General features: G+C 39.4%; 3 protein-coding genes across 3 annotated transcripts; all 3 read left to right on the top strand.

Moving 5' to 3' along the window:
* Positions 1–1515: 1515 nt before the first annotated feature.
* On the top strand, positions 1516–81259 carry kif6 (kinesin family member 6). The gene is made up of 23 exons (XM_073465752.1): positions 1516–1587; positions 3228–3337; positions 4519–4593; positions 10995–11142; positions 11363–11472; positions 13119–13248; positions 17441–17647; positions 18059–18202; positions 19728–19814; positions 26676–26779; positions 30417–30522; positions 33733–33895; positions 47752–47946; positions 58275–58377; positions 59350–59405; positions 72526–72576; positions 73717–73804; positions 73954–74089; positions 76144–76232; positions 76941–77030; positions 77160–77264; positions 79248–79363; positions 80794–81259. Exons 1-23 carry the CDS (start codon positions 1528–1530, stop codon positions 80814–80816), a joined length of 2496 nt encoding a protein of 831 aa, XP_073321853.1. The 5' UTR covers positions 1516–1527; the 3' UTR covers positions 80817–81259.
* A 4741-nt stretch (positions 81260–86000) lies between these two features.
* Positions 86001–89303, top strand: LOC140996720 (potassium channel subfamily K member 16-like). The gene is made up of 5 exons (XM_073467197.1): positions 86001–86213; positions 86745–86859; positions 88372–88538; positions 88731–88899; positions 89095–89303. Exons 1-5 carry the CDS (start codon positions 86001–86003, stop codon positions 89301–89303), a joined length of 873 nt encoding a protein of 290 aa, XP_073323298.1.
* Positions 89304–93125: 3822 nt separating this feature from the next.
* kcnk17 (potassium channel, subfamily K, member 17) lies at positions 93126–97939 on the top strand. Its single transcript, XM_073467196.1, has 5 exons — positions 93126–93341; positions 94624–94738; positions 96445–96611; positions 96687–96855; positions 97692–97939. Exons 1-5 carry the CDS (start codon positions 93126–93128, stop codon positions 97937–97939), a joined length of 915 nt encoding a protein of 304 aa, XP_073323297.1.
* The last annotated feature ends 10708 nt before the right edge of the window (positions 97940–108647 follow it).

Below are 108647 nucleotides of genomic sequence, written 5' to 3'. Positions count from 1 at the left end.
CCTCTTCGTTTCCATTGCTAAGAAGCGGGGAAATAGTGATTAAGCAAGCAGGATTTCTGCAAACAATTACTGTTTGTCATGTGTCATACTCCATGAAAAATATTTGATAAAGCAAAGGTCACAATCGGTATTCAGGAGCCACGTGAGAAAAAGAACATGTGATATTGTCAGCAGAGGGTTGTCAGTAAAATGTGCATTTTTGATTTGGGCGTGAACTGTCCCTTTATTATTATTACTAATTACTAACTATTAATAATTTATGGAAATGTTTGAGTCTCCTTCCCAACTCATCAAATACTGAGGCTTTGGGATTGTAGGTCTAGTCAGCTGCCATCCCAAAGTGTTAGTATTTCACAAGTTGGGATAAAGACTCAAAAATGTCTTCCTTAGAAAGTGGACCTTTAACACTGTGTTGCTCCTGAGTTGTACACCTCCAACATGGCTGCAAGGATGTGTGTTACACCACCTGAAAGCCCTGTAAAAGAAGTTGCTTCTTTGAAGTGTCCTTACTGCTCAAGGGTTGTTCTAACACAAGGTACGACTAGGAGTACCTGCCTTGACAGCTGCTTGAGCCAAACGATTGGAACCACTCACCTGGTAGGCTGTATTTGGGAGAACATACAGGGTTCAGGTGAAATACCAGAAACAGCATGACGCACATACACTGAAATTAGAGACAGGGTCAAAGTCACCCCCCCGTGTGATTTTTGTGTATGTGTGTGTGTGAGCTTGTGCCTGAATGCAAACTGGCTAGTACCTTAAATGACTGTTGCACTCCACTCTGTACATATTTGCCTCACTCTTAGTCCCACAGCATCCGCAAGCATACACACACACACACACACACACACACACACACACACACACACACACACACACACACACACACACACACACACACACACACAATCAACACAAAATACTGCATTTTGTTGTTTCCCATTTCACATTTAACACACTTTGGCCTCTCTATTCTTTCAGTCCCAAAATGCAGAATTTTGGCTTGTGGTTGAACACAACAAAGTTGGTGAAATGCTATAATGCTTCTACTTTTTATCTAATTTTTGTTAAAGCTTTTTCATCTACAACATCTATAGTAGCATTCCCATAGAGGAAGCAGCATTTTGATTAGCACACACACCAGCTGTCAAATGTAGCAGTTTTTGTTGCAGGACTGCACCATGTGCCATTGGCCTAATGTTTGGGGAGTGCCTATGGTGCTGAATACACTTCTGTCAATATGCCCACTACTTCTGACAACGTATTTAAAATGAGAGAGAGAGAAAGAGAGAGAGAAAGAGAGAGAGAGAGAGAGAGAGAGAGAGCAGGATCGATGGAAAGGTTGCTTTACACTAATGAGTCATCTTGACAAGTATAGACGATCTTTGTCAGTGGAGGCGACCGCCGTCACCTCGCAACCAGCCACAACAAACTTCAAAGGGCACAGTACCGCTCGCAAGCTAACCAGCGAGTCTTACTATATGCAAAAGGAAAACAAGAGGACCGAACAGTTTTGTTTTATAGAAAATGGTGAAGCAGACGATACGGATATTTGGTCGCATTAAACCCACTAAGAAAACTGCGTCGGTAAGTTTACGCCTAAAGCTCAATATTTAACAAAGCACAACTCAGAGTGGATATTGAAATAAATGCTAAGGATGTTTATTGAAGCTAGCATAACATTAGCTGATGTTGGCGTTATATTTACGAGGCCTTTCTATATAAGAAGCATGCTGGTTTATACTGCAATTACGTTATTTCTACCAGTTTGAAACGTTATTTTATCACAAAAACAAACATAAAATGGCTTGAACTGCTACAAATACACATGTCGGCATATAGATGGCATAATACTACTAAAATGGCTCCTTTCCATTAAATGTATCAGTAAATTATTCAAGTAATCAAGAATTCACAGTACAGTGCCAGGGCCTGGAACTGGCACTTCTGAATGGAATGCAATCATTGGTAATTAGTGTTATTACACCTGTGCTTTTCTTGCTAAGACATGTCAAACTATCTACTTTATAGTCTTTGTTATCACTTGCTCTTTACAGCAAGCAACCTAAAAACTTTAGAACACAGTAAAGTGACTATACTTTATTTATTGTCTAATGTGTTTGGCTGATATGAGTTTTGAAAGCTTTGAGTTGAAGATGCTAACAGCTTGCGTTTTGGACTGATGTTCAGTATGTTTACATTTAGTCACTTTCGTGCTTAAAACTTAAACTTCTTTGGATATTAAAGCTGCTGTATTAGAATCAGTTCAAGTACAGGGCATCCCATTGACAACCAATCAAAAGTCACCCATACAATAAATATGGAGCCTATTCTGTAAACATCAACTCAGCCATCAAGTTGAAATACGCCAAATTCAGATTTTTAATTTAGGGCCGATGTCTACAGTTGCAATGATTAATGGACGAGAAAAACAGTAAAAGTCTTTTACTATCAGATATGGACGTCTTTGTACACATGTAAAAGAAACAAAACAAAAGTCCATTTCCATGAGAAACCCCCCTGGCAGCACTTTTTTCTCTCTAAAGCTGAATTTATTGTCTGAGCACAGCAGCTGATGGATGAAATAATCAAATTACGTTGAGGGTTTCCCTGGCACTTTAGCTTGATCTGACAATATCCAACAAAATGAAATAAGCACATGTCCATGTGAAGGCAACAGAACAGAGGTGGTCAGGAGGTGATACTGCAGGCAGGGTGACAGTGAAAAACAGTCCAGTCATTTAGAACTTATCTTTTATTCCTGAAACCCTGGGGACTTATTGCATCAGTGTCCATTGGAAACATATGCCAGAACATATGCTGAAGCTCAGAAACAGGGTATGGGTTGTTCAGATTGACCCAGCCAGCCTCACTCTAAATGTCCTCCACTGCTAGAGCTCAGTCTATATTGGTTTAATGTTCTACAGTTTTTCTTGTTTCCCCTGAGGCTTTGGTGAACGGAGGTGAATTTTAGAGCTTGCCTGTACACTCTACACTGATCAGAGCTATTGCTTTCCACAGGATATACGCGTCATAAACTCCATCTGTTCATTTTGGGGCCAGGAATACTCAAACCACAAGTGGTCAAAGTTATATTTTAAACCTAACATGATGTACTGTCTTTGTGTTTAAGTTGGGTTGCATGTATGGTACCACATACTGTACCATAACAGCATACAAATCATAAACCATATGACTGGCTCTACTGTTGTCTCTGGCTCCCTCAGGTGTACTCTGTGGACAATGAGGAGCAGACAGGTGCTTTTCTGGAGTTTGTGGTGCCCAGGGACCTGGCTGATGGCTTTGTAAACAACAAGAGGGAGTGCTACAAGTTCAGGTAGGATGTCAGATAGCTGTATTTGTAACCTTCCATTGGCTTTCTTTCCTAAGTCAGCCAAATAATTTGGCCTCAAATAATTTTAAATTAAACTGGTATGGTCTTTGAAGTAATAATTTAAATCATTTTTACATCTACATACTCTATCGCTATATGTCTATCTGCTCTGACACTGTAGAGTAGTGATTGGACTTTTTTTGTATTTGCTATATACTTCAGGAAGCATCTCTTTCAACAGACCAGTCCAATCTGTTTTTATCTTCTATATTTGTAAAAGTAACAATTGGTTGTTTATAGAAATAAGATTAATAATAAGTATAACTGCATACAGCCTACATGAAGCGTCTTCATAATATCGGTATAATTAGCTTCAGTCTCACTTGTAGGCTTGTGTAGAACATCAAAACAATGACAACCACCTGAAGTTATTCTAAATTGGAAAAAACAGTCTTGAATTCTTTCAAATGACCACTTCAACTGTTGATTTCAATTATGGTTTAGCTAGAGTCTGCAAGAGAGGTGTAACTGTAGAGTTTTGAATAAATAAAGATAACACAACATAGAGGAAGGCGTGTTGCCCACCATTGCTCTAAATGTTGCATAAGAACTTTTCCCATGAGCATTGCATCCACCAGCTCTGTTAGTACAGAGCCAGAACATCTGTTTAACGCTGGTGGTGAGGGCTGCAGCCTTATATACCCTCTGGGCAGGGCCCATGCCACGCTTCCAAGCCCTAAATTCACAGTTAGAGAGTCAGACAGCAGTGGACACTGGGAGCTTTTGAAAACCACTCAGTCTTAAAATAGCCTGTGGAGGTTCCCTTTTGCCCTTATTGAAATAAAATTTCCACATTTAACAGTTTTCCTGGGCGGATTCCTCTCACATCGCTCTCATCTCTTGTGGGTTAAAACATGATGGGTTGAGACTGTTTTAGAAAACAGAATGACTAAACTCCTCCTTGGCCACTTGGCCAATTAAATGGACTATTGTGCTTATTCAGTACTGCTGTGGGTAACTGTGTTGAGCCTTTGTATTTGAGATAAACCAGCAATGTTAATTTCTAATTTCTTTTAAGTATATTATAGTAGTACATTCTGATTTATTTTGTTATGTTAAATGTGTCATGGCGGTGGTGTCTTTATGCATCTCATCTCCTCTCACTTTGTCTCACCTTTGTCCAGGTTCCAAAAGGTTTTTGATCAAGCAGTCAAACAAGAAGAAATATTTGAAAACATTGCCAAACCAGTTGCAGACAGGTAAAATCTTACTATCACTGTACAGAAACATGTAAAAAAGAAATGTATTATTGTATTATTACCAGGTAATTATGAAAGTTTCTATAATAACTTTAAAACCCTTAAAACATCAAACTTTTTATACCCATTCACAAATCACATAAATCATTAATCACCTCCATGTTGTGGTCAGGCCACACAGGCTTTAGCCAGCCTTGTTGACAGGAAGTCAGTAAGTCTTAGCTTTCTTTAAGATGGAAATGGAGGGTGCCTGTGATTTCTGGCATGCTTTACACACTTAAACTGCTAAGTGGACAGGCGAGATGGCACACTGTGCTATCATGAGTGAGAACATTTTCAAGCCACAACAGACCTATACCATGTATTGTAGCTGCTCACTGAGCTGTTGTTTAATTTGTCATCCACAGTACCACATTCATTAGATTCGCCTGCTGAAAATGTTTAGCCCTCAAGATCAACAATACAAGTAATTTGTCAATACTATTTAATTTAATGGAAATAGGGAATTCACCTGGGCCTGTTGTAAATGTAAAATGTAAAATATTTTAAATATATTTTGTTTGAATACTAATATACCAATATATCAAATTAGTTTTATTGGTTAAAGATATAACATGGAACATTTCTTCATTTAAGTGTCTAAAAACGACTTTTGTTATACAGTATCTTTTGTTGAGTTGTGTACTTACATTATCCTGTAGTTTCATCAAAAGCTAACAGTGCATTTCAATTAGATGCCTACTGCTTTAACTTCAGGGAGAGACCTGAACATGAACATTTCTGCCCGAGTTGCATGGATAGATTTTCATTAGCAATGGTGGTTGTTTAACAAAGATAGCAACTCCTGTGATCCAACACAACTTATGTCTTTTGAATTGATTAAGGCCTAGTCCACATGTACACAGGTATTTTTTGAAACGTTTTTTTTTTTAAATCTCTATCCAGACAAGCATTTTAGCACTATTTCAGAAATAATCTTATCTTTTAATAATCTAATCCAACACACCTGAAAACGCATATCCCATGCCCATTCATTTACACTGGGCATGCACATGCTGTTGTAAACAGGATCCAGATGGTATACCCTGGTTGGTTGCTTATTACAGAAAACAATATGAATGAAGTAGTCTGGGGGATGACCGGGAGGTCAGGGTGCGTAGCAGGAGGCCGGCGGTGAAGTTAGAGGCCCTCTGTGTCTCCCCATACCATGGAGAGGCACTGGAGGACACTGGAAAACACTGGAACTGGCTTGGGTGAAACACAGGGTAATCACAGGAGATGGAAATGCACAGGAGAAGAAACAGGATGAGGGTGACTGTGGCTCAGGGGTAAAGCCAGCGTCTTGTTATCGGAAGGTCGCTGGTTCAAATCCCCTGGTCTGCATGTCAAAGTGTCCTTTGGCAAGATGTGCTGGTCAGCAGCCACCGCCATAAGTGTATGTATGAATTACTGTAAGTTGCTTTGGACATAAGTAAGTAAAGCTTATTTAATATCGCAGTCACAAGGTGCTTACAAGTACGATAACAACCAAAACGTAAAAAAATGGCAAAAGGGAGGAAAAAACAAAAAATTAAAATAAGTAAAAGCATACAGATCACAACGCAAGATAGCAGCAGGTGAGACAAAGGCCAATTTGAATAAATAAGTCTTCAGTTGCCTTTTAAAAGCCTCAACAGAGACTGCATAAGTCTATCGGAAGAGCATTCCACAGAGTTGGGGCCACTTCTTCAAAGGCATGGTCACCTTTAGTTTTTAGACGAGAGTTGGGCACAACCAGTAACCCCTGTTTAGAGGACCTAAGTGACCTATTAGGGAGATTGGGATGGAGCAGATCAGAAAATGAAATTAACAGGAAGCCAATATAAAGAGTGTAAAACTGGCATGATGTGTGTCATCCTGCTGGACCTGGTCAACAGCCTTGCAGCAGCGTTCTGGACTAATTGAAGACGGTCTAGAGATGAGTTGTTGAGGCAGGAAAAAAGAATTACAGTAGTCTAACCGCAATGAAATTAAAGCATGGATTATCATTTCTAACTCATACTGTGATACAATGGATCTGAGTTTAGCAATGTTTCTTAGATGTAAAAAAAAACGTGCAGGTTGATAATTTGGTGTGATTTTCAAAATGCATTGACTGGTCAAATATAACACTGAAGTTTCTAAGACTGGTCTGTACAGTAGAGGACATGGAACCAATACACTGAGCCATCTTAGAAGCTCTGCCATCTGAGGTAATGATGAGGACTTCAGTCTTATCCGAGTTCAGCTGGAGATGGTTGTTTGTCATCCAGTCCTTAATGGCCAAGGAGGCTGATTACCCTCCTGATGTTTTCAACAGTATCTCTATCAGGAGTTTACATTTAAATTTTCAAGGCTCCAACTGCTTTAGAAAAAACTGCAAGAACTAAGATGGTTGCCCAGATGTCTTTGTAATATGCTCAACAAAAATATAAACTCAACACTTCTGCTCCCATATTTCACAAGCTGGAGTAAAAAATGTAAGTCTATGTATGCAGTTTATGAGTAGAGGTACAGATATATATTATTTTGGTGCATCTCCATCTGCATAAAGTTGATCAGGTTGTTGATTGTGGTCTCTGGAGTGTTGATTCACTAATCTTCAGTTGCTCAGTGAAGTTGCTGGATGTTGATAGGAAGTGGAACAGGCAGTCAAACACATTGATCTAGAGCATCCCAGACATACAAAATGTCCACCTGGTGGACATTCCTGCAATCAACATGCCAATTGCATGCTCCCTCAAATCTCACTACATCTGTGGCATTGTGTTGTGTGATAAAACTGCCCATTTGAGAGTGGTCTTTTATTGCAACCAGCCCAGGGCACACCTGTGCACTAATCATGCTGTTTAATTTGCATCTTAATATGCCACAACTGTGAGGTGGATGCCTTGTCTTGTGTTGATGTTTTTGTTGAGGTGGAAAGTAGATAAGTGTAAGCTTTACAATTGGATATCAGCAGAAATTTTAATGTCATGCATCCCTACCAGATGTTTATAAATAAATAAATCTAATTTGGTTTTGATCAAAAATTATTTTGTCATAATGCCAAAATACAGTTTCTTCCTTTAACTTTGAGATACCTCTATACACAATTTCCACTCCATTTCTACAAAGGGAAACAGAGTCTGTCAGAGCTTCACTCCTTGCCCAGACTAAGTCTAAATGAGGTCTGACTTCCAAAAGAAAAACTAGCTAAGAGGAGAGAGAATTTATTTGGAATTTCCTGTGATCAAATGTTGGTTGTGTTGTTGTTATGTGAACACGGTTCTTCCTCTCATCCTTGCCAAACTCTGCCCTCTTGGCTCAATCTAGCCCCACCATCAACTAGACATTCCACCCAGCCTTCTTAGTCACAATAGGAGCTATTTGTGGATCCCCACAACTGCTTTGCATTATCTTTGCTATTTGAAGACTTATGAAAAACATTGTGAGATGTCTGGATTGGCTTGGATGTGTTTGACCTGACTCACTGGTTCACTGACTTGGGTATTAGTTTATCCTCTCAAGCCAAGCATTTATCAGTTCTCCCTTTGTGTGGCAGATGGTAAACATCAGTTTAAAAACATCAGTTTAAAAACATCAGGTAACATCCAGGCTATGTCTTGCCATATCAATTTGAGCTTGGTGTCTTTTGGTCTATGATATAACTATAATGTCTGCAGCCAAGCAGACACTACTCATCCTGTCTACCCATGACCAATCTGTCACCCCAATCAGACAGTTTTTAGTCCACTGTCAGTTATTTGCCTACTCTGCAAGAGGGCTGTTTACACACTAAGTTATAACATTTTAAATCCAGTTCCGCAGTGGCTAAAAGGCTGCCTTGTCAGTCCACATTTCCTATTGAAATATGTTGCCATCGAACACAGTTATAGACCTAGACTACAAAAGGTATTGAAAGAAGATTTGAACAGAACTTTAGTTGGGACTGACATCAACTAAGCTCTGTAAAACCCTCTTGATAACCATGAAGCTTATGTTGATGCTGAGGTGGTACAAGTTACAGAAGCACTTACGTCCACAGAAATCACAAACAGATTTAGACTGACAGAATGTTTTTCATTCAAAACATTCATTCAGGGTTTGTCAGGAGTCACTTTGAATCCCAGCAGTTTTGCTGTCACCACACTTAAACTCAGTTTCATGCATGTAGGCGCCTATCCTCTCAACTAGCAATAACTTTCAGGTTGTTGTTTTGGTTTGCACTCATACTTGGTGCAATTCAAGTTTAACCAAAAGGTCTAACTTGTTTACTTGCACACTAGTCTCTGTCTCTGCTGTGGTGTAATCAAAACCAGTCATTTCAACCCCAATACAGTAGTCTAAAAACAAACTAGTATTAACAGCTCCAGAAGAAGAAGAGCCAATGTAATGAATTTGGGCTGGCAGGGCAAACCCTCTATCTGCAATCGGTAATCCCATTTCAGATGGCTGTGAAAGCTGCAGCCCAAGTTCAAAGAAAAATAGGGGTGTGGTCAGTTTTACCCTTAACCCTATTACATCAAAAGATTGGACATACTGCTTCTCATTAAAACAACAGGAAGAAAAAGGATCTTTTGGACGATGAGTTGCCAGTATCCAGGAAAGCTGAGGTGTAAACAGGAACAAGCATTGGGAAACGCCCAAGCCTCAGTGGCAAGGCCCAGGCCGCATCATTAACATTGACATTAAACTAAACACTGGGCCTGTGTCTTTTCTCCCGGCTGCCAATCACTGCCATGACTCACACTAGATCAAATGGATGCCCAATGGCTGTCCAAGTCTGCCCATCCAACCACCATTCTCATGAGTGAACGTAGTGTTTTATATAAACTGACTGTAGTTTTTTCCCTTACGCTTCTCATGCAGGGTGTGGAATTGTACAGCACACAGGAGGGAAACCCACACATTGCTCAAATACTGGGTTGGCAATTCTATTAGAATAAGAGAGAGGCATACGTTTATTTATAATTCATCTTGAAAAGTATAGTGTCAAGATATCCTTTTCCCTGCAATTGGCAAGTTAAAGAGCAATTTTTTTACCCTCACCTTTGATCCAGGCTTGTGTGTCAGAGGCCCCTCTATCATTTTACTATTTTATCCTGGTTTATTTCCAAGACTACAGTTCTTTATGCCAACTTATCCTACCTCATATGAATGTCATCATATTGGATGTTCATTTAATTCAAACAGAACTACATACCTTTGGTTTCCATGGCCCTGAGCACGTGCATAAGGGCATTTCAGTGCCAAACCCAAATTCACCGGGCTGTGCCTAGTTGAGTGGGTTTGGGCCTTTTCCTTCACTCATACTCTGAGACATTCCTCCCTTACCGGCAGATGTCTGTTGCCATACCTCTTCTCCACTCACTGCCATCTTTTCCTATGGATTTAAAGTGTCACATTCTATTTACTCAGACTTTTGGTGTCTGCTTAGGGATATACTTGACAGCCCATTGCACTCTTGCAAATTAGGGTGGTGATGTCATAGGAGGTACACCATGCAAAACAGCAAGAATAAGGTTACATTTGCAGACAAAGAGAAGCATTCTATGTCACTGAGGATGAATTTTTAAAGGAAAACAATTATCTGTTGGCCCATTGTTTTGTTTGGTTGCATGTATTTCACCGTCTTTAAAAAGAGCACAGCAGTGATCATAAACTGTTTATCATGTTTGTTCTCATCTGTTCTTATGTTCTCATGGACTTGCGTCATCTTCTGTAAACCAATGCTATTCCAAGAATGTCTACTATGTCTACTTGTAAAACACGTCTGTTTTTACAGTTGCAATTTACAATTAATCTTCATCTGTTGTCAACTACTGCAACTATTTTGATAATTGATTTGAGTTGTTTTCTGACGAAAAAAGGTCAGAACTCTGTCATTGCAGCTTCATAAATGTGAATATTTCTGGTTTATTTCCTCCTCTATAACAGTAAACTGAATATCTTTGGGTTGTGGACAAAACAAGACATTTGAAGACATCATCTGTGGCTAAGGAAAACACTGATCAACATTTTTCACAATTTTCTGACATTTTATAGATCAAACAACTAATCGATTAATAATTGACAGATGACAATGAACTGTATGAATGAAAATGAAAATAATTGTTTTTTGCAGCCCTACTTATTTTGCCAATTATAGTCAATTGGCCCGAACAAATTGGAAAACAACAAATTGGATGTGGAAGAATGTCTTTTTCTTAAAATTGTAAGTCTGTATAATATCTAGTTTTCATATTCAATAAGAAGCAGATAAGCAGTGTCTATTATTGGTTTCATTTCCATAAGCTTCATGCTCTTGGTGTTCACGACCTTGACTGGTAGTTATGGTTGTTAATTGTGTGTGTGTGCGTGTGTCTCTGTGGTTGTTTGTCTGTGCTTATTTGTCTGTGCAGTGTATTGGATGGCTATAATGGCACCATATTTGCCTATGGCCAAACGGGCAGTGGGAAGACCTTTACCATCACAGGAGGTGCAGAGCACTACAGTGATCGTGGCATTATTCCCCGCACCCTTTCGTACCTGTATGAACGCATCAGCAAGGTCAGCACAGTTAACTTATTTTTTCGATTAATTTAAAAAGGTGTCAGTTTTACTGGTACATACAGGCCACATACATCGATATATCGAAGAAAACATCACATAATATCCTACTGACTCTCTACCATCATTAATTAATTAGTATCTACAGTAAATTTAAACTTTACTTTTTCCATCTTCATGCACCCAGTCCAATGTTACCTACTATATTTTTGCTCCACAGGACAGCAGTATGGTTTACACCTCACACGTCTCCTACCTGGAGATCTACAACGAGATAGGATATGACCTTCTGGATTCCTGTCATGAAGCATCTCGACTGGAAGACCTACCGTCAGTGTTCTTTTATTGGAAAATTTGCCAAACAGTTGCAACAGACATCCCATTACAAACACAAAACAGAAACAATTAGATTTATATAGTGTATATTTCACCTTGAAAACATGCACTTATAAGTGATAGAAACACTTATTTCAAAGTTGAAAAGACCAATCATCTCTGGCTGATTATACTCCCAGACACTTGTGGGTTTAGCTGAGCCTAATTCCTGAACAGCTATTTGTCGGCCTGGCCCAGAGTCTGCATGTGGTGAAATATGGAGACTCCAGTATTTACCACCTCACTTCAAACTGCCAGCTAACATAATGAGACTGTGGGACAGCAATGGATGTGGTCAACCTGGTGGCAGACTCTGCCACTGGAGTGGTCATGTGGAGAAATAGCTTTTCATAGCTAGTTGCTGCTGCAGCTGGTCTCAGGGGAATTTTTTTTTTGTATCCATCTACTTCATTTTCTCACTCATTCTTTGTTGTCCTCCTCTGCCTCCCTTCCTACCTTGCCCTGTCTTGGAGACTGCCTCTATCTCACTGCTCATCCTGTTTCATCCTGCTATATCCTGTCTTTTTTCTGCTCATCTTTCTTTGTAATTATAAATTCCATCTGTCTGGAGGTTTGTCTGTGGCTAATGTTATTTTCCCCTTTTTTTTGCCTAAATTTGTCATACTCAATACTTTTTCATCTCAAAGCAGACTTTGGACTTCCAAGCGCGACATCGTTTTGGTACATCATTTTGGTGTTTGTCTTGTATTTTCTTGTACTTGTCCCATTTCAGTTTCTTCTCTCCTTTCGCAGAGGATCCAGCTCAAGGTTTTGATACCCACAAATCACAGTCTTCTGGAAATAGACAGTGCCCGTTGTTAACCGTGCTGTGGCCACACTTGCTGATTCAAGGAGAAGCTGTGGCACTGACAAATGTCTCTCTTTAACTGCTGTCTACTTCTGTCTTTCACTACCTAGCCCTCCTTTTTTCTCTGACATTCTTGCCCTCCTTTTTTCTTGTTTTACTTCGTCTTGTCTCCATCTGTGCATTATTTCCATCATGCATCCAGAATTCCATCCTGTAAAGACTCAAAAGTCTATCACTATTCACATCTATCATCTATCTTTGAGTGTAAAAATCCATTAATAAAACCCTGTTTTGGATTGGTGGGGCTGTTTAGGAAAATAATCCTGCCAGGGTACAGACATTTAACCTTTTTTTTTTTTTTTTTTTTTTTAAACCAAACTATCTCAGTTACCCACACATTAACATAATTATCCACTTGTGTTCTTCAGTCATGTTAAACTCTGACATCTCTATCCAGTAGCCATACTGTCACAACCCTGGTGGCGTGATTGAAATTATATGATAGGATCACAGGAGTCATTCATGCTGTGTTTCAGAGTGCTTGGTGTGTGCTAGAACCAATCAACTGTTCCGTCTGCTATCAAGTTATGAACCCCCAGATAGATAAAGCGCATGTGACAAACTGGGTCGCAGCCCACAGTGACTTGCAGATGTGGTTTGTTTGGATTTAAATCTGAGCAAGGCCAAGGCAACATGAGGGAAATGGATGACATAACAGATAATTTGTTTTTCATAATTGCATCAGTGTTGGATTATTTAGATTTTGACCTTTAATCCGTTTTTTCCCCTCCAGAAAAGTAATGATCATGGAGGATCCAGACCAGAACATCCATCTCAAGAACCTGTCACTGCAGCACTCAGCAAATGAGGAGGAGGCTCTGAATCTGCTCTTCCTGGGTGACACTAACCGTATGATTGCAGAAGTAAGAAAGAAGGAAACATGCTTCGATCATCTAGAAATTGGAAGTCTTCCCTATTTTTTTATGTGTGTGATCCTCAGCCAAAATACCTCTGAAAACATCTCAGGATAGTCGTATTGACATCATTCCAGCGTTTCACTACAGTTTCAATGTCTATATCTGTAGAATATGTGTCACAGACATGAAATAAAATATACACAACAGGTGAAGGGCAGTATTTTCCCCTTTCTCTCTGTCTCAATTCAATTGGGCTTTATTTGTTACGGTGAGGTTACTTTTCTAGGACCCAAATGCAGAGCACGGAGACAGGAAGTCAGTGAGTAAATTATTTATTTTTACAAACTGTGATCTCCAGGGGGTAATGTTGAGGAGGAGACTAGACTTACAGGCAGGCAGGCAGGCAGGTAGGCAAGCAGGCAAGCAGGGTTGACTGGAGCCGGCATGGAGGAACACAGGAGAGCAGGGAAGCAGGAAGCCGAACAGAACGGCTCTGGAGATCTCTGCAGGAGCCAAAGACATCAGCACAAAGGCAAAAACACAGAAAACACGGAACACTCTGAGTGTATAGAAAATACAAAAATGGCAGCACTGAAGTCACCGTAAGGGATGCAATAATCTAGCGCCGAAGTGGTGGAGAGACCAGGTAGATAAAGCCAGAGGGTGATGAGTTGATCTGGAACAGGTGTGCCACTCTGCTGCTGCTGCTGCTGCTGCTGCTGCTGCCACGCCCACAGACACACACACTCAGGAGAAGGAGCAGGTGAGGGAGAAAAGGAGGGGGGAAAAGCAGATAGGGAGAACAGAACACAGAAAAACAACAGGGCTGCTACAGTAGCACCATGCCATTATTGGCATGAAAGTTTTACAACAATGTTGCCAAAGCATCAAAACACAACTTGTCCAAACATTCAGACAGAACATAACAAATAACAACACAAACACAACACCAAGATTGATTTACATTAATTATATATACAGTATATACAGTGTGTGTGTGCGTGTGCACAATTGTCTCTCTCTCTTTCTTTTTGTCTCTTTCTTTCTCTCTTTCCCTCTCTCTCTCTCTCCACTTACAGAAATTTATGACTTCCACTTGTAATCCACATACACTACATGTAGTGTTCTAAGTAATAATTGTATCCAGAATGCACAAATACATGACCACTCCCATGGGAAGTGGCATAAAGGATATTTTTTATCAACACATGCATTATGCACTCTAAAGGGTACCTCAAGACCCTTCTAAAATATTATTTTTGTCCCCTGTGGTCCCTTTGACCATGTTTTTTCCCCAGTAAAATCAAGCATTCTCTTTGTAATTTTTTGTTTATGTTGTGGTGGCTCTTTTCTATGCTGGGACACCCAGACTCCTCATGCTGATGAGAACTGTGGTGGGTCAGCTTTTGCTTGGCAACCTGAGGTTTGAAGCAAATGGCTGGTCTCACCTTATTTACTCGTATCGCAAGTTTGTAAGTAGAAGAGTAAAAGTGAACTGGGTAATTAGATTTCAATCAGAGACTTGCTTTTCATTTTTAACCAGTCTTTCAAAGTCGGGTTTTGATGTCGCTGGGATTCACCCTTAAAGCAAAAAAAAAAAAAAAAAAAAAAAAAAGTTTCTTCTGAACTTGGAAATGGGTTTAGTAGTTAGTATCCTGTCACATAGATTTTGTGGTGTATAAGAAAATGAGTCAAGAACACACCTACTACTCCGCTTAGGGGGGGGGGGGGGGGGGGATATCAGTATGGCAATACACAACATTTGTTTCCTTCCTTTAAACATTTTAAGGCCCGAACTGTTCAGCTTTCTGACAGTTTAGTCTTTTGCCTTTTGCGTTTTGCCTTTTTCTTTTTCAGTTAGAGCAACGTTGTGACATATCCTAGACAATTGTTTTGTCATTATTATCATGGGCAATGGACCATGACATTATTGTACCGTAAGTTACTCTGTGATTACCAACCCTATGGTCCACTGAACTAGCCCATTGCCAAAACAATTTGCATTTGTTTTTCATCTACCTTGAGGACCACTTCTGTTACACCTGGGGGTATATTTCAATGGAAACACATTCATGGATGTTATATTATTCTGTTGATGAGGTGTTGCACAGTTCAGCAGGGTGCTTCTGGGACAGTCAACCCACACAAAGACTATTGTGAACTTGTTCTCTCTGGAACTTCTTCACAAGAAAACTCCTCTTGAGTTCCAAGCAAACAAAGCACCATCAACATAGTGAATTTACTGCTGCCAGAAACCTCTCAGTAGTCCCCGCTCCACATAGACTTCCAATAAAATAAACAGTAATGCTTTCTTTCTCCTCTTGCCCCCAGCCATGTGGATAAAAGATGACACATTCACTCTACACTCAGCGGACAGTGAGCTCACCCGCTTTGAGACTTGGCAATCCCCTCTTCACTTTTATTGGACAGGAAATAAAATACACCTTCTCAACTTCTCACCCTTCCTTCAACCTCTTCAGGAAACATTTCACCCATATGGTCATTTTTTTCTGAATCCCTTTTTTACTTCTCGTCGCATTTCTACATCCTAACTCCCTCTTGAACTTGTGGGGGTGAGTAGGATGCGTATAATATTAATATATAGTATTATAAGTGTTTGGGGGTTGTAAGAGTGTCCGTTTATGCTGACCCAATGCAGTACTGTGTGTGGTCAGCATGTGGTGTATGTAAGATCAACATGTGGTCAAGTGAGAACTCAGGAGAATAAAGGAAGTGAGGTTGCATTGCCCTGCTGTGTTTTCACAACTAAGACATATTTCAATGCTCCTGTGTGGACACTATTCCCTCTGTGGGTATTAACACAATGTCTGTAACCATTTAAATGTACAGGACATACTGTACTTGATGCACTTTCCAGGACTTCCATAGAAATCTCTGTATAAATTTTCACCCCGTGTGACGCGTGTCACACTTCCATTGAAGTTTCATGAGTTTTTGAGCACCTTTAGCTCCTGGAAAATGCTGGTAAGGAGGAAAGCAGGAAGGAGGGAAGGAAGGAAGAATTTATTGCATTTTAAGGGGGTACTCGCACCGATCGGTGCTTGGTCCCTAATAAAGTTGAATCAATGCCTTATTAAATCAGTTATACAAAAGCTGACCATTATAACCTCCATAAGGACAGTATTCATTGTGGGGCGGTTGTATTACACTGCTGGCTGTTTGGAAATTGCCAAACTAACAGTATGGGCCACTGTTCAAGGTTGGACCTGGTTGCAGTTGGTTGGTGTGGAAAATAGCTGTCAGTGGGGTGACTGATGTCTTGAACATGGACCCTTACCTTTGACCCTGTATTCAATTCTATTAAGTATGTGAGCCCTAGTCAACATCTAAGGGCTGCTTCATATTACTTTCAGGGATACCCTGAGTAGCAAACACGAAGGGAATTTGGACTGAGGAAAGAGATGATAGCGGTGGGTTAAGATAGTGAAAGATCTGTCATGAACTGTCTTGACCTTAACAAGAAGGTGTTGGCACAAGTCATGGAAATGGCCTGGCATGTTGATGATCGTGTTTTCAATCAGAGGGTTAAAGTAAGTCATGTCAATGTCTTAGATCAATGACCACAGATAGAACCAAATCTGAACCCGTAAGCTTTATCAGAAACTACCGTAATTAAAATTAAGTTGTACTATCAAGATATAGCCTACGTTTAAAATCTGTTATTTAAAACCAAAATCATGTGTCCAACAGAAAGAAGTCAATGATCAGCACTGTCAGGGAATGTCCATTTCCTCTGTTGACTCTCTCTTTGAGGGTGCCATGAGTAACTCCTCTAGTTAATAAGGTTTGTTTGTGCAGAGTGACTCATGTTCTATTTCTGTCTCCCCCTGGTTTCAACCTGACTTCTGCTGTTCCAGTGACCATCTGAAAAGCAACCTCAACTTTTCTAAAGCCGCCACCATGTGTTTACTGCTCATCGGTTACACATGGTGCGGCTTTGATTTTCAACCAGCAGGAGCTTGAAAAAATAAGAATCAAAGGAAACATGTTTTTTGTTGTTTTGAATATGGAAAGTACCGCAAATAGAGAATAAAATTCCCTTCTTCTGCTTTTTTTCTGTCCACCATGTGTACTAATTTTAGAAGATTCAAATTACTCTCACACAGAACAAAGAATATTGCAGCCTTTTCAAAGTGTTCTTTCACTACTCGACTCTCCTTTCTTCTCTCTTCTCTAGACTCCAATGAACCAGGCATCCACACGCTCCCACTGTATTTTCACTGTGCACTTATGCAGACGTGAGCAGGGCTCGGCCACCCTGCGGCGCTCCAAGCTCCACCTGGTGGACCTGGCTGGATCTGATAGAGTTAGCAAGACCGGCCTGAATGGGCAACTGCTTACTGAGGCCAAGTACATCAACCTCTCCCTCCACTACCTGGAGCAGGTAGCTACTTCTTAGACATATTTCTTTATTTAAAATAATAAATTGTACAAACAATTTAATATTTAAAATACATATGTTGTAAATAATGAAACATATTGTGGTATACAATATTTTTATTTATTTCATTTACTGTGTATGATATGGCACAGCAATTTTCGACCATGAGAAAAAAATAGTTAATTTCCTGTTCCTCCATTTCTAAGTTCATCATAATTCATTTTATGCCAGACACTTGCCTTTGATTAATGGCCATCTTGAAGCTACTGCATGAACAGTAATGACCCACACTGTTGGAAAGACTAATTGCCTTTCCTTTCAGGCATTATGTTAGGATCTGGCATTTAATTTCCATCCTCCATTTCTGTCTTTAGTTACATATCATTTACCCTTTTCACTGCTTTCTTCCTTCAGGTGATCATTGCTCTGTCAGAGAAGAACCGTTCCCATATTCCGTACAGGAACTCCATGTTGACCTCTGTGCTGAGGGACAGCCTTGGGGGCAACTGCATGACTACAATGATTGCCACTTTGGCAGTGGAAAAGAGGAACCTTGATGTAAGTACGGTCTACCTTAGGCCATGTTCAGACAGAATATTCTGTTAGATTGCCAACAAAGTGAGGGGAAACAAGATTTTTGAAATAAAATCATGTTCCAAGCCTTTTAGCCTTTCTAGCTTGCTCTGTTAGCACTGAATATGTACATTTTCTCTCATGAAACCTCATTTGGATTCTCTGCATCTCTAAACCAAACAAAAAAATACATATTTTTTTTTACATTTTTAAAGGGACAGTTCCAGTTTTTCCCTCTTACCTGTAGTGATATTCAGCTCCCACATTCTATTAATGAATTGTCTTTTTCCCCTCTGCTTACCAGTCACTGTTTTGCCACCATAACAATCTTCACTATCTGTGTACTTTCTCATCAGGCTTTTTCTACTCTTGCTCTCTCTCTGTTCTTTCTCTCCTTCTTCGTCTTTCCCTCTTTGCACTGACAGTCACACACAAACATACTTTTTTGCAGCCAGACGTTAACATAGAATCTGATAATAAATAAATCAGAGTATTGATGATGTGAATAAATGTAAGAGGAGGTTCCACATTTGATAACAATGTATTAACACACTGCTTATTCATGTGAAATCATTATTAAGTCCACTGCTAGTAATGTGGCCAAAACAGTAGTTAACTTGGCAAAAATCATAGCCTATATCCATCTATGGAAAAACAGACATCTGTATGGAGCCATATTTTAAATTGCATTAAAGTGCTTAAGCATAGTCAACGTCTTTACTGCCTCCAAATTCATGTTGCAACTTAAACAGAACAAAACAGAAACAGACGTAATGAATCATAACGTAGTAACTGTCATGCTTCAGTCCGCTCTGCTCTGTGTGAGGAGCCCTGTGCAAGGTAGTCTCACATAAGACCTATACCTCCACAGAGTGTCAGCTGTATGCCTGGGGTAAACAGACAGAGAAGGAGAGAAACCAGTGTGACAGTAAATGACAGCAAAAAGCAGTAAACATTCACAATGAGGTGCTGAGGACGTCATTTCATGTTTACATCCCATGCCTCTTCTCCATGAGTATATGCACATTTCCTTCTGCATAGTAATACAGTTGGCAGGTGTTGTGGATTATCTGGAGTAACAGGGTCATGATTTCTGGAAAGAGACATTTCTGTCGAGTTTTTTAAATGTGTTTTTTGGCACGTTCAGCCCTGCAAGCCGAATACCATCTAGTTACATTATATTCGGGAGGAGGCAGACATCTCTATGGCCGATATCTCCAAAACTCAGCAACACTAAAACAATTGGTAACACTTTGCAACGTTGCAACTTTACAATAAACAGCTGCTTGATAACGCATCTCATTGGTTTATAAGTGAACAAAACTATACTTAGTAACTATAACCATTTATTAATGATGGTTATTATAAAGTGTTACCAAGCAGTCTAGATGGATAAATACCACTACAGGGTAGAGGGAAAATATGTGTATTCTGCTTCATAGAGAGTCATTATGAGTACAAGTCTTCCCCTCAGGCAGAAAAACAATTATTAAAACATTTTTCTCTTCAGGAGTCCATCTCTACATGCCGCTTTGCTCAGCGAGTGGCTCTCATAAAGAATGAGGCCATACTGAATGAAGAACTGGATCCTGCCCTGGTGAGACAGCCTGGTACTCACAGCACTCCTCCAGTCACTACATTTGGCACAATCACACCACTGGGACATGACTTAATGTGCTGTTTCATTATAGACCCTCTTCACAGCTTCCAGATCTTAAATTGATCAGGGAACAAGTTTTAGTGAGAATCCAGCTTCTAAATATAACTAAGTGTAACCCGCCATGTGTTTAAATGTCATCTTTAGGTTTCCAGTACCAAACTAGTTTTTCCAGTGTCAGTCATTCTGAAAAAATCTTTCCACTTTCAGCACATGGACGCCTGTCTGTCTTGTGTTATTTAGACTGCTCACAGGTCCTGTTTGCATTCTCTCTCTGTCTTGTTTACATGCCTCCACTTCTGTTATGGCATAAATAATCCTAATTTGAAAGCAAAATCCTGCACACTGTCTAACTTGCAAAGATACATTTATTTGTGACGTTTCGGTACTAGTCCTTCATCAGGCAAACAGTTTGATGACGGTCTAGTACCGAAACATCGCAAATAAATGTATCTTTGAAGTTAGAAAGCGTGCTAGATTTATGCTTTCAAGTATATTTTCTATTCTAAGCACACATTGCATGCATGGAGCCACAGAGCAATTCCTGCCCTGTTCAGATTTTAGGATGAAGTGTAACTTTTTTTTAAAATGAGAGTGTGCAGTCTGCTTACTCTCGTTATATTTAGTGTCTATATACTATGAATACATTATTTTAATGGTAAGTTAGAGACGAGGCCAAAGTAGGAGATGTGCAGCAGAGAAAGTTTTGGCAAGAATACTCTTGGATTGTTGCTACAGTATGTGGTTACAGAGGCCACCCAACAATTAGACCTTACACATTCCTCCATATTTGCCTTTTGTTACATATTATTATACATTGTATAATGACAAATAATGACTGAATAACATGAGAGACTGCCAGGGCAGTTTAGCAAGGTTAGCCCTTGATGAGGGTTTCCCTCCTTTTTTTCTGCCTCTTACAGTACTTGTCACACCTTCCCCTATTGTAGTGTGCCAGGAAACAGACCTGGTAACTAGTGTAAAGGCCCCTGTGGGGATTTACAGTAGTAAGTCATCATAGCGATATCCGCTTCCTCCCCTCCCACCATGACCTGCCTGAGGATCAACTGCTACTGTATTACTGCCGCTGAGACTTGGCTGGCCACTTGCAAACCCTACAGAGGTATTTTTAAGAGAGTCTGCGGCCGGCTCAGTAATTGTGACAGTGTCTGGCTGCTCCCAACCGGGTCCGGCACAGTTACAGCTCCAGGCAAACCCAAACTTCGTGGGCAAACTTCTTGTCTCCATTTATGACTTTCTAGTGTGTTGTTTTCATTTTGTTTATTGCTCCCGTCTCTCTGTCTCTGTCTCTCCCTCTATCTCCATTCTTGCTTTACTGAGAAAAAACAGTAAAGTCAGCAGTGCAGCTTGCAGATTAGAATGATGTAATTTTCTGTGGTTTGGAGTGACACTCAGACTCCAATTCTTGGCCTGCCCCAGTCTAAAGGCACATTGTCTATTGGACATGCCAGCTGTGGTAATTGATTTGAAACCTGCAGTTTGACTTTCACAATCTTGCAGTCAGTGTTTGGTACATTGTTCAGACCACACACTGCCTTAATGGTCCTGTACTGTAGCCTATAGGCTACTAAATCAGTGATGTTCATAGGTATGCGTCCTGTGTCTCAAACGCATTAAAAATCTGAAGGGACGTAGTGAACTCACTATCCATGCGTCGAGGGGATGCACTGTATTTTATTGTAATGCTACACTGTGAACAACAAATTCTTATTGAAAAACTTGCTATCAAGACACAAAAAAATCCGCTGGTCACTGTTTCTGACCATCTGCTCATTGTATACCTATCTCATTCATCGTGACATGATACTTTCTCCTGCAACAAGACCAATCTTTGACACACAGATTTAAAAAATCTAGCTACAAACTTGGTATTGGTGTATGAACTAACTGGGCCACTGTCAGGAATAATTAGTCGTGATCGATCCTGTAATCTCTCATTTTGTTGCCCTAGGCCAGATTAGGATTTGGTGCCCCTAAAATTACAGCTTCTCTCATCAGCTATCCACCATCACATGTTGGATTTTTTTTGACTAATGTGGCAGCTCACATAAAAGTAAATTTCTGGTTCCCTTTATATATAATCCCTCATTGAGATGTTTGTGAGTGGCATACTACATAATATATATATATATGCATTCGAGGTGGATCCTGTGGTTAGACTGCAGTGCTTACAGTTCACTGTAAAACTGGGTGGTTTTCTTCTTCTCAGTGTAATGTTTCAAACTTAATTGTGTAACATGTTTGTCAGCACAGAGAAAGTAACACATACAGTACATACAATACATTTAGTGAACAAATTAAAAAATGAAAATTCAGTCATTATCTACTAACCCTTTTGTGAGCTTTTATGTTTTATCCTGTTTTTTAAAAGTACTCACAAAATCAGTCTACGACTGACTGGCTCATCAACTTTCAGGGGGCAGCCCTTGATATGCCAGTGTTTCTTTTATTTGTTTAATTTTTAGATGCAGTTTCAGCATTCAAGAATATAACCATGATTATGCTCATATAACATCAAACACGAGTTTAACACTACAATTTGTCATAAATCACACATTTTATTGGGGGCCCACTGGCTTTCCCTTGGACCCACTCATATGACAACCTGTAGGCTCAGGGACTCACTATATTGAAAACCTATCAACATCACTGCTAAATGCATTTCCTGATAGCCTGAACAGCAGGGAACCAGCCAGACCGGACAAGGCATTTAACAAGTCTCATGGATGGGCAAAGAATGAGGTGTTGAAAATGACCTGTGATCATAATGAAGTCAGCCACAGTGACCATACCATATAAGGTTGGCTTTGCTGATTCATCTAAGAGCACTTAGGTCAGTCTTAATCCTCCATTTAGACCAGGCTGATCCTGGTCTGCAGTCAGAGGCAATTTTCAACAGTTATTAGATCTTCTAAAATGCCTCCACCATCTCAGTGTTGCAGTTATTTTAAGTGTGTACTCAAGGGAAAAGCTGAAAATGCCATCAAGTTATTATTCTGTAATTCCTAAAGGGTCAAAAAAGTTGATCTTAATGTGCCTAGCTATGCAGCTAAGCACAGGGTAATAGGAGGCTGGGTGACCCTCCAAAACATGGACTCTCCCTTCACGTAAAGATACACACACCATCTCACTTGAGAAGACAGTTTTGATTAGTGCATATATGTGAGTCAAACAGAGACCTGCTTATAACCCACCAGCGAGACATGTTTGGTAAGCAGGTGTGAAAATTCCTGTGGATTGTTGCTTTCCCTGGGTCCCTCGTCTGTCTCATCCAAGTCGCGTTCATTAGGACAGGAGGGAGTTTGTATGTGTAGTGGTGTGGTTAGGTCGAAAATGCCTGTGTTTTTGTTTTGGGGATAAAAGACTGCCCATGTTTAGGTGTAGTGGGAAACTATGACTCCTCTTCCCTCATTAAAGGAGGCCCCATAATAGCAGCATGTTTGTGAGTGGCATACTACATAATACATATGCATTTGAGTTGTAACCTGTGGTTAGACTGCAGTGCTTACAGTTTACTGTGGGTGGTTTTCTGCACAGGGTGGATAATATGTATTCAAGAAGAAAATGTGTAATTTAAAGTTATGTCTGTTTGTACAAGTCAGTGTCATGTTTGGTAGTGCTTTTTCAGCATCACCTTAAAGGAACCGTTTAACCGAAAATGCAGTCATTATCTACTCACTCATGGACATTTGGGCCAAGTTTTACAGTCGACAAAAACTTTCTGGAGCTTCACAGCTAAACAGAGTTGCAGCATTTTCCTAAACAACTGAAGTAGATGGGGACTTGTTGCAAAAAACAATATAAAATGGCTCCATACAGCTTATCTAGCATAATCCAGTCTCAGGAAGCCCTGAGATCCCAAACTGTTCTGAAAAGTAGTCTTTACACCTTTCTGTTTGGCCTAGGTCTTTACTAAAGCTGCTAAGCTGAAAGCATTAACGTGCATCCCATCTGGAGTGGGTGCATGAGCTCGATCACACGTCATGGGTATAAATAACGTCTTTTCAAATCAATTTGGGATCTCTGGGCTGTCAAGAGACTTGGATTTCGCCGGATGAGCTGTATCGAGCTGTGTAGTTTCTTCAGGTTTTTTTTACATTTTAGAACAAGTCTCTGTCTACTTCAGTTGTTTAGGAGAATACTGCAACACCAGTTCGCTGTAGTGCCTCAGAAATGTTTTGTCGACTACGAAACGTCACCCATTGGCATACGGTTGAGTAGATAATGACTGCATATTCATTTTTGGATTAACTGTTCCTTTTACAATATTCATTTAGCACTGTTTTACTGACATGGGTTTCCATAGGACATGCTGGCATCATCAGTCACATGAATCAGTTTTTTATTCAGAGTGTATGGAAGCCTGCCGCCGTACTGTGGTACCAGTGTGGGCTCGGGCACTCTGAAATAGACTGCAGAATTCCGCTGACCAACAGCTGGCGGTCAGGATGCAGCTGGGAGAATTACATCAGACCATGGGTCCCAAAAAAGAGATACAGGGAGTGACTCTGCTGAGGGATGGTCAGCTATGATGTTCAATGTTAAAAAATATGATATGAGGTGGATTAGGGATGACATTTTCTTTTAGTTTGGTGGCACCTACCCCAAACCACACTGCAGGTCTGTTTCTTCTCAAGAGCACCTTGAGTTGACAACGTTTGACTGTAAGACTGCTTTTGGCTTTCCAGTTAGAAGAAGGTTTGCCATAATAGGCAGTTCTTTTCTTTGATGACTCAATCTGACCTTTGACCTTGATTTAGTTTTCACTGAACTTTGGCTCCTAGCAGCTTGGTGTCAGGAGTGTCACTGTGTGACTCTGGCACACAGTCGCCACTTTCTCTTGTATTCGTCTCTTCTGAGACAGTTCCAGCATTTCAGTCTGCTTTAGTATTTTGTAACGCAGTCAAAATTCAGTGGTGATTGTGAAGTTGGATTTGTACTGAAGAGAGAAGTGTTTCATGTGAGAAAAAGAACAATTGCCACTTGTTCTTTTAGGTGGTTTTGTGTTTTGTTTTGTGGTGTGATTTGTGCATTTTTTAAAGTACAACTGGCCTGGCTTCCTTTCAAATAACTACACCATCCACAGATTTTGGTGTTGGCCTATTTTCCCTACCATTAACATGTAATTGCACGTCTCTGTTTAGATGTACTGTAGAAAGGCTCATTCTCCTCTTGGACTGATTCACCTCTTTAAGGGATCTGGCAAATAAATGAATGCCCTGTTAACTTGGATAGATTGATAGATAAGATAGATAAGACAAGAAAAAAAGAGTAAGAAGTGATAACAGGACTGCTGCAGAGATCTGTCATCATAATAGAGTATGGGCAAATGGAGGTAGTTTGACTGTAAGGTGAATAACAGTGCAGGTATTGCAAAAGTAAAGTGATCAAAAAGTAAAAAACACTGCAAGAATAACTATTACTCTGGAAGACGTAATGCAAACTGAAGGTAAATGTATTGATAAATACAAAAGCAGACTGTGCATGATACAGCATTTTCAACAACATACACAGTAACTGTCAGTCAAACAGTGCAAAGTAATTGAAAGTAAAGTAAAACAGTGCAAGGATTATGATTACTGAGGAGAATATACAGTGAAATACACATTGAGGATAAATAAATACAGTACATACAGTATATACAAATGTGTCTTTGATCTTGTATCTTGAAATAAACATGTCTGTAACGCTTGATCCTACCCTCTCACTGAAGTTACATAGTGCAGAAACAAGTGAAAAGGGGACACCATTCACCCATTCATCCAGTGATAAGGAGACACCATTTACCCTATTACAAGACACTGTACCATCAAAATGATTTTGAAGCTGTTGTTTTAAGGTAAACAAGTTACATAATGTTGCTTTAAATATGAAAAGCACTATTAATGAGAGGTCTAAGTGAAATGCATTCGGAGGTGTTTCATACAAATAATGACATTGTTAACATTAGCAAGTAATATCTTTGTTTACTTCATCAGCATTACCTTTAAAACAAATAACATTTGCCTTTATAACCTTGCAGCTCCTGTTTTAAATTGCACACATCTCATTGTCAGTAAACACATACTAAGCTAATACACCAATTTAAAGGGTAACTCCACTGATTTTACACATTAAAGTGTGTTTACAGGTTTGCAGGAGTACTACTACATTTGTGAAAAAAGAGGCTAGTATAGAGGCTTTTGTGGCTCCAAAAGAAGCTGTATGTAATCTGATAAATTGCCTCCAGTGATCCACAGTACTAATCAGTGGAGTTATGTTTATTGGTGCTCTCACATCCTATGTCTTCTAACCATTTCTTAGATTACAATCTTAGAACTTATTGAAGAAGCTATGTCTGGACTTATATTTAGCTTTTTTATGTATACAGTAACCAGACCCGGGCAGTGGTTACTAACAGCAACCAGCCCGTTGGCTCAGTGTGCATGGCCATAACCAAACACGTGCAGACAGACAGCAGCTGAGGGTTTTCTTTTTCTCTTTTTTTTGCCACCATAGCTGTTTAATGCTAATCTATGTTGTGCTTCCTGCATTTTCTCACTGGAGCATCCAGTTGCCTGGAATCACTTAAAGTATGTCCTCGAAATGCATCAGTAAGATAAGCCACAAGATCATTTTCAGAAGGATTGTCTCATCCATTGGCAGCAGCAAAGAACCCTCTGCCTGTGTGTGTGTGTGTGTGTGTGTGTGTGTGTCTGTGTCTGTTTTTTACTGTAGCTGCAAATTTGTTTAAGTGCTTTTTGACAATGTGTGTATCTGCTTTTTGTTTGTGTATTTCAGGTAATTGCACGTTTGAAGAGGGAGATCCAGTCTCTTAAGGAAGAGCTGGCCATGGTGACAGGAAAACAGAAAGATGACCAGCTCACTGAGGAGGAGATCCAGAAGTATGTCACCTCCTCATATCCTCAATCCACTCAGTTTCTCATCATACAGTAGCCTAGAGATTTAAGCATGTTATGCTATCTTGAGATTTAGAGATTACTGATGATGGGAGACAACAAAGTCACTTGAAATGAAATGGAGTGTTCTAGAGGCGATATCACAGTTTGTACAATGTGTATGTGTGTACTCTATGTCTATAGTGATGTGACCTTGGGACAGTACAGACGTGTATTGTCCAGGATTGGCCCCGTCAGCCTTCTAGGATGTTTAAAGTGTGTCTCTAACTGTCTTTTTTTGGACCCTTATCAGTATTTGTGATTCATAAGCAGTGAAGTTGAAGCCTTGTTCACTGAGGCTAAAAAGGATCTAATGGAGTTTCCCAGGACTGTGTTTCAGCCAGGACTGCTTTATTTCTGCTCTCATACTCAAATGGCAGAGAGACCCTGTCAGTCAGAGCCAGCGTTCAGGATGGAGGTTCCATCGAGCACCCGTCCAGTGCTGATGTTTTTACACTCAGTCCCCCTCTGGCTCCCTAAGTTCGCCTTTTTATTATTTTCTCTCTACCCGGGTGATTATCCTTAATTTCCCCCTGTTTGTGGTCAAACTCAACCAGAGCAGGTTTAATGATGTCTGTTGTGACCACATTCAGTGGACATGCTGAATTATTTGTTGCTGTTTCCTCTCTGGTTTATGCTTTGACTGATCCCCAGTGCTGAATGATCGCACATATTCTGGCTTACTAGTTGTCACATTTCCAAACGCACATACTTCCTCATGCATACACATTTTTGCGTTTCCAGAGGACTAATCTACTGCCTTCAGTGCTTTGTAAGATTCAGTATTAATCCATTCACAAAAGGTGAAGCCAATTGAATTATTGTTTTTCTGAATAGAATATTAGTTTGCTACGTTTGGGACACAACATATCATCTCTCACAGGAGCACTGAAGCTATTACATGAGGGTGAGACAAATCCCAATCACTTTTAAAATTATTAGTTTCGACCCCCCAACTTTTAACATGTTGAAAATGCACCTATCCACTCTGTGCTCTTCTCAGATTGCTGTGTGTATGCTTCCTTATCAAATCTATTCAGCTTTCTGTAAGCTTCTTTAAGAGAATTGAGAGAATGCCCAAGTTAATAAAATTAAAGTTAAATTAACAAAATGTTCACAGCTATCTGGCACCCAGGCAGATGTCACCTGCCACGCATGTTGCTACATTAGCTAGTCATTGATGCCAGGCATCGTGAAGCATGAAGCAAAATATCTTTGAATTTACATATATATGTATATGTATGTATATATATATATATATATATATATATATATATATATATATATATATATATATATATATATATGTATATATATGTATATATATATATATATATATATATATATATATATATATATATACATATATATATATATATATATATATGTACACTACCGTTCAAAAGTTTTGGGTCACCCAGACAATTTTATGTTTTCCATGAAAACTCACACTTTTATTCATCAAATGAGTTGCAAAATGAATAGAAAATATAGTCAAGACATTGACGAGGTTAGAAATAATGATTTTCATTTGAAATAATAATTTTGTCCTTCAAATTTTGCTTTCGTCAAAGAATTCTCCATTTGCAGCAATTACAGCTTTGCAGACCTTTGGCATTCTAGCTGTCAATTTGTTGAGGTAATCAGAAGAAATTTCACCCCACGCTTCCTGAAGCACCTCCCACAAGTTGGATTGGCTTGATGGGCACTTCTTATGTACCATACGGTCAAGCTGCTCCCACAACAGCTCAATAGGGTTGAGATCTGGTGACTGCGCTGGCCACTCCATTACAGACAGAATACCAGCTGACTGCTTCTTCCCTAAATAGTCCTTGCATAGTTTGGAGGTGTGCTTTGGGTCATTGTCCTGTTGTAGGAGGAAATTGGCTCCAATCAAGCGCTGTCCACAGGGTATGGCATGGCATTGCAAAATGGAGTGATAGCCTTCCTTATTCAAAATCCCTTTTACCTTGTACAAATCTCTCACTTTACCAGCACCAAAGCAGCCCCAGACCATCACATTACCTCCACCATGCTTGACAGATGGCGTCAGGCACTCCTCCAGCATCTTTTCACTTGTTCTGTGTCTCACAAATGTTCTTCTGTGTGATCCAAACACCTCAAACTTCGTTGAGTCTGTCCATAACACTTTTCTTCCTGAATCTTCCTCTGTCCAATGTCTGTGTTCTTTTGCCCATCTTAACCTTTTCCTTTTATTGGCCAGTCTCAGATATGGCTTTTTCTTTGCCACACTGCCTAGAAGGCCAGCATCCCAGAGTCGCCTCTCCACTGTGGACGTTGAGACTGGCGTTTTGCAGGTACCATTTAATGAAGCTGCCAGTTGAGGACCTGCGGGGTGTCCATTTCTAGAGACTCTAATGTACTTGTCCTCTTGCCTAGTTGTGCACCTGGGCCTCCCACTTCTCTTTCTATTCTGGTTAGAGCCCGTTTGTGCTGTTCTCTGAAGGGAGTAGTACACACCGTTGTAGGACATCTTCAGTTTCATGGCAATTTCTCGCATGGATAAGCCTTCATTTCTCAGAACAAGAACAGACTGTCGAGTTCCAGAAGAAAGTTCTCTTTTTCTGGCCATTTTGAGAGTATAATCGAACCCACAAATGCTGATGCTCCAGATACTCAACTAGCTCAAAGGATGGCCAGTTTTATAGCTTCTCTAATCAGCACAACAGTTTTCAACTGTGCTAATATAATTGCACAAGGGGTTTCTAATCATCAATTAGCCTTTTAACACGATTAGCTAACACAATGTACCATTAGAACACAGGAGTGATGGTTGCTGGAAATGGGCCTCTGTACACCTATGTAGATATTCCATTCAATAAGGACATTTGCAGGTGACCCCAAACTTTTGAACGGTAGTGTATATATATATATATATATATATATATATATATGTATATGTGTGTGTGTATATCTATCTATATATATATATATATGTATATATATATATATATATATATATATATATATACATATACATATATATGTATATGTGTGTGTGTGTGTGTGTGTGTGTGTGTGTGTATATATATGTATATATTTCTGGCATTTCAATGATGTGTCTTCTCTTACAAAATATTGTACATATCACTGAAGGGCTTTCTCCACAATCAAACTTTGTATCACAAAGCCACTGATGACTCGCAGGGCCCTGAAACAAGACCGCTATATTTGTTTTAAGCCCTTTGTCATGTAATCCTAGCGGGTTTCTATGCTGCACATGCTACAACAGACATTGACATGCCTCCATTGGATCCGTCTAGATGGCTGCCTCCTGGTCTTTTCCAGTGGCCGGTGAAGAACCAATGTTTGGACTAACATCCAGCGATAGTTTATCAACAGACCTGGAGCTGGAACACACATTTAAGTAAATAGTTTTCTTTGACACGGACCCACATTTTAAACATTAGAATCACTCCTCGAAGGTAGATCTTAACTGTTTGAGTGCCTGTTGAGTGTGTGTTAAGTGTGATGGAGAAGGATTGAAACATGGAATGTGCCACTGATCTAAGCTTTGGTAGGTTATTAGTAAGTCTCTGCTTGTTTGTGTCTGTTTGTTTAGGTTGGAAGAGTTAGTCAAAGCCTTTCTGGATGAGCCTAATCCAGATGTGACACTATCATTGGGACCAGACATGAGAAAAATCCAGCACTGTTTCTCCCTGCTGAAGGTAATGTATTTACAGTATCAGTTTCTCCGTGTATCAACATTCATGTCTCCTTGTATAACCCTCTGTGTTTATCTGTGTTTATTCTCTCTGTCATGCCATCATTTCCGGTGGTTTGTTTTGCCTCTCCTTTCTATGACAAGATCCACGTGCCTCACTGTGCTAGTGTGGCAGCCGAAGATATTTTCAGTTCAGGTTGCTTTTGTAGGTCACTGATATTAAACAGGGTGTCTGCAGGTCCTTAAAAAGTCTTGAAATGTCTTAACTTCAACTTTATAAATATTAGATCTTGAAAGTCATTACATTGTCTTAAATTTGCGACAAACATTTTTTTTATCCATTTATCCATCTTTTAATTTCTTTTTTCTTCTGCATGAAAGTCCACATTCTTGAAGTAACAAAAACATTTTATACGGAACCATCTTTTTCTTACGTGTTGGCAAAATGTAGAACAACCTGACTCCCTTGAATCATATTCACACATAAAACCTGCCTGCTCACCTTCATACTTAGATGCAGTGCTTGATTAAGAAAAACACGACTTCTGAAATTTGGTTAACAATGATCTGAACAGGTCTTAAGAAGCATTACATTTATTTGTCTGAAACCTGTAGACACCCTGTTTGAGCTCAAATTGTAAGTAAGTGATTGAGCTTTATTTTCCCTGTAACAGTGAACTGGAAGACTGGAAGGAATGAGCGAATTTGATCAGTATCAGAACTGATCAATACAAATGTCACTACACATTAAACCTTTATCTGTCAGCTCAGCACTGACCAGATCAACAATCACCTCCTCTAAATCACTCCCTCTGCTTGGACATGCTTTACGTTTGAATTAACTACATTTCCAATTTAATGTGGTTAACGTTTCTGTGGATGGTTACTGTCTCATAAAATAAAGTAGAATTGTATCACTTTATTTTCACAGAAAAGCTGATGATTTACATAATTTTATCCTCTGGCCTAACTATAATGAAACTGGATATTGTATGCTAAATTCTAAAGGCTATGACTAGAAAGATCCACTTATGTCCGGTGCTGCGGATTTTCCCACAGCCTGGCTTTAGTCTAGACACTTGGTGCAATTATTTGCCATCTAATTAGAGGCAAGGTGTAATGTGACATGCAATCGTTGATGCGTGTGTTCAAACCAGATCTTCTAAGAATTTGCACAACAGCTCCAAAACGTAGACAAACCTACAGTCGTGGTCAAAAGTTTACAAACATTTGTAAAGAAAATCTATATCATGGCAGTCATCAGTTCCAATGATTTCTACAGCTCTCATTTTACTGTGATGGGATGAGTGGAATACATACTACTTTGCCACAAAAAACATTCATGAAGTTTGGTTCAATAATTAATTTATTATAGGTATTCGGAAAATTTGACCAAATCTGCTGTGTCAAAAATATACATACAGCAAAGTGAATTTCGGTTATGTAGAAAGTTGTGTGAATCAAATTTGCCTTGTAGCATGGCCTCTTAACTTCTTCTGAGTCATGCTGATTGATAACAGCTGGTGACTTTTCTGGGACCATTTTAATAGGGCTTGTTCAGAATCAGAATCAGAATTCCTTTATTTGTCCAGCAAATGGGGAAATTTCTTTGTCACAGCAGCCAAAGGACAGTATTACACTAAACAATAATAAAAAGTAAAAAATAAACAATATAATAAGAAGATAAGAAATAGAATTAACTCGTATAAACATAGTATTTACAATATGAACTTAGTATTTACAATATGAACAGTGTAAGTATAAGTATAAACAGTTTGGTATTTTTTATTTACAAATAATAAATATGGGTATTAAAAATTGTCCAATTAGTGCAAACCAAAATGTATATGGATATGTGTAGAGTTTTTTTTTTTATTGCACAGTGCACATGTGAGGTCTACTGGGAGCAGTGCTGGTTGTACAGTCTAACAGCAGCAGGAAGGAAGGACCTGCGATACCTCTCTTTCACAGACTTGGGGTGTATCAGCCTGTCGCTGAAGGAGCTGACCAGTGCGGTGATAGTGACCTGCAGGGGGTGGGACTCCTTCACCAGCAGCAATGACAGCTTGTCCATCATCCTGCTGTCTCCCACCACCTGCACTGGGTCGAGAGGGCATCCCAGGATGGAGCTGGCCTTCTTGATAAGTTTATCAAGTCTCCTCCTGCCTGCTGCCAAGATGCTGCTGCTCCAGCAGACTACACCATAGAAAATGACTGATGCCACCACAGAGTCATAGAAAGTTGTCAGGAGTGCCCCCTGCACTCCAAAGGACCTGAGCTTCCTCAGCAGATGGAGTCTGCTGTTTGATACATGAATTGATTATTTGATTATGAATGGGTCAGTAAACATATTTGAATATACTCATCATTGCAAAACACATAGGTTTCATACAAAATAGTAAATACTGTATGTGTTACATGTATGGCAATTTTTTTAATTTGTCATTAAAGAAGTTCGGCAAATGATACTCTGAAGTAACTACCTAAGAGAGGTGGTTGAATGTTATATTTATACTTCCTGTGTAGTGGAGTCCGGGCATAATTTTGGTCACGGCAGTATGCACAATCCATTAATATGCAGACAGCTGTGGAAAAAGTTTATAATTGAATGTAGTTGTTGTAGTTTGCCTAATGTTGGCGGTAAACACTATTTCTTAAAATTTTTTGGAGAAAGTCAGATTTGTTATAGATTTTACACTATGTTTGTTAAACAGCAGCCAGGCCCTCTGTTGCTAAATGAGGGTAGGGAAAACACTGCGGTGCTCACACTGCTCCTGCACTCTGGTTTGGTTGGAGTTGGTGCTCCACCACCAGAAGCATTTCCAGATCCCACTTCAATGTCTCTTCTTCAGTTTGTTATGATCTGCACACTCTATCTGCTGTTCAGTTGACATTCCTCCAAGCATCACCCCAGTTACACTCCAGTGATTCTGTAGGAATGTGGATCTGGTTTGAATTTGATTTTTTTCTTTTTTTTTCTCAATGCTGGCAATCTCTTTCACACTCAACTCTCTGTCTGTTCTTGTTTTAGGGTGATGTTCCTATTTGCAGTTTTATCTTTGCCACACCATATTATGTAATTATGTAGAATTCTTTGACATATCCTTATCCCCCCCCCCCAAAAAAAAGAAAAAAAAGAAAAGAAAACAGAAGCAATTCTTTTTTTGTAACTTAAATGAAAAGTCAACAATGTTTCTTTATGTTTTTTGTTCAGATGATGATCATTGGCAAGCAAGGACAAAGAGGAAATAGCCGCGGTGATGGACAGGAGTTACCAGCAGCAACAGTGAGTGAAGAAGTAATTCAAGACAGCCACCACAGTACAGCAGAAGTGAACAAATTAAAGGAGATGTTGATGCAACGCAATAATGAGATCAGTATCCTTTGACATATTACAACCAGCTCACTTTACTGCACTGTGTCTTTTTTCTTTAGTTACATAATTGTAGGTGATTCACATTATTCAAAATTTCATATTTTTCTTTTTTTAAATCAAATAAGGTGTTTTCCTATGGTTTGTAGATTCATAACTTCCTGAACAAAAAGAGTAAGTCTGTTTTTTTTATCATCAAGCTAAAACTCTAAAGCTAAATTTGCTCTTTTTTTGTCTCATAGAAAGAGAACTTTCTTTGAAGGTCTAAGATGTTGCTAAAATGCTAGATGGATTATAAATATGGAGCAGCAGAGAAATATAAACATAGATAGGATTTCAGTGACAATAGTGTCATTGTATCTCTGATTACAGTAGGTGATGGGTCAGTCATTCAAAAAAGTGTTTCATCCTGCTACACCCACTAAGACTGAGGATGCAGAGTGACACCTTGTTGTTTTCAGAGCAGTTTCAACTGCTCTCATTAAAGCATTGATTTGCCCTATACTACAAAGCAAGTTTGACATAGCCAGGCTTTTTTTGCATTAGCTGGCTTGACATAACGTAAAACCCCAGAGATAATGGAAACCACGACTGTGGTTATCGACTTGCTTTATTAACTCAGTCTTTCTTCTTCAGGTTTTGTGCATGTTTTTTATAAAAGGGCTATTAGGTGTGTCATTTGACTCATCAACTACTACTTTCAATGAAAAATATGAAAAAAAAAAATTTCACCAAAAAGCAAACATGTTGCTGCAAATAAGGCAGAAATGTAAACAGAAAATTACTAATTGTGTATATTCTTAATATTTATTTTACCAATCAGTATACTCTCAGTGCCTTTTGTTTATTTCTAATGTGACAGCTGCAGTCAAGCTCTTAAACTGTAAACTTGATACAGCATATTCAAACATTACTCAACAATTGTATTTAGGCCTGACACTGTCACATGTCGATGGATATGTCGTAATCACTTTTTGACCGAATCAAGGATAATTTATTTTTATTGATTAAGTATTATCTGTGATGAATACCAATAGACTATATTAATTTTTTGTATCTTAGTTTCCCGGGGTGAAAAATTAAACACAACGCCATACATACAGTAGTCTCCATTGCAACAATGTTGCTCAACAAGTTTGCATATACATTATATGTGAGTTATTCCCTCAGCTGAGAATATGTTTGGCTCATGGCTATTGATTATAAAGTGATGCTACTTTCAAAGGAGCTGATTAGAAGTGTTGTAGTACTCGAGATTGGTCTTGGTCTCAAGACCACTTTTTGGAGGTTTTGTCTCAGACTCAACTACGTATTTACTAGGTCTTGTCTCAGTCTCGGACAAAAAGGACTTTTATTTTATGACCACTTAAGACCATGACTGCAGGGATATTACTGTATTATATAATTGTTTGATACTTTCTGTATTTAATGGTGTTTTTTATGAGACAAGAGTCGCCTAGAAAACCTAATGCTTGCAACAAAAAAAAAAATATTGTGTTAGTTGGACGGTAAAATATGGTAAAGGAGTGCTGAATAAAAATGGTTAAGTTAATTTCAGCTCCTCAGGGTTTGTTTGTATTTGTTGCTCATACAACACAACAAGTAAAATTCCCACACGCAGAATTAGACCGATATGTCTAAAGGTACACTCATGTACACACACATACAGTTGCAATCAAAATTATTCAACCCCCATTGCATTTTAGGTTTATTGGCAAAATTTTAAATTTTTCAGGTGTTTGCAATAAACAAATTACACAAGAACAGTTTAAATAGTTAAATAAAATTAATATTACCAGGATTTTATCCAAATTCAACACTAAATCCTACTTTCAATGACTACTCCAGTCTCAAAAATATTCAACCCTCTGAATAGAATTCCTCATAAGAGCACACATTTGCAAATCAGATGTGGTCTCAATCACACCTGATGCAAGCAATCAAGGGCTTCATTAGTTGCATCAGGTGTGCTTGAGATACAGCATCTCAAATACCTGGACTGTTGACCGTGACGTTTCATTGCATGTTAGAAATATGGCTAAGTCAAGAGAATTGTCCAAAACATTCAGAGAAGAGATCATTGCCTTGCACAAACAAGGAAAAGGATACAAAAAGATAGCAAAGGCACTGAATGTTCATAGAGATACAGTTGGAAGCATAGTTTGCAAGTTTAAAGTTAAAGGGACAGTGGCTACACTACCTGGACGTGGCAGAAAGAGGAAGCTATCAATGGCTGCCACCAGAGTCCTGAGGAGGCAGGTGGTCAAAAACCCTCGACTGACTGCAAAAGACCTGCAGCAAGACTTGGTGGCAGCAGGCACTGAGGTTTCAGTTTCCACAGTAAGGTGCATACTAAACGCTGAAGGGCTCCATGCCCGAACTCCAAGACGTACACCACTACTGACCCAAAAGCACAAGAAAAGTCTGCTCCAATTTGCTCAAAACTATATAAATAAGCCAAAGAGGTTTTGGGATTTTGTTCTGTGGAGCGATGAAACAAAACTAGAACTTTTCGGGCCTATGGATCAGCAGTATGTCTGGAGGAGGAAGAATGAAGCATACGCTGAAAAGAACACCCTGCCTACAGTGAAGCATGGCGGTGGCTCAGTGATGCTCTGGGGCTGCTTCGCTTCCTCTGGCACTGGCAACCTGCAGCGTGTGGAGGGCAAGATGGATTCAATCAAGTATCAGATAATCCTGGGAGAAAATGTCATGCCGTCTGTGAGGAAGCTGAAGCTTGGGCGTCATTGGACCTTCCAACAAGATAATGATCCCAAGCATACCTCAAAGTCCACCAAGGCTTGGTTTCAGAAGAAGTCCTGGAAGATACTAGAGTGGCCATCACAGTCGCCTGACTTGAACCCCATTGAAAATCTCTGGTGGGATTTGAAAAAGGAGAATATTAGTGAACTGAAGGCCTTTGCCCATGAGGAATGGGCTAAGATTCCTCAGAACGCTGCCAGAAGCTGGTTTCTGGCTATGCTACACGTTTGCAGCAGGTCATAACAGCAAAAGGGTGCTCTACTAAGTACTAAAGATGCTTGTCATGAAAAGTGGCATTTTGTGTTGAATTTGGAGAAACCACGTGTAATATTAGTTGTGTTGAGCTATTTAAATTGTTCTTGTTTGATTTATTTATTGCAAACAGCTGCTAGTTTGTACATTTTGCCAATAAATCTAATTTGTAGTGGGGGTTGAATAATTTTGATTGCAACTGTATATACAAGAACCCAACTGAGACGTGATTTTTGGGGCCAATACAGATGCCGATACTAGGGAGTAAAGAATTACGATATTGGTATATTGGCCAATATACACACATTTTTTTGCAGTGATCACTCAATATGTCGTATGGTTATCAAAAACTTGTGACAAAGATATGTAACAGAGCAGGCTATTTTACAGTTTAACAATAACTTTATTGTTTATTACATTAGTGCACCGAAACAGTAAATCTCACTGGAAATTTAAGAATTTTGGATTGCCCCAAGCATCTTTTTCTGCATCATGTTCTGTAAAACTGTAATATGCCAATATCAGCTGATAATATTGTCCAACCAATATATTGGTCGGGCTCTAATATATATGGCAATAAAAGAGCTAAATAAAGATTAATTTTGATTTATCTTCTGTGGGTATTTTCATGCAAATGTCGATCTTTCAGATCAATTTTAGCAGAGCCTATGGTTTACAGGTTCCATATTTTATTTTGTGTCATGCATTGTGGGACTTGCACTGGTCTTGGTCTCAATACAGTCTTGCCCTGCCTTGGTCTTGATCCTGACTTGATTTCCCCTCAATGTCTTGGTCCTTTTTGCGTCTCAATACAGTCTGGGCTTGGTCATAACTTGGTCTCAGTTAAGGTGGTCTTGGTAACAATACTGCTGTTTGGTGAACGGTTCTTTTTGGCTGATTAAAGCAGAAACTCTGAACATAACCTGGTCCAAACCAGGTTAGGTCTGCAGCATAAATTACCACATTGATCTTGCCAGGTTAAAAGAGCCACTTTCATAACCCTGAAACTGTTGCTTTAGGCTCAACATACACCGCTAACCAATTATTCGATTCATATTACACCCCTCTGTTTGGGGTGGTTTAAAATTTCCCTTGTTGCTACTGCAGTGCACAACACTGAGTAAAGAAGAGTAAAGATCCTTGGTTAAATTCCCTGTAGCAGCACCTTGGGCCTGTTTTTGCAGAATTGCCCTCTGTGTGTAAGGGTAAGCAGGCAGCGCAGGAAGGTGTGTTACGTTTTGATGACGTTCGCAGTCTGACAGTTAAACAGATCCTTCAGCTGATATCACTCAAAATAAAACAGAAATGTCCCAAACTTGAACCCACTTAAACAATGTTACATGACAAAACAACAGTAATGTGGTAGCAGGTAGTGTCTTTGGCGACTTATATGAGGAAAAAATGTAGAATTTATATGTGGAAAAGTCGCTGTCATCCCATCTGTCCTACTCACTCTTTGTCACACTTCTGCCCCAAAAACATTGTCTGTTCCTGGCAGGGACAGGCTGGCAGCTCCAGCTGTTTTCTGTCTGTGATTATCTCTTTGTTGCCTTCCACTATTGTGTTACTGTAGTTAGTGTGTTTGGCGACTTATATAGAAAAAAAATCACCAAATTTAATGTGGAAAAGTCACCGCTCCCTACGAAGTCTTCACCATCCCTCTCTGCGAGTGAGAGCCAGACCATGATTTGATGGCAATTATGGGATGTAGTTTAGAGTTTTTGTTGCTTTCCACAGTGCATCAGGATCTGAATCACAACACAATATAACAGCGTCAACATTATGATGTGTACCATCATGCCTCTTTTAGTTGCGTCGCTTGGTTCAGTGTGAACAAACAAAGGCAGTGTAGAGGTGAGCCTTCATTGTGGCTCTATTAGATTCTTTCAGATCAATTTGTAATTCAAATTCCCTACATGCACTGCAGACTTTAGCCCTTTTCAGACAGAGATTCCACAATCTAAATAAATTGAGTAGGGGATGTTTTAACTCAACTTAAATTTTTTCTGCCTCCAACCTCACAGTTTAATTACGCTTACTGCTGATATCTTCGTTATCAGAAATGTTTTTATCGTAAGAAAATCTTCGCTTTGTTATTGCATGCTTAGATTACAGTGCTCCTACAACCACATAAATTATGAAATGTAAGTAGTCCTGCACTCATCACCAGTGCCCCAAAACACACATGAAATGTTTTTGTTCAGAAAGATCTCCATCTAATGACTGCAGTAAATCATAATTACTATTAATCATAATTATGGTATTTGCGTTTGAATCTGATATTGCTAGTGGCTTTATGGGATTACTCTTCCCTCAGCCCCTCTCGCTGTGGCTTGTTATTAGATCACAGCACATTAGTCAGAAAATTGTAATGTCTGCTTGATTATTTAGCCACAAAAATCTCAGCTTTCCAAAATAAATAGAATATTATCATGCAGATATTTCGCAGTAGTATTTCTTGGACCAAGTATGTGTAATGTGAAAGAGATTTCCTTCTCAAAATGTGATACATTGGTCCTCACATGATGCAAATGTAATTGCCAAAAGTGGTACTGTGCGTGTCTGAAAGCACATATTTCGTACAGTAGAGCAAATGTTCTACTGACCATATTGCCTCTATGTTCTTTCATACAAGTTTGTATATAAAGTTTCAGTAGCCTAAACTGTCAATCCCTCATTCAGGGTGGTCTGTCTGCAGCATGTAACACTATAGTGTGGGTTGACCAGCACTGCGGGGTTGACATCATCTCCAGTCAGAGTCCTAATAACTATCTAGATTCAGACCATTTCTACAACTTAAGCTTGCATCCGCTAGCTAATCACCATGCTCTCCGTGTCCGTATAACTGTCCTACCCCCTACTCTGCTAGAACCATTACTGGGAGCCACTGGTTCCTCTGTTCCCAGACTGACACTGAGTCCTCACAGGGTTAATTATAGTAGAGTTCCCTGTAAAACAAAAGGGTGAATCTCTACCCACTGCCCCTGTGTGTTCCCATGCATAGAAGTAGGACACCTGGTAATGCTTAGTAGACTCTACTAAAGTAATGACACATTCACCAATAACATGATGATAGAGCAACAAAGAGATCTTACAAACACTGCTGACTTTGAAGAGTGACATTGCACATGTATTTGCAACGCCACGTAAAAATTCTGGGTTGCACTTAGAATGTCCAAAATTTTGTCACTTTGGTAATATGTTGTTGTACAGTCAAGCCTGAGGTGTGTCTTGAAACTGTGCTGCAATGGAAAAATGTGTCCCCTACCCTCTAAATGAGACCCCATACATTCATACTAGCCATACCACATTTGCTCAAAAGAATTTCTGCTCTTTATTGCGGATACTACAAATCACTCTCATTACATTCCAATTTCTGAGTATACCATATCTCCTGATTTCGAACCCTATCTTCTGGGTAGTCAGTATGATATAACCTTAGTTAAGACTTGAAAAAGGCAATTCACCACAATGAATATTGTATCTACCACTCACATAAACTCGAAATAATAACATTAATTAGGTAGTTGCTTTCATTAAACAGGATGTTATTTAGTAGCAAATTCTTGGCTTTAGGTCTTCTTGCCATGAACCCTTTTACCAACATTACTATATTTATGCTACATGATTTCCGGGAGATTTAGATAAACAGTGATAACATTATTAGGCTACATCTTAAGGCCTAACTAGCTCGTACGTTCAGCGCCTCTGTTAGAGACAATAACTCTCCATACCACTAGGTGGCAGTAGTCTGTATTCTTTCAAAAAGGGAAGCCAGAAGACTCGGGACTGCAGATATGAGGGTACAAGCTGTTCTTATGATAAAGCAGCGTTTTCATCAATTTCCCAACACTCTCGCTAATATAGCCATTTCTGATCGTGAATGTGTCTGATAAAAAGTTGCAAATGGCACTGGCATTGTCAATCCTTGGTCTATTGGTTGTGGAAGCAAAAAGGAAGAGGTGGAGGCAAAAAATGAAGCAGCCCTAAATGGGTGGAATCATGGATACTAAAGCGAGAGGCTTAAGGGGCTTTCTCTTTATTTTTTTCATATTGCTATTCGTGCACCGATTTGCTTAGCTGAACAGCCAATCAGAATGATTTCTGTGCCTGACTGACTGGCCCCACAGCTGATTCAAAAACAACAAGGGCCAACCTATGCCAACATCGTAAAAACTAGGGCCACCTGTGTGTCAGGACCTTTAGACAATAAACTTGTGCAGATGGCGAAATAGTGTATACTTTCAGTTCAGATTAGTTCAACAGGCTTTGCTTTTAAAGTAAACAGTATTCTAGATTTAAAATGTTCAATTTCAATGGTACAGTATATTTCAGTATCCTACTACACATCCATTTGTTATTTTTTAAATTAAACTTAGCTTTGTAAACTGACCATAAAAAGGCTTGACGGTAGTAAACTGTCCATTTATTTAATTTAATAACTGGAGTGTAACATAGGTGTAAATATTGTATAATGGCAGTGATCCAGGGACATTAAGTTGCAAAATTTTCAGGTAGAAAAGATGAATGGTAGTAGTATTTACAGCCAGTAGATTATTCCATTTTATTTTCTTTTGGCTCACTTGTACTGTCGAATGTATCCAAGTCAGATTAGGCTAATAATAAGTCATAGCTGCAACAGTGATGAGGCACAGAGGTTACCTCACAGTGTGTTTACTGCATTGGCAAGGGTTTCCTGGATTCCATTAACAACTCTGGCCATTGCTCAGTATGATTTCTTACATCAAGACATTAGTGTTCAAAATGCCAATCAATCAATTTAATGCCTTAAAATGTACTGCCTAAAGACTCTGCAGCATCCACTGAAATGTGCCACAGGGTCTGTTAGCTTTTGTAGTTTATGTACTGGGCTATAGAACTTCATGTATATGTTTAGCCACACTTAGTGGCATTGCTGGAGGGATAGCAATTTTGCTTAGCCAGTGAACCATGCGCCTGATGAATTGCCACAAAATTTGGCACAGACATTTGTCCCCCCAGACATTGTGCATTGTAATGACTTGGGTGATGACTTCAGTGCCACCAGCAGGTTGACATTTTCTGCTTCATTGGTCAAAAAAGGCTCTGGAGGAAATAGTGATAGCAGAAACTGGAACATTACTTCGGATGTTGCTTAAGTTTGTATAATCTAAATTTCACCACATTAAGGGCCGGATCTACTAAGATCCCAAATTGCTTGTACTAATCTGCGTGCGCAATCTGGAAATTTGCGTGTGGGGTTGAACTGCGGTTTACAGGCGATTTACTAAGAGTGATTGCGTAAATGACAACAGGTGCAAACATGTTGGAGACACGCCTATTTTAATGAGGGTTTAGCGTGTTTCATGGTTTTCAGCATGGCGAGTTTGAGAGAGCGAAATCGCAAAGTGAAATTCGACCCTTTGGAATTAGAAGTGTTGGTAGAGGAAGCGAATAAACATTTCAATGAGCTGCAGCAAAGGAATCTGATGGTCGCGCAAAGGAACGCCGTGTGGGAGAAAATCGGTGAAAAAGTTAATGCTGTTGGAAAAAACAGGTGATGGCAGTGACAGTGGATGAAGCGAAAAGGAGATACCAAGACATCAGAAGAAGAACAAAAGAAAAATTGGCGTATAATAAAAGGTCTGCAAACAAAACAGGCGGGGGCACCGTGGATGAGATGCCTCTGACCAGCGTTGAGGAGCAGGTGCAATCCGCTCCTCAACGTTCCTCCAACAGCTCCAAAATGGCAAGGCTGGATAGGCGATATGTTCTAATGATAGTTTCCTCATTCATCCCAAAAATGTTCACAAGAGGGTGAAAAATACGTTCTCGGAGTCTCCTTCCATTGTTTCGGCGTCTCCTTCTTGCAACAATAACCGCAGCCATGTGTGCGCAATTACGCATACAAACCGTTTGCACCTCCCTTTGAGACGTGTTAAATATAGAAGAAGTTTCTATTAGCAAAATTGCTTTCAGGTTTGATAAATCACTTTGCGTGTGCTAAATTAATATATTTACATTTTCTCCACCCAGAACACGCACAATTGCGTGTAAACGCCTCATATTGCATATTCATTGCTGCAAACGTACTAACTGGATGCAGACGCGCTATTTTGCACCTTTTTGCCCTTTTTGCGCACTGTTAGTAAATCAGTTTGTACAATTTTTTGCGTGTGCAAGGAGTTTGCACACGTTTTAATACACGCAAACTTTTAGTAGATCCGGCCCTAAGGCCTTTAACCCCTTTGAAACTCACAGTATGAAATTTGTATTCCCTTTACAGTCTATACTCTGTATACCTCTATTTCTAATTAGACTTAACAATCTGGATATGTTGACGTCATTATCAATCCTATTATTGTGTTCATGAATATGCAAATATATCATCCAGTGGGACAATCAATGCAGAATTGGGAAAGTTTTATCGTTTGCTGCTTTTTGTCACTCGATTGTGACTTTGTGAGTCAGCTTTGTAGCTCATCCACATCAAACTTTGTAAGAACTCTTTACCCAAAAAGCAGTGCACAGAATATCAAGTTGTCAAATGAACAGTAGATACAGCTGAGAGTTTAGGTTAGCTGCAAGCTGCAGACTACTTTGAATATATGCAAATGAGTGCTGATTGGATTCCACGTTCTTACTAGAAGAACTAACTTCATAGCTTGTCGATTTGCCATTTGTGGCTTTGTCGCAATAGCAATTGTCATTTAAATATCCATAGTGCTCCAACCTTCTTTTAAAATTGTAGTTTCAATCTAGCATCTACCAAGACTGTAGATATACTTGGTGGTGAAACATACCTTTGTGTAGGAAACCAGCTGCATCATGAACACAGTTGTTCACATACTTGCCTGAACAGTGCATGTGTTACTGGAGGATCCCACTAGATGGCACACGTTAGCTTGTTGTCCCATTGTTGTCCCTGCTGCCGCTGACGTGTGCACTAACTCATGACCTTGTCACACTCAACCCCCGAGGAGGAACGCCAGGATCTGAAGCCAGTTTTCGTAGTGGCCAAACTGTGTAATTACATTGTCATCAGAATTCACCGCGACCCAAAAAGACTTTTTCCCATAAGCTAACATTGTGAAAGAAGGGTCTGTAAAACGGTGGATAAATATTTTTGACCATCACAACCCCCAAGAAATTACTCATTTCACTGTCATAATTTGAGCCATTTGGACCAATAAAATTTGGAAAGTCTAGAAGAGCGACGCAATTAAATTATTTTATCCCCATTGAAGTTAACCTGGTGCTAAACTGGAAGTTAGCCTGCTCGGTCGCTAGAAGTCTCAAGTGCGCACGCTCTATGGGCCGCACAGTGTGAAAGCTATGCGGAAGAGCCCCGGCCGGAAATCGAGCATTTTTGGCTTCATGCACCACTGAGCAGCTTTCGTAGGAATGAATGGGGCTTCCGCTGCGAGGGCTGTGTCCAGTAGTAATAGATCCATGGTCACACCCCCATAGAGTACCAAAGTCATGCCACTTCTGGTGAACCCCATGGGACCTTATTTGGGAAAAACTTTGTGAATGGAGACAAATCATTTTTCAGTACCGCTTGAATTGTGCCATGAACTACACATATGATGTTTGTCAATTTAAAAGATAATTTTTAAGTCAAGAAAGTCACAGTTTTTCGTAACTAAAGTAAAATACCATCTAGTTTTGTGTTAAGTTCAGTGTTCAGTGACCTACACCGTCTCCCTCAACATACATCACCAACGCCAACATGGCCGCCAATTTGGCACAGGCAAGGTACTAAAAAAGATGGAAATCACAGTAAATCTGGCCAGATTGACAGCTGCAGTTATGTGAAAGGGTAGTTCGTAAGTTTTGTGAACAAGCTAATATACAGGACCAGCATGTTTAAGTTACGGTTTTGGTGCCCGTCAGCGAGACGTCACTAATGTGACTTTTGGCTGTGTAGTCTTTATAATTAAAGTATTTTCACCGTCTTACAGTTCATAAGTTGTATGACAAACTGGCATATGTGTGATACATGACATAATTCAAACAGAATCAAAAAACTATTTGTCCTTCTCCGTTCACTACCATACAAAGTTTTTCCGAAATAAGGTCCCATCGGAAGGGGCCAGACTTCAGCTCTCTATACTGGCCCTACACTGCTACTACCATTTATGTACACATTGCATCTTGCTGGCGCGTAGCATTTTTTTCTGAGGACATGCTCAACCAACGCTTCAAATGGATGCAGGATATGTGAGCCAGCCTTCATGCATATCCGAACACATTGTTTAAAGGAAGTATATCTTAAGCCCAAGAGGAGGCAAAAATACCTTCCTTAATTTTTTTTAATTTGTATTACTTATATTGTGTGGTACATGAAATTGGAGCAATTTGTGGCACCACGAGGATTGGCTTTGCACCTCTGCCAGCAGTGGTAATTTGAAAGGCATTTTCTTTATTTCCTGTGATGTCTGCTTTCTTGGACAGTATAATAGAGAGTGACAAGAAAGATGAGAAGGAGAGATTGAATGTACATCATGATCTGTGTTTGACCACATTTTGAGCGCATGGCATGTGAAGCAGCCCACAGATCTAATGTGTAACCCCCAAGAGAAATTTTCATCATGATCTAGAAGTCTATGGTAGTGTGCAGCATAAATGAAGATATCAGATGCCAGAGATCTCTATAATGGAAAAACCTGGCAAACAACAGTTTGAAGTAATGACTTGTATGAAACAATGACACAGGACCCAGAGAAAAGCCATATTTCTCTGTAAAACTTGGCCTCTTTCGGTCATTTGGAATGGTGTTGGGTTTAGATTTTGGCAGTTTTGGGAAGACTGCATGGTTGGTTTTAGTGGAAACTGTGTGTTATTGTTCCCACTGACATGCCCTTTGTATCAGCTGACAGGAATATAAATTAATGTCTCCAGCTCCTTCAAAACTACGTCCATTCATCTTCTAAAATAATGACAGTTTTTCTTACATCCGAGATTATCTGCTGACCACCATAGTTTCAGTCTGGCCACAACTGCAGTAGATGTCTGCTAAGCTCATGATAGGACCATGCCTGAAGAACAGACTGATGTAATGTGTTGCCTCTAAATTATGGGTTGTGATTAGACCATCAAACACACGTCCATTTATAGTGGAAAAACAGGCACATAGGTTGGGAGCTGAGTGAATATTTTATGAGACTGTAATGTTTTATTCATGTAGGTGATGTATATGGAGATCAAAACTAAAGGTTAGACAGGCTTAGTTGTTCTTAAAGAATAACTTAAGCTGAGCCTTTTCCCCTTTACCTCTTAACCCCTTGACAAGCTTTGATTGTTGACATCTTAAAAGCAATCTTGGCAACTTCCTGTAAAATGTCTTGTGATGTTTTTCTTTATACAGTTTTATAACGAACTCTAGTTCACACAATTATAACTTTCCCTCTGTCAGCAGTTCTGATTGTAAAAAATTCTCTCTTCTAGCACCATCTTGTCCTTTTTTCCCCAGTAGTGGAAACAGGAGTGTGCTCCCATTATACGGTAAAAGTAAAGTTATGAAGCATGGCAACCAGGCGTCAATTTGCTAGTAAAATTTGAACGTGCTGAACAAATCTGTGCTCTGCTGTGTTCATTATTTTTTAAGAATGTGAGGCCAGCTGAAAGCAGTTTGAGCAAGAGGGAGTTGATCAAATACAGAATAGCATTATAGATTTGGAAGCGAAGTACAGGGGAAACAATTATAGAAATTGTCCTCATGCATAGAGACATAGCATATGGAGAAGTGAGACGTGTCATGGCAATGAAATTGTAAACAGTATCTAAGTGGCAGTTCTTGCCTTTCGCCTCCTCTTGTAGACGCTCAATTCACTCTGTCACACTCACACAAGCACACTTAGACTTATCGACACATTCAGAGCTGGCCTGGGACAAAAGTCCGGCCCTGGCATTTATGGCTTGGCCCGGTCATCCTTCAGTCCCCTTAAAGTATATGTACTGTACTATTTCCTCAAACCACTCTGCGTACCATCCACCCCAAAACACGCACTGGTGCTCATGCATGTACCCCGTGAACGTGCATGCTTACTGGACTACAGCACCACAGTTCAAACATACTGTAGGTCGAGAAAGGTCTGGAGTAGTTGTCCATCTGTGAATAGGTAGACCTACTGAATAGAATATTTTCAAAAAATCTTAAGTGAATAAATTAATATTTAACATAAACACAAATAAGAAATGCTAGAAAATCTAAAATGGAGAATATAATGAAATTTAACATTAAGCTTTGTTTCTGCTGCAATAACTCAAAGTCTTCCCAATTTCTGCTTAAAATATCTAATTACAGTTAATATAAAACATAATCACGTGGACAGCAACATTTCAGTGAGATAAAGGGATTGTTTTTTTAAGTTGTACTGTACAGTAGACAAACACATAACACACAACCTCATCAGTGGGAGAGGATTTTGTGGAATATTGTCTCAGTCTCTGCAGCCTTCCTGGCTCCTTTACTCTTCACTGATTCAGCCCAGACCATGACATCTTCCTGAGTCTGTAAGTTCAGATGCAGAGCGCATGTCAGCAACCATCATTAAAAGTCTAGAATCAAGATAGCTGCCTGTTGGAAACCATTATGGATACTAGCCTTTTACAGTATATTGTCACTATGAGGATAACTTTCATGACAGTTCAGTCCAAAATTAACTCTACTTTGAATATTTGGAAGAACTGTCTAGCCTTCTTCAGTGGTATTTAGGTTCTTTATTTGTATATCAAATTATAAGCAGTCAACATCTGCTGAAATAGGTCCCTTAATATGCATGTGTAATTAAGATTTATTTTCCATCCAGTACTTTCTCCAAAGTGAAGACAAGTAGAGTCCTTAACTCTCAGTACCTGCAGGTATCCTGATTAAGATGTTAAAGAATGAGAAGAAAAGGGCCCAGGATGCTGCTGCTCAGCTCGCTAACATCACCAATAGCCAGAGCCCAGCCTCCCAGGGTGCCTTGAGGTTGTCCACACCGCCATCGAGGGATGGAAGCACAGACACCTTCTCTGCAGACTCTGGAGGACAAGCTATACAATACATGAAAAGAGGTACTTAAAGAAGTTTTAGGCTTCACAAAGAAATGTTTTTTGAATTTTAAAGATTCCAAATGATTTTTAAAGCCCCAGATGTGTTCTGGATAAGGTGTAGTATTCTAAGCAATACAAAATGGGGTCCAAATTGAACTGTGAAATACTGTAATTTGGATATGTGGTGCAGCTATTTGCTCAAGACATTTCCAGACAGTGTATCTGACTTGAGTTAGGCAGAAATCACAGACGAGGTGATGTATTCAAGTTTTATGTTACGTTTACTTCCTTCCTTGCTCTCTGACATATCATCTGGTTACCCAGAAGTTGTAGCGACAATCCAAATGCTACTGCTACCTTATAAATAAAATTTGGATTTCTCTGGATCTGTGCATTGTTGGAAACATTTAGGATAATTTAAGTAAGCACCTCATTAAAGGGCTGATACAAAAAGGCCCTAAACCTATAACCAGTGGTATCTAGCCATGTAGATAGTCTTGTTTTTATTTCCATTGGGTTTGAGACTTTGTCTCCACAACAAAACAATTGGAAGTATGTTTTTTTTCAGTAGAAAGTAGTTCTAATGAATGCTGTCCACAGCAAGTTGGACACTCCTGAGTAACACAGACAATACCTCTGGGAAAAGATGGTTTAGATGTTCTCAGAAATGAATATCTCAACACCTTGGTACTTAAAACTAAAACAATCTGCAGGGTTAGATACTGTGTGTCATTTTATCTTGTTGTTCTTGTTTATAATTTGGTCATCGTTTATGTTTTCATTGTCTTCTTATAGCAAGAATGTTCCAGGTTTGAACCTACCAGGTCCAACTATGACCTTTCTATGGGGAGTTAGCATGTCCTCTGTGTGTTTATGTGGGTTTCCTTCCATCTAAAACACGTTTTTTAGGGATAAGGTAATAAATCTCAGTAATGCAGTTGTTGAGTCCTTGGCACTGCATTATGGCTGATCACTGCTACTAAATAGTAGTAATGGGTTAAAAGGGTCCCATGGGGACTAATGAAGTACTGTATAAATTAAACATGTTCACAGATGTTGACTGACATTCAGTCTTTCTGACCTGGAAGAAGCAATGACTTTGTGATGAATTGGGCACTGAGAGTACAGACAGGTGATCTTTCACGATTGGAATGTGGGCAGCTCTTTGAAAATCAGCATGATGATTTTCAGTGTGCCTGTTGAGGTTGCCTGTGCGGCATGACAAATCGTTGGTTTCTGGATGTTACTACATGGCGAAGAGTCTGACATCCCAGAGCTCCTTGCGTTGTCTTATTTCTATACAGTGCCACCAGCGGGATTACATGTATTTAGGGGTTTCTTTGTAGAGGTCCCTCAAGTCGTCCAATGTAATTGTGTCAGCAAAGAAACATTAGACAGTACAGTATAGTACAGTGCATATTAAACCTGTAATTTGTTGCTGATGAAAAACTGATGAGTTTAAAACCTATAATACTTATACTGGAAGATGAATCAGAGACCACTGGCCAAGAATGCTGCAATATAAACACAAGAGACACTGTTCAGACAGTCCATTTAGAGGCAGCGTGCCCCACAAATGAAAAGCAAATGCTAAATACCACTTTTTTTCTAGCATTTTATTCTAATACAAGAGTATATCTCATATAAGTAAACATACAATTATAGCCTTGCAGACCTTTGGCATTCTAGATGTAAACTGAGTTGATCTAATCTGAATAAATTCAGTCATTGCTTCCTGAAGCACCTCCCACAGGTTAGACTGGCTAGAAGGCCAGCATCCTTGAGTCGCCTTTTCACTATTGGTGTTACATTACCATGTAATGAAGCTGCCAGGACTTGTGAAGTGTCTTGAACTAAAGACTCTGATGTACTTGTCCTTTTGCTCAGTTGTGCACCGGGGCCTCCCACTTCTCTTCCTATTCTGGTTAGAGCCAGTTTGTGCTGCTCTTTGAAGGGAGTAGCATACACTGTTGTATTAGATCTTAATTTCTCAGGACAAGAATAGACGTACTACTTTCAAAAGAAAGACCACTTTGAAACTATAATCGAATCCAAAGCTGATCACTAGCCTAAGGAAGGCACAACTGTTTTCCACTGTGCTAACATAATTGCACAAGGGTTTTCTAATAATCAATTTGACTATTAAGTAGACATAAGATGTGACAGATATAAATTCCTTAGCGGCCCCAAACGTTTGAATGGCAGTGTCACCACAGTGTTTTCTCCAGTTATCTGGGTTATCTGCATATAGTTTGGCCATGGCACTTACCGTACCTTCAGAAGGTTCTGACCATAATGTCATTTAATAGAAGGTATAACGAAGACATAGAGATGGCAGAGTAGGTACCAGAGCCCTCAGACTGCAGCTTCTCTTGTCAGTCGTAGATCGAATGCCAAGCCAATCAAGCTTAGTGCCTTCCAGCCAGCAGCAGTATTTATTTCCCTTTTTCTGTTTAATTTTGGTCAAGTGGAGCCTTAAGTGTGAAGATAAACCTGAGCACTTACAACGAGCTTGGTTATAGCCATCAGGCACAGGGGTGTGAGCCAGCTACTCATCAAACTGAGGCTGCTCTCCCGTCTGTGCTAACCACAGCTCCCTCATCCTCTTCGACATTTTTTGTAATGGTGCCCAGTGCGGTAATTAGGCCAGCAAAGGGGTAATTGCAAACAGGGTCTCTGAAAAAAGAGCCTATTAAAACACAAACACATGTTTGAACTCTGTCCAGTCAGAATTAGTAAGTAAATCAGTCATTCAACAAATGGACAATGAGGAGCACAGTGATGGATGGCTATAAAGCTGTGGTGTATAAAGCCACTGATAAATGATGTGCCATATGGATTAGTCTCTCAGAGTGGTATGCGATCTAATGTAGAGCAAGCATGATCATCTGGGTCATCTTATCCTATCATCATGTTTTCACCTGGCCCTGCAAGTCCTGTTTTTCTCTCCCCGATTTTATGGGATGTGATGACCTCAATGGATTCCTCTTCAATTTGGTTGACCTCTGGCTATGTGGCATCTACTGCGTTACAACTACAGTACACACCACACACTTAGACATAGACTTAGGCAATATTGCAGTGTAGATATGATCTTGAAAGAAAAGGCTTTATGTTTATTGTACATATATTGTACACGTTTTTACAATGAGAATTTGCTGCCCCTTATGACCAGAAACATGAGTATATAGATGATGTGCAGTTTTTGAGTTGGTCTGAATGAGTTTCACAAAGTCTAAGAGTCATACTTAATTGCAACAGTGAACTATAACTGTACATGTAAATAATCCCACTGTTGCATCATCAAATGAAAGAGATCACAGGTCATTTCTGTCAGAATCACAAACACAATTTCTAAAGAATATTTCTGGCTCTGACCATAATTCTTAATTTCCTGAATAAACATTGTTCAAAGTTACTTATGGCAAGGACACCAAAAAGTCAGCATTACTGCCTTCAAATGATATTTAATGACTGTCCTGAAATGGAGGACATTTTTGAGGTTATTACAGAAGCAACATGTGAACTGTGTTTACATTACTGAAGCATCCAGTCCATTTAGTCCACACCGACTCCACACCGATCTACCTTGGGCCACTTCTTTCCTAAGAACCAGCTGTCTTGACAGCAGCACCTCCTGAGGAGCAGGAAGGACAGTGGCCATCCAAACTGTCCAACTCATTAGGCTAAACTTACTGGACATAATGGGGTACATGAGGAGTATACAGAAGAAAACTTGTTTATTAAGTCATTATATATTTGCCTGTCAATACTGAATGTCAGTACACTTGAAGTTTGGGTCAGTCTCACAGAAAATGGATTAATGTAGAAGGTGCTAGTTTGCAATGATCACAAGTCAGGCCCAAATCATATTTTATGTGTGATAACTGAGACTTGGTCCAACTTTGTCACAAGGAAATGTGAGTAGGGTTGGGGCACTGAAATATTTGACCCTTTTTGGACAGAGTAAAATGTTAAATGATGTAGAGCCCAACTGATATATCGGATGACAGATATTTTCGGCAAATACTGGCCTAACACAGATACAGTTGCAAGAAAAAGTATGTGAACCCTTTGGAATTACCTGGATTTCTGCATAAATTGGTCATAAAATGTGTTCTGATCTTCATCTAAGTCACAACAATAGACAAATACAGTCTGCTTAAACTAATACCACACAAACAATTATATGTTTTCATGTTTTTATTGAACACAACATGTAAACATTCACAGTGCACGGTGGAAAAAGCATGTGAACCCCTAGGCTAATGACTTCTCCAAGAGCTAATTGGAGTCAGGAGTCAGCCAACCTGGAGTACAATCAATGAGACGAGATTGGAGGTGTTGGTTAAAGCTGCTCTGCCCTATAAAAAACACACACCAGTTTTGAGTTTGCTATTCTCAAGAAGCATTGCCTGATGTGAACTATGCCTGCACAAAAGAGCTCTCAGAAGACCTACGATTAAGAATTGTTGACTTACATAAAGCTGGAAAGGGTTACAAAAGTATCTCTAAAATCCTTGATGTTCATCAGTCCACGGTAAGACAAATTGTCTATAAATGGAGAAAGTTCAGCACTGTTGCTACTCTCCCTAGAAGTGGCCATCCTGTAAAGATGACTGCAAGAGCACAACGCAGAATGCTCAGTGAGGTGAAGAAGAATCCTGAGGAGTGTCAGCTAAAGACTTACACAAATCTCTGGCACAATCTGTTTGGAAGGAACACACAACACTATGTGTGGAGAAAAAAAGGCACAGCACACCAACATCAAAACCTCATCCCAACTGTGAAGTATGGTGGAGGGGGCATCATGGTTTGGGGCTGCTTTGCTGCCTCAGGGCCTGGACAGATTGCTATCATCTATGGAAAAATGAATTCCCAAGTTTATCAAGACATTTTGCAGGAAAACTTAAGGCCATCTGTCCACCAATTGAAGCTCAACAGAAGATGCGTGATGCAACAGGACAACAACCCAAAGCACAGAAGTAAATCAACAACAGAATGGCTTCAGCAGAAGAAAATACACCTTCTGGAGTGGCCCAGTCAGAGTCCTGACCTCAACCCAATTCAGATGCTGTGGCATGACCTCAAGAGAGCGATTCACACCAGACATCCCAAGAATATTGCTGAACTGAAACAATTTTGTAAAGAGGAATGGTCCAAAATTCCTCCTGACCATTGTGCAGGTCTGATCTGCACCTACAGGAAATGTTTGGTTGAGGTTATTGCTGCCAAAGGAGGGTCAACCAGTTATTAAATCCAAGGGTTCACTTACTTTTTCCACCCTGCACTGTGAATGTTTACACGTTGTGTTCAATAAAAACATGAAAACATATAATTGTTTGTGTGGTATTAGTTTAAGCAGACTGTGTTTGTCTATTGTTGTGACTTAGATGAAGATCAGAACACATTTTATGACCAATTTATGCAGAAATCCAGGTAATTCCAAAGGGTTCACATACTTTTTCTTCCAACTGTATATTGTTACTGCCGCATATAAAAACTTTTTGGTGTTAAAGATTACAGTGCAGAAAACAATGCTTGGGGTAATTTATAATTATTAAATTTTGAGTGAGGTTTACTGTTATGGTACACTAATGTCATTATAGACAATAAAGTTTATTGCTAAACTTTCATTACTGTCAACTGATATATTTTTGTCACAAGTGTTTGATAACCACATTTGAGGGATCGCAGCATAAAATGTGTGTATATTGGCCAATTTATTAATATTGGATTTTTTTACTCCTTTAATTTGTATCGGCCTCAGCCCCAAAACCTGCATATCGGTCGGGTTCTAATATGAGGTAGTATATGAGTAGGAGTATCTAATAATCCTAATTAAGTAAAATATTCCTTGTTTAGTGGAATTGATATCAAAGAATGTATCAAGCCAGGATATTATGGCCATTTAGAAAACAGCTCATAATTTAAGAATGCAACAGTATCAAGCTGAAATTGATTGTGATTTATAAATAACATTCAGTCAAAAGAATCTATGTGACCGTTTGAAGGTTTGTAGATGGACCCAAAAGCGGACAATCAGACAGGTGAAGGTTATAAGGTGATTTATTCAACAATCAGTGAATATAAGTGCAGTTCAGGGGTAGCTCGTTGAAGCAAGTGAAGAGGGCTTCATGAGGAGAGGGGTTACTTGTGGTCATGAAGCTCCAGAGCGTGCAGAGAAGCGTAGTGGCTGGCTGGTTTCTGGGCGCGTCCTAGCTCAGGGAGCCTTGAGTGGAGTGTGGCAGGTGGCAAAGGTGCGCAGGCGAGAGGCTGGTTGGTGGAGAGGCTGGAAAGTGTGGAGAAGCCAACACTGGTGGAGGACAAGGAGAAGAACAGGATTAACTCAAGTAAAACGACAAAGTAGCATTAGCATTAGCAATAACACTTAACTACCATGGTGTGGTGTCGGAAACAATCTGGCAACGAATGCAGAGTTGACCAAGGTATTTAACCAAGGGGTGATGAGGCATATTTCAACCAAATGAATACCCCTTCACTCACCCTCCCCATATTTCATTTCTGCCAATAGATACCCTCAAACCCTACACACTTGACCTTTTAGACTTACTTCACTGTAATGCTTGAAAGGGTGGCAATATACCAGTTTTACACATGTTGACCTACTCAAGTGACTGTATCATGGTGAATTTCATGTGGTTGCTTTAATTGTTTAGGTGTATCTCTTCTTTTTTACTGCAGACAAAGACTTTAAAGCATACACTTGGTAGTTATGACCAGACTGGATTTTGTTGGTCATTCAAGGTAACAGTTTTGAAGAAAAAGACAGTCAGCCTCAATCAATTCAAGATTGGAGTGGAATGATGAACTGAGATGGTATTAGCTGATTTAATCACAATAAACAGACTATATAATGATAAAATTACACAATTACATGATGAAACGTTTGCCAACAGTATTGGTACCGTATATTGTTGTCCATTCTGTTACGAAAAGTTGCTACCCCTTCACATATTCCCAGATCCTGCAGTCCCTTGTTAGCAGTTACATGTTCACTCTGGAATGTTAGTCCACTTTTCACACACTTCATGAGAAATTTCTCTCTTTCTGCTCTGTTTGCAAGCAACGCTGTGTACATAACACACTTCCAACCCCATCAGCTGTTAACCAGCAGGGAACACTTGAGATTATCTAGAAAGGCACTGCTCTTTGGGAAGGGAAAACTTATAAGAACACATCGAGCAGTTCCAGTCAAGCCAGGAGGAAAGTACTAGAAAGAAAAAATTGACACAGCTATTTTATACAGTGCACTGCATTATATATCATATGATTCACATCTGGAGTGCCTATTTTCCATGACCCACTTGGAAACTCATAACCAAACTATCACTAATTCAAAACAAATGCCCTGCACTTATCCTTTCCTCATGTTCGATGGGTCACTGAATGTTTATGTATGTTTTAATTAAGGTTTAATCTGAGGGCTCTGGTGCTGTAGCCAACAGCCTCTATGGTTACAAGGAGGGTAATTGTTGTCCCCTGAATATCGACTATAAATGTATGATGATGACCTTTCCATGGAAACCGTTCATGCTGATTGAATAGCACATAATCAACTCTACTCTTTCCATAATACATAGTTCTGTACTGGTCTCTTAGCTTTGCCAGCACAAAATAAAACGTGAACATTTGAGAACTTTTTCTTTCTATTTTGGGCAACCACTGTCTCTGCAGAGGCAGTCTGCACACCCACTCGTTCTTCATAGAATTGGATTTCTACTATGCGCTCTGTAAATTGCAAACTGGACTACTTGTGCAGCCTAGTAGCCCAATTAAAATCTTGCCATTGTACATTTCAGCAAACCAAATATCATATCAACATTTCTACAATATGTGTCATATCATGTTTGGATTATGAGCTCATTTTCATGTAAGTAGTGGGTAGAGTGTTGTAGTGGTGTGACTACTATGCAAGATAGCTGCCAGGCCAGAGACCACTGTTCAAGGCAGTGTTTTAACATTTGTAAGCATGAAACCATTGGATATTTTTAATAAGATTTAAAGCTTCAATATATCTGTGGTTGGAGAAACTCAACATAACATTACCAAATGTTTATTCTGGCAATTGGGTTGAATTGTGAGATGCTTTATTTATTGTCCTTTTTCACAGGTACAGATGTACAGTGTATTCTTTTTGTGCTCTTAACATAGTTTTTGAAGTGTAAAAAGGTGGGTAATAGATGAACAAGGTGTTCCTGTTGTAATTCAGTCTGAATTACTTGCATAACTTGCATGATGACCTGCAGATAACCTTGCAGAAACAAAACAGACTTGAAAATTACAGGGAGAATTAGATGTTAATGTTAATTCTAGTAATGTAATGAAACACTGAGAATTCTACCGGGTTCTCCAGATGTTTCTGTGATCTTCACAGAAGACTAAGACAATAGGGACTCCTCAGTAAGTCAAATACTACTGTCCCATACAGGAGGCTGTGGTAAGAACACACAATATAGCAGAAATACTGTTCTGTGTCAAGCAGACAAGTTCTAACCTTTCCAGCAAACAGTTAACATTGTATGTGACAGTCTGACAGTTCCTCTTAGAAATTGATGGAAAAGTATGGTCATACTTCACTTTGCTGGTATTTCATTTCTTAAATTTGTTGAAACAGCAACAATAGTCACAGCACATTCCTCCACTTTAGAACTCTGTGGTTTTTCAACACTTGAAGCATAGAAAGGAAGAATTAGGAAAGTTGGCCTAAGGTCCATGTGATCTCATTACCCCACAGATGATGTTAGTACAACATAATGTGATGTCATATCACTCTGAGATATTCCTGGAATGTTGAGAAGAGTCGAATGGAGTGCATTCCCTCAAGAAACCTCTCACTGATTTGTTGAGGTTGGCTCTTGCAACATATGTCCATGAGATGCCTGCTGGTTTCAATCAAGACTTTCCAAAAATAAAGAAACAAAATTCCTAACTGTCCTACAATTAATCTCACATGAGTTACTGTCCTGTGTATGTATTTGGTTAGAACAGCTTGGTCACAAAAGTCTACCCATTTTAACAAGGCTGGAATTTATTGGAAATCATTGTGAAGCGTTGGGGTTTTCCAGGGACATCTTGCACAGCATTGGTGGTTACTATTCTATAATAAGATTATGTCATCACAATCCAGTGCAGTCTTGCATAAAGGAAAAAAAAACATGTTGGTTTGCTGGAGACACAGAACTTATTTTACCGTAAATTTGATTTGTCAAGTTGAGACAGAGACTTGACAGATTGGCAGATGTATCTGCGGTTGCTAAAATGCACAACCAAACACCCGCAAGGCAAACATGCATTTGAGTATGACAAAAGTGAGAACAACAACAGACTGATTGTGCTACATGCAACAGTTCTGAATAATTACCTGCAAACATATTAGACATAGAATCAAAATGCATGACCACCCTCCATTTACAGTAGGTAAGCCATTTGTAAGGCCCTGACTGAAATAGGGCACTTGAAGGAAACACAACATTATTATTAAATTTCCCATGAAGTCAAAATCAATATTTTAAGTATTTTCTTATCACTGTTGTCTCACTCTATATTTCACCTATACACCAGTATCAGACCCAACAAAGGCAAAAAAAAGTCATTTTGTAGTTATTTTAAATGGTATTTTAGAGTTTGTTACTAACATGAATACAATAAAAAAAAGTTCATGATTCAGTGAATGTTATGAATTTTACATCCAGTAAAATCAAAATTTTTAAGACGCTGCCATATTATCATATTCAATTAAATCAGATGATCACAGGTGATCACATGTCAATCAAAATACTACAATGTATAATGAAATTTGATTTCTGCATTTAACCAGCAGATCTATATTTCTTTAGGAAAAATGCAGGATGTTGTGTTCAAGTTATGTTGTTTTCTTACATGTGGCAAGTTGCCAAAGTCAGGCAGGGGGCATCAGCTATGACATGTTATGAATTGCTGTTTATATTTGTGTTTATGTTTTCTTTAAACAATGAATGAGAGGCTAATTATTCTTCAGTTTTGTAATTAGTAATAGGTGGGAGGTCAACTATACCAGTGGGGCTCTGGCTGGCATCTGGCTGCCAGATTGGAGCCGAGTACCTGTGAATGTGGGAACATGCACAGCTCTTGTCTCACTGTTCAAATCTGCACAGCAGGATCAAATACAACTTGCCATAGTTAGTAGATTTATTTCAGTAGTATGACAAGAATGGTGTCTCAATAGGATGGTAATTTGTATGGTACATTTGATTTAAGAAGTGTTTTCGGCGTTGATCTGGTGATATAAACAGTAGCTTCTGATTATTAAAGCATACACCTTAACACTGGATCTTTTTCTCTCTCAGGTCCACAGTTGTCTATAGGGAAGCAAGAGGCCTTTGAGACCTTTTTGAGGGACCACGAGGACCATCTGAACATTAAAGACAACAAGAAGCTACTTAAACAGAGGTAAGTGATGTAGGGCAAATTGTTAGACAGTTTTGATAAATTCACATCCTGATCTTGCTCAAAAGTCTTCCTCTGCAATATAAGCAGTACAAGCTGTGTCATATGTGGTATTCATTTTAAGCTGATGCCCATACTGGTATTATGGTGTGAAAAAAATTCCATTATTCATATATCGGTCAATACTCTCATAGACACAGAATATATATACAAACATTTTTGGCATTGATCACTCAAATATGGTTATCAAACACTTGTGTAAAATGTATGTAATGGAGGCAGGATATTTTATAGTTTAACTATAAACTTAACACTAAAACAGTAAGCTTCACTGGGAATGTAATAATTATGCTGATACCGATATATATGTGATAGATATTGGCCAATATTATTGGCCAACCCATTGGTTGGGCTGTAGTATTTTTAAAATCCCTTACAGACAAAACAACAAACATATGCTACACATGCTCATACTGTGCCTGCAACGACACAACTTCTATATTTGTTGGCCACTAACACCATTGTACCTCATAAAAACTACTATCAAATGCATTTTTGTACTGAATTTTTTTTCTGTCCAGATGCCTGACGGATACCACAAACTCAAATAAAACATATCTTGCCATTTCTGTGGGCAATTTTGAAAAAATGCTCCAATTTAGTCACACTAATTAGAACTTACAGTAGGCCATGTTTCATTTTCACTAAGACTTTTAGCACCTGCAGAGGCTGCTAGGTTTAAAAATGTTTTGAATCACAAGAACTTGCTTTTGATTAAAATGTTTATCTAGCAAGCAGTTGTTTAAGTTTTTCAGTTTCATGCCAACAAAATATGGTATGTAATAGATGTCTTATAGAACACTTAATTTTGAAATCAAAATCGTTCACCTTTACCTTTATGTTTCCCTCATTCAGTTTATCAAATATCTTTCTTGTTGCTGCATTGCCTGTGAACACCTGCATTCTTTTGAACAGGGCAACTGAGGCCAGAAGACTTGGGGAACAACTAAATGAAGCCAGAAAGAGAATCAGTAAGTTGCCTCAACATGTGAGTTGCCCTCCAGAAATCTGTGAAAACGATCTATTCCACCTTCAATTTTCATCATTCTCATTATCCTAATGGCAAACAAAAGCTGTGGTGCAAGCCCCAAAGAACACTGATATTTCCCATTAATGTTCTCTGGGTCCCAAAAGACAACAGCCTACCTGCCTGGAAATCATTTATGAACACATCACTGTCAGGGATCTGCCTCCCTGGAGTGCAGAAATGTCGTTCAGCACATTCCTGAACATTTCCAGGACCAAGAGGCGTTCTGATTTCCTCCCACCTAGTCTTCCAACCTGTGCTTTTTACTGTCCTGGCCCAGGCTGTTTTATGATGACTCTGTAAGCACACCCATGTGTTCTTTCTGGGCAATGTCCCAGACAAGTAGCCTGACTATGCCAAAATGAGGCCTGGCATAAACCATAGCCTCAGTCAACACTGAGTGATGAAGTTTACCTCCAAGAAATCCACTGGGCTTCTGTCCAGAGTTTCTCTGTACATACTACATACATGTGTGTGTCAGGGCTTTGACACTGTAGATAGTACAGCATTGATAGAAAGAGTAGTGAAGTAGAAGTACTGTTATTTTAATGAAATTTTACTCAAGTAAAAATAAATGACTAGGTCAGTTGAAATGTAAATGTTCCTACATACAGTATGTTTATACATTTTTACATTTGTAAAAGGGGTACATGGGGTAAAGAAAAAGTGTTACATGGCTGCAGCCTTGCCTTTGCACACACAACACAGTTGTTATTGACGTTCTCCTCTGGGGATAGAGTTACCGTCAATGAGTTTGTTGTTGTACTGACCTGTCTGAACAGCATTCTGTGAGCATGTGCAGTGCGAACTCCTCCACAATCTATACTAGCTAAAATTTCTTTGCTCATTCTTTCCCAGTGCATAGTATATATAGTGTTCCTCAAATAGATTTTGAGCATTTGGAGTTAATTAAGCTCTTTGCAGTGACAACAGGGATGAACAAAAACAAAAAAATGGTCATTCCACCTTATTAAGACCTCATTCAGACAAAATCAGCACCATTCCTCCCATCAATTTTGAGTGTGGGTACTGCATGTAGGTTGCAACGTTGGGAACCGCAGGGGTTGCTGAAAAAACACTGCTGCAAAAGTTGAAACAGAATCAACTTTTGGAGAGACGTAACGCTGAGGTGGCCAATCACATTAGCCTGTGATCAGACTGACTGGTTAACAGTTTTGTTGTTTAAGGCAGTTAACTGTCGCTAGTTTGCTACAAAATTCTGTTATGTTGCTTGGTGCCTTAAACCTTTAGTCGGAAACAGGGCGCTATCCAGGCTGAGTTCACGGACAAAACATCGACACTCTCCCACTTGTGCCCTCCTACACCGCCACAAAACCCTGTGCTAATTGCCTCAACACCTGATCCAGTCTGAATGAGACTGAAATGCAAAGTTCCTTTATAGAATGTAGAATGCATTTTAGTCCATCCAAGCATACACCTTAACACATACATGTCAAAGGATCTCCAAAGGATATCTATCCATCCATCCATCCAGCAGGAACCACATCCCTTGCCCCTCCTGAGACTGACAATGGCCCTCCTTCTGCTGCAGACTCGCCAGCAGCTTCTTTTTGCTGCTGCTTTTTTGGCTCCTTTTTTGTACCTTTTGTAGTGTTGTCACCACATTTATGGAATATCATTAAACACTTGTTAGAAGGGGCACCACCTCCATTGATAAATTAATTGATTAAATTAATTAGGAGAAAAAATAATCACATCAAATGAATCGGGCTTATATCTGAAATTTGTAAATTCTGGTGTTTAGGAAAAAAAGGTAGGGCAGGTGTGCTTACTAGCAATTAATAATTAAGAATAGTAATTATTAATATTAATTATAAAATTATTAATTAAATCAATAAAACAGGGCACCAACCTGGAATCAGGGACCAATAACCAGATAGGAAAACAGTGTTCACTTTAAATGTGTGTGTGTGTGTGTGTGTGTGTGTGTGTGTGTGTGTGTGTGTGTGTGTGTGTGTGTGTGTGTGTGTCAAAGAGACAAAGAGAGAGAGACAAGATGGCGGACACAGAGAGAGAGTGAGAGAGAGAGACAAGATGGCTGACGCAATCTCTTGGAAGATGACGTCACAGAGTGTTCAAGATGGCGGACGTGGCCACGTCACACCAAAGGCTGGTCAATAGAGGTGACTGCGCGAGGCTTGAACAAACAATTTCGGAACAATGTCTTCCGACCTAACGTACCTTGAATCACAGTGTGGTTTGGACACGAGTTGGACGCTGATGTTCCGAATTTTATGTAGGTGCTACCGCGACACACGTGTCTGATGATATAGTGGATTCGTTAACGATTAGTTTTCAACAAGCCGCTCATGAGACTATGTGTGTGCTTTTACCCGAATGCATGCGTGTGTGTGTGTATGTGTGGGTTAGTGGAGAGAGAAAGAAAGAGGGCTAATGCTGGGAGTGCAGCAAGGAGGGAGAAACAGCCTTGGAGACACAGTACACGCCTTTCTATCACTCACCAGCCAGTGAACGAACTCAGGCTCGAATCACCATCGGCTGATCCTTGATTGGAATATGGCCTATTGTACACTCACAAGGCAGCAAAGCTAACACTTAAGCTTCACAGAGTGGAGAGGCTCAAATCAGCTCGTGATGAGCACAAAGAAAAGCAAGCAACAAGCACAGTGTTTTACAGGGTAAAACTAGCAGCAAAAAGGATTTGGCGGTCCACAAACACCCACAAACAATGTAGCTTACAAGCATACAATGCAGGCTAATTTCTAGTATCTGCCCAGATACTAAATAAGCCTCACTTGTGACCGCTTAGCGTGTGGTTAGCCTGTGTCCGTCTCCTTAATCCAGCTCCCTTGTTAATAAACAGTGTTGGCTGGCTACAGTGTCCTCCTAGCGGGCTCTGACGGAGTCAACGGGGCGAAGAAAACAGGTCAAAGCTTTGGTGCAGCCCGATGATCACCTCTGTAAAGAAGGTTCAGTGAAGCCGCTGGTCTCACTTCTTCAGGATGATGAGTCCAGGCTCAGAGAAGGCCTATCGGAGAGGAAGGAAACACACCATGTGTTCTCTGATCTTGTGTTCAGAGACAGGCTGCAGAGTTGAAATGCATGAAGCTAAAAAGTCTTCAAAAGTAAAAAAGTTACATACATAAAAAAGAAGGATTTCAAAATGAATGATTCATATAACAAGCTATGGGCTTTGCTTGTGGCTTTTCGTAATCTTTGCAGTCTTTCCTCGCGGTTCAGAGTTCATTCTGGAGCTTTCTTCAGCTCTCACTAAAAAGTTAAAAAACACAAGCCACTAGAGCTGCATGATATATCGTTTGTATGGGGAGAGAATACTGACATAAACCGCACGCGAGCAATGAGACTTGCGCGCGTGCAAATTGGATCGCAAATCAAACATCCGCGCGCGCATTTTTTTTTCCCGCTCGCAATACTTACCCCTGCTCGCACGAGTGCAGACTGCGCGCTCGCGAATCTCTCCTCTCCTCGCTCGGAAAAGTTTCCCCTGCTCGCACGCGAGTGATTTTTTTTAGTGGGCGGTTTTTGTCAGCAAGGGGGCGGGCCTGGGGGACATGCCAATCATCATTGTATCCCGAATATAATTAGTTGAGCGAATTTGCCAAGTGGACAGCAAGGTAAGGCAACACCACTAGGACAAACGGGACAAACCACACAGCCCTGAATGCCTGAATGACATGTATTGTGATTTGGTGTCTTGACTTGAATGTTTGCAAAATGTCACACAGAGCAATGAACTTCAATATGTTTGTCTGAGTGCTGTCTTTTCTTTCCTCCATCGTTGACATTAATCTGATAAAACGCTGATCATTTTCTGTAACTTGGGTCCTGTTGCACACAGACTGTACATTTTTTATTTTGGTAAAACTGTTTTGTTCATATTCTAGATCTACTTCTTTCTCCCTGAAAATTATAAACGTAATATTAAAAAAAAAACATTTCTGCAAGTTCTTGTGAATTTACAAACCTCTCAAAGCCCACGATCGCCCGTCTGATCAGTTTGCTTCATTCCTTCTCAGAGACCCGACCCCATCCGATCCGCAGGTGTTGAAGCCTGGACCCGTGTGTCTGACTTCAGTAGTCACAATGGTCAGACACACCTGGATTAATCAATTTGTCCAATAATGTAAGACAGGAAATAAAGGAGCTGGCTTAAGTTGAGGAAGTAGTGGAGCTGTGCATAAGGACTGCGGCAAAAAAAAAAAAAAGAAGAAGAAGAAGAAGAAGCCCGTGGTCCGACCTGACCCTAGGTTATTAATGTTTTCGATCCACTACATACACTATATTGCCAAAAGTATTGGCTCACCTGCCTTGACTCACATATGAACTGAAAGTGACATCCCATTCTTAATCCATAGGGTTTAATATGACGTCGGTCCACCCTTTGCAGCTTCAACAGCTTCAACTCTTCTGGGAAGGCTTCCACAAGGTTTAGGAGTGTGTTTATGGGAATTTTTGACCATTCTTCCAGAAGCGCATTTGTGAGGTCACACACTGATGTTGGACAAGAAGGCCTGGCTCTCAGTCTCTGCTCTAATTCATCCCAAAGGTGTTCTATTGGGTTGAGGTCAGGACTCTGTGCAGGCCAGTCAAGTTCATCCACACCTAACTCTCTCATCCATGTCTTTATGGACCTTGCTTTGTGCACTGGTGCACAGTCATGTTGGAACAGGAAGGGGCCATCCCCAAACTGTTCTCACAAAGTTGGAAGCATGGAATTGTCCAAAATCTTTTGGTATGCTGAAGCATTCAGAGTTCCTTTCACTGGAACTAAGGGGCCAAGCCCAGCTCCTGAAAAACAACCCCAGACCATAATCCCCCCTCCACCAAACTTTACACTTGGCACAATGCAGTCAGACAAGTACCGTTCTCCTGGCAACCACCAAACCCAGACTCGTCCATCAGATCACCAGATTGTGAAGCGCGATTCGTCACTCCAGAGAACGCGTCTCCACTGCTCTAGAGTCCAGTGGTGGCATGCTTTACACCACTGCATCCAACGCTTTGCATTGCACTTGGTGATGTATGGCTTGGATGCAGCTGCTCGGCAATGGAAACCCATTCCATGAAGCTCTCTACGCACTGTTCTTGAGCTAATTTGAAGGCCACATGAAGTTTGGAGGTCTGTAGCGATTGACTCTGCAGAAAGTTGGCGACCTCTGCGCACTATGCGCCTCAGCATCCGCTGACCCCGCTCCGTCATTTTACGTGGCCTACCACTTTGTGGCTGAGTTGCTGTCGTTCCCAATCGCTTCCACTTTGTTATTATACCACTGACAGTTGACTGTGGAATATTTAGGAGCGAGGAAACTTCACGACTGGACTTGTTGCACAGGTGGCATCCTATCACAGTATCGCGCTGGAATTCACTGAGCGCCTGAGAGCGACCCATTCTTTCACATATGTTTGTAGAAACAGTCTGCATGCCTTGGTGCTTGATTTTATACACCTGTGGCCATGGAAGTGCTTGGAACACCTGATTTCAATTGTTTGGATGGGTGAGTGAATACTTTTGGCAATATAGTGTATCTCTCACAGACACTTTTTCATTTGACTGTAATAAATACAGGACTGAGGTGGTTTTCTTGCCTGGCCACCTGGGGCTGAGTCAGCAAGGACCGCTTAACTGAGCTAATGGCAACTAACTACATTTAGCAGCAGTATTATTTACCAACAAAGCTACCAAGTCGATGAAGGTAATGGTAATAAGTGCTATATCATAGGCAACTGGACGTGTTTCAGTTTCTTCTGAAGAGGCTTCTTCAGTTCTAACTAACTGGAGGGGAGTTGCAGGCTTTTAAACTCTGTCCTTTTAGAGTCTGTCTACCTGAAACTGTATAAATCACTTCAGTACTCCAACTACAGCCCCAGTCCGGATCTGTTCATTGAGAAGCTGCTGGTTATCAGTTTGTTAGCAGTTGCTTTAGTAACAAATAAAGCTATCTGTCCAGAGTTTCTCAAAGCAGAGCAGCCCAATGGCAGCAGAGGGAAAACGAGAAAATATTTTCTCCTTAAAACATGACCCAGTTACACCCAAATCACTGAATAAAGTTATAAAGTTGTGTTTTTATAAGGTAATCTGGAGGTCCAGTCCCTAGCAACACACTCCCCCGGTGACGCACTTTTTATACATCCATAGCAGCGTCATGAAATAAAGAAAGCATTTACTTGACGAAAAATGAATGTGTAAGATTATAATTATAGCTCCAAATATCAGTATTAATATGGCGTTAATAAAAGTTATTATACAGACTACTGTTAACTCTCGACCAGCAATATGACCTCATAGTCACTACAATAACACAGTGGAACCTCAGGCAAAAGTGAGTCTATTAACACATATATTCATTCAGGGGAAATATTAATTGTAATTTAAGTAAATCATTAGCAAAGTCGAAATGCATTTAGTGACCGAACTGTAAAATGTACAGAAACCGAACTGTAAAATGTACAGAAACCACATTCAGAAACCACACCACCCCCTCATGACTCTCTGGGGGGTGTCCTGAAGACACTGGGTTGGCAGGGAGGTTCGCAGTCAAATCCAAATTTGCATGTCATCAATAATTCTACAAATATACGCCCTCGAGTGCAGGATGAGTCATCAACATTTTAATGATTGTCCAGGAAGTTACAAACTCTTAAAATTCCCTCAAAATGTCTTTATTGCTATTGTTGGGCCTGATACTGGTGAAAAAGTGAGATATGGAGCAACACATACAGTATATGATAAAAACACTTTAAAGACAAATCCTGTCACTGTTTGCATTAATAATCTCACTGCACTTTGGTTGATTTTTTCCATTAAAGTCAAAGCAGTCAAAAATGTGTTATTATCTGGTTTGCATTTACTTTTGTAAGCTAGATTTATGAATTTCCCTGGACTGTGTGTGTTTGTGGCTCATTTCACATACCATTGAAATGGATATGCTTGCCTCACACCATTGCCTGGCATATCATTGCTGCCTTAGATCGTGCTTGGTGGTACCCACATACATGCCAGCGCACACTTATCAATCTTGGGATTTGATTTTTTGTCACTATGTAATACATTACACAGAAATCAGCTCTGACATCATGTAGAATATTATCTTTTCAAATGTGTTCTGCAGACATCATCATTGTGGGTGTCATATGGAGAAACTGGATTTAATAAATTATTGTAGTTTTTTAACATTTGGATTCTTAAATGATTCAAATTTGGAATTACTCCCAAAACCCATCTTGATGCTGTCAGATATTCTTACATTGTAAGACACATGGAGCTGCATTTTTCCTAGATGAGAGACAGTGTTTTTAGTGGCTCGTGGTCGCCTCTCCTGGATGGAAAGTAGTACCATAATATTTAGCTGTGTGTTTCCTTGCCATCTTGGAAGCCCTGCTTGGAAATGTTACAGTACCTGTGTCTCATGGTTAATGTAGAACATGGAAACATTTAGCATAATATAGACAAAAGCTTTGTGCTGCTTCTCCTGATGGATGTACCCAGCGTGAGGGTCAGTAGTAGGGGAGGAAAGCAGAGGCAGTAGCCCGTGGAGACATCGGTGTCTAAACATTTCCCTGGTTTACAGTATTGTTCTTGGCCACAGTATATGGCTCTGGAATCCAATCCCACCGGAGGAGCATATGTTCCAAGCCCTTAGGTCCAAAAAGTGCGAGAATCTACAGTATGTATATTTATTCAGCAACACACATCCTCTACAGCATGATAGGTGTAGGAGAGCTGGAAATGAGCAGCATCTCTTGATTTCTCTGCCACATGTGATGGATCATTTGGTAACTACTTTGGTAGCCCACTTTTATCCTCTGCTCACTTTTGCTGAAATGACCCACAGACTAGAGGATTTGGGGATAGAATTCAAGGAAAGTCTGTTGGAGTCTAAAATGTGTATAATTGTCAAGAAGATAGTTCCGAAGCACCTGCAAGGTAATATCAAAAGAAAAATGTAAGGACCACTAGATTTTACATGGCTGTTGCTTTAATTTACTTGCAGTGTGAATGTTATCAACTGCCCATTAGACTGATTTATGTAAAGCTCCTGGTCTAGCTTTAGCTCAGACAACACTGTCATGAACAGTTGTCCGATAAAAACACAGACTTCTACATCCAACTCTCAGGTAACAATTTTTCATATGTGTCCTTTTTTATATGTAACATAACAAGGAGGTTATGTTTCCACCCACGTCAGTATGTTTATTGGTTGGTCAGCAGGATTACAGAAAGGAACGGATCCAAGAATTTTTTCTCACCTTCTTTAACATCACGAGACAGGGCATTTTTTTGTTGACAGTCCTTAGGTAGCTGGTATCTATGAGTGAGTTCAAAAGGGGGCTGTTAGGCCTAAGCGGAGGTATGCACTCTACTGAGTGCCATTCTAATTGTGCACTTTTTTCAAAATTGTCATATTACTTGATGCAGTGACTGAATGATGCATTTATTCTTCACATACACTTGAATGGACATCCAGGCTGATATTGAGAGCCTGGATATTGTGTATGATCCATGAATTTTGAGTTCACTGTGGCATTTGTGCAGAATATCACATTTAACATCCAGGCCACAAAAATCACCAAATATTTATTGAGGCTTGTAGCTTGAAACCAGTCTTCTAAGACCACGGCATGTCTCCTGACGGTGTGGGGGGGGAACCCTGCATGGTTTGGAAGAGGTTGTGGTGTTGAGCCCACAGCGTTGTCCTGGAAGGGGTATAGGAGCACTCAAGTGTAATATAGCAGTGTACACTGCTGTTGCTTGGCACAGATGCAAATGAATCTTTTATGGAATTTTTCTTGTTATTGAAGGTCAGAAATAATGTTGAAATTGCAAGCAGTTTTTCAACAGGATGTCCTGACCAAGTTGTCCGTAAAGTCCAACTCTTCAGTCATCACTGAGACATGTATATTTTTAGTAGTATGGCCAACAGTATACTACTGAGTTTATTCTCACGCCATACAACCCAATTCCAAAAAATGGGATACTGTGTAAAACACAAATAAAACAGAATGTGAGAATTAGCTAATCCTTTTTTGACATATATTTAGTTTCAAACAGTACAAGGACAATATATATAATGTTTTACCTCATCAACGTCTTTGATTTTTGTGAATAAATGCTTATTCTGAGTTTGATGCTGGCAACTTGATTCAAACAAATCTGGGACAAGGGCAACAAAAGACCGGGAAAGTTGTGGAATGCTCCAAAAACACCTTCCATAGGTAAACAAGATAATATCATGAAGGGGTATCCTCGAAGGGCTCAGCCATTCACAAGAAAGGATGGGGCGAGGTTCACCACTTATGAAACACATGATTGTATAAAGGACAGTTCTACATGTGCTGAGAAACACTTCATCAAAAAGTTGTTTGCAATAGATAAAAAAAAAATAAAAAAAAAGTTGATGGTGGTGAATTTCCATTATCAGGATTATCTTGAATATCCTCACAAATTACGCTTTAAAAAGCTGTCTAGCTTGGTAATTTTCAGTCCTGCATTAATTTTTTGAGTTATTTTTAATTGCCACAAGGCAGAGCTTGCAATCATTACAAAATCCGAAGCCCATCACTATGGCTGAAGGCTTAGCTTGCCAATTGCGTCCCCCTCAGAAAGGGTTAAATTTGATATGTGGAAATAGTATGGATTCCAAACAAAAGAACAACAGGGAGATGAGATGCCCACCAGCAGAACCTACCAGAGGAAGCTCAGCTCTGTTTGTTGAACTGTTTGTTTGTTTTTCATGAAAAGTGATATTCACTAAAAGCTGATGTGAGTCCAATCTGTGATTACATGTCATGACATGACATTTTCATAGCGCCCCATGTCTAGTGTAAACACAGTTAATTTTTAAATGATTATGGTTCTATTTACATTTTACAAAGCATCCCATTTTTTTGGAATCCAGGTTGATTTTAAGATTGCTTAAGCAGAATATTGCGCATAATATTGCACAGTATTGCACGTATTACAAATGTGTACTAGCACTGTAATCTAGTATTTGGAGTAATTTAGTCATAAAGCATATCCTGTTGTACCATGGCCCTGACAAATACAGATAGTCAACATGTGTAAGCTCTTGGCCTTGAGTTTTTGACTTAATTTTTGACATTTACATTCTCAGCTAGCCTAGCTACTGACATTGTATGAAAACACATGGCTTTATGAGGGGTTCCCAAATCATAGTTCTTACTCTTCAGGCATTAGGAAAAACTGTGTCATCATGGCCACAATATGTCCCTGTGTGCCATTTGTAACATTTCACATCATCCATTCACGTCTCTACTGTCTACTGAAACCCCCAATAGTGGTCTACATTTAAAAAAAAGTGTTTGTGAAGAGTTTTGAAAGATGAACTGGTCTGTGTGAAGCATGAGCAAACAGTTTGAAAGCTTTTTTTCAGTGGAACACGGAGAGCTGATGTAAAACTCAACCTGAAGTCTTCCATAAGAATATTATACTTTAATATTCTATGAACTTGATAAGAGGCTCAGCTTTACTCTTAGCAGGACAGATGTTTGTCTTAAATGCTTTCAGTGTCTTCATCTTCTCTAAGACTACAGCTCTAATCCAACTGTTTTATGGCACCATAAATGGTGTTGTGTAAAGGTAGCTTCCCACACCCTATTTTCTTTCAAAATGATACTTCATCTGGATTTCTCGTTTTTTGAGCTTGGACGGCCTTTAGATTGGTGACAGGATCATATTACAGAAAGGGCTGCAGCACAGCACCATCTACATGTATATAAGACCTGAGGGACTGTAATGGAAACTCACCACAATCTCTTTTATTTTTTAGTCTGCCTTGTAACTATTCTGGTCATTCACTCAACTCACTGTTACCATCTTTGATCTTGCCGTGAAATTATCACTTTTTGTTGTTTTGTAGTAAATGTACCCCTGAGTTGTCCTATACACACTAGTGTTGCCATTTAGTTCAGATAGAAATTGCCTTAACTATAGCCTATACAATATTTTAGTCCATTTATTTTACAGTTGCGCTTTACCCCTAAAGCATTGCATCACAAATTATGTATCTTCAATAGGGCAATGAATTACTTCAATTAGAGGAAGAAAGACAGTGGAAACAGGAGAAAAGACACAAATTACTTATCCATATGTCAACAGGATTACTGCCACAAGAGAGGCAGTGACTCACAAACCCTTCCTCATGTTGCTTCCACTCACTGTAGTCACAAGAGTTAATTCTGAGGACTATGAAAGTGTGTAACTCAGCAGTGTGTCCTGTCTTAAGTCAATCTTCTTCTTGGTCTAATGAAAGACACCATTGAGTTGCATTGTTAGAATTTTAGGATCCAGAGTGTTTGAAGCTTGAACCATACTAGAGACTAAAAGTAAGAATACCTTGACTCCTCTCGTGTAGATTTAGACTATTCCTTTTTTTATTTGTCTTTTGTCAGCCTTAAAGTACTACTTTAGTTTAGAGTAGACACATATCTTGACTCAACAACACTGAAAAACATGTCATGTCAAAACATGTGGTGCTAACTCATACCAAGATGATTAGGACTGTTGTTGCTACTCACAATAGTTCTTATATACAAGTGGAGCTGGTTAACATGACTTGCCAGATGGTTTGTTACACAGAACAAACTGGGAAGTAGTCCTTGGAAACTGTTTGGAAAAGGGCAGGCACTTTTAAAAAAATATTTGGTCAGAGATTTGGATGAACCAACTGTCTATCACCATCTATCAAGGGCTACATTTAGATCAAATCAACTGGAGAGCACTACCACCAGTGAGGCCAGTTGGAAAATCAAACTCTTGTTGAAACCAGTCGAGAGAAGAGTGAAAACAAATTTTCCATGAAGAAAAGCCTTCAGTGCCATTCTTCTCTTTTCCTTCATTGAAGAATACGCTCCACTTCTAATATAACTGATGCTTTATCAGCAACGATAACCTCTTGAGGAGCCGCCATTGCTGTTTTGAAATGAACAGTCACTTCTCTTGCTGGTCATCACATCTAAACCATGCCCCTAGCTGCAAGTAGTTCCTCAGGGTAGGCTGATTGGTGCAAACAACTGTGCTTTGGCCAGGTCGGGTCGGGTCGGGTCGGGTCTTTTAACCTGTAAAGCACTTTGTGTTGCATTTCATATGTATGAAAGGTGCTATATAAATAAATTAAGTTTAAGTTTAAGTGCTGTAATAATAGCTCTGCTTCTACGTCTTTGGTCATTCATAAAATGTTGATGAAAAGGAACAAATTGAATGCTTGATCTTTGGTTCAACTCCCTTTGCCATGGCTAAAGTCATGACATTAAACCAGTGTGAAGGCCTTTTTTGCAAACCCCCTCTAACAAAGAAAAATGCTTTTATGTTGACAGGGAGTGCTTTGTGACATTGTTGCAGTCAGTCCAATTGTAGAAGTCAGCTGTCAAAGACATTGAAGCACTGAAGACATACACTTTTCCGACTATGTGTGAAATTTGCCAATCACATTGACCGCATTGTCATTACAAATTTTCACTGTGATTCTTACCCAAAATGCCAATGTTGCTGCTTAGGTATTCATCCTACCTGCTTCACACTTCTGTGCTGTCTCTAATGACTTGTGGTTACACTTTTGCACTTTATGTTTTCCCTCCAGCACCCCAACCCCTTCTCTCATTGTCTCTTACTATCACACTTGGCAATGCCATCTATTACACTGTGCATTTTGAATATTAACTATCTAGTGATATGAATCTGTATGGGGTCAGGCTGCCCTTCCAGGGTTTCATTGCATTCCTACACAGCACTTGAATCTTGAACTGTGGTTGGTTTCATTGTACAGTACCCTCAAGAACAGTCTATTCTTGCAGTAAATCATCCTTTATCCCTTGATATATGTCTCTCTTCAGAGTAATACGATGCTAGAAAATTTAAGGTGTTCAGAATAATTTTTGCAAAGAGGTGCTTAGCAGTAGTTGTAAATTGTGTTTTAAAAAATGTCTTTAAATGTCATCCCAGGACAGACAAGGATAGTGATAATATAATGAATAACAGGATAATAAACTTAAAAAGATTTAATTTTACTTATGTAACCCTCAGTTTCTCCCTTTTTCTTTCTCAGATGAGTTGAAGAAGCAGTTAGCGATGCAGAGGAAGCAGAGGGCAGCTCATGGTAAGATCAAACTGACAATGGATACTCCCACAGCAGAACTTGAACCTTGCGTTTGTTGAAGAGAAGCATAACATCCATCTCCACCTACCCACACAACAGCTAAACAATGCATGTACACAAACAATTACATGCATCATATGCAGCATCTCTGTATATTGCATGCTTGCCTTTTTGTGAGATTAGAATGACTGAGAATCCCGGTTCTTATTCAAACTCAAAGTGTCAACTGAAAGGATGAACAAAGCTATCACAAATGCAAACTCTGTTTACCATCTTTTTGATATTGAACTCCATTCAGAATGAGGTGATAAACATCGTGAACACATTGCGGGTGCTCTTGCACCGTATGTGCAGCAGTGCCCACTTCAAAGCCTCTGCAGTAGGCCTCGCTGACTGAAAGCTTAGTGACCAAAGACTGGGCGTCATAGCTCTGAGACTCCTTCATTTACTGAATGTTTTGATCAGCGACACAAATGCTTTGATGAGGAAATCTGGTTGTAATGCACACAAACATCTCCCTCTGGTTGAGGCGCTCAAGGCTTTTCTCATTATTTTGAATGCAACATCAGAGAACACTTCACAGCAGCCTGGCTTCTGTTAGCCAGAGTCGGTATTTAAAACATTGTCTTTGAAAGAAACGCATTCTCATGTACACAACACACGCTTGCTAGCCTGAAAAAAAAATGTATTTGTGATTTTATCTACAGTACAACTTTCATCTAAGACTAAACTGAAAACATTCCTTTTTAGCTGTGCCTAGTCTGACTGCCAGTCCTAACTATTATTTTATGATTTACTTATTTTTTATAATTATTTCTTGATTTGCTTTTAACACACATATCTTAATATTTTATTGATTCTATTTATCATATTTATTCTTACCTTTTAATGGTTTTAATCCCCATGTCATATTAATGTTACTGGTCAGTTGTCATCAGTTTTTATTTATTTTGTAATGGTTTTTAACTTACATGTATTATTTATGTGTTTATTTTAATTGTGTCCACTTGTGTCTAATGTTTTACTTTAAACTATACATACAGTTGTTATGGGTGCAACTTCCATGGAATGACATGTGCTTTATAAATTAAATTTTGTTTGCTTGCTTGCTTGCTTTTAAACATTGTACCAACTATACAGGTGTGTTGGGGAATCACAAGGAAGCTAAGGAGGAGGTCGACCCAGTGGAAGAAAACCTGTGCAAACACATAGAGCAAGAAAAAAAGGCGTGAGTGTAGTAAAAGTGCTTTTTAATGAAGTATTATACTCAATATTTTCATAGTTTCTCCAAAGACCCTGCTTAGATTGATTAGACACAGCAGACGCTGTGTAATGTGGACAAAAAATGAATTTGGTGCTGATAATATGTCATGTCAGTTACAAGACCACCATTGGCCATCTGAAAGTGCTGAGGACAGAGATTGAGCACCTGCAGCTGTTGCTGGAGAGGGCAAAAGTCAAGCTCCAAAAGGACTTCCAGAAGTGGTGGAGCCAGGAGGCTTCCAGTATGCAGGTGACTGACCATACTTTATCCACCTATTTACTGTATGTGACAACACCACTCAAAGTTTCAGGAAGTATGAAATAATGACAGTGCTAGTGCGTCAAAGATATGTTAGTGACATTAGGCAGGAAGGCTTCAGTTTTGTCTCCATATATATGGATGTTTGCTTTTTTGTGTGTTCTAATATTGGCCTCTATGGACACGTAAGTGTGTGTGCAAGCTGATTCACATGTGTCTCTGACTTCGAAGGCTTTTACGGCACCAGTGTGACCCTTAGAGCCTCTGTTCTGCATCATGCCGAATGGGCCCTGGTGGGAGGCAAATACATGGAAACACATTTGTAAAGTATTCCATGTGACCCAAACAAGGGCCTGGAGAGCAGCTTAGAGGCAAGACAGCAACAGCATCAAAGACAGTCTCAGAGTCGTAACAAGGACAGCATGTTCATTAAGTTTTTCAGCAACACAGTGGGGGAGAAGAAATGAGTCAGTGTTTATTTCAGTCCTAAATAATAATATTGCGTGTGAGCGTGAATGCTTTAAGGGGCAATATTTAAGATATAGACTGAATTTTAGTTTAAAACATTAAAAAAAATAACCATTATCAACACAATGTGAAAAACAAACAGTGTTGTTGTTATGTCAAAGACGTCTATGTACTGTGTTACAGAGATGTCTACTGAAGTCAGTGTGCTAACCTGCCTGTCGCACAATACCACTTTGTACCAGCAAAAGGAGATGTTTCAGCTGGGAGATATATGCCAGTTGTTACTGATACTCTTACTTCCATTTTCCTTACCAAACAGAAAAATACAACCATACATCTTCCGAATTCAAGTCTCTTAATTACTTAGTTAACTCCTTGTAAAAGACACTTCAGTAAAACTTGACATAAACAAAATAAGACTCACCAAATCAGACTTGGTTTGCCTTTCCATAATCACCTAATAAATCAAAGAATTGAAAATATTCCTACTCTACAAGCCATTTTCTCCTGCTACTGATGCCTGTCCCTCTCTCTCTCTCCTCTGCCACTTCATGCCTCTCCTGTTTCAATCTGCCATGTCTTCTTGTCCCCCAGTCCTGGTCAGAGCCACTGTAAATTACCTTCATACTATGTGCTCTGTCTTCAAACTGACCTCTGTCAGTGTGTTCAATCTCAGTCGGGTATCCAGCCATGTTCACTGGGAGTCTGCTGAACCCAATGTGAGCCTTGTTGTCCACTGTGACTCCCCATGTGATCTAAAGTTGTCCAAAGCAAACTCCAGTCAGCTAACAGGGGCACTAGCTCCATTGCTAACTGCGTTAACTTGCTGATGGCAGCTAGTCTCTACAGGCAAAGATAGCTACAGCAAAGAGTATAGTGAGCAGCAGTTAACAGTTATGTTGCCCCTTAGAGTTTTGGAGCTACCTTTGAATTCTGGCCATTTCTTCCATGTTACACCTTGTACAGTATAGAGCAAGACAATGTTTGCGAAAACTTTGAGAGAAAGGTGAGCTGAAAATTCCCAAATTACAAAGAACTTACAGAGAACTAAGTCTCAGACTCGATGGCTGTTGTACACATTTCATAACCCAACCACAGAGAAAAGGGTTAAGCAGAACATCTGACCAGCAGACACCACTGGCTCCTACTCTCTGGGTTTGATCTTATGAATGGAGAATGATATCTCACTCACATCTGAGCGAGGTTTGAGAATTTATCACTTAATGACAAATGGAAAGAAGAGGAAGTCTGACAGACAGGCCTTACATGTGGAGCTTTGGCTTTCCAAGCAGGAAGCGGGTCGTTTCCCTGCCAGTATACTCATACCCAACAGCTTTGTTCGACCATCTATTGCTCTGTTTTGGAAAACAGTACACATGTAGCTGATAAAACTCTGAGTGAGAGGTTTGATGGACATAGAGGACACACAGTACCTGAGGTCCACTGTTCTCAGTGAGAACTTCTCACTAGTTACATATGGCCACATTGTGTTTCACTATCATCAGCATCATTAGCATGGTGTTTTTGCTGAGTGTTCCAGAAATGTTTTAATAACTTCTCATTTACTGTGACTGTAGGAATCTGAGTTAAAGGTCACAGCCAGATGTCACACAGGGTTTCCAAGAGGAACCATGCAGCCATCTCCACCTGACAATCCAGGATTGTGGTGAGACACATTTCCTTTGAGTGATGACTTACTGCTTTTGTATCCGTCTACCAATCCCTCCAGCAGATGTAAATCTACACATAGTAAAAGTGTGCTTGATTGCTTTTAGATGCAGTGGTCATGTCATTAAGCATTTTGAATATCTACTGAACCAATTGGTAACATAGCCGCAAGGAGGAACAACTTCCCCTCATGGACTCATTTCCATTCAATTCATTAATGTTATTTTTACCCTGTCTCCATTTGTGCTTGAATAGCACTTGATTGATGGCCAACAACCCGCAGCTCCTCATTGCTTGTTTCCATGAAACAAATACTGAACAAATGTTTAAAGATAACGTCACTGTGTTTGTTCATTCATGGTGAGATTAGTCGGGGAAGTTTATCACACAAATTATATCATCAGGATCTATTGGTTACACTGCTGGGAAGTGCTTAAAAAATAATCCTTTGGCAGGTATGATCATTAAGCAAGTATTAAATTGTATTAAAAATGTCTTAAATGTGACCTGATGAACCCTGCAGAAACCCTGTGTACCCTTTGCATTGTTGCTCCCTCTTGTGGTTAAGACAATAATGGTGGTGATACTAAAAAGATACCTACCCAATGCGAGACAGTGAGTGGCTACAGTATGATGAAACTACAGATAATCTGTTTGATTATGGTGTAACAGTTGTTATGAAATGCTCTCCTGACTTGTTCTACAGTGCACCTGGTGTGAGCCATTCTGTGAGAAACTCTCCAGTCAGCCCAGATCCAAATCCAAATTGTTCCACTGCTTCTGTTCACGATCTCAGGTCAGCTTAGCCTTACTTCATCTCTTAATTTGTTTCCTTTATGGTACTACTGGATTATACTGCACGTCACACTTTGTCCTCAACATCATCATCATAAAATTGTAATTAATACATATCTGTGAATTTCAGAAGTTTGATCACCAAAAGCGTACCTCCCTTGACAGCTGTCCCAGCATGGCATGATGAGTCTCTGGGTGGAAGAGCGACTGACTTCATTCCTTCCTCTGAGTGGAGGTACACTGACACTGGGAATTTTGGAAATAAATGGATGGCTTTGAAAACAGCTGAATTTGATTGAATACTATGAATTTTGGTATCCAATTTAGTTTCAGAATCATGTATACATACAGTCGTGGTCAAAAGTTTAACATACACTTGTAAAGAAAATTTACTGTATATCATGGCAGTCTTGAGTTCCAATGATTTCTACAACTCTCATTTTTCTGTCCCAAAAACATTCATGAAGTTTGGTTCAATTTAGTTCAATCAATTTATTATATGTCTTCTAGAAATGTGACCACATCTGCTGCGTCAAAATTCCAAAACCTCAATGCCAGCCTGATTTAGCCATTCCTTTACATTTTTTGATGTGGGTTAGGGTTCATTGTCCTGTTGGAACACCCAAATGCAACCAAGACCCAATCTTCTGGCTGATGATTTAAGGTTTTCCTGAAGGATTTGGAGATAATCCTCATTCTTCAGTATTCCACTTACTTTCTCAAGAGAACCAGATACAGCAAAACAGCCCCACACCATAATAGCAGCAACAGCAGGTATGGTTTTCTTGGGGATCTGCCTCCAAACATATTGCTGGTCATTGTGGCCAAACAACTACATTTTTGTTTCATCAGACCACAGAGTTTTCCTCCAGAAAGTTTTTTCTTTGTCCATGTGATCAGCAAAAAACTTGCGTTGAGCTTTAAGGTGCAAGGGCTTCTTTCTTGCAGGGCAGCCTCTCAGCCCATGGGGATGCAAAACATGCTTGACTGTGGACACTGACACCTGTCTTCCAGCAGCTTCTAATTCATCGCAGGCTTGCCTTTTTGTGGTTTTTGGTGGACTCTTGACCATCCTGACCAATTTTCTTTGCAGCAGATGATAGTTTGCATTTTCTTCCTGATCGTTGCCGTGACACAACTGTGCCATGCACTTTCTACTTACAGACAATTGTTTGCACTGTTGATCTTGGGACCTGTAACTGCTTTGAAATAGATTCAAGTGACTTTCCAAATCAACCTTTTCAAATCAATAATGTGCTCTTTCAGATCAATGCTGAGCTCCTTAGACTTTCCCATTGTAGTGTTTGTGGCTGAGTCTAATGTATGTATCAAACAAGCCCTATTAAAATGGGCCCAGAAAAGTCATCAGCTGTTATCAATCATAATAAGTCAGAAGAAGTTAAGAGGCCAAGCTACATCGCTAATTTGATTGAAACAACTTTTTTATAATCACCTTAATTGATCGTTCAAGTTACTGTATGTATATTTTTGACCCAGCAGATTTGTTCACTTTTTCAGAAGACCTATGATAAATTCATTATTATGAATGTTTTTTGGGACAAAGGAGTATGTGTTACACGCATTCCATCACAGAATAATGAGAGTTGTAGAAATCATTGGAACTCAAGACTGCCATGATATACAGTACATGTTCTAGTGAATTAAAAAAATGCAAACAATACAGTAGCATAATATTCTACATGTTTGCAGTAGCTCTTTACGTCTATACATACATTGTGGACCTGTAGATTTTACAGCTGTGAGGCATTTTCTCTCCTCCTATGAACATGGACATACATTTTTATTTCTTTTGTGAAGTAATGTCTCCAAACTCTATTAACATATCAAAGAGCTGGAGTCTTGCATGAATGCTGCTGCTGAAACTACCGTTTTACAACCACAATAAAAAACTGAATGCATAATATACATATGGTTTTGGCCGTCTCCAGCAACCACTTGTAGTACAGAGATTGTTTCATACAGAGGCTTCATGATGCGAGGAACTGTTAACTGTTACGGTTTTTAGCTTGCTACCTTCAAGCTTTTGGAGCAAGAACAGTTAAAACATTTTACAGTAATGCTCTACAGTGCACACACACACATACAGTGCAAAGGATTTGCTATTAGTTAGAGAGATATTTAGTCCTTATTTGTGTTACAGATAGTGTTAAGAATTTAACCTGATATTATCATGCTAGATTAACCGTGTACATTTCAGGGCCCTGTCAACTACCAAGTTCTCATCCACCTCTATCCCCTTGACTGGAGACCAACAGGCTGATGACGACATTCTGGCCTTTGTCAGAGCCAGGCAAAGCCTCCTCAGCAGGATAGGTAGAACAAACACATGCACACACACACACACACACACACACACACACACACACACACACACACACACACTCACGTGTGCACTAAGCTCTAAGCTTTCACACAATATGCATCCAACACTGCTCTCTGGTGGTGTGATGCCTTACTACACTTTACCTTACAGCAAAGCTTACAATATATGGTGATAAATGTTTTGTTTAGACCTTTGTAGAGTATGTTGTATGTTAAGATATAATACTTGATAACTAGAATGGCACTCAATATAGTGCATACCTCCACTAAGGCCCAACAGTCCTTTTGGTACACACTCATAGATACCAGCCTCCTAAATACACCTGAGTTTTGTCTTCAAGATACATTATTCCTAGAGAAATGAATAAAAATGTTGAAAAATGTGTAATGTTTAAGAAAGTGAAAAAAAATCCATGCCTTAATCTGGATTTACACCAAAAGTTAATGTAGTCTAGTCTAGTCCAAGACTCATCCTCTATCCAAGTTTTTTGAGAAATTTGTTCAGTGTTTTTTGTGTAATCCTGCTGACAAACTATCAAGAAAACAAATAAACAGACATGGGTGAAAACATAATGGAGGTAAATAACAATTCAAATTCAGATTCACGTTTCCCCATTCTTTTAGTAGAAGATTTCTTTTTTTGGGCAAGACCCCATAGATAGACACTTTTTTTTATAGCTCTACAACTAATCATGTTTTGCTTTGACATGGTTATTCTCTCTCTTACTCACACACATGAACACACTCTCCTCTCCTTTTACCCTTGTGTAGCTGCTTACTTTGGCAGACAAGTGGACTTAGCTGTCTTGCGGTGTGCCACAAGATATCCAGAACAGCTGAGGTCATGTGAACAGAGAGAACAATGGCGGAATGAGCACAAACAACAGACAGAAAAACAGTTGTTTGCCCTCCAAAATCCATATTTCTTTCTTTCTTTCTTTCTTTCTTTCTTTCTTTCTTTCTTTCTTTCTTTCTTTCTTTCTTTCTTTCTCCCTCCCTCCCTTCCTTCTTTCCTTCCTTCCTTATTTCCTTCTTTCCTTCCTTCCATCCGTCCTTAGGCACTACTAAGCTGGATAGCAACTGTGTTTTGACAGGAAAGCCCCTCTCCTTGGTTGTTTGGTAACCCCTGCATGGTGCTATTCCTCCTATCAAAACAGCTTTTAAGCCACTAGTGCATGCTAGGAAGTGTAGGGAACCTGGCAAAAAGCAACAGACAGCACAGTTGAGTGGAGGCTATTATTGTAGTTAAAGTCATAGTTTAGGTGGTGTTTCACTGCAATTTAATTTCAAGAATTGTCTGAGTTTGTAAGACCAAGAAAAGTGCATTGTGTTGTCACATTTCTTCATGGCTTTTGGGCATTTTCTTGCTTATTTATCAAATACTTCAAACTGGATATCTAATCTGCCTTGTGTTTTTTTAGGTATGTCACACCAACCTCAGTGACAGCACAAAGTTCTGATGAAGCATCCAGGCTCTGAAGATATTGTCATCTCACTGCTTATACAGTCCCACACTTGTCAGGTGATTGAATGATCCTCAAACATCTATGAGGTATTATTGAATATAGATGGACAATAAAGATGTGTGAAGACAATTATCTCAACTGGATCCAAAATATACTAGATTTGTCATGAAAAGACACCTCTGTCAAACACAAGCCACACATCTGTCTGAATTTAAATGCATACATACCTGTTGACCTTTTGGGAATGATGCCAGTGATATATATTGGGCAGCCGTAAAATCACCGCCCCCTCCGGCTATTTGATCTGAACAAATGTTGTCTCAAGATATCAGAGGAAGGAGCGGACAATAGGAAACCAGTCGGCTCCAGTGTGTTTGACTTGACTGTGTCATGACTTTTTAAATGGTCACAGGAAGTGTCGATATGCACAATGATGCATGTCATATTTCTGTCTGGTTTTATTTTATTTTAAGTGTAACACATTTTGTGTAAAATGTTGTAAATAAAAATATGTATACTAGTTTACCTAATTATTTCTGACATTATGTAAAAGAAATAGTGTTGTTGTTTTCATCCTTTACAGTTAGTCCCTTGCTACTGGTAATTATCAGTGACAGAATTATCTTTGTACATTTACTCAGGTACTCAAGTACTCAACAAATTTTAGTTATTTGTATTTTATTTGAGTATTTCCATTTTTTTCATTTTTCTTTTTACTGCTACTCCACTACATCTCAGATTCAAATATTGCACGTTTTACCCCACTACATTTTTCTGACAGCATGAGGTACTAGTTACTTTTCAGGTTACAATTTTCATTCCCCACGTGTCCAGTGAAAACCATGGTTCGTGTGAATTTTGAATGTTTCGGATAAACTGAAGGATGAAATCTTCCTTTAAATGGACTGCAGAGCTGTTTTGTACTCTGATCACTCAAAGCACTTTTCAACACAAGTCAGCATTCACCCATTCTAACACACATTCATACACTGGTGGCAGAGACTACCATGCAAGGCGCCACCTGCTCATTAGAAGCAATAACTATTCTTACACACTCACATGCCAATGTAATAGCTACCTGGAGCAATTTGGGGTGCAGTTTCTTGCTTAAGGATACTTCTGGTTAGTGGACGACCACTCGACCTCCTGAGCCACAGCTACTCACAATTCTCCTACCTTTTCAACTCAACAAAGTATTTAAAAACCCTCTTGGATTAGCTAGAAAATGCATCACAACAATGCTGAAAACAGGCTGTTTTTCTGACACCATGAAAAGTTGACTTTGTGATTCTCACAGGACAGCGACAAACATATGAAGATCTTGAATATGATGTGTTGCTGTAGGTTAAACTACCCAAAAGTATATTAAGTATTTAAAATTAACTACATTTTATACAACTACTATCAGTACAATCAGTGAAATGCAACATATACATTAATGCAGCATTAGTATTAATCCAAAAACATTGGATATGATAGTAAAACACTAATTGACATTTTACTGCACTATGAGCACTTTTACTGTTGAAACTTTAAGTAGATTTTGGTGATAATACTTTTACTTAAGCAAGGTTTTGAATGACTTTTACTTGTAGTCGAGTATTTGCAGTATGATATTTGTAATTTTACTGAAGTAAAGGATTTCAATACTTCTAATACTAAAATGGACTTGCCTATCTGATTCTGTACAAACTTCAGCCATGAAGGTTAAAAGTATGACTTAGACTTTTGGCTGTGTCATCAATAATTCTGGAAAAGAAGTTGATTGGCAGTTAAATTAATTCCAGATTACACCAATACTGGTACACTGGAAATTAACCTTTTGTTACATTGTCAAGCCTGTATTGAGGACTTGACTGGGGCTCTAAGCTCTCCTTGAAATATGAAACCGTATTTGCAAGCATTGTACAGTATATGAGATATTATAAGCAAAATCAATTATTGTGCAACTAATTTACTAATGGATTATCTGGTCCTTAAACTGTCTATCCGTGCACACTGCTTTTCCAGGACACAGGGAGGTGGACCTTGTTCCAGCATGCACTGCACAGAATTCATGGAAACACCCTAGAGTCTAGATAAGCCTCCAGTCTGTGCAGGGCTTCCTCAAGATGCAGTATTGATTATTGGTCATTAAGCTGAATTTGAAGCCTGAATTTATGGGTGCTTACAGTCAATTATGGTCACATTTTAATGTAATATTTCAGTGAAGATAATAACACTCCAGCTCAGTAAAATTAAATTGAATATAAGCATTGAATTGGCCAACTCACAATGCAGTTTTTGAATGGGCAACAACAACTCTGGAATGTGGAAATGTACGTGTAATGTTCAGACAGTCGATCTGTTTTATCTGACTGCCCCAGTGTTCCTGACATTAACTGACATTATGACGGCTGGAGCCTTCACTACACACCTAAACAGACAGAAAACAACCTGTAAAGACTGGAACGACCTGTTTGCATGGCTTTGCGTTGATTTGTTTGGCATATGACAACCAGCTGCACAATTTGCATTCAGGCTAGAGTTGCCTTGTAAAAAAGAGTCTTCTTTGGTCAAGTCATGTTATCTGTTATCAGTGGCTTTCTTAATGCTGTGACTTTATTTAAAACTTATTTCAATTGACAGTACTGATAAAGAAATTGGCACAAATTATATAGAGATCGCATTTTTACCTCAACTAAACAGCAGTTAACTGCTAAACTACTACTACTACTACAACTACATTTTTGACTACTAAATATCAAAAAGCTTAGCAATGTTGGGGAATGGTGAACTACATGTCATTAAACTAGTAGTTTAACTTCATTTTGCTATAGCTTACTGGTAGTTCAACTACATTCATATGTGGTTACTGATTCAAGTAATTAAATGACCATTGTGTGTTTAACTACTGATACTACAAACAATTTGGGGCCACTAAAGGAAAACTTGAATATATTAGGTGTCACTTAGTCATCACTATTGACATATTAACAAATGTTCAGAAAAGTTGTAACATACTATTTTAGGAGTTACCTGGGTGACTCAGGCAGTTTTTAAAGAAGCAGTTGAGCAGTTTTTAAAGAAGTTTGAACTACATTTTCTAAGTAGCTTTTGTTCATCAAACCAGATTTCTCCTTGGGTAAATTTTGTGTATTTCAACTTCTTCCAGAATTAAGTAATGGGTAGCTTGCAAGGCTTTGCTTTCAAAGTAGCTTACCCGACACTGCAGATTAGCTGTAGATGTTTTACAGCAATTCCACAATCCGGCATATACAGTACAGTATATCAGACTGTTGTTTTGTTTTGTTGTTTGACCTAGGCACCTGTTACGACTGGCTCAAGAGCCGAGACATAAGTTGGGACATGACGCCAGTTTAGATGTCAAGGAATATAGCATTTATTTACAAAAACACCAAAACAGATTAAACAAAAGCAGGGTCTTGTGTCAGGGAGTTGAGAGAGTTTGGGCGGAGTACACACACAAGCAAACAATAACAGCACACAGAATGACACGTAACACCCTGTTCCTTAAGATGACAGCCATGCTGGTGGCATCCTAAGGTACATGTGAGAGGGCATTGGCCACAACATTGTCATGCCCCTTTTTGTGACAGATTTTTACATTGAAGTTCTGGGCCATAAACTCCCAACACACAAACCATTGATTACCGTTACATATACAATTTCGGTAGACAAGGGTTGTGACAGTACAAACTGTCGCCGCCTGCGGAGGCGTGCCAAGGTAAGCCTAGAAATGTTAAGGGCCTAGAGCAGGGCTATGGCTTTTTTTCTCCATTGTGCTGTACTTACTTTGGGTTGCAGAGAACATGGAAAAGTAACATACTGGTCATCCAATGAGGAATCTTGCTGTAGCAGTACAGCACCAGCTCCAGTACTTTGATACTGCAAAGTTCATTTACAGCTTTTACAATCTGAAAGGCTTGCTCACACTTTGATTCCCAAACCAAACTCTCAGAGGGGCTCAGGTGACCCAATGGTAGGGTTAAGGTTAGGCTGAGAAAACAATGCGGCTGCTACTTATATTATTAATAATTACTGCAATATTGGCAATATATAACATATAACATTATGTTGTTTGATATGATGCCATCACAGAAATACCACTGTTTGCTGTTCTTGCTACACTCTTGCTTCACCCCAAATGTGAGATTGGAAAGTTTTCAGGCAGTGACTTTGGGACACAAGAGCAGGACTGAATATTTCTCTGATATTTATAGCTGTAATTGTTGACATCTTCTATAAAGTCAATGATTTCCTTACATCCTTTCAGGCATTTGTAACATGCCAGCTTTATAAACACCAAAGCCATAGAGCTCCATTAGGTTGTCTGATGAGACTTTTTCTTTGGTTTACGGCCCCCACAATCTCCTTCCCTTCCATGTGACCATAAACAGGCCTGGCTCTTGAATGTGGGGAAAATTCCTGATTTTTTTTTTTTTACCAGACAAAGTGTCCATACTTGTAGTCAATTTATATCTCTTGACATGACTCAAGTTGTGGCACCAGTCATTATTATTATTTAATTAATTTATTATAAATTAGTAATTTCCACCAAATATGTCAATTCAGGAATCCAAAAATTAGTGGTTTGTTTCTTGTTAAATTAGTCCCCACAATTCAGACTCCTATTGAAAGGCTCTGGCATCAGCACTCCAACGTACAACAGCAGGTAAAATATTAACTTTTGTCCTGCTGACAAGATGCTGCCAGCGCTTCCTTATTAGTGGAAACAGTTTAAAGTGTGTGTATGTGTATATGTGTGTGTCCAGATGTCACGCTAATGGATAGGAGGAGTTTGATCCTTACCAAAGCGTCCCATAAGTCAACACCCATCATCTGTGGTACTCTGACCAATCAGGATAACAGCATTGGGTTGAGATGTTTTACCTTTTGGATGATTATCCAGGTAGAGCGTTCACCATTAGTTACAGCGTTATTAAACATCAGTCTTTCTTGATGTTAAATGTATTTTTGTCACACTTTTGAGAATTTCCGGTTCCCTCTTTTGGAGAAGAATGCCACAGTCTACACTAATGGAAACTGTCTTCGGGGAACTACCCTTGAGATCTGCGTACATCATCAAGACATTGATTGTTAGTCCATTCTGAAGCAGTTAACCTGTTTTTAGTTAATTGTGTCTGTTCTGGAGGGGGTTGATGGCGAGGTTCCAGTTGGTCCCAGGCAAAGTGAGCTGGACAGTACTTTTGACTCTGGCCCACTTCACATACCTGCTGTTCGGGGCCACCATCTTCCAGATGCTGGAGCGAGAGGCTGAGAGCAATAACCGAAACCACTTCCAACTGGAGAAACTGCATTTCTTGGCTAATTATACCTGCCTGGATGGAGCAGCCTTGGAGAAGTTTGTTCAGGTTTAATGTTCACTTTCTTCACAGTTCTTTGAGGGATCCATGTTTCAAAAGTGCAATGGAGAGTTCTTGAAGGGTAACAGTAGTAAGACTCATCTGTATGTTATCATATCAGGCCAAAATCTTATTTTCATATGCAAAATGGTAGAATTGTTAACATTCATGGTCTGTTTTTATCGAAGTAGTGGTCAATGACAATGGCCCTTTGTTATATACAAGTGTGTACATATATAAATATGTGTTTACAAAACAGAGATTAAAAAGGGTTAATACTGAGTGCAAATACTGAGTGACAGAAATTGGAAGATCAATTTTATGATGAGGTTAGGTACATGCAATAAATGATGTTACAGTAACCTGACCTAATAAGTACTTAGTAATTAGTCTGTCTCAATACTAAATATTAACTGAAGTGATTGGTGGAGCATTATTGAGATGAACAGGTCAATTTCCTTTTTTAAATTTGTAATTTTTAAAAGCAGTTGAGTGGATATATAAAGATTTTATTCAACTTGTGTTTGTGTGTGTTTGTAGGTGATTTTGGATGCCTGGGAAAATGGAGTGAATCCCTCCGGCAACTCAACAAACCCCAGTAACTGGGATTTCTGTAGCTCCTTCTTTTTTGCTGGCACAGTGGTCACAACTATAGGTGAGCAGTAGTTAATCTTTGAAGGATGCGCCTTCCTAGTGTTTGTTTTGTGGTGCCAGTCCAAAGTCATGTATTCCAACTGCTGAATACGGTTAAGGTTTCACACACAAATCTTTAGGTCAAAATTGACTCTTAATTTAAATTTCCCCAATTTATTTTGACCACGTTAAACAACATGCTAACGTTATGGCCAAGTGGCCTTCATCCGAGCATCGAGGAAAACTGATCATGTCATTTACATATAAGTGTTGGCTGTGGTGGAAATTCTTATTTAGAAGAAGAACAGAAGGTTGTCTTTCATGCAATTTTAATGAAGTGGTATAATAAAAGTGAAGCATAAACAGAGTCAATCAATTTCAGCTGGAAGGCCAGCCCCACACCAGGGTGTTCTGGGTGAGACTGACCCACAAAGTCACAGTTTATAGCACACTCAGAGATACCTTGAGAAAGGTATAAAGATAAAACAATATCTGGATGGCCAGACGGCCTTGGATGTACCCACAAGACCCGATAAGCATCCAGGGAGCACAAAGTGCTGTTGAGCACAAACAGCTACTGACAAACAGCAAGGTCTACTCAAAAGTAACTTAAAACTGGTTCACACTCAGGCCAGGTCATAGTTCACAGTGCTAAAAGGTGCTAAGAGGTGCAATAAAACGTGAGATTATAGGTCAATATGTGAAATAAAACAGTGCAAGGCAATGCAAGGTTACAACAATATGTGCGGTTAAATGCAAATAATAAATGTTGCAACTACATTGGCAGGTGACTGAAATGCCATACAATTTCACAGTTCAAACTGAGCTTACATGTTCTGTAATATACATTCTATGTTTCCATATTTTGATATTTTGAAACTTCAAAATAGAACTTGACTGATCTATTGGTTGGCCAATCTTGGCCTCTAACAAATATGTCAGTTTTGGCATTTATGAAAACTTATTTTTTAGATATTGTAATGCAGTGAAAGATGCTCAGGATAATGAATAGTTATTTAATTCCTAGTGACGTTTAGTGTTACAATGCACTGTCAAAAAACTGCAAAATAGCTTGCCTCCATTAATACTGTATCTTTGTCACAATTGTTTGATGATCACATTTCAGGGGTCACTGCAAAAAATGTGTGTATGTCTGCTGATCTATATCGCTATCAGAATTTTTTCTTATAAGTAAGGCTCTAGAATGTATATCACAGAACCAGTAACCTCTGTTTGAACTTGAACATTTCACCTATTTTCAGCCATTATCACATTGTCAAGAAAAGATGTGCATTGTATTGGACTTTAGGAAGTTAATTATCTTGTGACCCTTTAAGCCATGACCTCCAATTTCCTCCATTCTCTGATGCAGGCCACTAGCATGTTGGTTTACATGGCCAGAATAAATTAGAGAAATTGAGATTTGACAACTTTGTCTTGAAGATTTGTGTGTGTGCTAACTTTATACCTTTGGGTGTTCCACAGTTGGAGCTATAGGTGAGAATCTTTACATATTTTTAACTCTTGTTCGCAGGCTATGGAAACCTCTCCCCCAGCACTGTGTCCGGTCAGGTGTTTTGTGTGTTTTATGCACTGTGTGGGATACCACTGAACCTGGCCTTCCTTAAACAGCTGGGGAAGTGTCTCACCATCCACCTTGGTCGACTGGAGAAGGGAATGGTCTCAGTTTTTCCCAAAAAGGTACTGATGAATTTAGCCACAGAATTGATGCTTTTTGGTTACTGTTTGCGACAAAAACATCTGATATATTGTTTCTAGATATGTTTATGGTTACTTTACTGTAGTGATCAAACATACAAGATACACAACAAAAAAACAACTTTGCCAAGCCTATGGATGTTACCTCAATCTAGTTTTTCTCTTGTTTCCTAGCAAATCATTGAGGCTCTGGCAGTGAGCTTGTTCTTCATCACAGGCAGCTTGTTGTTTCTGGTCATCCCTCCTCTGCTCTTCAGCTACGTTGAAGGCTGGACATTTGGTGAGGGCTTCTATTTCGCCTTCATTACCCTCAGCACCATTGGTTTTGGAGATTACGTGGTGGGTGAGTAGAGAGAGCAAACAGGCACTAATATGATGGAAAGACCTTTTAATCCTTTAATACAATAATTATGTTATAATTTTAAATATCTAATATATAAAGCAACGAAATACGGGTCAGCATTTGTGTTTCACTTTTACATATTGACTCAATATTTCTGTCTCAGATGTTTTAACAAGGTAACATTGATTATTCTAGGGACCGACCCAGGCAAGGAGTACATCTCTCTGTATCGCAGTCTTGCAGGTATATGGATCATCTTCGCCTTGGCGTGGCTCGCTCTCATCCTCAACATGGCAGGCAGAATAATGGAGCATTTGATTGGCCTGACTCATCCAGGTTTCAAGAAACAAGAGGTGGAAGAGGACGTGTCATCCAGTAAACTCGAGGACACCTCAAAGATCTGACAATGGACTGTAGTTGGGACTATCAACATGTAAAGTTCATGTAGAAGTGTTATTGATTTCTGTACATAATACACTACCTGGCCAAAAAAAAGAAAAGTCACACACTCTAATATTTCGTTGGACCGCCTTTAATTTGATTACATTCGCCGTGGCATCGTTTTGATAAGCTTATGCAATGTCACAACATTTATTTCCATCCAGAGTTGCATACATTTTTTGCCAAGATCTTGTATTGATAACTGGAGAGTCGGGCCACTGTGTAAAGTCTTCTCAAGCACATCCCAAAGATTCTCAAAGGGGTTAAGGTCTGTTGTGGCCAATCCATGTGTGAAAATGATGTGTCATGCTCCCTGAACCACTCTTTCACAATTTGAGCCTGATGAATCGTGGCATTGTCATCTTGGTATATGCCCGTGCCATCAGGGAAGAATAAATCCATTGATGGAAAAACCTAGTCATTCAGTATATTCAGATAGTAAGCTTTGGGCACATAACGTTGCTGAACCTAGACCTGACCAACTGAAGCAACCCCAGATCATAACACTGTACAGTAGGCACTAGGCCTAGTGTCATCCGCCTCTCTTCTTACCCTGATGCACCCATCAGTCTGGAACAGAGGAAATCTAGACTCATCAGACCACAAGACCTTTTTCCATTGCTCCAGAGTCAGATCTTTATGGTCTCTAGCAAATTGAAGCCTAGCCTCACTGATAAGTGGTTTTCTTAAGGCTACACAGCTGTTTAGTCCTAATCCCTTGAGTTCTTTTTAAGTTGTGTGTGTGGAAATGCTCTTACTTTCACTATTAAACATAGGGGTGAGTTCTACTGTTGATTTTTTATGATTTGATTTCTCCAAACGTTTAACTGAGCTCCGATAACAATCATTCAAGATTTTTTTTCGACCAGATGATGGTTCACCACTATTCTTCCAGGTTTTAATAATGCGTTGGACAGTTCTTAACCCAATTTTAGTGGTTTCGGCAATTTCCTTAGTTGTTTTCTTTGCTTGATGCAGGCCAATAATTTGACCCTTCTGAAACAGAGTAACATCTTTTCCACAACATGGTTGTTTAAATAAATTAGAAGCTACTCACTGAATCAGTTAGGGTTACATAACTTGTTGCCAGCTGAACCATATTAATCACTGCCGTAATTGTCCAATGGAAGGCTCTTACCTATTTGCTTAGTTAAATCCAGGTGGTGACTTTTTTTTGGCCAGGCAGTGTATGGTACATGTGACAGAAAGAAAATAAATGTAGCAGTTATTAATCTGTTAGCTAAAAACTGATTTTGTAAGATATTTGCCCGAGTGTATTTGTTCCTTTGTTAGAAGCTTAAATTTATGTTTCATCTTATCGAGAAGTGGTTTGATATATATCATAGAATAGACTGGATAAACTTTTAAGGTTTCATTTGATGATTCTACCTCAATTAAGTCAAAGAGTTAGTACAGTAGACCAGGGCCCATGTTATAATCTTATTCTTTAAAGAGCTATTTTTCCCCTCTGAGTGAGGGCAATGAGACTCATTTAAATAGTGACTTACCTACAGACCATGTAGTATAGGAGTAACCCTTGGAATGAGTGATGATGTGATTAATCACAGTTTTGAATTGGATTAGCCAATTAGAGACAAGGATGTAACATACATCTGCCTGATTATTCATTTTTTAAACATACTTTGGATTTTAGTGAGCAATGTTATTCTGCAAAAACATTCATAATAAGGAGAATATTACCACAATGACAAGTGAAGATGCATGGATCATGATTGTAAACAAATTCAGTGCCAGATTTATTCCTGTTTGCACTCACCACAAATTAATAAAACAAATTGTGTTTGTAACACACATTTCCATTACATTAATTATTACCCATGGTCCACACTGCCTGCTGCAGTGTAGTGTGTGACGGTTGCATTGCGGAGCTGCTGCAGCTCAATCGCCTGTGTGTCCACATGGGCAGCCTTACTGCTGCAGTGTGGCCCCTGCCTCCCCTATCTTTTTGCATGGAGTTTGCCTTTGATAATTATCAATAAATATAATGACATGATCTTTACCACCGTTGAAAGAGCGAGAAAGCCGGATAGAAAGGGAATGAGAGAAAGAAAAAGAGAGTGCACAGGAAAAGAAACTGCCCTTCATCTGTTGTGTGTATTCTCTTCATGTCTTTGACATATTCTACAGATACAGACATATAAAACTGGAGTAAAACACTGGTATGATATCAATATGACAGTCTACGGGTCGTTTTCAGGTCTATTTTTGGAGAGAACAGAGCATGTGTCATGGTAAAAATGTGGCAGTGTGGCTACCCTAACCGGTTAACATAAACACAATGTGTGCTCACCTCTTTCTCTGTACCATGGCCTTTAAGGATTTTCTCTGACTCTTCTTAAAGGAACAGTTCACCCAAAAATAACTCATTATCTAGTTACATCCATGCCAATGTAAAGTTGGGGGAAGTTTCATAGTCCACTAAACATTTCTGGAGCTTTAAAGCAAAACAGCATTTCAGCCTAGTCCAAGTCACTGGAAGCCTCAAAATCTATAATTGATTTGAAAAAACGTTATTTACACCCTCAGCACACAGTCAAGCTTAAGGCCCTCGCTGCAGACGGGGCGATGGCTAAAGCTTTTAGCTTAGCAGCTACAGTGAAGATTTTGGCATAAAAATGGGTGTAAATAATGTCTGTTCAAATCAATATGGGATCTTAGGGATTCCAGACTTTCAATCATCATAATGACAGAATTTTCATTTTGGGGGGAACTGTTCCTTTAAGAGACCTCTGGAGCCCTCTTAAATTAAGAACTTCTTTCATACATTAAAGATTTGATAAATTGGTATTATTCTTCTCTGGCTTTTATATCCGCAAGTAGGTTTAAACATGAAGGATATTTACTTTTATCTTTCATGTAAATCCCAAATTTTACTTGTAGCACTTGGATAAATATAGGCCCAGGGTAACAGTCTCAGTGTGTGTATGTTTTATCATGTATCGCCTCAAGTAGAAACTCTATGTTTTCCAACTGCTGAATGATGAATTGGTGTTTTTTGTACCCTTGTTTGTGCGCCATACCCAACTTTCATTAAAAATCACTAAAATGTTCTAAAGTCACACTGTGCCAATGTGCATGTATGTTTGTGTGTGTGTGTGTGTGTGTGTGTGTGTGTGTGTGTGATAATGTGCTTCCACACCTGTGTTTGTGTACTGATGGTAAACTCTGGTGCACTGAGCACGGACGGCTATCTTAAACAAACCCATTAATCAAGACGGGGATGTGAAGTGACCTGAGAGCACCCAGGGCTGATCTCAGACAGACAGATGGACAACAGCTTCTGCTTGTCATGTTTTTTTTAAGTTTTATCAAATTCACAAAGGCCAGAACTGTTAGCAGAGCAACAGCTGTCACTTTCTGTCTTATACTATGCAAACATGATTGAAACTGATGTATGCCTAATATCTTTGTTTTGTGCACTAGTGGAGAGCAGTGCCTCTAGAAACCACATCTAAACAACTGTATAGGTGATCTTGAATTGAGCCTGCCACTAAAAGGAAAGCTCCATGACCACATAGACAGTCTCCACAAACTCCCAATATCTGACCTTACCCAGAGTCATTATCACAGCCCTTCTTCTGCTGGTGTCTCTCCCTGTTTTAGATTTGCATGGCCATTGGAGTAAACGAAACAGTAGTGCAGGTGGAGGCTCATTTGCCTGCAATGCTTGGAAACACAAGAAGCCACAAAGGTAAACCTTCACTCCTGCAGAGGTTGAAGACACAGATCATACCTGGATCCCAAAGTTCTCCCAGGGAGTTGAGATGGAGATAAAGGAAATTTTCAACTTGGCACGGGTGCCCTCCATCCTTATGCTCGGAGTGGTTTATGTGGCCTATGTGCTGATCGGCGGGGTGGTTTTCTGGAAGCTGGAGGGAGATCTCGGAAAGAAGGACATCAGTCTTTTACTGTTGAACAAAAAGAAGCTGCTCACGACGTATACCTGTCTGAACCAAGAGGGCCTGGAGGCAGTGGCTCAGGTAAGGCATTGAAACATTAGAAGCAGCATTAAATAGAATCCTTAACCCTTCTTCCTGGGCGAGGTGGAGACATTTTCTAAAAGGCAAATCAGAGGTAATAACTGCTAGAGCCCTTATCTGCATAATTGTGTGAATCAGTGAACCTGTGGATTTTAGTGACCACTGAATTTACATGTTGACCACTTTTGTTGAGTTGAAATACATATAAGACTCATTTTAAGCAGTTACATGCTTGCTATGTTTTAATCTAGTTCCAATAAATCATTCAAGTACTGTAATCAACAACAGTAAAATGTAATTATTATACAATACAGATTTAGGTCTTTAAAAAAGACCAACCGATTCTTCCACCAATAACAGTTTCAAGCAACAGAAGGCCATTTGCAATCACTTCTAAGTCAATGATGACAAACAAAAAATTTGGTATGATGATGGTCTGAAAACAGAGTGCTATTTCATATCTTTATGATGGTGTTTATGTGGCAAAGAACCAACTTTGTTCATGCAAATACCAGCTTTTCCAGCCTCCCAGGACTGCACCCTCTACATTGCTTATGCGTCTTGCCCTGACTTGATTTACACAGCAGCAGACTTGTGCTATCTCGTCCTTTTTTTTTTATACCTTGAAATTCTGGAGAAGGGTGTGCTATGTTCCATGCTATTTCCAGGAAAACAACAGATTGTTGATAATTCTGCCAGGCAGTAAAAAATAGTTTGAGAGAAGCCCTTTAGATTTGCATTATATTAACACTGAAATACATTAAGGCAGTGGTCCTCAAATTGGGGTCCAGTGACCCCAAGGGGTGTTTGAGGGAATTCCAGGGGGTCCCCAGCGCAAAGAGGAATAATTTATTTTTTTTCACTGTAATTCCATGAAGAAGTATCACAATGACATAATATATGGCCCTTTTGGTCATGGGTTTCTTACACTTTCTGTAATAAAGCATCTAAAAACAAAAATCTTATCAGAATGGGACAAAATCTTATCAAATGGAGGTCAATGGTCTAATTAGTGTGAGTTTAGGGGTCACTTCCTTCCCGTTTTTAAAATAAGGCAACGCTTACAGTAATCAGTCTGTTTGGGATTAGGAAGTATTGCATCATAACTGCTACAATTAGATGACAAGGCCACAGGTCTCAGACTGTTATGTATTTCTTTTGGAGCAATTTCCCACACTGGCGACGATCTCACCATCTCATCTTACATAACTGTGAGTCATAGAGTCTGACACAAGTCCATAGAATACGGCATTGAGTTTGAGCATTTTTGTCACTGTTTCAGGTTGTTCAAGATGCATCCAAGGTGGGCCTGAGTTTGAAAGGCAACTTCACCACAGACGGCTTCTGGAAATTCACCAGCTCGGCTGTGTTTGCTGCCACTGTGGTCACAACTATAGGTTAGACATTATGGGATAAAACCCAAGAGATTTTTAAACATGTGCCATAAGAATTCTAGCCAACACAATAATGATATCAGGCTGGTCAACGACCCGTATGGAAGGAACTTTGATCGTGTGTTGGATTACCTCAGACAGAATTTTACATTTTGTTTAAACATTCAACAGACTCACCAATCCTTTGGCTCACAAATTACATCAAAAATTGTATTCCTGTCAGTATGAATAAGCCTCTAATTTTTTACCAATATGGGAAATTACCATTTTCCCAAATTTTTTATATGGGAAAATTAATATATCATACACATTAACCATTAAATTCCCCTCTTCAATTTATTTCAGAATGCACACCAAATTTAATCAACTTTAGGCGACAGGATTTATTAGGACAATTATTAACCCTAAATGAGGACTCATTGACCATAGCATTTACCAATTAAGTACTAGAACCTTTAGTATATTTGCACCAACCTTGACACTCATTTTGAATATCTACCCAAATTATCTAAACAATTTGGTTAGTGAAGCTCTGCGGAGTTGAAAACATTTCTTGTGGGAGCAAAAGTTACCTGAGAGGCCCTTTGAACTGTAGGTAAAAATAGCTGATTGATTCAATGTTGAATTAATTCATTGATGACACATAGGCACTCATATGTTTCCACATGTGGTAATTATAATCCACATGTAAAAAAAAAAAGAAAAAAACAAATTCCATATGAAAGTATGCAAATTTTCATGCATAAATGTAAATTTCACAATGTGGACATTTTTATTCATATGTGAAAGAGGCCATTCACTTGCAATAATGCGCATTTCACATGTGACATTGTGTTTTGTTTCCACAAGATACATTTCTAATCTGCATGTGAAAAGGCCGATAATTTACTGATTTAATTCAATATCAGCGCATGCCTCTGTCCAGATAAGACACATGCAATTTGTTTCCACATGTGGAAGTTCAAATTCACGTGCAAAAAAGCTAAATCGCATATGAACATTTGTAATTCCCATGTGAGTAAGTACATTTCTTAGATGAGAATTTTCTGTCTAGTTCACGTGACATTATTTCATTTTCACATGTTAAAATTTTAAATTGCTTGTGAAAATGTGTGAAAATGTACAATCCACATATGAAAAAGCAAATCTCACGTTCCATATTTTGCTTCCACGTGTGGAATCTACACGTGAACAGGTAAACACATGTGAATGTATATAATTCACATGTGAAAATGTAGATTTCATAGTTGGGAATTTTCATTCATATGTAAAAAAAAGCCAGCCCCTTGTAAAAATGTCTAGTTCACATGAGACATTATTTTATTTTCACATTTTTAGTTCACATGTCAAATTAGCCTATAACATGCACAGTTAATCTATTCACAGGTGAAACTGTGATTTTCACCTGTGAAAAGGCTGATTTCACATGTGACATTTGCGTAAGAGATATTTGCAATGCAAACAAATACCTATACATTTTTGTTTTATGGCGTTTAATCTATTCTCTTATTGAGTCAATTATTTAAGGTAGATTTACAGCTCTTTAAAATGAGACAGTTCACTTCATGTATTTTATGGTTGCCAGAATATTAAGCATTCAAATATTAGAAGTATTAATTCAACTACTTAGTGTACAATTGAATCAAAATAAGTTATTCCTTTCCTTCCACCACAGAAATGTGAGATACTAACAGTTTACAGTTTTGCAGGTTATGGGAACATGAGTCCCAGCTCTACTGCTGGCCAGATCTTCTGTGTATTCTTCGCACTATTTGGTATCCCGCTGAACATGGTGGTACTCAACAGGGTGGGCAAGTACATGCTCGTTATCGAGAGGAATATCTCTGACTTTCTGGAGGAGAAGACCAGGCGAAAGGTGAGTGTATTTATCATCACTCCAGAATAAAACAAAGTGGGAATGTCAACGTGACTCACTTCTCCCTCACTGCAGACGTGTACCCGCTTTTTTGTCCACCTGGTGTCTTACCTGTCAGGAGCAGTTCTCTTCTTTGTTGTGCCCATGCTTGTGTTCCAAATGCATGAGGGCTGGACCTACTCCCAGGCCATCTACTACTGCTTCATCACCCTCAGCACCATTGGCTTTGGAGACTTTGTGGCAGGTACAGGGCAGTGATCACCTCCAACATAAATCACACTGCAGGGCAGATTGTTTACAGAAAGTTACCATGCTGTGATCCTGAGTCACTATTAACTTGTTCTAAGCTGCTTTCCTGGGCAGGGTCTTACAGTAATGTAGTTTATGCTGTTCAGTGCAGCCAGGACTGCACAGATTTGTACATTGTGGAGACAAAACAACCTCTCCATAAACAAATGGCACAACACAGGAGAGCAAGCTCCTCAGGTCAAGACTCTGCTGTCCACTTACATCTGAAGGAGAAAAATCATTCCTTTGAGGACAACAATGTAAACATCTTCAGAGAAGACAGATGGTTTAAAAGAGGAAGTAAAAGAATCCATCTATTTCAAACTGGAACGACCGTCTTTGAACAGAGGAGGTGGCCTATGACAATACTTATCACCCACCTACAATGCAGTACTGACTTCCCTCCCCAGACAGCTTAACACCCATTCACACCAGGGCTCACCTAGCCCTAGCAACCCACATGAAGGCCAGTTGGGTCAACGACCCACAAGTGGCCCTAACGACTCTGAAACTCAGAGCTCACACGTGTCTTTAACAACTCTGTAAGGACACTCCCACACAGAGTTTAAAAGCCTGCAACTCCCCTCCAGTTGGTTAGAACTGAAGAAGCCTCTTGGATGAGAGGTGAAATGTCTTCAAGAAACTGACACACATCCAGTTGACTACGATACAGCACCTAGAAATACGATGACCTGGATGACTGAGAACCTTCATCAACATTTTCTCTGCTGCATTTTGTTGTTATGTTACTAACACACTGTACTTTGCTTTGTTAATTAATTGCCTTCACAGATAGTAATCCAGACAAAGTATACCCAGAGTGGTACAGCGTCCTCATGGCCTCATGGATCTTCTTTGGCCTGGCCTGGCTGGCCCTGCTTATCAATCACTCCATCGACATCCTGGAGCGGCTCAACACCCACTTCAAACAGCGGTGGGGCGGACAGGCGCAGGACAAACCTGACAGTGCAGAGGGTGACAACCCAGACACACAGGTGGAGGAGGAAGATGAGCTCAAGAAGCCTCCAGTAACCCAGTAATGTACAAAATAAGGTGAAGGTTTCAGTGAGTTGACCTAGCTGTAGAATCATCTGTCTGTAGATCAGAATGCGGACCACAGGTATAAATCATGAATTTGGCTGAGCCATGGCAGGATGTGTGTCGATGTTTAGTGTGTGATGATTGAATATGTGATCGAGCAATCATTTGTTGATTTTGATTCCTTTTTCCCCAACTGGCGCTAAAATAGAGTGCAGCAGGGAAGACACGTTTTTATAAGCTAACCTGGAAGTTAGAATTGCTCTGATTCCCTCAACAAAATGTCCTGTTCACATGGGACATTATTTTCTTTTCACATTCTTTTAGTCTATGTGATTTTCTGAGATTATTCCAGAAAATAAGCTCTGTGGCAAACACAAGTTTATGAAACATATTTTGTTCAGCAAGATAATCTTCATTATAATCTACAGAAAAACACCACTTTTAGGATTTTTGAAGCTTCAGAAGTAAAAATCTGACGTTAGGCTATAAATGAACTTCACCATGGTCGCATGACTGACTTCACCACCACCAGACTTCAAACTACACTATACTATACATACTTGTTAAGTTAGAGTTAGAATAGTTTACAACTTAGGTCTGCATGTAAAGACAGAGTAGTGAGCAGATGAGACTCAGTGTTCTGTGTAATGATGTTTAATGTCCTTGACGACCACTGTAGTCTCATTTAGCCATTTGTTAGCAACCACCTTTCTGATCTTTTAAACACTTTTTTTAATTCAAAGGTGGGGTATTTATTGAGGTTTTTTATGTCGTGAAACAAAAGGTGATAATATGTTAGGCTCATGTTAGCCACAGACCTTATTTCATTTAAAATCCACTGACTTTGAGACAAGAGAGACGGAAATGCAAAAATACTATCATATTTCCGGTTTTATGATTCATTCCTGCTACACTCTATATTGACTCTGACTTTTGCTGAGTCAGGTTTGTTTGTTTGACAGCAGACAACACCCTCATACTGTTTGGGATGTTAGCACAGTGAGTCCCAAACTGTAAACAAGTGACTCCTCACAGACATGCCTATTCAACTACCTGGGTAAATAAAGTCCTCAGAGATTAAAGTCTAGGATACTGGGTCGACACTTACTTTGCCCCACATACCTGTCTGATGGTTAGTGGTCAGTGGAAAACTACAGTCAGTCTGTCAGTTGCTCTTTGGCCTCTCAATGTGTTGCTCACCCCACTGACCACAAACCAAGTAATTTGCCAACTCAGTGGCATTATGCAACTGACTGAGTGACAGAATGGCCCCAGGCACAAGGTGAATGACATATACAGTAAATCAATTAAGAATACGTACATGTAAATAATGGTATTTTTTATATAATGTATAACAACCTGAGTCAAGTAGATAGATTTCCATCAGCAATGGTGGTTGTTTAACATGAAGACAACAAAGAGCAAAAATGACATACTGTGTGTTTAAATTACATGTTTTACTGCCATCATCTAAGGCATAAAAACATCTCCTTTGGTTTACCATGACTTACTGAAAATGTACATTCAAAAACAAAAGAATCAGATTTACTTATCAACGTAAGCAGGCGTGTTTACTTATCAACGTATATGAGGGGGTTTATTTATTTATTTGATAATTATTTGTATAGGGACAAGTACGTAGCATAAACTGATGCCACACAGAGGCATTTGTAGCCTTAGCTAATTTGTGATGCCCACCCCTGTCTTTCAAGTTTTTTAAGGACTGTAATACAAGTCAAGTGAGCTAAAATAATGAATATTGCACATTTGATTTTATTTCATTCCATTTTAAAGTAATATGTAATTGTCTGAAGTATGTTCTAGCACCAGTTGCTGACCGCACTTTTAACATACTATTAAAAATGTTAACAATATCTAAATCCACCATATAGTGGAAGCTTTTACTTGTGACTGAAATGGGGGAAAAAAACATTTAAACAAAAGTGGAGTAAAAGAAAACAAAGCAATCCATGTGATTAGATCACAGAACATATTTCCCTGTTTGCTTTTATTTTTATGTAATTAACATTGTTATATTGAATATTAAAACACTACAGTCTTGAATGTCTCCAGTATATTTATAGTAATATTGTTAATTCATACAACTTTTTTGTTTAATTATGAATTGTCTCTTTTTTTTAGTAGAGCGTAGTAGGCACTTGTTTCTGTTGAAAATAGCTTTGTGTCCACTAGGTGGTGCCCCTATACCAACACTGACCAGAGGCAAGCAGGCAGTACATACTGTACAGTATATTGTTGTGTGTAGTGTTGTAATCATATAAACTAACCATATTGATCACATCCTCACAGTCAATGTATTCTTACACTTCAGGGTAGAATCTCACGTGTCAGTCAAAAAGAATAAAACCCAAACACACTCTAAAGCATTTTCCATCAAATGTCATTTCTTCACCTTTTTGCATCATAAAATAAATGTGTACAGTCCATGATTTCATTACAAGTTTGTGTTTTTGCTGCATAGCACATGCTAAGATAGAACCAGTGGTGGAAAGTAAGTACATTTACTCATATACTGTGCTTAAGTATATTTTTAAGGTGCTTGTACTTTACCGTTTTACGCTACTTTATACTTCTACTCCACTACTGTACATTTCAGAGGGAAATACTGTACTTTTTACTCCACTAATTTATCTAAATGACTAACTTTGGTTATTCGTTACTTTGTAGATTCAAATTAATAATATAAAATAAAATGTTTTATTGCACAAAATGTATAATAAATATATGATACAATAATACAATATTTATACAATAATGAGTCAATTATGATACAATGCATTGATAATAAAAATAATAATACATTTAACTTATATAGTGCTTTTTATAATACTCAGACACTTCACAAAAAAAACCAACAAAACGAAAACATTAAGATCACACCAAATAACATTAGCTTGAGCTTCAGTCGCTTAACTAGCTTAAGTAAAAAATCTGGGTACTTCTTCCAACTCTGGATAGAGCAACATAGGACATAACAGCCTTCAAAGGCACAAATGCCTCTTGAGGCTCATATATCACAGAGTTTGTCAGGCAACACTGTGGAGGAGTGAACGACAAAGACAGACGTTGAGCAGCAGGGGCGAGAGAAAGGAAAAAGAGAAAGTTCTGGAGAGATGGAGAGTAAGACGAGAAAAATAAGGTTGGTGAAAAAAAGGAGATATTTGAGGGAAAGTGCAAAATTCCAGACAGCAAAGGGAAGAGGAAAAAGAAGAAGGCAGCGGAGGAGATTTCTGCTTTTTTTCTCTGTATGGGTAGTGAGGAATATAAAGAGGAAATGGAGTGAGAGTGACAGGACTGTGACTGTTGGACAAAACAACGCCACATACCTGTTTGGCCACGGTTCAATGAGAACTCAGTATGTGTGAGAGGACTGGTGCCTCTCACTTGTTCTGTCCAATCGACTACTTTTTTAGCCTGCATACTGCCCACAGTAACATAGGGCACTGAAATTGAGGTGCGAACCTTCTGTGCTTTGGAAATGAAAATGAAGTTGTGAATGGGCATAAGCAACAGCCTGGGTTTAGATATTGTCTCATATGGAAAGCATTGACATTTTCCTTATTTAACCATGATCATCATCTCTGACCACATGGTTAAAACTGCCTGAGCTGAAAGGATGACACATCTTGATTCAGTGAAACAAATTCCTTAAAATGATCATAACCAATAGTGATCTGATTCTACCAACAATAAGCCTATTAAAACTACGCATATGTTTTAGTTTTAGTTTTTGCTGATTAAAATGTTCAATAGTAACATAGTGGTACTATGCCACAGACAGTCTAGATAAGGCAGATAGAGAGATACTAATGGAATGTTGGTTTTGGTCTATCCATAGTATTAGTTGATGTATTAGTATTAGTTGATGAAAACCTCTTATTCTGCCATTTTTTTGGCATCCCTATAGCCCCTAAACAACAGCTTCCTGTTTCATGGTGAAACATCCAAATTGCTTTGCTGCCAGGGCAAGGATGAAATCTCACAATCTTATCCAGGTCTTGAGGCTTTATATCAGTTTCTTTCTAAAACATGCCCTTTCATGGGGGACAAATGAGCAAGACATTTCAGAATGATAGATGATGTTCTACATCCTCAGTGTGAATTCAGTTACATGGCTGGGATTTTTTCCCCTCAATTAATACCTTAATTTCCCTGATTTGCAATGATGTCGAGATACAAAGACAAAGAGTTAAAGGGACTTGGGGCAGGATCAAGAAATAAGACTCAATAGTGACACGACGGCCGTTGCAGCTGTTAGGGTAACTGCAGCCATCAGACAAGCTGGCGAGGGAGCGTGCATGAACTCTTCACAGCAGTGCAGCTGATGCCTTATCCCCTACACACATGAAGCAGCCTGGAAGCCGGCTCGCTGTGTGTAGCGACACACAAGCGCAGCGATTTACCGTTACGGTGGATGCAGTCTGAAGGCACAGGCGAAAGCAAAGACGGCATATTGGGGGACAGAAATATCGTCTCTGATATGGGATTGCTGTGTGTAAGCGGCTAATGTTACTACACAGACACAAACAAACCATTAGCCTGTGGCTACAGCCAGCTGCTAACGTCACCTCCTGGATAACAGGTTGGGCTGTAGGTCCCATATATAAAGGGACATATTTCTAACTATTCAGTTTCAGACTAAAGGACCGTGGAAAATGCACAGTCTGGAACTATTCAGTGTTACACAGCGGTGGACTAAGTTACATGTTGGAGCTAGCGCTACTTTGCACGTTAGGTCACTCCGAGTCCTCGGTGATCTCATATGATTTTCAAATCAAGCTCTAAACATGAACTGTAATGTTTTCTTACCTGGTTACTAGGAAATGAGCCATGTCAGCATCTGTTTTCAGTCCCAATTAAAGTTGAAGCTGCCTCCATTAGTTGAACGCGTATCCAATATTTATTCAGGTGCCAGCCCGGCTTTGGTCGTAATTTTGTTTCAATTCACGACATGCCGCTGATAAAGCCTTTGTTTTCTTCTTAGTATGACTTTTTAGTGGACTTTGTGTGGTGGTGGGTCGTTTGCTGGCCGTAGCAGAATCCATTACTACCCAAACACTAGTTTGGGTCCACCGCGCTTGTCTTCTTCCTGTATCCAAGGACGCGCATTCAGCGTCATCGGACGTCACGTCCGCAAGACTGCGGGGGAAATTCGGACACCGAATTGCAGTACATTATGCAGCACACAGCCTGTTCAAGGCAATGGAGAGATACGTGGGTGGGCTCATTCTTTTTGGTTTTGAACGCTTCATCACTCATTAGCATTAAAAAACTTAAAATGCATGTTTATTTTTTCACAAATCCTGCCCCAAGTTCCTTTAAGTGAAATTGTCCAGGAGTCAGAATTAGAATATGGTTTGTCTGAATTAAAGTAATAATAGCATTTGAGATTAATATCAATACCAGTGGGAGCTGGTAAAACATTGCAAAAGAGCAATTTACAATACATGCAGAACCTTTTAACTATTTGAACTAATAATAAGTTTAAATGTGATTTTTGAAATGTTTTTTTATTAGTATTTCATAAGTAAGCCTAAGAACAAGGATTCTTTACAAAGAATATGTCCCAGGCCGTGTACACCATGTATTGTAAGTGTGTCTGCTTGTGTGGGTTTCACATGACTTTGTGCATGCCTGACTGTGCAGCTACATAATGTATGGCTGCAACTGAGTGTGTCATATTGTTTCCTTTCAAAGTACAAAATGTGTTTAATGTTGACACACATACAGACACACTAATTCACCCATAATATGAACAGAATTCATGGTCAGGTTTTAGATGGATATAAAGATGATGCACAATCAAATGCATCCCACAAACAAGTGACTTTTGTTAATCTAAACATCAAACATGTTCAGCATGCATGCACACAGCAAACAACACAAAACATACACAAAGGTCTGTGTGTGTTCTGCATCTGCACACGTCAGAGCAGAAGACAAGTCACATGAAATGCATCTCAACTGACCTTTTCATAATATGGATGTGGGGGCAGAGTGGCTGTGACAGAGACACTATTCACCCTATTACAAGACGCTGTACCATTTTGAAGCTGTTATTTTAAGGTAAAAAAGTTTCATAATGTTGCTTTAAGGTCATCACATTTTAGCAGGTCAAGTTTCAAAAAGTCTGTAACTGCTGACTTTGAGGTTGTGAAGGAATGACAACAGAGAGAAATTATATCAGCCTTTTGGTTAACAGTCGAATTTGAAGTATTCAGTTGAGCCACATTAACGCCTTGTCAGCAGCATTCACTTTCATCACATCACATTTCTGTGGTCATTAATCATTGACAAGCAAAACATCTGCTCTGATCATACTGGTGAAACCGAAACAGCTAGACTGAGATAACTGTGAAGATAGAGCTAAACTGACACTGCAATTTAAGATATTACTGCTGTGAAGGAATTTTGATAACTGAAGTTGTGAGGGATAAAAATAATATTGACATGGCCCAGATAAATGTTATTGGGGTAATTACTAAAGGCATGTCCAGATACAGTGCGGTCCAAATATCTTGAGGGCAAAAGTCATTAATCATAACCTTCTTAACAGCCTTATACTGTATGTAATAAATAGTTGTGTTGTGTTCTTTACTGCATTTATCTGTGCTCTCTTTTTATTCCAGGTTTTCATAATTTTTTGTCTTTGGCATTTGGCTCTAGTACTAGTCAACTGATATGTTTGCCTTATGCGTGTCCCTCTCCATCCCACTCATTGGACCTGAACGAACTGTTCTGAGCCAATGGGAGGACAACATACACATCCTGCCTCTAAAAGTCTTGTGTGCATTAATTTCTCCTGTGACACAGTTAACGCTCTGAGTTAGCCCTACGTAACCTCCCCCATCTCTTACTCACTGCCTAACCTTAGTGTTTGTGTGCATTTTTGAACTTGACTGATTACTTACTTGATTTGTTTTCCATTACGAGGCATCAGCTCGCTTCACACAAATCCCAACAATTACTGTAATCAAGTGAGTGGACAGATAGTGCTAGTGCTGAGTTGACAACAGTGAGCAAATGCTGCTACAGACTGGAATGGAAAGGTGCAGCCAGAGAGGATAGCATGAGGGCAGATAAGCTGGTGTCAAAATAGAACAGATGGCTGAACACAGGGAGAAATAAAATCTGAAGTCTAAAGTTTTACTTGCATCATCCAAAACTGTTTCACCACATGATTTCCAGCCTTCTCCACCATCCTCTGTCAAACCACCTGCAGCTATGATACATTATGACACATAATTGAATGTCTAGAGTTTGTGAGGAGGCAGACTAAATACAGAAAAAAATGTGAGTTTGTTTGCTGAGTCACTAAAAAAGATGCACATGTGTCTACCTGCACGTGTTTGCCTGGTGAGGGTCGCTAACATGCAAGCGTCACCACACCTCAGCTCATCTGAGTCCTTTACCCTTATGTCAGAGTGCCTAAACAAGGCTGTATGCGAACATAGAAGAACAGGATGTTTGCCAGCATGAAAAGGACAAGTGCCAACACAACAAACACAGAGGACCATCCAGCAAGGCCACTCTCAAACTACCTTACTAACAACATATGACCGATAATAATCCCAGGTTACAGTGACATGCCCAAAACACTGACACCAAATTCAACTTCCCCTATGTACTCATTCACAGTACACTCAAGCCAAACAGATCTGTATGTATACATGATAGGTCAAAGCCAACCATGCAACATTTATCTGTCCACTCCCAACTGTTCACTCCAACATAAAATGTGCAGGTGTAGGCTATACTGTAAAGGAACCTTTTGGCATCCCAGTGTATCATGATTTGACCGCACAGCAATCTGGCTTCATTTGATTTGACCAAACCACGTTCACCATAATAAATAATTTGTGATCCATATCCATTTTCTTTATTATGTATGAATCATCTACCTACCAGTAGAGAAAAGTCAGCCTTGAACTAAATGTTTACTTTTAATGTTTCTGCAAACCATGGATACATTCAAATTTGTCATATGTACCATGTCAACATTTCTACAATATGTGTCATAACTGTAAAAAATAAAATGTTTTTTGAGCCTAAACCAAACCAGTCACAACATTAAAACTGAAAATAGAACATAGGATAAATAAATCTCCAATATAAAGAAAATTAAAGCTGCAAGCAGCGATGAACGGGCCCTCGCAGGCCACGCGGGTCGGGGCGTGCTGCCGTCGGGGCGTGCTCCTTACCCGGACCCATTGCCCTGTTATTGTGCGCGCATGTCTTAACTGATAGCCAAAAACGGTATTGTGTTGATAATAGCGCCACCTGCTGGTGATTTTTGGTGTGTGAGTTACAGATGCCAGTCTATACCACCCCAATCAGTTTCATATCCATAAGTGTTATGGTGTGGGCACAGTGCCAATTATAAAATGAAATTGCCACCAGAGCGCCACCTATTGTCAGATCGGTAACACCTTCGTCAGCTGTCCTCAGGAGGCCATTGGCAATCAGTGTACCAAGTTTTGTGTTAATCCGACCAACCAATGTCGAGATATAAAATACTTCAATTTAAATAGCGCCACCTAGTGGTCATGGGCCAAGATTTTGCACAGAGTCTTAGGGGCTCATGGGGAAGTACTATCCTGAGTTTCACGTCATTTGGACACACCAATGTGGAGATATGCAACACTTCCTGTTTTGACCCGAATCCACAGGAAGTTGTTATTTAATAACTTGAGTATTCTTTGGCATATCAAAATTCTTTTAATAACTTTTTGTCAGAAGGGTCCACAGATGCTGTGTGCAAAGTTTTGTGCAAATTGGTGAAATTGCCTGGGAGGAGTTCGAAAAAGTAGGTTTGCGACATTTGGCGAATTTGCCAATTGAGTTCTGGCGAGAAAGTGGACGTGGCCTACATCATACAGTCCAGCTGAATTCAGGGAACACGTAGATATAAGGTTTAACAATGTGCACCATATTATGTGGGAGTTATTAGGCAAAAACGGTTTGTGTTGATGATAGCGCCCCCTGCTGGTCATTTTTGGTGTGTGACTTACAGGGGCCGGTCTATACCACCCCTGTCAATTTCATATCCATAAGTGTTATGGTGTGGGCACAGTGCCAAATATAAAAAGAAACTGCCACCAAAGCGCCACCTAGTGTCAGATCGGTCACCCCTGTGTCAGCTATCCTCAGGAGGCCATTGGCAATGAGTGTACCAAGTTTTGTGTTAATCCGACCAACCGATGTCGAGATATAAAATAGTTCAATTTAAAGAGCGCCACCTAGTGGTCATCAACCAAAATTTAGCACAGAGCCTTTAGGCCTCATGAGGAAGTAGGATCCTGAGGTTGACGTCATTTGGACAAACCAATGTGGAGATATGCAACACTTCCTGTTTGGAACGAAATCTGCAGGAACTTGTTATTTAATAACTTGAGTATTTCTTGGAATATCAAAATTCTTTTAATAACTTTTTGTCAGGAGCGTCCACAGATGCTGTGTGCAAAGTTTGGTGCAAATTGGTGAAATTGCCTGGGAGGAGTTCGAAAAAGTAGGTTTGCGACATTTCGTGAGCTAGTGAAAAAAAACGCCAGGCAGAAATGGGCGTGGCCTATATCAGGAGATTCAGCACAATTCACTGAACGCGTGGATATAAGGTTTTTGAAGGTGCGACAAAGTATGTGGGAGTTATTAGCCAAAACGTACTTTCCTTGATAATAGCGCCACCTAGTGGTGCACGTTCACAACAACAACAGATTATAAAATTTTTCGCCAAGCCTAATGACTTTGCCGAATAAAATCGACTTTTCATTCACATTCAGGCAGTGAAAAATGCGATCATTTTGGACAAAGAAAAAAAACTAAAAATAAAAATAATAATAATAATAATAATCATTGCAATTACAATAGGGTCCTCGCAGTTTCACTGCTCGGGCCCTAATTAAAGTGTCAACATATCCCTGGTTTGCAGAAACATACATTGCCAACATATTTTATGGCTTTTGGGTCGGAAGAGCATACCTTCGAAGGCCTTTAATGTGTGACCATGTATAAATCTCAACAAGAAGAGTCTACATCCATGCTAGCAGCTCAGTGTGGCCGTATTATGCATAGCAGTGCTTTGAGCAAAATGCTAATAACATTTAGCAGGTTCAATGTTTACCACGGTTACCATTTTGGTTCAGTGCTGCATGTTAGTATGCTAAAAATTATGTAATTAGCGCTAAAGTACAGCTGAGCCTGATGGGAATGTTAGTATATACCAAAGTATTAGACTATAGCTGAAACATTAAAGGTGCATTAATTTAAGTTTAAAACATTCAAAGAATGAACTAAAGTTATCAGCAAAATGTGAAGAATAACGTTGACATTATGTCAAATGTCTATGTGTTGTGTTGCAGAGATATCTACTAAAGTAAGCATGCGAAACAGCTAGCCGCTCCTTAGTTTCAGCTGAGAGATGTGTGCAGGTTGCGAGTTTGCAACATTTTCTAATCTCTCATCACTTTTAGTCTGATAAGTAGTCAAAATAAACTCACAAAATGTCAGGAAAGGAAATATTCATGCACTTGTTTTTCTTATCTAACAGGAAACACAATCCTACACTTTCTGAATTTAAGTTTCAAACTAAGCCAAACTTTATTGCCTTGTTTAAACACATTAAAAATGATAAAACATACTTCGTTCAGACCTTTCATAAATATAAAACTCATCACAACAGACTTTGTT

The sequence above is a fragment of the Pagrus major genome, chromosome 5 (assembly GCF_040436345.1).
Source record: "Pagrus major chromosome 5, Pma_NU_1.0".
Classification (NCBI taxonomy): Eukaryota; Metazoa; Chordata; class Actinopteri; order Spariformes; family Sparidae; genus Pagrus; species Pagrus major.
This window is presented reverse-complemented; position numbering and strand designations above follow the sequence as displayed.

Bases quoted from the DNA above. Each gene is read 5' to 3' on its own strand.
- kif6 (XM_073465752.1), top strand. From the start codon at position 1,528: ATGGTGAAGCAGACGATACGGATATTTGGTCGCATTAAACCCACTAAG. The intron at 33,896-47,751 runs GTATCCTTTGAC...CAGTACCTGCAG, and splicing joins GCAACGCAATAATGAGATCA to GTATCCTGATTAAGATGTTA. The intron at 58,378-59,349 runs GTAAGTGATGTA...TCTTTTGAACAG, and splicing joins AAGAAGCTACTTAAACAGAG to GGCAACTGAGGCCAGAAGAC.
- LOC140996720 (XM_073467197.1), top strand. From the start codon at position 86,001: ATGGCGAGGTTCCAGTTGGTCCCAGGCAAAGTGAGCTGGACAGTACTT. The intron at 88,539-88,730 runs GTACTGATGAAT...CTTGTTTCCTAG, and splicing joins TCTCAGTTTTTCCCAAAAAG to CAAATCATTGAGGCTCTGGC. The intron at 88,900-89,094 runs GTGAGTAGAGAG...TGATTATTCTAG, and splicing joins TTTTGGAGATTACGTGGTGG to GGACCGACCCAGGCAAGGAG.
- kcnk17 (XM_073467196.1), top strand. From the start codon at position 93,126: ATGGAGATAAAGGAAATTTTCAACTTGGCACGGGTGCCCTCCATCCTT. The intron at 93,342-94,623 runs GTAAGGCATTGA...TCACTGTTTCAG, and splicing joins GCCTGGAGGCAGTGGCTCAG to GTTGTTCAAGATGCATCCAA. The intron at 96,856-97,691 runs GTACAGGGCAGT...TTGCCTTCACAG, and splicing joins CTTTGGAGACTTTGTGGCAG to ATAGTAATCCAGACAAAGTA.